Below are 144,179 nucleotides of genomic sequence, written 5' to 3' on the forward strand. Positions count from 1 at the left end.
ATCTATAATCTAGCAATTTCACCAGGAATTACTGACACTTACTGACTGACAATATATAAGTGTGCTCTGTAGAACACTGCAAATGCTGGCTTACTGCTGATTGTGTCTTAATCTCAAAGCATACAGAATGTTTCATTGCATTGTAAGCATGTTAAAATCATTTTTAATATATTCCAATTTATTGCCTTTAATTTTTAAAAAAAAATTATCGACCTAAGTAATCCTGCAGAGAGAACCCCTTCATTTCTTCATATTTGCATATTAATCACATTGCCAGAATCTTTACCATGTACAGGTATACCACTGAAATCTAAATAAATATCTGTAAATTCAAATGGTATTCAGTAACTAAATTGTGACAAATTGTTGTTTTTTAGAACCTTTACAGGATTTTGTCTATGTAGCCTATGGCTTGCAATCAATCAATCAATCAATCAATCAATAAATCAATAAACAAACAATGCCTTTGCATTTGACAAGTATGTTAATTGAAGTTGCAATCAAAACAAAATATATGCTTCCAGTATTACTATTTAAAGTTAATTCAATAAAAAAAAGAAATAAAAATATTAAAATGTTTCCCCCCCCCCCCCCCCCCTTTAATAGAGCAGACACGTAGACATGTTTTTCTCACCTGTGCAATGGAGAAAAAGACAGAGTATAAGGATAATATTCAATATATTGCCCTTTACATGTGCATAATTCTGTCTGGCTGTGTAGAATCCATGGCAAATTCCCATTGTGCAGTGAAAAGTGAGATTTTCTGTAGGTTTAATCCAGGACCCTTAGTGTTGGTGCAGATGAACAAATGTCAATTAATTCATTAAGCCCCCTTTTATATGACAGTGGAAAGCAGATGGTTTTATGGCTGATGATTTATATTTGAGACATGTCATGTTCCGTTGTCCCGTATAATGCGAGGAATGAGAAAACTGCTCAGGGCATGGCTGCAAGTGACTGTAACAGTACGGAAACAAGTTGAAACATAAAAAAATGTATTAATTACCTGATAAACTGTAAGTGTCTTCTGTATTGACTATTAAGTGCGTGTGTGTGTTTCCTGTATATTTTCCTATACTGAATATGTTATCTTTTAAACGATATGATGAATTTGGATTTACTAAGCCCCCGACAGTGGCAAATGCAGGATTTCTAGAGGATGGTTTCCAAATACAGGGGCAGATGTATTAACCTGGAGAAGGCTTAAGGAAGTGATAAACCAGTGATATGTACAAGGTGATAAACGCACCAGCCAATCCGATCCTAACTGTTAATTTACATATTGGAGCTGATTGGCTGGTGCCTTTATCACCTTGCATCTATCACTGGTTTATCACTTCCTTATGCCTTCTCCAGGTTAATACATCTGCCCCACAGTCTGCAATCTCCCACTCTGCAGAACATTGGAGCATGGGGGTCATTCCGAGTTGATCGCTAGCTGAATTTGTTTGCAGCGCAGCAATCAGGCTAAAAAATGTCAGTTCTGCGCATGCGTATGCGGCGCAATGCGCATGCGCGACGTACAGGCACAACGAACGATGTAGTTTTGCACAGGGTCTAACGAAGAACCTAGTAACGACCCTAGACATTAATGTAAACATTGGTCTGTTTATATACTGTATACTGTATGGAATACAATATTACTATTTAATACTGGAGATGGTCTGTAGTATAGGCTGTATCATACACTGAAATAATATAAATAAGTGGTCAGGAAAAGGTTAAACATACCATAATATATAAATACATACACAAATAGTACTGCACTTAATAATCACACATTCTCCCACCTCATGGTAAGGCTCCTGTCTCTTCTTCCTGGTAGCTACTCTCTGGTCCAGTGCACTGATTGATGACTCAGATCCACACACACAGCAAACTTGGTAGAAGAAGCTGCTACAACTGGGCATGTGCAGCAGCTCTGTCCCTTAAACGGCATGATGTGGCGGCAGCTCTAGTAAACATATTAAATACCATTGCTATTGTTGTCATAATTTGAGCCACTTGCTAAGAGGAGGGGGGTTTCCAGGCAACTGGAAACCCCCCACCCTGCGTTTGCCATTGCCCGATGTAATATTAGATAATTTGTTATACATATGACAGAACACACTTTCTCATGGCAAGTGCAGAGGGAATTATAAGTGCCTGACTTCAATTCTTTAAACCACAAATATATATTGTATATACAGTATAAAGGTGACAATTTGTAACACTCAAGCAGAATGCTACATTGGCCAATAGAAAAATACTAGTGACAAGCCAGTGGTGTTGTCCATCCAACTGTGGCCCCTGCTCTGCTTTTCCAGGCCAGTGCATGCATAGTGCTTATTAGGGTGGCCAATCCCGGGATTGGGATCAGCAGGATTCCGGCATTTAGGCCAAAAATTGGCCGGGATTCAATCCCGGGATTGGAAGCTCCAATCCCTGGGATTTCGGGATCAGGTGGGCCTTTGTTTTTTTGATGCCGGGCAGCGTTAAGCTTCCTTACGAGGCTCAGATGCTGTCCAGCTCCCTCCTCCTGGCTCCGCCACACAGCGTGACGTGAAGTCAGAGGTCACGCTGTGCAGCCAGCCGCCCATCACCAGCAGCAAAGACCTCACAGGCTCCTGGCTCCCCCTGTGCAGCATGACATGAAGTCAGAGGTCACGCTGTGCAGCCAGCCGCTCATCACCAGCAGCAAAGACCTTACAGGCTCCTGGGCTCCCCCTGTGCAGCATGACATGAAGTCAGAGGTCACGCTGTGCAGCCAGCCGCCCATCACCAGCAGCAAAGACCTCACAGGCTCCTGGCTCCCCCTGTGCAGCATGACATGAAGTCAGACGTCACGCTGCACAGGCAGCCGCCCATCACCAGCAGCAAAGACCTCACAGGCTACCTCCTCCCGGATCCACCTGTGCAGCATGACATGAAGTCAGAGGTCACGCTCTGCAGCCAGCCACCCGCTGCATGGATCTTACCGAACTAGAGGAATTGACCTACCCACCCTCCCAGGTATTATGGTGATCAATTATGTGTGCTGGGAGGGGTGGAGTGGGGCGGGGACACAGGAAACAAACCTATCCCGGGAATTCCAGGAATCCTGGGATTGACCAGTTTTCAATCCTGATACCCGGGATTAAAAAAATGGCCGGGGATTGGCCACCCTAATACTTATAGGAGATTATAGTAGGGATGGCCAATGGCATGTCCCATATTGATTTTCTGAATCGATACAGTATCAGGGTTGTGTAAATTGACCCAGAAGACATTTTGCTAACAAATGTGCAATAGAAATATGCATTCAGTCTGGGGCTGGTGCTGGTGTTCTGTGAGGCTGAGAGAAGCTCTTGGTGTCTTCCGACTTGGTGTCTTCCGATTGTCTTCAGATGCAGGAAAAGAGGTGGTGAGGCAAAAGCAGCCAGGGAAGGTAAAACACCTATGTACTTGTTGCGTATCCTGGCACTTCCATATGCATCATGGCATAGGGTGACCTAGGGCCAAATTAAGCATTGGGGGGTCTGGGGCACTTAAGACAGGGGGGACCAGGGGACGAGTACCTCTCAACATGACCCATTCTAGTAGGGACAAAATGCTCTCTGCCTGGACTTCGCTCTCTGTAGCATCTGTACTACTTACACACTGGGACAGGACTCTCTGTGTCTCTCTCTAGACCCAAATGTTCTCATTAGATAACAGGATATACAAGATAACAGGTTATACAAGACACTTAGGTGTCTATGTTTAGAGGGAGCATGAGTATGCTTGCTCCTGCTACCGCTCTCACTCTCCCATTCTTAGCTATGCATAGCGGGAGTGTCCATACGCACGCTAACCGCTACCTCAAGCTGTGATGCGCCATGTAGCCAGCAATACACCATGCATCTTTGCGTTATAGGCAAAAATGTATAGGGACATATCTGTATCTCAACTTTGCAATTGATCCTCCAGATATATCACCCGGGACATACCGGGTATAATATCACATCCCTTCAGGGCACAATATCGTTTCTTACACAGTATAAAAATTGATACCCATCTTTAGATAATAGTTGGCTGGCACTAATAAAATGGTTCACACAGAAAAAAGAGAAAATGCAGGCGCTCACTCTAAACATTAATAGGATTGGTAAATAGAACAATTATAATAATCTCTGCAATTTAACATGGAATAATATTGAGGTTTTTAGCGTGATTTTAGGCAAAAAATATGGACCCATGATGAAAAAGAGAAAATGCAGGTGCATACTCTAAACACTAAGAACATCGGTTACCAGAACAATTATAATAAACTCTGCAATATACAGTAACATACATTGTAGAGTCAATTTGAGGTGCTTAGCGTAATTTTGGCCTAAAAAATAAGTCCACCTGCTAAAGCCAGGTCACCTCATCTGCTGGATCCTAACACTGAGGTTCAAATAAGGGCACAGGACCTCCCAGGCCAGCACAAGCCATCTGCCCCAAGGCATCACAATGAGAGGTTTAAATGTTAAAAAGTGCTACATTAGTAATAAGCAGTAGCTATGTTTTGAGAGTGTTAATAGTGGAGAAGTAATAATTGTTTAAAAGTTGATAAAAAGTGTTACATTATTAGAAATATATTTAGGTGCTAAAAGTGCTAGATTAAGTTCTACAATATAATATCTCAAACCAGCCAGGGCACACCAACCCAGGGGGCCCCATGCCACAAACTCATCCCTAGAACTGACAAGTTGTATACATTTTTTCAGGACTTACCATACATAGTGCCTTTTTAATATGTAATATGTAAATGACGGAGATCCATGCTAATTAAATACACCTTTTCACAGGTGGGAGGGGTGCCATCCCAAGCTGATGGAGTCTCACCCTTTAAGTGTAAACGTACAAAATATAGAACACATGGGTGGGCTTTTACTGCGCATGCTAATTCTAAGTATAAAGAGAGGTGCTACCACACTGAGACTTGTAGTTTCACACAGAAAAAAAAGAAAATGCAGATGCACTCTCTAAATGCTTAACAATGATAATCAGAATAATTATAATAAACTCTGCAATATGACATAGGTTAATTTGAGGTGCTTAACAAACTTTTGACCAAAAATATGGGTCCACAAATTGTGACCAGGTGACCTTATCTTATGGGTACTTAAACTTAGCTTCAGTTCCAGGGCATGGGACCCCTCAGGCCAGCACAAGCCATCCACCCTAAGGCATCACACTAGTGACAGGCTTAAATACTGTAGTAAATTGTGTTATATTAGTAAGAAGATGCAGCTACATACTATACAGTAAGTGAGAGGTGATAATTACAATGTTAAATGTATAACACTGGTGAAAATAATAATTAGGTGCTAAAAAAGTGCTAGGTTAAGCAGTGTTCATTTTGGCAAGGATTTTCAATTTTGTTTTAGTCTTAGTCGCTTAATTTAAATTGATGTTGGTTTAAAGTCATATTTTAGTCTTTTTATTTTGCTTCATTTTAGTCAAGATTTAGACATTGGATCTGTTTTCATTTTAGTGTAATATTAGTCAATGTTTTAGTCTTAATTTTTGCACATAGTTTAATGATACTGTCATGGATTTTGCTAAATAAAATTTCTCTAAAATTCCCTTGAGACGTTAGCACACCTTTAACTATGTGTTTAATAATCTGGGCACAGTAGACTGAGAATGTGTTACATGCTGAGTCTGACTTACCATAGTACTCCCATATGTCATATACAATGAATTCCTTCAGTTTGTTAAAACATACAAGTGCAATAAACAATCCTATTTCATTCACAGCAGTTCATATTTATTTTCTGCAAATAAAGTATCTAGAATACATACTTCCAGTTTTAATTTTGACAAAGATTTTAGATCTACGGGTATATTTACTAAGGTCCCGGTTTTTGTCCGAGTTTGGTTTTTTTTCTAAGTGTCATCTCAGGAATTTACTAAACACAAATCTCGGCAGTGTTGGGGCTATTTGTATTTTTACTCAGCTGAGTTCACAAATACGAATGAATAGACCATCGGTCAAACATGGCTGTTATTTGATACAACTCAGTAATTTACTAAGAATTTGTATTCTCGATCACTGCCGACAATAGCCAAACTCTGCCGGGAAAGCATAGAAATCGTAAAAAAAAGCTGTTTTAAAATACATCTGCTTTTTGGTGGGGTGTTCAGATAGTCATGCACGGATCAGTGAGATCCGTGCATGCTTATCTGTGGAAAGGGGTCTGAAAGAGTTAAAAATAAAAATAAAAAATTGCGTAAGCATAACCAGCCTCGGGCTCTTTGAGCCGGCCCTGGTTGTTTAAATACCGGGGGGGAGGGGGGGGGGAATTACTGGGGTCCTCCCATATTTAGACAACCAGCACCAGGCTCTTGGTCTGGCCCTGGTTCCAAAAATAAGGGGAACAAAAGACTTAGGGGTCCCCTGTATTTTTAAAACCAGCACCGGGCTCCACTAGCCAGAGAGATAATGCCGCAGCCGGGGGACATTTTTTATATAGGTCCATGCGGCTGTGGCATAACCCCCCACAACTAGTCACCCCTGGCCGGGGTTCCCTGGAGGAGTGGGGATCCCATAAATCAAGGGGTCCATCCCTCCAGGCACCCAAGGAACAGGAGTGAAGCCCGAGGCTGCCCCCCCCCCCCCCCGTCGCTGGGCGGTGGATGGGGGGCTGATAGCCTTTGTGTAAAAAAAGAATATTGTCTTTTGTTGTAGAACTACAAGTCCCAGCAAGCCTCCCCCACTTGCTGGTACTTGGAGAACCACAAGTACCAGCATGCTGGGAAATAATGGGCCCGCTGGTACCTGTAGTTCTACAACAAAAGAAATCCAGAAATAAAAACAATATACACACCATGACAGTATAACTTTAATTAACATACATGCACACTTACACACTCTCACCTACTTACCTAGTGTCCCACGCAGGGCCGGCGCCACCATTAGGCAGCTTTAGGCAAATGCCTATGGGCGCCGGCCACTGGAGGGCGGCACCGCACACTGCAGATAATAGATTGCTTCCTTCATTCCCTTACCTCCTCAGGGATGCCGCGGCCGCCCAACTGCTATCAGCCGGCAGGGCACTGATGTCAGTGAGACATGGGTAAGTCACAGTGCTGTGTAATCCATCTGGTGATAAGCAGGTGGGGCTCTTGTAAATTCTGTAGCACTGTCTGCTGATGCGCCTCTGTCTGCAACTCCCCTCTCCTCCCCCCCCCCCCCCTACGCGATAGACCCCGGCAGTTTCCCACCCCGCACCACGACAGCACCCGAGTTAATACAGAGTGACTCCCATATCCAATCCTGCATATTACCCACTCGCGATTGTCTTCCAAGTGACCTGTCACCATCCCGGATTTTATCCTCCTTGCCTCCCGCGATTGTTTTCCGCGTATTACCCGCCGCCCCTCCGGCGATTGTCTTCCACATGTTACCTGCTCGGCTGCTCCGCTCCAGCGATCCCCTCCTGCATATTACACACATACAACTTCCCCCGTGATTGCCTTCACTTCAGCATGTTACGACCAACCCCCCCCCCCCCCCCCCCGTGTGATTCCCTGCTGCATATTACACCTACCACCCCCCCGACCCCCCCCCCGGCATGCTGCCAATACTGTGTGGTTAAAGTCAATTAAAGGTTTGTTACTTTCTTATATAATGGCATTACAATGATACATTATTATTGTAATCCACAAACTGCTTTCAGCATGCGTGTTTGTTAAAGCCTGTAACTGTTTCTAATTTGACTGCCAATATAGCTATTCATAAATACTGCACACACATATATATACGTGTGCATATATATATATATATATATATATATATATGTATATATATATATATATATATATATATATTATATATACACACATACACAGATGTAGCCATGCTCATCTATGCCGCGTTGTGTACACATGTAGATAGATCCTCTAGATTGTAAACTTGCGAGCAGGGCCTTCCTACCTCTGTGACTGTTTGTTATTAACCAGTTTGTTATATCATTGGTATTTCCAATTGTAAAGCGCAATGGAATTTGCTGCGCTAAATAAGAAACTGTTAATAAATAAATAAATAAATGTGTGCATGCATCGTGGCATAATACGAACATTTGCTCCATAGGTATACACTTATACCTATATATATATAGGACGAAACGCGTTGGGACAGGGACTGGATGCCCACCCCTTTCTGACTTCCTATCCGTGGACAGATAAGCCATGTTTTTACCTTATATCTTGTACGTTTGATACTTGCATTCATGGATGAAATCTAATCCAATACCCATATTTGTGGACAGATAAGCCTGCTATATTTTTTAACATTGTACGATTAATACCTGCATTTTTACAATTGAACCAGCTGCTATATATGTCCTTTGATTTTGTGTACTGTTTTAATTATATATGTAACCTGCATGTTTGGGCAGGAGTGTGTCTATTAAACTATTGTTTTTAACTAAACATAGTTTTTCCTTTAAAATTGGAACCTGCATAGTTCCTATAAATTGTTTTTTATATATACAGAAAAACACCTGTGGAAATTTAAAAACAGTACACACTATGTTTATTTTATCTCTCCTTTACATGTGCTGTCTATAAGAGTCATCTACCAGAAATACCCGCAGCTAAGTTTACTATCTGTTTTATTATCACAATTTTTTCACGAGGAGTGAGTCACCAACACTATTAGGCGCTTTTTATACTTCATTTTTTAATATTTATCTCTATATTGTTTAGAAGCTGCCACTTACGTATATGTAAGGAGTGTTAGGTGTGACCATATAGTCATTTTATCCCTTTTGTATTTAGGGGGTCTTACTGAATTTACCTAGGCGCTATTCTCTACTTTTTCACATATATATATATATATATATATATATATAATAATTTAATTATATAGTAACAGAATCTTCTTTGGTAATAGAAAAATATTATTCACTTACAGATGGACTTAGAATATAGGAACAAATTGAGACATAGGAAAAAATATTAATAGTTAAAAGAAAAAACAGTTTATTACACATACATAACATTTTTTTATACAAACAGCAGCAATTACCTTGGGCCTTATAGACAAAAGTTAAAAACTAGGCATGTAAAAAAACACTACTGCCTGCTAAACATCATTTTAAAAATACATCAAATGATAGCCGCTAGAACTGGTGAAAGCTAATAGTACATAACAGCCATCACCTATCCCCTTAGTCGTGTATGAGAAGAAATACAGTCATGGTGATATTGTTGTATATCGTAACACGGCTAAACAGGAATTTTTTTTCATGGTCAGTTTATTAGCACATTGCCGGAAGCTCCTCCGTCGCGGCAACACGGGGATTAGCGCAACGGAGAAGGTTAATACATCCCGCCCACTGGAAGACCCTCTTCAAATCAGTGAGTACAACTGCTGCCTGCATACAGAGCTGTCCTGATACATCACGTACAGATGCAGCCACGCTCATCGTTGCCGCGCACACCATTAAAGCCTACGGAATAAACGTCTGCTGTGGCCAGTTGCAGTGCGGCACATTCTCATTATGCCACAATGCGTGCGCACTGGCATATGCATTATGGCATAGAAGAGCATGGCTACATCTGTATGTGATCAGTTTGGGAGAGGGTATCGGGGGAGGGAGGGACAGTATTGTGTAGCTTTGCCTAGGGCGCCTATAAACCTTGCACCGGCCCTGGTCCCACGGAGCCCCTCGGCCTCCTTGTCAAGTAGAATCCAAGTGGAAACCTGGGGAAAAAATAAAATACTCACCTATTTTCCAGTGAAGCTCGGTCCTCTTCATTCCATATAGAATTCACAGGATAAAAAAAATAAAAAAAACCCTGTCCAACGCACTAAAGGGGTTCCATGTTTACACATGAAACCCCTTTTTCCGAATGCCGGGACCCCCCATGACTGCTGTCACTGGAGATCCCACCAGCCAATCAGGGAGCGCCACGTCATAGCACTCTCCTGATTGGCTGTGCGCTCCTGGCCTGTCAATCAGGTGGAGCGCTGCGGCTAGAATGGAGCTTAGCGCAGCTTCATTCTGGCCTATGATGGGAACGTTACAGTCTGCGGCTAAACGCGAAGTTAATTGGGGTCACCCACAAGAGTAAGGGTACACGAGGTAAGTGTGTGTGAGTGTGTAAGTTTGCATGTATGTTAAAGTTATACTGTCACGGTGTGTGTGTGTGTGTTGTTTTTATTTGGGTATTTATTTTGTTGTAGAACTACAGGTACCAGCGGGCCCTTTATTTCCCCGCATGTTGGTACTTGTGGTTCTCCAAGTACTAGCAAGTGGGGAGGCTTGCTGGGACTTGTAGTTCTACAACAAAAGACAATAATCTTTTTTTACACAAACAAAGGCTATTAGCCCCACATCCACCGCCCAGGGATCGGGGGACAGCCTTGGGCTTCACCCCTGGTCCTTGGGTGCCTGGAGGGGTGGACTCCTTGATTTAAGGTGTCACCACTCCTCCAGGGAACCCTGGCCAGGGGTGACTAGGACTAGTTGGGGGGGGGGTAATGCCACGGCCGCAGGGACCTATATAAAAGTGTCTCCTGGCTGTGGCATTATCTCTCTGGCTAGTGAAGCCTGGTGCTGGTTTTAAAAATACGGGGAACCCCTATGTCTTTTGTCCCCCATATTTTTGGGATAAGGGCCGGCCCAAGTGCCCGGTGCTGGTTGTCTAAAAATGGGGGGATCCCAGTCAAATTTTCCCCAGTATTTAAACAACCAGGGCCGGCTCAAAGAGCCCGAGGGTGGTTATGCTTAGGAGAGGGGACCCCATGCAATTTTTTTTTTATTTTCAACTGTTTAAATACATCTCATACTGTACACAATGAAGCCCTACACGGATCTCGCTGATCCTGCCGGGCTTCATTGTATTATGTCCGGCAATGTTTTACTAATCACTCCCATAAAACACTGCCCGACATTACGAATAACATTGACATCGGAAAAAAAGGAAAAACTAAAACTCGGCAGCTTAGTAAATTAGCGAAAATAATTTCAAAAAGTTGCAGAAACATACAGCAGATAAAATTCGAGTTTAAACACCAATTCGGTAGGAACACGAATCTTAGTAAATAAACCCCTTAGTTTTAGTAGTATTTTTTTGCTTTGTTTTAGTTAAAATTTAGTCAGTGGATCTCAGTTTTCATTTTAGTGTAATTTTAGTCTAAATTTATTCCTAAAATAAACTGTAGTCGACAAATACTTTTAGTAAAAAATTTTGTCGACAAAATAAACAAAATTAGGGTTTGCAGTCCAAGGCCTCACCCCCATATATTCCAAATTTAAAAAAATTCACAGCCCTTGGTGCTATAATTAAAAAGGAGGTGATATTGTGGTGTGTGTCGGTGTCATCAGTGTAGTAATTACTTGTATTATCCCTAGATTTTCCCTGTTTTAAATAAAATCTAGTGATTAGTGAAATAAATTATTATTATTACACCTCTATGCTCGTGCCAGAAGCAGTTTCATGAAACAGAAGTTGCCAAGTAATTTAAAAAAACTTAAGAGGCGTGCTAAAACCTGTAGGTCCACAGAGGAGATCTGCAGAGTGCAGCAGTTGTCAAAGGTAAAACCCTGCAATGTTCTTCTTACTAGCTTTCTAAATCTAGATGACGGTCTAATGGGAAGATTTATCAAAGCACGGAGGGAGATAAAATGGAGAGAGATAAAGTATCATCCAGATTTAGAATGTTAGTAAGATTATACTAAGATAAATAAATATTGCTTTTAATTCTACCCTCAACACAAGGGAGGACAGGACAGCCTCAACACTAGAGGCAGTCATTCTGCTGTGAGCTCCCCACTGCTGGAGGGGTAGAAAGAACTTCCAAATGTGGAACAGTAGGCAGGGCTGAAACTAAGGGGGTATGTGCCCCAGGTGCCGGATTTGAGTGGGTGCCGAGATGGTCGAGAAAAAAGTTGAAATCCTGTGATGAGTTGGAAGCATGCCATGCTGGGGGTACCCCGGAACCCCCTCTCAAAGATTCTCTGACCCATCTTTAGCTGATGTCCGACCCAGTGATTGTGACCGGACTTCATGCCTGCGCCGCTGGACCAATCAGTAGGGAGCAGGCACATACCCCTTTCACACCGCACAAATAACCCGGTATCGACCCGGCATATTGCCGGGTCGACGCGGGTCAGTGTGCGGTGTGAAACGGTGTGAAAGCACCAAGTCCGAATTCCCGGGTCGCCTGAACTGGTAATTCAACCCGGGTTATAAGCAGTGTTATTCCTGGGATAAATACAGAGTCAGTGGCTCTGTAAACGGATTTCCGGGTCGATGCGACTCGAGACCCGTTTACTAGATAGGGAGAGGCGGTGCAGAGATGAGCTCATCTCCCAGCGCCGCCCCCACCTCCGCCCCCGCCGCTGCCTCCCCCCCCCCCCCCCGCTATGGCAACTGACCTGGCATATTGCCGGACTGGAAGCCAGCGAAAGGTGTAGGAGAGTCTCCAATGCCAGATCCCACCCGGTACGGACCTGTTTCCAATTCCCGGGTGGGATCCGGCATTGGAGATGTGAAAGGGTTAATAGAGGGTCAGAATCATCCGACACAAGAAACTTTTATTTTTTCTATCTGTGCTTCACGCGTGACATCATGACATCACACGCGCAGAAGAACAGTGTGAGGAGGAGGGGGGGTGGGTGTGGATTACTGCTTTGCCCCTGGTGAAGAAATCCAAGTCTTGGCCCTGCTGTGGGTATTGTTTTAAACTCTCACTCTAAAATTAGGATGTAGGCTTTTAACTAAGGTGGTAGCAAAGTATACTGTTCATCCCAATGGTCTACATTGCAGCAGAAGAATTAAAATGGATCATACATTTATTTTTAATAAACTTTTTAATGTAAACTTGTATTTTATTCAATGTTTAACATAAACAGAATGATAACCTTTATTTGACATATTTTCAGAATTACGCAAGAAACAATTCTGACATTTTTACATTTTAAAACTCCCTTAGGAGTATAATAAATAGAATACTGTTAAAAAATAAAAAAATAAAAAAAACACAGTTTATAATTTACAGATTTAAAATTAAAAAAATAAAATAAAATAAAATTAAAAAAAATTAAAATTTCTTGTGCAGTTCCTAAAGAATACATTTTTTGCCTGTGTCTTTTAGGATAATTTGTTACTGTGTGCTAGACACCTGAGCGAAAATCAGATACTGTATGCAAATAATATCGACCCTACTGTAGCTGAATAGTATTAAAATTTCTTTGCAAATCTTTTTACCTTCATGCTTCTATTACTAATGGTTTAAACATTGTTGTATAGTGTAGAGTTAACTAAATTAACTTGACAAATGGGATTACCAATGTGCATGATAGGTTTTGCTTAATATTCAGTAATTGATCTTTTATTTAACAACTTACAATTCATTACCATTATTGAGGTGATCAGTGCTCAAAAATTGCCATCTCTCCTGCTTCATTTCAGGTCATAAGTGGATCATCATACATATTTATGGTATGTGTTATTTATTGCTAATGAAGCAGACTTAATTGTTGGGGAATAATACCCACCTATAATAATAAAACCCTGGTAATTATCTAAGGTATAAACATAGATTCATTATAGGCGCTCATAGCATTTATGGAATAGCAACTTCATTTAAATAAAGTCACAAATTAGTTCATTTTATAGTCACAGGTAAAGTACTGTTATACAGAACACTGTAGGCATTATAAAGTACAGTATGCTGGTTACAGAGAACTGACATTTAATATATACATTTCCTGGTCACACAATCACATTACAAATCAGCGGCGTAGCCAAAACTTTGGGGCCCCATAGCAACATTTTGAAGGGGCCCCTATCCGAATGCTTCTAGAGAGACACTTCTCTGCAGCAGTTTTTTTATTTTATGCCCCATAATAGTGCCCTAATTTACTATATGAACTATACTAAATTAGTAGTGCCCTAATTCATATTATGTCACATTGTAAGACTGCCAGTACACATTAGGCAGCACAGTACCCCCAATTCACATTATCACGTACAGTGTCCCCAGTTAAAATGATGCCACACTATAACTACTGCCTTCACATTATATTGTGCCACATTACAGTGTCCCAGTTCATATTATGTAAAATTATAATACCCTCCAGTTCATTTTATATATATATATTACAGTGAGCAGGTCCATGGGCATACCTAGATATATTGTAGGCCCCAAGGGCCTCTGTATCTACCAATGGTGAAAAATGTATATCACACATGTGACTGTTACAAGGGATGTGGGCCCCTCTTGGCTCTGGGCCCCATAGCAGCTGCACTACCTGCACCTATGGTAGCTACGCCCCTCTTACAAATAAAAGAAAGTGCTACAGTATGCATATTTTCAGAAGTCATTTCAGATATTGAGATGTTTTTGGTTGGGATCCAGTGCATTTTTGCATCCAAGGCTTATATACAGGGTCCTTTTCAAGACACCTTGGCATGCTCTTGGCAGACAAATAGTAGCAATTGCACAATTAGGGGCCCTAGGTTGTTGGGTTCAGAGGGGTCATTTATTGTGTCTGGCACATTCTTGTTCCTTCAGAATTTCTTGAATTGAGCTCCATTTCGTATTACTATGATTCCTGATATCTACTGTAGTGTTGCCCATGAGTTACTGGACAGCACATATGACTTTTCACCTTTTCCAGCTTATATATGCCAATATATCTCTTCTTGTACTGACTTACAGCAGAAGACACTTGATATTGAGTGCACAGAACCTGTTGAGAACATTCCCCTGAGCTTCAAATTCAGAGACAAAGATTTGCTGATTGTAGCAATGTCTTATTTCCTAGGAAAATCATGGTTCATTAACTACATAGACATTTCTGGTGAAATTAGATTGTCTTCTCAGGTACATTATCTGCAAAGGAAGAATAAATTGTGGAGTCAAAAAACAAAGACATACAGTATATACTGAAATACTCAGGATGGAACAGAGAGACAAGGGCATCCTATCCACAAGGAGAAAAAATAGCAAAATTTCTGTACACGGAGATGCAAACAGAAGCATGGACTATATATGTTATCAGTTAACTCAGGATGTCATCTGCCGTATAATCTGTCAAATTAATGGGTGGGACAAATGTACAAGCGTAAAGCTGTGTTTTTTAACCTTACTGTATATACTGTGTTTTAATAGAACTTCTTCTGTTTTTTTGTTTGGGTTTTTTTTTTTTTTTTGCCAATAGCAGATATCATTTTTATTATCAGGCATTTTGGTAAATTTTGCCAAAATATAACCTCTATTGACCTGTATGTTATCTGTTTGCACCATATGGTGTGACATGCCTGGATCAACTTAGTTGCTTCCCCATAGGTAGTGATTGTTTGACTTTTAAACCTGTTTCTGAATATAGTGTGTCACTTTGTAGCTGCATCCAGAGTCAATTATAGCATCCTGGGAATTTAGGATTAGTATTTTTGTCACAATGGAATCGGTAAAAAGTCACTCATTAAGCATGATGCAGTGTGGTGGGATACATGGTGCATGTTAGTAGGTGCAAGTCTGTGGTGAGCCAAATAGCCATCTTTGGGGCAATTTGAGGATTAGCCTATGTACAGTATACACATCTGTGCCACATTAATGTGCCCCAGTATATCTGGAAGAGATCCTACAGTACTATGAGACTCTCCACCTCTCCCAAAAGAATATAAATTGGGCTCTCAACCCCACTTGTTTAGTAAAGCCTCCAAGCTCTTATCCTATCTCAACCACTTCATGCTCCTCGCTTACTGTCTCTCCCCTCTGACACCTCTGTCTGTTTGCCCCTCCACTATAGATTATAAGCTCTAATGAGCAGGTCTTCTTCCCCCATTCGCTTTTCCCTCCCTCACTTATACCCTCATCCCCTCTCTTTCCCATTTCCATCAATTACACCCAACCGCTGAGTTCAGGTGGCACTGCTTATGTGGACACAATGGTTAGAATTCAACCGTTTAATCGTGCCCAATCTCCTGTCTAAAGTGACGGGAGATCACGGGGTGATATTCAATTGTCCCCCATTATCGCACTGACGCGCCCATATCAGTCGGGCTTAGCCACGTAAAGCGGAAAAACAGTACCAAACGCAAAAAGGTCTGTTTGGGCGCCCAAAAAGGTCACTTTTCACTCATTTTAGTTCGCCACCCTCGACAGTAGCGAGCTGAAATGCAGTTCTCGCACCTGTCAGCAGCACCTGGAATAGCTTCTGGCAGGCATTCGGGTGTGGGGGCCTGCAATAACATTTGAATCTCGCCCCATGACTGCATGTGCAGTATTGGATAAATAGCTTGTATTCAATTGTCTGAAATGTTTTGTACTGTACAGTTAGTTAAACTTTTGCACTTTTTGTTTTGTGTCCTTCTTCTGTTTATCTATATATAAAATGCAAATTCCACTGACTCATCACAAAATCTCCTGAACCATATATGACATTTGACATTTGGACAATAGCTTGCTTTTGTGACATAGGCACTCACTAAGAATGGATTTTTCAAAATTCCACCCACAAAATAGTCAAAGGGGGTGAGATGATTATTGGGAATTCTCCCCTCACAGGGAAATGTTAAGACAGCCCACCCAGCCGGGGCTATAAAGAATGCATGGTGCTGCATGGTCGCGGAGGGGGAGGACACAATGCTCTGTACCTGGACTTCCTAGCCAGCCGCAGTTGCACAGCAGTCCATTATTCAAATAGTGGAGCCACATCAACTGTCACCCCTAAACATTTTCAAACATCGCTGGGTGTGGATCCCCTATTTGAATAATGGACTGCTCTGCAACTGCCACTGGCAAGGAAGTCCAGCCTTATGTTTCAGGAGATTTTGTGATGAGCCAGTGGTATTTGTCTGATAAGTACTTAACAAACCTGTTTCCATTCAGGAGAGGATAGTGTCTCAATTATCAGAGGGTAGCCTGTCACTTGAATTAAACATTGCTGAACCTCTCAAAGAGCAATAGAAGGAGAGATAGATATTTTGACTTGTAAATGCATTAAAGGAAAGCTACTGCCTCTCTCTCTATCTCTCTCTCTCTCTCTCTATATATATATATATATATATATATATAATGTATATATAGCATATATATATATATATATACTGTGCGTGTGTATATATATATATATATATATTGTCCTTTGGACCGGCACTCACCCTTCTGCGCTATACGGCTCCGGTGCCCTCTGAAACTATTTTATATGCATTCCACATCAGACAAGCAGCGGCACTCGGAGACTTTGTAAAGGTGAAAAATGAAGTACAAATTTATTCCATGTCACAGCAAGGCCAACGTTTCGGGGTTCGTCTGCCCCTTTGTCAAGGTGAATACAAAGTGTACTTTGTACTCACCTTGACAAAGGGGCAGACGAGCCCCAAAACGTTGGCCTTGCTGTGACATGGAATAAATTTGTACTTCATTTTTCACCTTTACAAAGTCTCCGAGTGCCGCTGCTTGTCTGATGTGGAATGCATATATATATATATATATATATATATAAATGTGAAAGCCCTCACTCACTCACTCACTCACTCACTGACTCACCACTAATTCTCTTACTTTCCGATATGTTGGAAAGCTGAAATGTAATGTAGCTATTCTTCGGAGGGAAATAGGAAACCTTTTAAATTAGAATTTTAATAAACTTCCCCTAAAGGGATGAAAAGGGGGTTGACATAATGACATCATTATCATTGTGGCAGTGTCCTGTGCATCAGACAGTCCAGTGATCAGTCACAGTGGTGATGTCCTCTACTGCCATATGTCCAGTGCTGCTGTATAATAAGTCCCTTACAGTGTCGCTATCTTGTGCTGCATCAGACCCGTGGTAGTGTCCTGTGCATCAGTCAGTACAGTGAACAGCCACAGTGGTGGTGTCCTCTGCTGCCATATGTCCAGTGCTGCTGTATAATAAGTCCCTTACAGTGTCGCTGTGTTGTCCTGCATCAGACCAGTGGTAGTGTCCTGTGCTGTATATTATTTACTCCAGATAAAGGGGATATTAACATTTAATCCAGATATAATTTTGACAGGGTTTGCCCTGTGTGGTGTAGGGGTACGCTCTCCTGTGCCACATATTGTGTTATATAACTCCAGAAAAATAATGGAGAACAAAAATTTGGAGGATAAAAAAGGGAAAGAACCACTTCCTCCTAGTGTACAAGCTGCTGCCACTAGTCATGACATAGACGATGAAATGCCATCAACGTCGTCTGCCAAGGCTGATGCCCAATGACATAGTAGAGGTCATGTCAAATCCAAAAAGCAAAAGTTCAGTAAAATGACCCAAAAAACCCCATTTAATTGGTCTGAGGAGAAACGTATACTTTCTAATATGCCATTTACGACACAGAGTGGCAAAGAATGGCTGAGGCCCTGGCCTATGTTCATGACTAGTAGGTCAGCTTCACATGACGATGGAAGCCCTCATACTCCCACTAGAAAAATGATAAGAGTTAAGCTGGCAATAGCACAGCAAAGAACTGTGCGTTCTGAGATGGTATCACAAATCCCCAAGGAGAGTCCAAGGGTGTCGGTGGTTGCGCTGCCTGACCTTCCCAACACTGAATAGGAAGAGGTGGCTCCTTCCACCATTTGCACATCCTCTGCAAGTGCTGGAAGGAGCACCCACAGTCCAGTTTTTGATATTCAAATTGAAGATGTCACTGTTGAAGTACACAAGGATGAGGATATGGGTGTTGCTGGCGCTGAGGAGGACGTTAACGTGGAGGATTCTGATGGTGATGTGGTTTGTTTAAATCAGGCACCAGGGGAGACACCTGTTGTCCGTGGGAGCCCATTGTGATGCCAGGGCAAAATACCAAAAAGCCACCTCTTCGGTGTGGAATTATTTCTCAACAAATCCGGACAACAGGTGTCAAGCCGTGTGTTGCCTCTGTCATTCTGTAATAAGTAGGGGTAAGGACGTTAACCACCTAGGAACATCCTCCCTTATACATCACCTGCTGCGCATTCATCAGAAGTCAGTGTCAGGTTGTGTAATTTTGGGTAAGAGCGTAAGCAGTCCACTGACACCTAAATCCCTTTTTCCTCTTGTACCCAAGCCCCTGCAAGCCACACCACCAACTGCTTCAACGTCAACTTCCTCCTCAGTCTGGAACATCAGTAGTCCTGCAGGCCATGTCACTGGCAAGACTGAGGAGTCCTCTCCTAAGCGGGTTTCCTCCGGAGGATCCTTGAGTTGTATGCCTACTGCTGCTGTTGTTGCCGCAGCTGTTGTTGCTTCTGGGATTGGATCGTCATCCCAGTGGGGAAGTCGGAAGACCACTTGTACTACTTCCAGTAAGCAATTGACTGTCCAACAGTCCTTTGTGAGGAAGATTAAATATGACAGCAGTCATCCTGTTGCAAAGCAGGTACCTGTGGCCTTGACAGCTATGTTGGTGTTAGACATGCGTCCGGTATCCGCCAATAGTTCAGTGGGACTTAGAGAATTGTTTGAGGTAGTGTGTCCCCGGTACCAAATCCCATCTAGGTTCCACTTCTCTGGGCAGGCGATACCGAGAATGTACAGAGACGTCAAAAAAAGTGTCCTCAGTGTCCTAAAAAATGCAGTTGTACCCACTGTCCACTTAACCACAGACATGTGGACAAGTGGAACAGGGCAGACTAAGGACTATATGACTGTGAAAGCCCACTGGGTAGATGTATGGCTTCCCGCAGCAACAACAGCAGCGGCACCAGTAGCAACATCTCTCAAACACCAACATGTTCCTAGGCAGGCTACGCTATGTATCACCACTTTCTGTAAGAGGCACACCGCTGACAACCTCTTACGGAAACTGAGAGACATCATCGCACAATGGCTTACCCCAATTAGACTCTCCTGGGGATTTGTGATATTGGACAATACCACCAATATTATGCATGCATTACATCTGGGCAAATTCCAGCATGTCCCATGTTTTGCACATACAAATAATTTGGTGGTGCAAAATTTTTTGAAAAATGACAGTGGTGTGTAGGAGATGCTGTTGGTGGCCCGAAAAATTGCGGGCCACTTTTGACATTCAGCCACTGTGTGCCGATGACTGGAGCGCCAGCAAACACTCCTGAACCTGCCCTGCCATCACCTGAAGCAAGAGGTGGTAACGAGGTGGAATTCAACACTATATGCTTCAGGGGATGGAGAAACAGCAATTCAAGCCTATACATCCACCTACGATATAAGCAAAGGAGGGGGAATGCACCTGACTCAAGCGCAGTGGAGAATGATTTCCGTCTTGTGCAAGGTTCTCCAACCCTTCGAACTTGCCACACGTGAAGTCAGTTCAGACACTGCCAGCTTGAGTCAGGTCATTCCCCTCATCAGGCTTTTGCAGAAGCAGTTGGAGAAATTGAAGGAGGGGCTAAGACGGAGCGATTCCGCAAAGTATGTGGGACTTGTGAATGGAGCCCTTCATTCGCTTTGCCAGGATTCAAGGGTGGTCAATCTGCTGAAATCAGATCACTACATTTTGGCCACTGTGCTCGATCCTAGGTTTAAAGTCTATGTTGTATCTCTCTTTCTGGCAGACACAAGTCTGCAGAGATTCAAAGACCTGCTGGTGAGAAACTTGTCAACTCAAGCGGAACGTGACCCATCAACAGCTCCTCCTTCATTTTATCTCGCAACTTGGGCTGCGAGGAAAAGGATAACATTTCCGAGCCCACCCGCTGGCGGTGATGCAGGGCAGTCAGGAGCGAGTGCTGACATCTGGTCTGGACTGAAGGACCTGCCAACAATTACTGACATGTCTACTGTCATTGCATATGATTCTCTCACCATTGAAAGAATGGTGGAGGATTATATGAGTGACACCATCCAAGTAAGCATGTCAGACAGTCCGTATATATACTGGCAAGAAAAAGAGGCAATTTGGATGCCCTTGCACAAACTGGCTTTATTTTACCTAAGTTGCCCCCCCCCCCCCCCCCTCCAGTGTGTACCCCGAAAGAGTGTTTACTGCAGCCGGTAACCTTGTCAGCGATCGGCATAGGAGGTTACTTCGAGAAGATGATGTTCATCAAAATGAATTATAAATTCCTCCGGGAAGACCTTTATCAGCAATTGCCTCCAGATAGTACACAGGGACCTGTGATGGTGGATTCCAGTGGGGACAAATTAATACTCTGTGAGGAGGAGTATGTACATACTGAAAGCAGTGAGGAATTGGAGGATGAAGATGAGGTCGACATCTTGCCTCTGTAGAGCCAGTTTGTGCAAGGAGGGATTGATTGCTTCTTTTTTGGTGGGGGCCCAAACAAACCAGTCATTTCAGCCACAATCATGTGGCAGACCCTGTCACTGAAATGATTGGTTTGTTAAAGTGTGCATGTCCTGTTTATACAACATAAGGGTGGGTGGGAAGGCCCAAGGACAATTCCATCTTGCACCTCTTTTTCTACTTTGCATCATGTGCTGTTTGGGGACTAGTTTTTTTAAGTGACAGGATGTCTGACACTGCCGTACAACTCCAGGGGTACTGCCGTATAAGTCCAGTCCAGTGGTGCTGTCTTGTGCTGCATCAGTCCAGTGGTGGTGTCTTGTGCTGCCACAAGTCCAGTGGTGGTGTCCTGTGCTGTATATTATTTACTCCAAATAAAAAGGGTTATATACATTACTTATATCATTATCCAAATAATTTTTACAGGGTGTGCCCTGTGTGGTGTAGGGGTACATGTGCTGCATATTATTATAATAGCTTCAAATAATGATTTTACATACTTTGCCATGTGTGTGTGGTTTAAGGGTACGCTCTCCTGTGCCACCAATATTGTGCGTGTATTACATCTGGGCAAATTCCAGCACATCCCATGTTGTTTGTGCCGCACACTTGTGTCGCTTAGCTTAGTCATACAACTACCTCATTGCACCTCTATGTCTTCTTTGCATGATGTGCTCTTTGGGCCTAGTTTTTTTAAGTGCCATCCTGTCTGCCACTGCAGTGCCACTCCTAGATGGCCCAGGTGTTTGTGCCGCACATTTGTGTTGCTTAGCTTAGTTATCCACCCACCTCTGTGCAACCTTTTGGCCTAAAAACAATATTGTGAGGTGTTCAGAATAGACTTGAAATGAGTGGAAATGAATGTAATTGAGGTTAGGATCAAAATTACCCCAAAATTCTGTGATTTTAGCTGTTTTTATGTTGTTTTTTTAAATATCCAAATCCAAATCCAAAACACGAAAGGGTGGTTTTGGCAAAACCAATCCAGATCCAAAACAGGAGCATGGAACCAGAGCCAAAACCAAAACACAAAACACGAAAAGTGCCTGCCGCACATCTCTGATTTTAACAAAAGGGGGCACCCGTGTGCACTGAACCCAATGTGGGCAGATGGACCCCTCTCCCATGCAGTGCCAACTGCCCATACTTGCTAACAGCAGCACCATCTTTCCAGCAATGTATTTGGAAAGATGACACATGTGTAGAAGAAAGGAAAGACTCTGGCACAGCCACCAACAGCAGGTATGGGTGGTGTGGTGGGAGCTGCAGCATAGCACAGTGTAAGTCTGTTCTTGGTGCAAGGCAGGCTAAGCACAAGATTGTGCCATTTAGTAAAAGAAGAGTTGTCTGTCAGTGAAGCATGTACTGTATATAACGCATAGTTACCTACTTTGCTGCCTCCTCCTCCGGGAGGAGGCAGCGTTGTAGGTGTATGGGGGGCGTGGCCGGAACAGGATAGGCGGTCCGGGGGCGTGGCCTGCAGCAGGATGGGCGGTCCGGGGGCATAACATCAGGGTCGCGTCATCGTGACTCCGCCCCCCGCTGTGCTGTGCCGAGAAACGAGCCGCTGCATAGCGGGGGGCGGAGCTACGATGACGCGATTCAGCGCAAATCGCGTCATCGGACTTCCTCGGGCCGCCCGCTTGTTCTCTGCTGCGGGCGGCCGAGGGGGAAAGCGGGAGGCTTGCCCACCTTTCCGGGGGGCCGGGAGGGTCACCCGATTTTCGGGAGCCTCCCGGCCATTCCGGGAGGGTAGGCAAGTATGATATAACTTAAACAGTAAATTGCTTCTCTTACTACACATCATGCAGTATAAATGAATTATTTACTACTAATTTAATTATCTTTTTATCTTCATGTTTATGGTCTTATGTATTATATTTTAAAATGACATCAGCTTAACCATAGAAATAGACTACACTTACCCCGCAACAGAGAAGCAAAGACAGCATTGTTCCAAACATGACTCCCAGGCAAACAAGAATGATTCCCCAGCTGGGCAAATCAGCATATTCACTTACCACTACAAGAAAACAAGAATAAAAACAAAAATAAAAAGCATGATAAAAGTCTATTCAGATTTACTTTAGAGACATAACTATGACAGTAATTCATTCAGGTATCAGTGATGTGTGAGGAAGTACAGATTTATCCTAAGTCATTGCTGCTCAAGTGTCACCAATCAAGCCTATTTATACTGAGACAGAACCAAATAGATGGAGTACAGTCCAACTCCCTTAATTTCCACCTCAGGCAGGTTACACAGTACATGCAGGTCTGGCAGGTCAGGTTTTACAGGCAGTCTTTAAACAGCAGCACTGCACAACATTCCAAGTTCTAATAAGCACAAGTAGTACAGATTCCAAATGGCTCCTAATGTAACCTCAGACCCCCAACTTATCACCTGGCCACTCGCTGGCATCAGGAGCAATGACCTTCTGAACAAACACATTTTTAAAAGTAGCAGACAAGTTGTAGTTATTAGCCCAGTTGTGACTTATAACAGACTCAGGTAAAACCCGGACTGGATTCCATCAGACCTACTGCTGCTGCTGCTGCTCCAATCCTGCAAAATCCTGCCATTTCACATTAACCTCATGTGGAATCATACTGTCCCTGCCACAATACACCATATAAAACTTGGTATACTGTATGTTGTCTATTTGCACGCTGAGACACATTGGTTTCCCCTCCATGTAATAAAGATCATAACCACTTGGTGGCCTTGTTTTACTGCGCTTCATAGTAGTGCATTACAGTTCTACATACCTCAATGCTCCCTCCCATTATGCATGGGGGTGTGAGGGATGGTCAACAATTTACCGTCTAAGACAGACACTTCAACTGTTTCATTTTACATCCTTATTTTTGTTACCCAAGTCTTTTAACATAGGGGGTGATTCCGAGTTGTTCGCTCGCTAGCTGCTTTTAGCAGCATTGCACACGCTAAGCCGCCGCCTACTGGGAGTGTATCTTAGCTTAGCAGAATAGTGAACGAAAGATTAGCAGAATTGCTAATAGAAATTTCTTAGAAGTTTCTGAGTAGCTCAAGACTTACTCACAAATAGCGATCAGTTCATTCAGTTTCGTTCCTGGTTTGACGTCACACACACGCCCAGCGTTCGGCCAGCCACTCCCCCGTTTCTCCAGACACTCCCCCGTTTCTCCAGACACTCCCGCGTTTTTCCTTGACACACCTGCGTTTTTCCGCACACTCCCAGAAAACGGCCAGTTTCCGCCAAGAAACACCCACTTCCTGTCAATCACACTCCGATCACTTCAACGATGAAAAATCTTTGTTCGGGCGTGAGTAAATTTACTAAGTTTTGTGTTAAAATACTAACCGCATGCGCACTGCGTACCATGCGCATTTTTGCCTTAATCGATCCATTGCGAAAATCGGCAACGAGCGAACAACTCGGAATGACCCCCATAATGCAGTGCAATGCAGTAGTTATAATTAGAGATGAGCAGGTTCGGTTTCTCTGAATCCGAACCCGCCCGAACTTCATGTTTTTTTACACGGGTCCGAGCGACTCGGATCTTCCCGCCTTGCTCGGTTAACCCGAGCGCGCCCGAACGTCATCATCACGCTGTCGGATTCTCGCGAGGCTCGGATTCTATCGCGAGACTCGGATTCTATATAAGGAGCCGCGCGTCGCGGCCATTTTCACACGTGCATTGAGATTGATAGGGAGAGGACGTGGCTGGAGTCCTCTCCGTTTAGAAATTAAAATAGATAGGAGAGTGAGAGTGAGACACTTCATTTACTTACTGGAGCTTAGGAGGAGTTATACTAGTGACTGATGACCAGTGACCTGACCACCAGTGCAGTTTTATAATTTATTATTATTTAATAATCCGTTCTGTTCTTGTTCTCTGCCTGAAAAAAACGATACACAGTGACTCAGTCACACTCACATACCATATCTGTGCTCAGCCCAGTGTGCTGCATCATCTATGTATAATATCTGACTGTGCTCACACAGCTTAATTGTGGGGGAGACTGGGGAGCAGTTATAGGTTATAGCAGGAGCCAGGAGTACATATTAAACAGTGCACACTTTTGCTGCCAGAGTGCCACTGCCAGTGTGACTGACCACTGACCACTGTGACCAGTGACCTGACCACACTGACCACCAGTATAGTATATTGTGATTGAATGTCTGCCTGAAAAAGTACACTCGTCGTGTGACTTGTGTGGTGTTTTATTATTCTATAAAAATTAAAAAACTCATTCTGCTGACAGACAGTGTCCAGCAGGTCCGTCATTATATAATATATACCTGTCCGGCTGCAGTAGTGATATATATATATTTTTTATATCATTATTTATCATCCAGTCTACTAGCAGCAGACACAGTATGGTAGTTCACGGCTGTAGCTACCTCTGTGTCGGCAGTCCATCCATAATTGTATACCACCTACCCGTGGTTTTTTTTTTCTTTCTTCTTTATACATACTACATCTCATTATCATCCAGTCTATATTAGCAGCAGACACAGTACAGTACGGTAGTCCACGGCTGTAGCTACCTCTGTGTCAGCACTCGGCAGTCCATCCATAATTGTATACCACCTACCCGTGGTTTTTTTTTTCTTTCTTCTTTATACATACTACATCTCATTATCAACCAGTCTATATTAGCAGCAGACACAGTACGGTAGTTCACGGCTGTAGCTACCTCTGTGTCGGCACTCGGCAGTCCATCCATAATTGTATACCACCTACCCGTGGTTTTTTTTTTCTTTCTTCTTTATACATACTACATCTCATTATCAACCAGTCTATATTAGCAGCAGACACAGTACAGTACGGTAGTCCACGGCTGTAGCTACCTCTGTGTCGGCACTCGGCAGTCCATCCATAATTGTATACCACCTACCCGTGGTTTTTTTTTTCTTTCTTCTTTATACATACATACTACATCTCATTATCATCCAGTCTATATTAGCAGCAGACACAGTACAGTACGGTAGTCCACGGCTGTAGCTACCTCTGTGTCGGCACTCGGCAGTCCATCCATAATTGTATACCACCTACCCGTGGTTTTTTCTTTCTTCTTTATACATACTACATCTCATTATCATCCAGTCTATATTAGCAGCAGACACAGTACAGTACGGTAGTCCACGGCTGTAGCTACCTCTGTGTCGGCACTCGGCAGTCCATCCATAATTGTATACCACCTACCCGTGGTTTTTTTTTTCTTTCTTCTTTATACATACTACATCTCATTATCATCCAGTCTATATTAGCAGCAGACACAGTACAGTACGGTAGTCCACGGCTGTAGCTACCTCTGTGTCGGCACTCGGCAGTCCATCCATAATTGTATACCACCTATACGTGGTTTTTTTTTCTTTCTTCTTTATACATACTACATCTCATTATCATCCAGTCTATATTAGCAGCAGACACAGTACAGTACGGTAGTCCACGGCTGTAGCTACCTCTGTGTCGGCACTCGGCAGTCCATCCATAATTGTATACCACCTACCCGTGTTTTTTTTTCTTTCTTCTTTATACATACATACTACATCTCATTATCATCCAGTCTATATTAGCAGCAGACACAGTACAGTACGGTAGTCCACGGCTGTAGCTACCTCTGTGTCGGCACTCGGCAGTCCATCCATAATTGTATACCACCTACCCGTGGTTTTTTTTTTCTTTCTTCTTTATACATACTACATCTCATTATCAACCAGTCTATATTAGCAGCAGACACAGTACAGTACGGTAGTCCACGGCTGTAGCTACCTCTGTGTCGGCACTCGGCAGTCCATCCATAATTGTATACCACCTAATCGTGGTTTTTTTTTTCTTTCTTCTTTATACATACTACATCTCATTATCATCCAGTCTATATTAGCAGCAGACACAGTACAGTACGGTAGTCCACGGCTGTAGCTACCTCTGTGTCGGCACTCGGCAGTCCATCCATAATTGTATACCACCTACCCGTGGTTTTTTTTTTTCTTTCTTCTTTATACATACTACATCTCATTATCATCCAGTCTATATTAGCAGCAGACACAGTACAGTACGGTAGTCCATGGCTGTAGCTACCTCTGTGTCGGCACTCGGCAGTCCATCCATAATTGTATACCACCTACCCGTGGTTTTTTTTTTCTTTCTTCTTTATACATACTACATCTCATTATCAACCAGTCTATATTAGCAGCAGACACAGTACAGTACGGTAGTCCACGGCTGTAGCTACCTCTGTGTCGGCACTCGGCAGTCCATCCATAAGTATACTAGTATCCATCCATCTCCATTGTTTACCTGAGGTGCCTTTTAGTTGTGCCTATTAAAATATGGAGAACAAAAATGTTGAGGTTCCAAAATTAGGGAAAGATCAAGATCCACTTCCACCTCGTGCTGAAGCTGCTGCCACTAGTCATGGCTGAGACGATGAAATGCCAGCAACGTCGTCTGCCAAGGCCGATGCCCAATGTCATAGTACAGAGCATGTCAAATCCAAAACACCAAATATCAGTAAAAAAAGGACTCCAAAACCTAAAATAAAATTGTCGGAGGAGAAGCGTAAACTTGCCAATATGCCATTTACCACACGGAGTGGCAAGGAACGGCTGAGGCCCTGGCCTATGTTCATGGCTAGTGGTTCAGCTTCAATTGAGGATGGAAGCACTCAGCCTCTCGCTAGAAAACTGAAAAGACTCAAGCTGGCAAAAGCACCGCAAAGAACTGTGCGTTCTTCGAAATCCCAAATCCACAAGGAGAGTCCAATTGTGTCGGTTGCGATGCCTGACCTTCCCAACACTGGACGTGAAGAGCATGCGCCTTCCAGCATTTGCACGCCCCCTGCAAGTGCTGGAAGGAGCACCCGCAGTCCAGTTCCTGATAGTCAGATTGAAGATGTCAGTGTTGAAGTACACCAGGATGAGGAGGATATGGGTGTTGCTGGCGCTGGGGAGGAAATTGACCAGGAGGATTCTGATGGTGAGGTGGTTTGTTTAAGTCAGGCACCCGGGGAGACACCTGTTGTCCGTGGGAGGAATATGGCTGTTGACATGCCTGGTGAAAATACCAAAAAAATCAGCTCTTCAGTGTGGAGGTATTTCAACAGAAAAGCGGACAACAGGTGTCAAGCCGTGTGTTGCCTTTGTCAAGCTGTAATAAGTAGGGGTAAGGACGTTAACCACCTCGGAACATCCTCCCTTATACGTCACCTGCAGCGCATTCATAATAAGTCAGTGACAAGTTCAAAAACTTTGGGCGACAGCGGAAGCAGTCCACTGACCAGTAAATCCCTTCCTCTTGTAACCAAGCTCACGCAAACCACCCCACCAACTCCCTCAGTGTCAATTTCCTCCTTCCCCAGGAATGCCAATAGTCCTGCAGGCCATGTCACTGGCAATTCTGACGAGTCCTCTCCTGCCTGGGATTCCTCCGATGCATCCTTGTGTGTAACGCCTACTGCTGCTGGCGCTGCTGTTGTTGCTGCTGGGAGTCGATGGTCATCCCAGAGGGGAAGTCGTAAGCCCACTTGTACTACTTCCAGTAAGCAATTGACTGTCCAACAGTCCTTTGCGAGGAAGATGAAATATCACAGCAGTCATCCTGCTGCAAAGCGGATAACTGAGGCCTTGACAACTATGTTGGTGTTAGACGTGCGTCCGGTATCCACCGTTAGTTCACAGGGAACTAGACAATTTATTGAGGCAGTGTGCCCCCGTTACCAAATACCATCTAGGTTCCACTTCTCTAGGCAGGCGATACCGAGAATGTACACGGACGTCAGAAAAAGACTCACCAGTGTCCTAAAAAATGCAGTTGTACCCAATGTCCACTTAACCACGGACATGTGGACAAGTGGAGCAGGGCAGGGTCAGGACTATATGACTGTGACAGCCCACTGGGTAGATGTATGGACTCCCGCCGCAAGAACAGCAGCGGCGGCACCAGTAGCAGCATCTCGCAAACGCCAACTCTTTCCTAGGCAGGCTACGCTTTGTATCACCGCTTTCCAGAATACGCACACAGCTGAAAACCTCTTACGGCAACTGAGGAAGATCATCGCGGAATGGCTTACCCCAATTGGACTCTCCTGTGGATTTGTGGCATCGGACAACGCCAGCAATATTGTGTGTGCATTAAATATGGGCAAATTCCAGCACGTCCCATGTTTTGCACATACCTTGAATTTGGTGGTGCAGAATTTTTTTAAAAACGACAGGGGCGTGCAAGAGATGCTGTCGGTGGCCAGAAGAATTGCGGGACACTTTCGGCGTACAGGCACCACGTACAGAAGACTGGAGCACCACCAAAAACTACTGAACCTGCCCTGCCATCATCTGAAGCAAGAAGTGGTAACGAGGTGGAATTCAACCCTCTATATGCTTCAGAGGTTGGAGGAGCAGCAAAAGGCCATTCAAGCCTATACAATTGAGCACGATATAGGAGGTGGAATGCACCTGTCTCAAGTGCAGTGGAGAATGATTTCAACGTTGTGCAAGGTTCTGATGCCCTTTGAACTTGCCACACGTGAAGTCAGTTCAGACACTGCCAGCCTGAGTCAGGTCATTCCCCTCATCAGGCTTTTGCAGAAGAAGCTGGAGACATTGAAGGAGGAGCTAACACGGAGCGATTCCGCTAGGCATGTGGGACTTGTGGATGGAGCCCTTAATTCGCTTAACAAGGATTCACGGGTGGTCAATCTGTTGAAATCAGAGCACTACATTTTGGCCACCGTGCTCGATCCTAGATTTAAAGCCTACCTTGGATCTCTCTTTCCGGCAGACACAAGTCTGCTGGGGTTGAAAGACCTGCTGGTGAGAAAATTGTCAAGTCAAGCGGAACGCGACCTGTCAACATCTCCTCCTTCACATTCTCCCGCAACTGGGGGTGCGAGGAAAAGGCTCAGAATTCCGAGCCCACCCGCTGGCGGTAATGCAGGGCAGTCTGGAGCGACTGCTGATGCTGACATCTGGTCCGGACTGAAGGACCTGACAACGATTACGGACATGTCGTCTACTGTCACTGCATATGATTCTCTCACCATTGAAAGAATGGTGGAGGATTATATGAGTGACCGCATCCAAGTAGGCACGTCACACAGTCCGTACTTATACTGGCAGGAAAAAGAGGCAATTTGGAGGCCCTTGCACAAACTGGCTTTATTCTACCTAAATTGCCCTCCCACAAGTGTGTACTCCGAAAGAGTGTTTAGTGCCGCCGCTCACCTTGTCAGCAATCGGCGTACGAGGTTACATCCAGAAAATGTGGAGAAGATGATGTTCATTAAAATGAATTATAATCAATTCCTCCGTGGAGACATTGACCAGCAGCAATTGCCTCCACAAAGTACACAGGGAGCTGAGATGGTGGATTCCAGTGGGGACGAATTGATAATCTGTGAGGAGGGGGATGTACACGGTGATATATCGGAGGATGATGATGAGGTGGACATCTTGCCTCTGTAGAGCCAGTTTGTGCAAGGAGAGATTAATTGCTTCTTTTTTGGTGGGGGTCCAAACCAACCCGTCATTTCAGTCACAGTCGTGTGGCAGACCCTGTCACTGAAATGATGGGTTGGTTAAAGTGTGCATGTCCTGTTTATACAACATAAGGGTGGGTGGGAGGGCCCAAGGACAATTCCATCTTGCACCTCTTTTTTCTTTAATTTTTCTTTGCGTCATGTGCTGTTTGGGGAGGGTTTTTTGGAAGGGACATCCTGCGTGACACTGCAGTGCCACTCCTAGATGGGCCCGGTGTTTGTGTCGGCCACTAGGGTCGCTTATCTTACTCATACAGCTACCTCATTGCGCCTCTTTTTTTCTTTGCGTCATGTGTTGTTTGGGGAGGGTTTTTTGGAAGGGACATCCTGCGTGACACTGCAGTGACACTCCTAGATGGGCCCGGTGTTTGTGTCGGCCACTAGGGTCGCTTATCTTACTCACACAGCTACCTCATTGCGCCTCTTTTTTTCTTTGCGTCATGTGCTGTTTGGGGAGGGTTTTTTGGAAGGGACATCCTGCGTGACACTGCAGTGACACTCCTAGATGGGCCCGGTGTTTGTGTCGGCCACTAGGGTCGCTTATCTTACTCACACAGCTACCTCATTGCGCCTCTTTTTTTCTTTGCGTCATGTGCTGTTTGGGGAGGGTTTTTTGGAAGGGACATCCTGCGTGACACTGCAGTGACACTCCTAGATGGGCCCGGTGTTTGTGTCGGCCACTAGGGTCGCTTATCTTACTCACACAGCTACCTCATTGCGCCTCTTTTTTTCTTTGCGTCATGTGCTGTTTGGGGAGGGTTTTTTGGAAGGGACATCCTGCGTGACACTGCAGTGACACTCCTAGATGGGCCCGGTGTTTGTGTCGGCCACTAGGGTCGCTTATCTTACTCACACAGCTACCTCATTGCGCCTCTTTTTTTCTTTGCGTCATGTGCTGTTTGGGGAGGGTTTTTTGGAAGGGACATCCTGCGTGACACTGCAGTGACACTCCTAGATGGGCCCGGTGTTTGTGTCGGCCACTAGGGTCGCTTATCTTACTCACACAGCTACCTCATTGCGCCTCTTTTTTTCTTTGCGTCATGTGCTGTTTGGGGAGGGTTTTTTGGAAGGGACATCCTGCGTGACACTGCAGTGACACTCCTAGATGGGCCCGGTGTTTGTGTCGGCCACTAGGGTCGCTTATCTTACTCACACAGCTACCTCATTGCGCCTCTTTTTTTCTTTGCGTCATGTGCTGTTTGGGGAGGGTTTTTTGGAAGGGACATCCTGCGTGACACTGCAGTGACACTCCTAGATGGGCCCGGTGTTTGTGTCGGCCACTAGGGTCGCTTAGCTTAGTCATCCAGCGACCTAGGTGCAAATTTTAGGACTAAAAATAATATTGTGAGGTGTGAGGTATTCAGAATAGACTGAAAATGAGTGTAAATTATGGTTTTTGAGGTTAATAATACTTTGGGATCAAAATGACCCCCAAATTCTATGATTTAAGCTGTTTTTTAGTGTTTTTTGAAAAAAACACCCGAATCCAAAACACACCCGAATCCGACAAAAAAAATTCGGTGAGGTTTTGCCAAAACGCGGTCGAACCCAAAACACGGCCGCAGAACCGAACCCAAAACCAAAACATAAAACCCGAAAAATTTCCGGCGCTCATCTCTAGTTATAATAGTAATAATAGCATGCGCTATAATGTGTCACTGGCAAATTCAATAATGTGCATCGTAATCACTACAGTATGTCACATGTAACAGATCCATGAAATGCTGAAATGTTTTTTAACTTGCGACACACATTAGCTGAAAAGGTTTGGGATATCTTCTGCAGGGGCACTGAGAAGGGTGCGGAGCGGGTAGTACAGTATTTTGCATTTTTACCATGGAGAGGTTGTGGCCAAGCCTCCTACAATTGACCATGCCACCTTCAGTACGCAGGCCCTGCGGTTGGCTCAACAGCCCTGATTTTGTGCCAGTGAAGTATCAGTATGTCTGGACTTAGGTTTGCACATGAGTACTCAAATACAGTATAATGAACTCAGGCTAAATCAAGAGCAGCAGATATCTGAAACAATGATTATAAATGGATAGCAGAATGTCCAAACCTAGGTGGTCATTCCGAGTTGTTCGCTCGCTAGCAGTTTTTAGCAGCCGTGCAAACGCTATGCCGCCTCCCACTGGGAGTGTATTTTAGCTTAGCAGAAGTGTGAACGAAAGGATCGCAGAGCGGCGGCAACATTTTTTTGTGCTGTTTTAGAGTAGCTCAATACCTACTCAGCGCTTGCGATGACTTCAGACTGTTCAGTTCCTGTTTTGATGTCACAAACACGCCCTGCTTTCGCCCAGCCACGCCTGCGTTTTTTCCTGGCACGCCTGCATTTTTTCGAACACTCCCTGAAAACGGTCAGTTGACACCCAGAAATGCCCACTTAATGTCAATCACTCTGCGGCAACCAGTGCGACTGAAAAGCTTCGCTAGACCCTGTGTGAAACTACATCGTTCGTTGTAATAGTACGTCGCGTGGCGCATTATGCCGTATACGCATGCGCAGAAGTGCCGTTTTTTGCCTCATCGCTGCACATCGAACGAATGCAGCTAGCGATCAACTCGGAATGACCACCATAGGGCCTAATTCAGAGCCGATCGCGGCCCCGACAGCGATCGCACTCTGAAGCCCTAAGCATTGAGCGCACACGCAGTGGCCACACTGCGTGTGTGCACACAGTGACATGTGAAAGCATCTTACTTGTGCAATCGCCTCTGCCTGATTGACAGTCAGAGGCGGTTGAGGGGCAAGAGGGGGCATGCCAACGGCATTAGAACGCCATTGGTGGGGCATGGTCCGGATAATGCAGGCACGTCCAGACCATTGTGAGGGTGTGCCGCGGCAGCTGCGTGACGTCACTCGCAGCCGCTGTGACCCAGAACGTGGCAGGTAGCCGCCTGCCAGCGCAGCTAGGCTGCGCATGTATGGAACTACTTTGCGATTGGAAAAGCATCACCGCCGTGCGCGCGCGCACGGGGGTGGGTAGAGCCTGACATGCGGGGCGGACTAGCCCAGTGCATGTCAGACAAACTGATCGTAGGTGTGCTAAATTTAGCACATCTACCACCAGGTCTGAATCACCCCCATAGAATTGCACATGGGTAGCCAAATATTAAGACCACAAGATAGCAACCTGCCAGAGAGTCAGAACTCAGAATTGCACATGGGTAGCCAAGTGTCAGAAATGAATGATTGCACATGGGTAGCAGGGTGTCAGTAACTCATAGTATAACTACAGTATACATTACAGTCTTAAAGTGTCACAAACTCAGGATTACAGTACATTTGGATAGCAAATTATCAGAAGTTCAAGGAAAGCAGGGTGTACGGGATTCACAACTGCAAGATAAATAAACAGATTGCAAGAGAATATGCACTCTCACCTCTCAAAACCCTAAATAATGAGGAAGCTTATATTTTTATTACTTTTGACTGTTATTTGGTGTAGCGAGAATATTAAGTGAAAGAGGGCAGTCAGCATGAAGAAGGTACCTAGAGGGCAGTTATCATGAAGAAGGTACCTATGCCAAAGAAGAGACCTACTGAATATAATACAGATTGCAAACTGCCAGGAATTCAATATAGCACACAGGAAACAAGATCTGCATGAAAACAGGATTGCTCACTAGTAGAATATTTTGCAGAATCACAATATAATTAGATAATATATTGGAAATAAACTGAAACACAGTATACATATGATCAGACTCCTATCACAATTTATCATCTAGTCCATCACATATAGTAGAATTTTTTTCTTATAGTCAAAAATCAATTAATTAAAATGTCAATATGTTTCAGTATAGTATATTTCTGTATGAGAACAATTGAAAAGATATGTGTGCAAACGTATCACATTGCAATTATGTGCTGAATCTAAGAGCTGCTCAGCACATTTAAATGCAAATTATTTCCAATAACAATAACTCTCAGAGGGAAATGTGTCAAGCAGTGTAAAGGTTGGATACGTGGACCAGAGGATAAGTTACCCGTCAGCTGCTACCTATTATTTTATAAACTGTACATAATAAATGCTACCTCGAAGGTGATTGGTTGCTATGGGCAACATCTCCACTGGTCCTCTTCTCCACTCTTTACACAGCTTGATACATCTCCCCCTTTATACTGTACATTAAACGTTTCCATGTATAGGGTGGAAACTCTAGAACAAAGGCAGTATCAGAGGGTCCATTAGAACTGCGCAGTTAGGATTTCAAATTTTCTGCAACAGATTCATTGATTCAGTTGCTTATCTGCTCTATTTTTGGAACAACATGAACTTTAGATACAGCGGCAGTACATCTGGTTGGAGTATATACAGTTATAAAATCCAAAGTCAGCAAGGACCATGGCTCCATTTACAGTCCAATATCAGTCACGTAGTATTAAACTTGTATATGGAGATATTAAGAGAATTAATTCAATAAAGTTGTTTTAAGAACATTTAAAGGAGACTTCCGGTTCTGGTGCCCATGTGAGGAGAAGCTGATTGCTGCAGCTCTCCTGCACCCTCGGTAACCGGAGCACACAGCGCCTCCCTTTCGCGGCTTTTCTCCGCACCTGGCGCACACTACCTGTGGGAAAGTGCTGGGGACTGGATGGAAAGGTTTCTGTCCTCCCCCATGCCCCCTAAAGCCCAGAGATCGAGGTCTGAAAAACGGCCGGGGGAATCCAAGATGGCCGCCGCACCTAGCTCACAAACGAGTCTGCAGGCTGCTGGCAGCATTAAACAGGCTTCTGCAAAACACATTTCTCCCTCAGGTGAGCCTGACTGTTCCCCTGCCTCTCCAGTGACTTATGCTGATGTAGTGAGAGCTGTTAGGGATGCCATGGAGCCTATCATGGATGCACATGCTGCTAAAATGCAGCAGGCAGTAAAAGACCTAAAATCCCAAATCAAGCAGTTATCTAAGACTGTTCTTACAAATGAACAAAGGCTGGGGGAGACTTTTCAGGATGTTGGGGATCTTAAGCACAGATATGATGAGCTCCAGAAATCTCACTTCCAGCTGCTGAACAAGGTTGACGATCTTGAAAATAGATCGAGGAGATCTAATCTTCGGGTGCTGGGGCTCCCTGAGTCACTGAAAGGTCCTGATTTGACTCTTTTTTTACAAACGTCCCTCCTTGATTTGTTGCATATCCAAGATGAATGCACTGGCTTAGTTATCGAGAGAGCCCACAGACTGGGTCCCCCACGTTCTTCACCTAATAGCAGACCACGTGTGGTTATATTTAAATGTCTGAACTTTCTCCATAGGGGGGCAATATGGACGGCATCCAGGAGGCATAGGAATTTACAATGGGAGGGAGCTCGTTTGTCCATTTTCCAGGACTACTCCGCGGAGGTATCCCAGGCACGTCAGGAATTTACCCCCCTTTGCTCCCGTTTGGTAAAGGCGAATAAAAAATTTGCTCTGCTCTTCCCTGCAAGACTACGCCTGTTTGAAGGAAATTCTTTCCGGGACTTTACAAATCTTGCAGATGCAGAGGCTTATGTTTCTGAGGCATCCAAGGCAGATGACGACTCCTCTCAGGCGGATGACACCCTGGATCGAGATGGCTGAGTATTGCTCCTGGACTTCTCTGTTTCCGGTTATGTCTGCCAATTTAATTATTGCTGTAGAATCTGCTGCAGGTGTTTTTTTCCCCCAAAAGAGACTTTGGTCTTATACAGCAGGCTGAACCTTTTTGGCTTGTTTTCTGTTTTAGATTTTTCTTATTCATCTGTTGTCTTTTTGTGGCAATGTAATCTTTCTAGAATGGTTATATATGCTTAGCGGAGATATCTCCCCCTACTTCTTATGTGACAGGCTGCGTTTTTCTTTTTCTGTAACATGCTCTGTGTGCTCTGATATTTTCTTGTTATTTTTCCTATGTGTATTTTCATATATTATGTTGCCGAGGGTGGGTAAGGGCGCCCCCTCCCTCATTTTTTCCTCAGGTTTTCATAATTCTGGCTGGCTCATTGGCGGTCTATGACGGCCTCTGTGCTTGCTTGAACCGGTTGTTCTCGTTTTCTGAAGTTATGATTGTCCTTAGCAGGACTTTCTTTCACAATGTTAATGTTATATTTTGTGTGTTTTCTATGTTTCTGTCCCTCTTTTCTTCTCCCCCTCCCCTTCTCCTCCTAATGTGTCCACCCCGGTATGATTTGTATCTGTTTTTCAGCGGTTGTAGATATCATGATTACTGCACAGGTTTTCAGGTTTTCCCAGTTCATTTGATGCATGGCTAGTTTGAGTGTCGGCACATGGAATGTGGGAGGGATCAACTCCCCAGCTAAACGCAGAAAGATTTTGCTCTATCTTCGGAAAGGTGGGGATGGATGTTGTTTTCATTCAGGAATCTCACCTTATGCCAAATGAGGTGGTAAAACTGAACACTATGGGTTGGTCTGTGGTAGCCTCTTCCTCCTTCTCTTCTAAGGCTAGGGGAGTGATTATTTTAGCACGGCACACGGTCCCTAACTCTGTCCATGCGATTTTAGATGACACTCAGGGTCGGTATGTACTGGCAGATGTCACATTGTATGCATCCAGGTTCCTACTTTGTAATATCTATGCTCCCAATCGTTACTCTAAGCAATTTTATACGAACATGGTCACTAAGCTACTCTGAAATTCCTATAATCTTGGGTGGAGATTTTAATTTATATTCTTCTCCAACCTTGGATAAATCCCCCCCCCTCGCGCTCCCCCCTTGTTACCATGTATTGGTATCCCCTATATTTGCTCGCAGTTGTCCTTAGTGGATGTGTGGCGCGCATGCTACCCATTAGAAAGGGAATTTACATGCCTCTCAGCTGCGCACCACACGTTCTCGAGGATTGATTATCTGCTGTTATCTGACTCCTTTTTCTCAAAAGTGGCTGACTCTAAAATTGAGGATATCTGTATTTCGGACCATGCTTTATGCTGGATGAAATTGATGCTCCTCTCAGAAAAATCCCCTTTTCGTTCCTGGCACTTCCCCTCTCATTTAAGTGGCTCTCTGAAATTCCACTCCTCATTAGATACAGCGTGGCTGGATTATCATACGCACAATGGAGAAACCCTGAGCGATGATCCTGCTCTTTTCTGGTGAGCGTCAAAATCAGTTATTCGGGGGCACATTATGTCCTATAGTAAAAAAAGGGATTTAGATTTAAACTCACAATATTTGGAAGCCCAGGCGGCTCTTACTCACTCTTTTCAGGAATTTAAATCCTCCCCCTCCCCTTCTACTAGGGAACGGTACCTTACACAAAAAACACTGTTTGATACCCTCCTTTCTCAAATGGAAGCTAAATATTCATTTTCAAGAGACTGTGGCATTTACAGATATGGCAATAAGTCTGGCAAACTGTTATCCCGTTTGTTAAAAGGCAGACACCCTAAAGTGGTCATTCACTCTCTACTCACCCAAGGTGGGGATAGAGTACGGACCTCGGCCGAGATTGCTGAGGTGCTACAGTCTTTTTATACCACTCTTTATGCACGTCCTGTTATTAACCAGACCCACAAGTCTAGCTTTTGGTCTTCTACTGATCTGCCTCAAATGTCAGAGTCGCACTGTACCTCTCTTCTTGCACCATTCACCACTGAGGAAGTTTCTTTAGCAATAGCTGGACTGAAGACTGGGAAGACTCCGGGCCCTGACGGTTTTGCCAATGACTACTATAAAATTCTATCTACTAGACTGTGCAAACCTCTTTCTGTCTTATTTAATTCTTTTATGCAGGGTGCTTCCTTGCCCCAATATTTTAATTCCGCGGTCATAAAGGTTATCCCGAAGCCTGGCCGGGATCCTGAGTCTCCCAGTTCTTATCGTCCGATCTTCCTTCTAAACACGGATTATAAATTGTTCACTAAAATCCTCTCGAATAGACTCAAATTCATAGTCCCTGATATAGTTCATACAGACCAGACTGGATTTGTCTGGGGTCGGCAATCAGTGAGCAATATCCGAAAGGTCTTGACTGTTAAGCAGGCCTTTCAGCTTTCAAAACCCACTGACACTAATGTATTATTGTCACTTGATGCCGAAAAGGCGTTCGACCTGGTCACCTGGGACCATCTGTATGAAACGCTTCACCGCTTTGGTGCACCTGAGGACTTTGTCTCTCTTATTTCCCGATTATATGAATCTCCCTCCACTCAAGTTTTGGGGAATGGTATCCTCTCATCCCCTTTTCTTATCCAGAGTGGCACACGTCAGGGCTGCCCCTTGTCACCTTTATTATTTGCCTTAGCTTTAGAACCCCTAGCTGTTTCGCTGAGAAATTCTCCCAGATTTACAGGCATAAAAATAATGGACACCATGGTAAAATTATCACTGTATGCTGACGACATGCTTCTATTTATTTCTCAGCCTGATACGTCCATCCCTGCGATTGTCTCCCTGATTGAACAATTTGGTTCCTTTGCGGGATACAAAATTAATATATCTAAATCCGAGCTTCTCCTCCTTTCAGGAGACTCTTCCCTCTTTCCATTACACCCGGTCCTGTCCCGATTCCCAGTGGCTCGAGATAGTCTTAGATATTTAGGAGTTCAGATCCCTACTTCCCTCCCGGACCTATATGCGGTTAATTTTGGTCCTATTTTGTCCAAGGTGTCTAAAATCCTTACAGACTGGGCGTCTCTGCCCTTGTCTCTTATGGGTCGCGCAGAAGTTATTAAATCTGTTGTTTTTCCCAAGATTGCTTATTTTCTTCTTATGCTCCCTATTGCCCTTGTTGAGAAAGATGTCCTTTTTCTTAAACAGTGTTTCACTAGATTTCTATGGGCAGGTAAACGACCAAGAGTCCCCTACGCTAGGTTACAGCTATTACGTGAAGAGGGAGGTATGGGAATCCCGGATCCTGTTCTATTTAGTAGAGCAGCGATGTACCGGTATATCACAGACTGGCTTTGGGGCAGATCAGTATTTACGAACTTGCCACTTGAACTGGCTGTATTCCATCCTTTCTCCCCTGCTGCACTCTTACACACCCCAAACTCCCGTCTCCCATCTGAGATAAAACATAATATTCTATTTTGGCATACATATCGAGCATGGCAGGCCACTCACACTAAAGCCCAGAGAAAACCTGACACCTCTCTTCACACTACATTTTGGGGTAACCCATGTTTCCTACCTGGCCTTGATAACGCACATTTTTTGAGTTGGAGAGAAAAGGGGATCGCAGCTATAGGAGACATATACGACCCAGGAGGCAACGCAGTGCTTTATTTCTCTGATATCCAAATAAAATTTGGTATTTCCCACCAGGAATTTTTTATGTACCTGCAGGCTAGACACTTTGCTCAATCCCAGTCTCACCCAAAGATTTCTGAGGCTACCACAGACCCGCTGCGCACCTTAATGGGGCTTACTAAAGATTGTCCTTACCATCTTAGTTACTTCAGAAACACCTTTAGGGTCTCATATAGAGACCGGCTCTGGGATTCCGCATTGTCTTCATGGGCCAGAGATATCCCCAATATGGGATCGTGCGCTGAATTGTTAGATAACATTTTACCCACTTTTAGGTTCTTATACTCTGCCTCTTTGCAAGAGGTTCACTTGAAGACGCTCCAAAGGGCATATATAGCGCCTAATCAGAGGGCACACATGGTCCCAGACGACACTGGCTGTTGCATCAAATGTACTGCGCAGAGTGCCACCTTGTACCACAATATGTGCTCTTGCCGGAAAATATCTAAGTTTTGGTACAAGGTGGTCGCTTATCTCAACACAGTATTTAACTTACGGTTAATAAAACGCCCGAGGGCTTGTTTGCTACTTGATTTTAGGGAGTGGTCTCTTGGGCCTGAAGATAGAAACATTGTTCCGGTACTCTCTGTTATCCTGACAATTGCCAAGAAACAAATTCTTAATAATTGGATCAAATCGTCTACCCCTTCTTTGATGGCTGTGAAACACATGACCCTCCGGATTATTTATTTTGAGAGGCGTGCTACTTTTCCTGATATTGAATTGGGGATCAGGCGGTATGCCAAGAAGTGGGAGAGGTATATTGATACTCTAGACTCGGATGTACAGTCGTTCATCTATAAACTTTTTGAGACCACAACGTGGTATCTACATAGACAAATCGATAGGGCCTCTTGACAACCTAGGCCCATGTACTGTTCCTTTGGGACCCCCTGCTGTTTTCTTAGGAAATGCAATTATATTAATTTTAATACCCCCATGCTGTATGTTTAGTCTGATGCCATATGGGTGCTGAACCTTCTCTTTGGTTAGAATGGCTAACCATGCCTGAATTACTTCTTTAATATTTTTTACTTAGGACTTCTTTGGCAGCTACTCATTCATGATATGATTATACTTGTATTGTTTTCCCCATTTGTTTCTCCCCCCCCCCCCCCCCCTCCCTCCTGTCTGTCTTCTTTACTGACCTCTCGGTATACTGATGTCCTGTGAATCCTCAGGTAGAATTGTATGCTTAGCCTTAGGTATATGGTGATTTCTTATGCTAAGACGCACGTCGGTAATGTCTTCATCATTTCCTAGACCATATGTAGGTTAAGATTGTTTATCCTTTGCCTCTTACTCAAGCCTACAAGTACCGACTATGTATCTGTGGTTTCACTGATGTGGCTTAAAAGCACCTTACGATGGATTATTGTAACTATACCGGTTTCTCTCCAGTTTTTGGTATGTCTGTATCATGAAGGTCTTCCCTGTTCTTGTATTTCTATAAAAAATCTAATAAAAATTGTTGAATTAAAAAAAAAAAGAACATTTAAAGATGCTGTATTCCTATAATGGAACCACTGACACAATAGCGGAGAAACAAATAAGAAGATCAAGGATACATTTCATACTGTATGTGAACAATTCTTCTGGTCAAGATCAGTACTTTTTCTGTTGGAACCTGTTCATTGAACGTTTTATGTGGTAGACTTTTGATCTGTCTCCCTGATCCACACAATAACAAGAGAACAATGGGGACAAGTCAGTGATCCCTTGGATGGCATTTTTGCATACAGTATTATCAGGGCTGGAATGTAGACTTTGTGGCGCCCCGGGTGAAAAAATAGGGGTGCGGCTTCACGGAGAAGGGGCGTGGTCAGTTATGCCCCCTGTAGAGTTGTGCCCCCAGTAGAGTTGTGCCCCCTAGTTGCGCCGTGCCCCAAGTACTGTGCCCCTTGTAGAGTTGTGCCCACTAGTTGCGCCGCTTAAAAATAAAAAAATTAATAAAAATAAATTAATACTTACAATCCCCGCTCCTGATTCCCGACTGCTGCTGCCCTCCATCTCCAGTCGCCGGTGCCGCTCCTCAGATCTATGGGAGAGACGTCATGACGTCTCTCCCATAGCACCACATAGACACTAGAGGTCAATTATGACTCCTAGTGTCTATGTGCCGCTCCCACAATGCAGTGCAGTGCGCGATAACTTCATCACGTACTGCACAGTACAGCATCTACCGAGCACCGGGGGGCACCAGTAGCGGATCTTGCCACGGCAGCGGCGCCCTCCGGATGGCGGTGGCGACCTCCGGAAGGCGGCACCCCGGGCAAAAATCCTGCGTGCCCATAGCAAGATCTGCTACTATTATCATCTTTTTGGGATTTCATTATGTATGTATGTAGATTTCTGTCTGCGGGTGATACTCTGATCTACCTATCCTCTCCAGATTAGTCACCATCTATATTTATCCGTGTTACTGAATGTTTCTCTGCCATTTCATCATGGATGTCATCTCACCACCTCAAACTTAACATTTCCAAAATAGAATTGATAATATTTCCACTTGCCAATCGTAGTTACCAACTTGATATCTCTATTGCTGTTGATAACTCGACAATTACCCATACCCCACAAGCTCGCTGCCTAGGTGTCAACCTTAACTCTGAACTGCCCTTTGTTCCCCATATTCAATCCATCTCCACATCATGTTACATGCATCTAATAAACATAACCAACAACCATATCTACCCAAGACACTGCAACATCTCTAACTCATGCTCTCATTATCTCCCCCTTTAATTATAGTCTCATAACTGGTCTTTCCAAAGATAGACTGGCACCATTACAATCTATTTTAAATGCAGATGCAAGGTTGATCTTCCTTGCTAAACATTCAACATTTGCTGCTCCCCTCAATCAGTTTCATTTGTTACCTGTGTTTTACCTGTGTTCTACCAAAATCAATATAAAATACTTTTACTTACTCATAAGGCTATTAACCAACCTGCACTAACATATAGCACATCTCTTTATTCATCTCAAAATATATCAACCTGACCTCTGTGCACAAGATCAACATCTCTTATCCACACTCATTACGAGCTCCCATTTACAGTTACCAGACTTTTCTGGGCTGCACCACTCTGCGGGATGCCCTCCCACACATACAGATGGAGCCATGCTAATCGTGGCTCCATCTGTGCCGGGGCGCGCCTGCCTAGGTGAGCCTATCTCTGCGTCTGGGACGCGCGTGCATGTGAGATGCACACGTGCCCCATTCACTGCAATGGAAGCGTCCCTGTGCACTCCCGTAGAGTGGCTAGGTGCCGGATTGCCTAGTCACACCGGGAGTGCACGTCTGTAATAAGACTCTCCTCTAGTCTCCAAACTTTTAAGTATTCCCTGAAAACTCACTTCTTCAGGCAGCTTATCAAATTACAGAACCACCCACATAACCTTCATAAACAATCCTACCTAATTACATCCACCATATACAATTCACACAACTTCACACATTTTATCTTTCTTCACTTTCACATGTCGCTGACCACGCTGTGTGACTACAGTATATCATGCAGTCCACCAAGACCCTCTGCTGTCTGGCTGAACCATTATGCAATATGTAGAACCTAAATTTGTGTACTGTATCACTTTACTTCTCTTTCGTCAGAACCTACAAGATAAGAAAAACCTACAAACAGTTCCAGGTGTTATCTACTTTGCTCATGCAACCACCATTAGACAATGGTGAGAGTTTGTTCAACACCTACCACTTCTTGAAACAAGGTGATTTTGTATGTACTCTCTTGCAAACCCAAGTACTAGTATGTTACACACTATTATTGCACTTTTGTCATCTACATATTGTCTGGCTATATGAGCACATTACTGGAAGAACGTATCAGAAGGAATTTACAGTAAACAATTATTGCTCAAAGACATTGGGCAATATTCAATTGTAGTCGGAACTGCTGTCTTGTCAGAAAGACAGTAGTTTACGACCTTTTTAGGTTGGACACTGTTCCGATCTATTTAATTGGGCTGCCATTTTTCTGACAGGTTGGCAATTCCAACTTGCCCGAAAACACGTGGATCGGCGGAATAGCCGCGGATCCACGTGTTTTGTCGGAATTGCGGCCAAATCCAACAAGTTTTAGCTCCGTTTCCGACAATGGCTCTCATTCCGAGTTGATCACATGTAACAACTTTTTGCTGCTGGTGCGATCAACTAATCTCCACCTATGGAGGAGTGTATTTTAGCATAGCAGGGCAGCGAACGCTTGTGCAGCCCTGCTATGCTAAAAAAGTTTCTCACAAATCAAGACCAGCCCCGGACATACTTACCCTGTGTGACGGATCCAGCGATGATGGTCACGGCTTTGATGTCAGACATCCACCCTCTGTTCGCCTGGACACCTCTGCGTTTTTCTTACCATTCCCCGACAACGGCCTCCAACGGTCAGTTGACGCCCCGGAACGCCTTCCTGCTGTCAATCTTCTTGTGGCCCCCGCTGCGACCACTTTCTCCGCTGTCAGCGTCATTGCCCAGTGACGGCTGTCGCCGGGCAACAACACACGTGCACAATGCGCACGCCACGCATATGCATTCCAGACCCAATCGCGCCGCTGTGAGGAAGTGCAGCGTGCGATCTGGTCGGAATGAGGGCCAATGTGGATCCGACATTATAAAAAGCACTGTGGGGAATTTGGCCGCTAATTGAATACTCAAATGTCGGATCCTTTCTGTCAGAAAGGATCCGACATGAATTGAATATACCCCATTGCTGGAAACACCCCCTTCTCTCCACATACCACTCCTGAGGGGCCTTGTTGAAAAGCTCCTGCTTTTCCTGGCTGCATATCTTTGTTTTCAATATCTGTTCCCCAGAGGAACCCGGTGCCAGTCATCCACATCTCCATTACATACTCACAACAATTCCATGACACCCCCATGAGATAGAACGCGGGTGGGGGAGGGGCGGGTGTGCTGTGGGTGGGGGAGGGAGCCCGGAACCACCTCAGGAGTGGGAGGGGCGGGTGCGGGGTTGCTGTGGGTGGGAGAGGGGCAGTTGTGGGGGTGCCGTGGATGGGAGAGCAGTGGATTTGGGGGGGCACGGGTGGAGGGGCGGTTGCGGGAGTGCCACGGGTGGGGGAGGGGCAGATGGGGGGGCAATGGGGGTGTGGGAGTGGTGGTTGTGGGGGTGCCATGGATGGGGTAGGGGTGGGTGTGAGGGTGACACGGGTGGGAGAGGGAGTCCGGAGCCACAGCGGGTGGTGGCGGGGCAAGTGCGGGGGTTCCGCAGGTGATGGAGGGGTTCAGGTGCAGGGGTGGGGGAGGGAGTCTGGAGCAACCACAGGTGGTGGAGGGGCGGTTGTCGGGGTGATGTGGATGGGGGAGGGATGGGGGAGGGGTGGTTTTGGGGGTGACGTGGATGTGGGGGCGGATGTGAGGGTGATGTGGGTGGGGGAGGGGCAGGTGTGGGGGTGCCGCGGGTTGGAGATGGACAGTTGCGGGGGTGCCGCGGGTGGGGTAGGGGAATGTGCAGCACAGGTGGGGGAGGGGCATGTGCAGTGATGCCGCGGGTGGGAGAGTTTGCGAGGGTGCCGCAGGTGGGGGAGGGGTGGGTGCAGGGTGCCATGGGTGGGGGAGGGAGTCCGAAGCAACTGCAGGTGGGGGAAGGGTGGAAGGGGCAGTTGTGGGGGTGACGTGGATGGGCGAAGGGAGGATCAGGTGCGTGAGGCCACAGGTGGGGGAGGGTTGGTTGTGGGGGTGCTGCGGGTGCAGGAGTAGCGGGTGCGGGGTTGCTGTGGGTGGGAGAGGGGCAGTTGTGGGGGTGCCGTGGATGGGAGAGCAGTGGATTTGGGGGGGCACGGGTAGAGGGACGGTTGCGGGAGTGCCACGGGTGGGGGAGGGGCAGATGGGGGGGCAATGGGGGTGTGGGAGTGGTGGTTGTGGGGGTGCCATGGATGGGGTAGGGGTGGGTGTGAGGGTGACGCGGGTGGGAGAGGGAGTCCGGAGCCACAGCGGGTGGTGGCGGGGCAAGTGCGGGGGTTCCGCAGGTGGGGGAGGGGTTCAGGTGCAGGGGTGGGGGAGGGAGTCTGGAGCAACCACAGGTGGTGGAGGGGCGGTTGTCGGGGTAAAGTGGATGGGGGAGGGGTGGTTTTGGGGGTGACGTGGATGTGGGGGCGGATGTGAGGGTGATGTGGGTGGGGGAGGGGCAGGTGTGGGAGTGCCGCGGGTTGGAGACGGACAGTTGCGGGGGTGCCGCGGGTGGGGTAGGGGAATGTGCAGCACAGGTGGGGGAGGGGCATGTGCAGTGATGCCGCGGGTGGGAGAGTTTGCGAGGGTGCCGCAGGTGGGGGAGGGGTGGGTGCAGGGTGCCATGGGTGGGGGAGGGAGTCCGAAGCAACTGCAGGTGGGGGATGGGTGGAAGGGGCGGTTGTGGGGGTGACGTGGATGGGCGAAGGGAGGATCAGGTGCGTGAGGCCACAGGTGGGGGAGGGTTGGTTGTGGGGGTGCTGCGGGTGTTGGAGTAGCTGGCGTGGGGGTGATGTGGATGGGGAGGGGTGGCTGTGGGGGTGATGTGGGTAGTGGAGGGGAGGTTGCCGGGGTGCCACGGGTGCGGGAGTAGCGGGTGTGGGAGTGATGTGGATGGGGAGGGGTGGGTGTGGGGGTGATGCGGGTGGAGGAGGGGCAGTTGCGGGGGTGCAGGGGTAGGGAGGTGATGCAGGTGGGGGGGTGCCGTGGGTGGTGGAGGGGTGGCTGGATAATGATGACCTGCTAGCTAGACACCTGATGCAGGCGCTATGTAGATATGAGCTACCTATGGTTAGGTCCCAAGTGTGCAAGTGCCGCAGCCCCCACATCCGGCCTACAGTACCTGCTACTTAGTCGCCAGCCTTAGACAGGTACAGCAAGCCGCATGGGGAAATGAGCCCTGGTCCTCCAGCTCCAATCCCGACTCCCGGCTGCCATTACCTTGAGAAAGTGAAAATCTGGCGGTGCTTACGGCAGCAAGTAACGGAGTGAGCTGGATGATGTCAGTGTGTAGGGTGCAGGCAGAGGTGTAGCGCGTAGCCACAGCGGCCGGTGCATATTCATGCTATGCCCCCCCCCCCCCCAGTGTGCATGTGGGGTTAAATTAAAGGGTTGTCTCCCCATGGCTGCCTCCCCCCTGTATCTCTCCACGACTGCCCCCTTTGTATCACCCCAAGACTGCCTCCCCCCTGTATCGCCCCAAGACTGCCTCCCCTCTGTATCGCCCCAAGACTGCCTCCCCCCTGTATCGCCCCAAGACTGCCTCCCCTCTGTATCGCCCCAAAACTGCATCCACCCTGTATCTTCCTAAGACTGCCAACCCCCCGTGTATTCCCATGGCTGCCTGCCCCCTTTATGTCCCCAAGGCTGCCTACCCCCTGTGTATTCCCAAGGCTTCCTCCCCACTGTGTCTCCCCATGGCTGCCTCCCCCCTTTATGTTCCCATGGCTGCCTCCCCCCAGTGTATTACCAAGGCTCCCCCCCCCCGTGAATCCCTATGGCTTACCCCCTTCCCCATCATGTCTCCACATGGCTGCCCCCACTGAGTCCCTGCATGGCTGCCTCCCCCCTGTGTATTCCCAAGGCTGCTCCCCCTCTCCCCCTGTGTCTCTGCATAGTTGCCCCCTCCTCTCCGTGTGTCCATATGGCTGCCCTCCTGAGTCCCCACATGGCTGCCTCTCTCCCCTGTCTCCCCATGGCTGACTCCCTCCCCCGTGTCTGGTCTTCGGCCCTCCATGCATCTCCGTGGATCACTGCTGGGGTCACCGGGGAAAGCATTCATTCATCCTTCCCGTCCCACAGCACAGCCGCCGAGCTTAGTGACATGCTCAGCATGTAGCTACTAGCCGGTGGGACTGAAGTGCCCTTGCCAGAGACAGGTGCCTGGAGCATGAGCTCAACTGGTACCGCCCTGGCTATGCCCCTGGGTCTGTGGTGCAGCGGTATGTCCTGGATGGCATGTCCGGCCGCGGAGGGGTGCCCAGTGGTTCTGGAGTGGCAGATCACAGTTCGACTGGAGGACCCGCCACAAGATCGTGCTGACCAACTTGACCACTACCGGGTTGGGCATGGTGGGGATGTCCTTGTACCGCATGTACTGCCAGGTGCGTGCTCCTGTCCTGTCCCCGTCGTATACATACATACATACATACATACATACATACATACATACATCTCCTATCTGTGACTCATTTGCTTATGCAGCTGTAGGCTGGTTGTGATAGACCTGCCGCTGACCCAATGAGAGCTCCTAGCCATGCCCATCATTAGCCACACAGTCACAGGAGCTGGGCTATTATATAGGAGATGGACTGTATACTGCATTCACTATCTGAGTCACTGGTGGAGATTTATCAAAGATTGGAGAGAAATAAAGTGGAGCGAGAGAGACCAACCAATCAGCTGCTGTCATTTTACAGGCTGTGTTAAGAGTTGATTGGTTGGTACTTTATTTCTCTCCACTTTTAGGCCAGGGTGTAGTAGGAGCCAACAATGCCCCCCTGGGAAATTATCACACCACATCGCACATTACAAATGTGCGTCTATTTCCCCAAACTCAGCCAATGTAATGGTGTGCATCTATTTCCTGGCTTCTATAAATCGGATCAGAGATATCACTGCATTTAGACTAGGAAATCTCCAATATTTTCGGACCAACTGGAATGCAACTTTTAGTATAGGAGGACCACAGTGTCGGAGAAAGTCACCCATTGTCCCCCAAAAGTCTCATGATTAAAGCAACACACATCCTAAATAAACCCCAGTCCTCCAGGACGCACAAGCAGCTTATGCTGATTTAAATGATATGCGTCATGGCTATATTCAGTGTGTAACTGCAACTGTATCAGCATACCTAATTATGTTACAGTGTTTCGCTGGAATACACTGTAGCATAACACTTTGTATGCAGATACAGTTGCTATTACACACAGAATATACTGTAGCCATGCTGCATATCATTTAAATCAGCATTGACTGCTTGTGCATCCTAATACATCCCTTTGTGTATCAGACGCATTTTTTTGTCAAAATGTATTGAAAAATGTTTCTTTATTGCAAATGTGCTTGAAAAAATTGATTTCCAACATTTTCATATTGAACTTGGCCAAAAAAACAGCTCTAAATGCTTTGAGCGTTTTAGAGCTGTTTAGTGACTGACTTACAATATCGGACTCCATTACATCAGCCGAGTTGTGTACTTAACATTGGCCAAACATCTGGATCCAACTTTTTATTGAGTGCTCTACTTTAGAGCTGACAGCGTCCGAAAAATCTGGTTTGTGGATTAGCTGGCTTTGCAAAATGCCACAAACATCGGACATTTTGTCGTTGTTGGGTCCCATTACATCCTTGCCTATATCTCTCCAAGTTTTAATAAATCTCACACTTAGGCACCACATTTTTGTGTGTACAATAGGTGCAGTAAGGCATCTAGTCAGATTCTTATCAAAAACGTGTTGTTTGGCCATCTGCAACAGAAAAATTTCTTCCCCTTGAGTAACAAGGCATTAATGAGGTGTCAGTTAATCCAATGTCAGGATCTGAAGTAATCAATGGACATAATTTGTTTGAAATTGAGCGAACTGCTGGTGAAGCTTTGGTATATTGGGACAGTTGAGGTGGAAAATTTCCTGCTGCATTACTTGATGAATTACTGTTCTTCTACTGACGATGTAGATTAAATTTATCAATTTGCCATCTAAACTCATCATGAGTGTTGGATGGGATAAACGATAAGCCTTTCCGAAGGATACTGATTTCACTTGGAGATAGAATATGTGAAGACAAATTAAACACTATTTCTTCTGTGGGACTACTTATGACTACATTATTTACAAAGGCCACCGATAGAAATTCCTTCTATGACTATAGGAGTTGTCATCCACGGGGACTTAAGCTTGGTTTGCCATACTCTCAAATGCTTCGGGTTCATAGACTAAATAGTGATCTTGATAGAACTATGGGGGTCATTCCGAGTTGTTCGCTCGCTAGCTGCTTTTAGCAGCATTGCACACGCTAGGCCACCGCCCTCTGGGAGTGTATCTTAGCTTAGCAGAATAGCGAACGAAAGATTAGCAGAACTGCTACTAAATAATTCCCTGCAGTTTCTGAGTAGCTCCAGACCTACTCCTACACTGCGATCACCTCAGCCCGTTTCGTTTCTGGTTTGACGTCACAAACACGCCCTGCGTTCGGCCAGCCACTCCCCCGTTTCTCCAGCCACTCCTGCGTTTTATCCTGGCACGCTTGCGTTTTTCCGCACACACCCTGAAAACGGCCAGTTTCCACCCAGAAACACCCACTTCCTGTCAATCACACTCCGATCACTTCAACGATGAAAAATCTTCGTTCTGTCATGAGTAAATCTACTAAGTTTTGTGCTAAAATACTTAGCGCATGCGCGCTGCGTACCATGCGCATGCGCATTTTTGCCTTAATCGCTCCGTTGCGAAAATTGGCAATGAGCGAACAACTCGGAATGACCCCCTATATGCCAACTTGACTCCATGATAGAGAAGTTCAGCATGAGAGGATATAGCAAACAACATCTGTTGGACACTAAGAAACGCGTGCTAGCCATTGATAGATGTGAGTTACTTAAGCGTAAACCTAGGGATAGAATAAGTAAGAAATTACTGTGGGTGTCCCAATATACCAAAGCGTCACCAGCAGTTCGCTCAATTTCAAACAAATTATGGCCATTGATTACTTCAGAGACGGATATTGGATTAACTAGGTTTTACCCAGGAGAAATAATTTTTGAATGAATAAAAAAACCTCGATGTTTCAGGTGTGGTTGTGTGACTTGTGGGTTTATGATTGCTGATGACACTTTCAATCACCCTCATACGGGTAAACCTATCAAAATTAAATATCATCTCACATGCAATAGCAACTTTGTTGTGTACCAACTTCTGTGGCATTGTGGGCTTTCCTATATTGGTAAAACACAAACTAAGTTCAAAGAAAGGATGGCCAGTCATCGCCATGTGATACGCCTGGCATTAGCTTGTGGGTCTAGCGACCAACCGGTCGCAAGACACTTTCAAGAGAAAAAACATCCGTTGGCATCCTTAAGATAGGATGATTGATCAGGTTCCCTTGAACAACCGAGGGGGTGATCGTAACAAGGCACTTTTACGTAGGGAAACCTACTGGATTTCCAAATTAGATGTAATTGTTCCCCGGGGTTCCGGTATGAATAGTCGACAATGTTAAGGTCAACACTCATTAGGTCGACCACTATTGGTTGACATTGACATGGTCGACATGGACTAATGGTCAACACATGAAAAATGGTCGACACATAAAAAGGTCATCATGAGTTTTTGTACTTTTTTGGTGTCGTTTTCTGCGTAAAGTGACGGGGAACCCCAATTAGTGCACCGCATCCCCTCGCATGGCTCACTTCGCTCGCCAGGTTACCGTTCGCAATCGTAGTCCACATGGATTGTAAAGTATGAAAGGTTCCAAAAAAAGAAATGTCGACCATTAGTGGTCGACCTAATGAGTGTCGACCTTAACATTGTCGACTATCTGACCGGATACTGTTCCCCAGGGCCTTAATGAGTCAATTTCATTTACTTGTATTTTATGGGATGCTAGAAATTCACACATATACTGCCACCTGCAGACTCGAGGTCCCTCTTGATGCGCGTTGCTAGCATTGGTGTGATATGTATACTGTAGCATCATGATTGTTGCTGATTTGAATATTGGTGCGATATATATAGTACTATGATAGTATTAGATTTGAATTCTTATTGTATGTATGAATTACCAAGGCGATATGATATATTTCATTTTTGTACATCTTGCTATATTATAAATATCCTGTCCGTTATTGTGTTAACAACATGTTCAGATATTAAGAATATTAAGTAGCTATGTAGGGGGGCTTGTTTGTTCTGATTGTTCTCTGCTATGCCATTCTGTTTCCATGAGCGTAATGTCTGTATAGAAGTGTTTGCTTCTGTGTCCTGTATACTAGACCAATCTGTTATTTTATACAGATCACCATAAGTACTGTTATGTATATGGTTGCTTGGCAACGGTTGCTTGGTGATGGTCACATGGTGTGCGGCGTAATGACGTCACCCATCGCGACGGAGGCATGGTGATGTCATCGGACATTGACGGAACTGTGGCAGCGCAGCTGCAGCTACTCACATGGTGATGATGTTGAGTATATTAAGGTAAGCTTGCACTTTTGTATTTATGATCTTGAAAACAGTTGATTAAACTGAAACGTTCACAATAAGGTTTGCTGCCGTTTTTTTCTATGCTGTGAATGTATCTTGAGGGCCGCATCCTGGGTGAAACAACAACAATACTTTTATGCTGGCACCGGATCAAGTTACCTTGGTTATGTGAGTGCCGGACCTCTCCTACATTTTATATATATATATATATATATATACATACTTCATTTTTTATAGCAAATAGATTTATATCTAAGAGTTTCCTCCAAACACATGGTAAAATCTGTTTTTATTGTCACTTGTAGGAGAAAGAAGAGAGGAGAGATAGGAAGTGTAGGAAATGTAGGGCTAGAGATGTAGGGGTAAATGTACTGAAACTGCTAAAACAGAGAATTGGTGATGATGCCCATAACAACCAATCAGATGTTGATAGACAGAAAATGATAGGCACAATCTGATTGGTTGCTCTTGGCAACATCACTAATTATCTGTTTAAAAGCTTTCGTTAATTTACCCCTTACACTCATAGCCAAAAATTAATTTCTATGAGTTATCTTGAACCTCTTACTCACAATCAGAAAGGCTATTCAGGCATGATCATTCTTTTAAGAGTAACCCTGCAGAACACCTGCAGCAGATGCTTCTCCTGATGTTCCTTCCCTCTCTCCCCCTCCTGAACCCAATCCTCCTCTGTCCGAGAATGACAACTATTTCCCAATTATCACCACATTAGCAGTGCATGTATTAGGCATGTTTTGCCCATCTTCATAAACATCATACTTAGGGGAACATGTACTAAACAGTGATAAAAGTGGAGAAGTGAGTCAGTGGAGAAGTTGCCCATTGCAACCAATCAGCATTGATGTAACATTTAGAATTTGCATACTATAAAAATAGACACAAATTGTATAGTTCCGCCACAGGTTATCGTATCAGACTAAGACCTATAATGGATGATAGTCTGTTACCGACCATACTCGTAATTTTCACTTTGTGTGATAATAAAGTGTTGGTCAGTAGAAATACATGAACAAAAAAAGAGAAGAAAGAAACACTCTGTGCTGGGCACTCTTGTAAACGTTATTAGACAGTAAAACTTAACTTTTAATTATTTAATTAAGATAGTGTGACTAAAAGAAATAGTTTACCTTAATATTCCTGCGTAGTTACAAATTACTCTCATAGTTAGTAACCCAGGAGAAAAGATACTTAATAAATAATAATAATTATTAGCCTTGGTGAAAAATATTTAAGCGTAGTAGTACAACTACCCGGGTAGACCTGTCCATAAATAATATCTTGAGAAAGGTTTATTCCCAAGGGGATATCCTTTTAATTGGTCCCCTTCATTGCAATCAGTTTATGATATAAAAATTAGCAAAAAAATTGATTAAATTGTTGCCTATATGGGTTATCGAACACCTTCAGCTTTATAGTCAGGCAGTGGTGTCACCAGAAGGCATTTAATTCACCAGATTATTGTCTTTCAATCATTTAAGAATTCAATGAGTTTTAATACAAAACTCCTCTCTCTCAACATCTGTTAGGAGGAAGGAACACAGTAATTTAGCGTCCCCTATATCAGGGGGATCTGCTTTGCTGGAATCACACTAAAGCAGTAATTGTATTAGGTTTCTTGCATACCAACAAGAAACCTAATACAATTACTGCTTTAGTGTGATTCCAGCCAATCATACACTGCAATTAAACATTCCCAAGGACTACTTCTTAAACTTATGGTGCCCATACACTTGTGAGATGTCTGGTACAATTCTACGATTTCGACCGCATCTGTGAGATAAATCGCATGATTGTATGCACATCTTATGTACCATGCGACGCGATGCGCGGGCATGCCGGTCGAATCTCGCATCTCAAGATCTTACTTGCTGCACTTAATATTTATCGGATCGCACGTGTGATCGCATGCTGTTTTTACCACATTCGATTTATCGCACTGCGATGTGCGATCTGCGAGGTATTTAGCTCACTTCCTGGACACTCCCCTCCACCCATTTCTGGTCACCCAATTTCTGGTTGCAAGGGGTATGCGATAAATCGCAAGATTGTATGCACATTGAATGCACACAAAAAAACCACATCAACGCTTAGATAAAGCACTAGCCAATTAGCTTCTACTGTAGTTGCCATTTTACAAGATGTGTTTGAAAAATGACAGTTTGGAGCTCATTAGTTGGTACTTTATGTCTCGTTACTATCTCTATACAAACTTTGATACATCTCACCTTGAGACCTTTATCAGTTTTGGATGGACAATCCCTCTAAGCAAGATGCTTTGCAATGAGCTTAGAAATAGAGTGAGGCTATTATCACATTATACAAGAAGTAAAACTTTACCTGGTGGTCTTGTTATACTTGATGTTTGCATTGTTTTACTGATTGCAGTTGTGTTGGTTGTAAAATGTGTCTTTCTGTAAGGAGTTGTTCTGTTTTCAGTAACTGTAATATATTTCTTGGTGGTTGTTCCAATTTCTTTTGTGTTTGGTGTTACTCCACTGGTCCTATATCCTCCAGTCGGTTCTCTAACAGTCAGTCTGCTTTCTGTAGTATTTATTGATCTTTTTGTATCAATAGTCCCCATTGTTACATTGATATGACTTTCTTTTGTTGTAGTAATAGTTTTGTTACTTTTTAGGCTTGTTAATGTAGTTATTGTTGATACATTTGTGGATTTTGTAGTCTTTTCAGTAGATGATTTAGTAGTTGAGAGATAGGTTGGAATATCCCTGGCAATCACAGATTTATTTGTTGTACTTGGCCTCATTGTAACTTCTGCAGTTGTTTGTTTAGCATGTTCAGTCACTGTAGTTCCCATTGTGCTTGCTTCTGCAGTATAAAGTATGGCTGATACAGTCTGCAACGGCAATAAACCTATAATTGAAGTTGGGCCTGACATAGCTTTTGTAGCAACTTCTTTTTGTGTTTCCTTAGTTACAGCTGATGTTAATTCTGTAGTTAATGCACCTATACTGGTTGTGTTTACTGCCGTTGCAGCTTTTAAAGTTGTCACTATTTTTTTAATCTCCATATTTTTAGTAGTTGCCATCTCTGTAGGGAATGCAGATATTACAGCTGTGTTTATTGTCCTTGCTGTGGCAAGTGTTGATGCTGTAACATCCGTTGTCACTCCCGCTTTTGTAGAGTTAATTGTCAGCAGATCGATATTAATATCAGATGTTGGTAACTTTGGAAGTATTGTTGTTATGGGTTTTACAGTTGCTGTGCTTCTAGTGAACTCTTTTGTACCTTGTAAACTTGTTGCTATAAATGATCTTGTTGTATCCTTGGTAATTACAGCAGTAGATGTGTTTTCTGTGACTTTTGTTGTACTGTCTTTTGCTGCTCCCAAATTTGATGCATGAGATGCTGCAATTATAGCTCCCATGGTTGTGCTTGTTTTTTTCATTGCTGTAGTTGCAGACTTTGCTGCTCCCATATTTGATGTAAGAGATGCTGCAATTATAGCTCCCATGGTTGTGCTTGCCTTTTTCATTGCTGCAGTTGCATACTTTGCTGCTCCCAAATTTGATGCAAGAGATGTTGCAATTACTGCTCCCATGGTTATACTTGCATTTGTCTTTGCTGTAGTTGCAGACTCTACTGTATTTGCCATTGTTGAATTTTTTGTTTCTCCTACAGTTGTGATTTCTGTCACTCCTGTAAGTGATGTAGTTAAAACTGGTATGGTTTCTCTAGTTGATGTGACCTTAAGTTCAGTAAGAGGTTTAACATTTGTGGAAATTAACTTTTGTGCTGGTGTTTCAACAGGTTTGGATTCGGTAGTAGATATTTGGGCTGATGTTTTTATACTCTTTGAAAATGTTTTGTTTATATTTTCACTGGTTAACTCAGTTGTTGCTTTTGTAGTTGCAGATTTTTCTAAGTTGAAACTTGTTGTTTTTACATTTGTATTGTTTTCTATTGTTGCAGTATTTACAGCTGGTCTTGTTCTTTCTGTTAATGTTTCCGTATACAATCTGGTTGACATTGAACTGTCTATTACTGGTGATATTCTAGCATCTTTAGGTGTGTATGTTATTTCAGTAATTCCTCCTACAAATGATGTACCTGTATTCCATGTTGCTAAGATCTTATGCTCTGTGAACATCCCGGTACCAATCAGTGTTGTAGACTTTGCTGTAGTGGCAGTGAGTTGCACAGTTGAATCTTTGGTTGTTTCTGCTATGCTTCTAGTTGATGCAACTGTTTTTGCTGTTAGAAGAGCAATATTATCTATACCAGTTAAACCAGGAACAGATCCCATTGTTGTAATCATACTTGGTGTAGTTGTAATTTCTACTTCTATAGTGGGTAAACTTGGCCCTCTTGTATTTCCAGTATGTGATGTATTGTTCTCTTGTGTTTCTCTTGACAGTGTGATAATAGCACTTAATTCTGTACTTGGAATTGGTACAGTGACATTTTCTGTAGTTACAATTTTACTTTCTGTTGTTAATTGTGAAGTCAGTGGTAGTGTTGCTATTTCTGTTGCCATTGCCATTGTAGTTGAAGCCGTCGTACCTTCTTTATGCAATGTAGATTCTGTTGATGACATGGTAGATGATTCCACAATTCTCATACTTGATGTGGTTACACCTATTGTTGGAGCAATTGTATGCACAACGTCTACTAGAGGTGAATCTGATGGGTTTGTAGTTTCTGAAATTGTTGATATTTCAGTTGTAGTTTCAGTCTCTGTGGGAATTATTTCTGCAAATGTTGATGTAATGTCTTTAACTGTGCTGGCTGATGCTGATTCCACAGTTACTGCTGTTGCACTATGCTTTGAAGTGGCTAAAGTAGCTTCTGTTTCTGTGGTTGAAGTTCCTGTGATATCTGGATATATTGTTGTGACTTGTGCAGCTGTTGTTGTAGGTAGTGATGTTGTTATACCTGTAGTGGTTGAACTTTCAATTCCTGTAGATACTTCCTTTACGATTGTTGTTGCACCTATAGGTGAACTTTGTGCAACTGTTTGGGTTGTTGCTGTTTTTGTTGTAGAATCTGTAAACACTGTAGGTGAATCTTTTGTAAAGGTCATAGATGTTACCAACAAACTATCTGAAGAAGCTGCTTTAGCTTCTATATTAGTTGTTGTTTTTGTAGTGTTGTCAGATAACGCTGTGATATCTCCAGATGTTCCCGTAATTCCTATTGTTGTAAATTCTTCTTTTGTTTTATCAATAGTTGTCCCTCTTACTCTTGATGACATTTTTGTAGTTTCAGCCAATGTCCTTACAGCTTCTGTAGTTGTTCCTGTTGTTGTAGCTTCAGTATGTATTGTTATACCCTCTGAAGCGGTTCCTGTTATTAAAGCATCTGTAACTGTTATACCTTCTGAAGCTGTTCCTGGCATTTCTATTATAGTTGATTCTCTGTATTTAGCTGTTCCTGTTGTTGTAGCTTCAGTATGTATTGTTATACCATCGGAAGCTGGTCCTGTTATTAAAGCATCCATAACTGTTATACCTTCTGAAGCTGTTCCTGACATTAGTATTGTAGCTGATTCTCTGGATTTAGCTGTTCCTGTTGTTGTAGCATCAGTAAGTGTTGTTATACCTTCTGAAGCTGTTCCTGTTATTGTAGTATCCATAACTGTTATACCTTCTGAAGCTGTTCCTGTTATTGTAGTATCCATAACTGTTATACCTTCTGAAGCTGTTCCTGGCATGACTATTGTAGCTGATTCTCTGGATTTAGCTGTTCCTGTTGTTGTAGCATCAGTAAGTGTTGTTATACCTTCTGAAGATGTTCCTGTTATTGCAGTATCCATAACTGTTATACCTTCTGAAGCTGTTCCTGACATTAGTATTGTAGCTGATTCTTTGGATTTAGCTGTTCCTGTTGTTGTAGTGTCAGTAAGTTTTGTTATACCTTCTGAAGCTATTCCTGTTATTGTAGTATCCATAACTGTTATACCTTCTGAAGCTGTTCCTGGCATTACTATTGTAGTTGATTCTCTGGATTTAGCTGTTCCTGTTGTTGTAGCATCAGTAAGTGTTGTTATACCTTCTGAAGATGTTCCTGTTATTGCAGTATCCATAACTGTTATACCTTCTGAAGCTGTTCCTGACATTAGTATTGTAGCTGATTCTTTGGATTTAGCTGTTCCTATTCTCGTAGTATCAGTAAGTGTTGTTATACCTTCTGAAGCTGTTCCTGCTATTGTAGTATCCATAACTGTTATACCTTCTGAAGCTGTTCCTGGCATTACTATTGTAGTTGATTCTCTGGATTTGGCTGTTCCTGTTCTCGTAGTATCAGTAAGTGTTGTTATACCTTCTGAAGCTGTTCCTGTTATTGTAGAATCTATAACTGTTATACCTTGTGAAGCTGTTCCTGGCATTACTATTGTAGCTGATTCTCTGGATTTAGCTGTTCCTGTTGTTGTAGCATCAGTAAGTGTTGTTATACCTTCTGAAGCTGTTCCTGTTATAGTAGAATCCATAACTGTTATACCTTCTGAAGCTGTTCCTGCCATTACTATTGTAGCTGATTCTCTGGATATAGCTGTTACTGTTGTTGTAGTATCGGTAAGTGTTATACCTTCTGAAGCTGTTCCTGTTATTGTAGTATCCATAACTGTTATACCTTCTGAAGCTGTTCCTGGCATTACTATTGTAGCTGATTCTCTGGATATAGCTGTTACTGTTGTTGTAGTATCGGTAAGTGTTATACCTTCTGAAGCTGTTCCTGTTATTGTAGTATCCATAACTGTTATACCTTCTGAAGCTGTTCCTGGCATTACTATTGTAGTTGAGTCTCTGGATTTAGCTGTTCCTGTTCTCGTAGTATCAGTAAGTGTTGTTATACCTTCTGAAGCTGTTCCTGTTATTGTAGAATCCATAACTGTTATACCTTGTGAAGCTGTTCCTGCCATTACGTTTGTAGCTGATTCTCTGGATATAGCTGTTCCTGTTGTTGTAGCATCGGTAAGTGTTATACCTTCTAGTGTTTTAGTTGTAGATTTAGTTGCTGTTCCTATTTTTAGACCATTTGCAGATGATGTTGTACTATTTAAAGCCATTGCTATTGATGTTGTAACTTCTGTAGCTGTTACAACATCTGCAACCATGCTTGTTGTTATAGCATCACTAGATATTGATGTACTTGGTTCATCTTCTCTGATGGATAATGTTGTTGCATGTTTAGATACAGATAAAGCTTCTGAAGTTCTTGTTAGGGTATTTGTTGCACTTTCTGAATCTGTTGATGTTTTTGACATTGTAGTGCCTATGGCTTCTGATGTTAGCAATTCTGCATGTTTTCTATCTGTTGTAGATTCTGTATTTGATTTGGAACCATCTGTGGAGATTATAGGTGTTGCAGTGCTATAGGGAGCTGTTCCTATTGTAGATACTGTCATACGTTCTTTGACTGTTGTTGTTACTACAACTTCTTGAGCTGTTGTTGTTATTTTCATATCTGTAGTTGGTAAAGATACTTCTATAGATGTGTTGGTTGTTGAAACTGCTGTGGCATCTCTAGATGTTGATGTTACACTCTCTACAGCTTTTTCTTTTGTTGTGGCTGCTGTAGATATTGATTTACCTTCAGATGCTATGCTAGATGTTACTATTGATGTACCTCCTATAGATGATGTGGATACAGCACCTGGTGTTGAAGCATATATAGTTGTTCTTGTATCCTCTGCAGCTGGTGTTTCTGTTAATATAGTTGACATTTCTAAATTCGGGATGGTTCCAGTGTAATTTGCTATTCCCATTGTCTTAGCATCTGTAGATGTTTGTATACTACCTACAGTTGGTTCTAATGTTTTTATTGTACCCTGTGAAACAGATGTTTTTGCTAGAGCTTCTGTAATTGTACTTTTTGCAACATCTTTAGATGTTGTTTTACTTCCTGCTGGAATTGTTCCTCGTGGGGTTAATGTTATAGCTGCTACGGAAGCTGCTGTACTATCGTGAACTGTTCCTGTAGCTGCTACTATAGATTTTATTGAGAATGTTGTAACTCCAGCATCTCTTTGTGTTAGGGATATTATTGTAGATTGTATGGGTGTTTTGCTTTTTGCAGCTGTTATTGCTGTTGCAGTACCTGTATTTGGTGTTGAATTTTCTATAGAGGGTTCAGACGCCAATGTTTCTATGGCTTTTATAGATGTTTGTGCAACGGTTCCTGGATTTGCAGCAGCCATAAACACTGTAGAATATAAAGATTTTCCCGGTGTTGTAATTGTTGTACCTTCTACAGACATTCCTGTTGTGACTTCTATTGATGTTATAGATTCAGTTTGCTTAGATTTCTCTGTCGCAGGCAAGCCGGTTGATATTCTTGCATCTTTTACAATAGTTGCTGCTGTTGTGTCTTTTTCAGAGGTTGCTGTTACGGCTTGTAAAATAAAATTTTAAAAAAAATAAATTTTTTTTAGATTAAACTAAATTATAATAGATTGGGAAATTAACATTTCAGGGATGTTATAAACATGAATGTACTCAATTGTTATAAATATTCTGGGTAATCTAAAAACATGGTTTTATGACACAGTATAGACTAGTGGCCTGATGCAGTGTTGCAAATAAATTGGATGTGCAGAACAATATCCAAAAGTATTTACACTATTTGCAATATCTTTATAAATATATGTTTAATGCATTGCTGGCCCTGAATCATCCTATAAAGTTGATTTAATTGGCTAGCAAATAGAATGGAAAGAAAAGAATGATTATAAGTAGAATATATCTGTATAAATAAGACATATATCTAAAAAAAACAACAACCTTAAGGCGTATCAGGATATGTACTGTATTTGTCTGTGGTTGTATTCTGTTGGTTTGGCTCCCAGTAGTAACAGAGACAGTACTTGTACTTGTCAGAGGGGTGCAAAGACGCAAGAGGAAAAAGCTCTATTGTTATAGTGCACACTTTGGTCTATATTTGGTGAACGGTTTATTAAAAAATCATTTTTACTCATATACCTAATAAAAAGGTGAAAAAGTGAATGAAATCAAATTAAATAGTACCTAATAGAGAAACTGGTCTCAATAGAGAGAGGTCTCAATTTATTCTACAGATACTCAAATAATGATTGCTCTGCTAACAGTAAATCTAGGTTTGAAAAGTATATTGCACAGCTAACTTAAGAGTAACATTTTTGTGCTCTCTAGTACAGATTAAATGGTAAATGTCACACTTCAGAGATATAGGATACAGTCAAAACAGGGGTACTGTGGCTATGGCAGTCTAAAGAACCTCACATTTTTCAGCAAGACCTGACAGGGATCTGCAGGTCACAACCCTCTTACTGCCTCCTGGAGGTGACTGTTTGGGAGTATAGATATAATAAAGAATTAATGGACTAAGGGGATGGTCAGGAGAGCCAAGGTCAGTGTCACAAGCAGAGGAGCAAAAAAAGGGTACAGAAGCCAAGGTTGGGTTCACAAGCAGAGTTGCAGAATGAGGTACAAGCCGAGGTTGGTGTCACAGTCAGAGATGCAGAGTGAGGAACAAGCCGGAGTTCCATCAAACAAAGAGCAGAGGAATACTAGAGCACAGATTGGAGACCTGATCATTTGGAATAATATGGTGCACAGGGGGAGATTATATAGGCTGGGCAGTACACAGTTGGTGCCACGATGACATCAGTATGCTAGATGAACAACGGGCATATACTGCCTGCAGTTCCTGGTGACTACTGCTAGAGGGCACTAAGACATCACAGAAGACCAGGCAGCAGTTTAAGAAGATGAGATACATGAGCATATTCAGAAAATTCTTAAGGAACAAAGCCTTCCCAGTCAATTATAAAATAGAGTATTCCACAAGAGATTTTGGACTCAAGAGTCTTATTTACCTCAAAATATTCTTGATCTTAAAAACTGATAGGATGAGGATGACACTGAAGAGAAGAGAATTGATTTGAAACTAGATGCTTCCATACAGAAATATATAATTAATTGGGTTTTTATTGTGACTTGGGCAGCTCCAAATGGACTGCTACAAGACTGATCACATGGGATATCTTAAAGGGTCCAATGTACCATTGTGCAAACTTAATAGATCATACTTTCAAATGAAGATGTCTTGTAGAAAACCAAACTCTATCACCAGGATTAAGCTTTGGGACTTTCCCTCTTTTTCTGTTGGCAGAAAGTTTGTAGCATTTATAGGGCTTAAAAAGAATATTATTTTTTTTTTACTTGTGCACAAATACCATAAAAATGTGCACAGAAACTGGTTAGCAACACAAAATTCTGTGACTGTAAATGAAATGATATAGGAAATTGTGAATGCATACCTATACAGATTACGGATATATTAGGGCTTATTGCAAGTTATGATCTTTTGATTTTAGGTTATAATTCTGCCCCACTAAGATTTAAAGAATGCTCAGGAAGCCTGGAGGAAAGAGGATGGAGGGGTGGCATAATTTTATCACAGAGGACACATCTGAAGATTACTCTATTATGCTCTTTGGTACCAAAACAACAGGGCACATAACATAAACAGGGATCAAAGACCTCATGATATTTTATTTGTTTTGATGTAAATTTGATATTCTTAAAATAGCTGAGAGCTTCCAAAATCATAGCAATATATCTGAAGTTGTACAAAGGTCAGGTATGATTTAAGGACATCTAGAATATATGGTTTGGGAGAAATGAGGTATCTAACCAATCCCACATCCCAGAGCAGTCTTGCTTACAGTAATTTGATTCATGGGAATATACCAGATTTCATGTGGCTATTACAAAGAGGAAATTATGTACAGTTATTTGTACTTAAGTTAAAAGTTACATGGGTGTCCCTGCAAGGACTCTGGGTTATTTAACTGGTTAGCCATTCATTAGGGATTTGTTCACTATGGTGGTGGTGGTGGTGGTAGCTGGGGGGGGGGGGGGGCGGGGCAGTTGATAAAGGTTATTTGAACCTTTTGCTCTACTCTACTGTATGTCATACTTGTAGGATCAATGTTAAGTTAAAGGCTAGACCTGCATTTCCTGCCGTGCCTCCTGGCCAGAATAAGCCACATGTAAATTTTTCCTTTTTATTTTGAACTAACAACACACGTTTGTCTATGTAATCTGTATCCCTTTTTGTTTATATTATTTTTGTAACTAAGAATTGTACTCCCTTTATGTAAATCAAGGTTTCCATTATTATTCTAATTCATTATGCTCCAGTACTTTAAAAAGCTATTAGATCACTAATCTTACTCTGTAACTAATATTGATTTCTAGAAGCAGAGGGAGACCAAATAACTGAGTGCTATTTGCGGTTGCAAAGACAGTAGTTATAGAGTGTTACGGGGCCTGTGGATTCTTTGTATTATCGATGGGGGGGGGGGGGTGGAAGTATATAAGGTGTATGTTATAATGGACAGAGTGATAGAATATTTACTGTGAGTATTATATTTGTCTCTGCCTCCTTACATCATGACTTGGGGATCTGCACAATCACGATCCTAACGCTAGTGTAATACCACGCTGGGTAATTATTGGCTCTGGTAATAGTCAGTGCAAATCATGGATACCTACTGGAATTCCTGACAATACCAATTACAATGAAGAAAGGTGACACGTTACATGATTCATGATAGTGGAGTAGATGAGCAAACTTTGCTTGTGACAATAAATGAAGCCAATTGTTTTGAGCCGCAGTGAAGTAAATCTTCAGGAATTTTTCAAGATCCTCATTAACTCTCTCAGGGGTCAATTTACTAAAGCCTTGGATGGAGATAAAGTGGGCAGAGATAAAGTACCAACCAAACAGCTCCCAACTGTAATCTTTCAAACTCAGGATGTGGCACGGCAGTTAGGAGCTGATTGGCTGATACTTAATCTCCATCCACTTTATCTCCATCCAAGACTTAGTAAATAGACCCTCAGTCTGCCCATTTGACTGAGGGTGATATGCAGCTGAGAAAGACACATCAGGTAGGATACGGCAAGGCTCAGCACTATGACAGTTAATAAGTATGTTGATACCAGAGATGATGTCCAATTTAGGAATCTAAGGGGTATATTTACTAAAATTCGTATTTGTGCCGATTTGGAGGGAGATTAAACACGAATGACATCAAATGTGGGAATTTGCAACTTTTTGAATTTTTACGCCAAATTTACCATGCTGTCGTATTCTGCATTTTCGTTTTTTCCGATGTCGATGTAATTCGTAATTTCGGCCAGTGTTTTACGGGAGTGAATAGTAAAACACTGCCGACATTAACACAATGAATCTCGGCCGGATCTGTGAGATCCGTGCAGGGCTTCATTGTGCACTTTAAAAAAAAAAAAAAAAGTGTTAAAAATCTTTAAAAAAAATGCGTGGGGTCCCCCCTCCTAAGCAAAACCAGCCTCGGGCTCTTTGAGCCGGTCCTGGTTGAAAAAATATGGGAAAAAAATTCACAGGGGTTCCCCCATATTTGATCAACCAGCACCGGGCTCTGCGCCTGGTCCTGGTGCAAAAAATACGGGGGACAAAAAGCGTAGGGGTCCCCCGTATTTTTTGAACCAGCACCGGGCTCCACTAGTCAGAGAGATAATGCCACAGCCGGGGGACACTTTTATATAGGTTCCTGCGGCCCTGGCATTAAATTACTAACTAGTCACCCCTGGCCGGGGTACCCTGGAGGAGTGGGGACCCCTTAAATCAAGGGGTCCCCCCTCCAGCCACCCAAGGGCCAGGGGTGAAGCCCGAGGCTGTCCCCCCCATCCAAGGGCGGAGGATGGGGGGCTGATAGCCTTGTGAAAAAATAAGAATATTGTTTTTGTAGCAGTACTATAAGTCCCAGCAAGCCTCCCCCACAAGCTGGTACTTGGAGAACCACAAGTACCAGCATGCGGAGGAAAAACAGGCCCGCTGGTACCTGTAGTACTACTACAAAAAAAATACCCAACAAAAAACAGGACACACACACCGTGAAAGTAAAACTTTATTACATACATGCACACCTACATACATACATACTTACCTATGTTCACACAATGCTCGGTCCACTTCTCCATGTAGACTCCATGGGGTACCTGTGAAAATAATTATACTCACTTAATCCAGTGTAGCTTGTGTTCTCTTTATAATCCACGTACTTGGCAAAAAAAACAAACCGGAAACCCAAACCACGCACTGAAAGGGGTCCCATGTTTACACATGGAACCCCTTTCCCCAACTGCCGGGACCCCCCCTGACTCCTGTCAAATTGCGTGGGGTCCCCCCTCCTAAGCAAAACCAGCCTCTGGCTCTTTGAGCCGGTCCTGGTTGAAAAAATATGTGAAAAAAATTGACAGGGGTTCCCCCATATTTGATCAACCAGCACCGGGCTCTGCGCCTGGTCCTGGTGCAAAAAATACGGGGGACAAAAAATATGGGGGACAGGGGTCCCCCATATTTTTTGAACCAGCACCGGGCTCCACTAGTCAGAGAGATAATGCCACAGCCGGGGGACACTTTTATATAGGTCCCTGCGGCCCTGGCATTAAATCACTAACTAGTCACCACTGGCCAGGGTACCCTGGAGGAGTGGGGACCCCTTAAATCAAGGGGTCCCCCCCTCCAGCCACCCAAGTGCCATGGGTGAAGCCCGAGGCTCTCCCCTCCATCCAAGGGTGGCGGATGGGGGCTGATAGCCTTGTGAAAAAATTAGAATATTGTTTTTTGTAGCAGTACTACAAGTCCCAGCAAGCCTCCCCCGCAAGCTGGTACTTGTAGTACTACTACAAAAAAATACCCAACAAAAAACAGGACACACACACCGTGAAAGTAAAACTTTATTACATACATGCACACCTACATACATACATACTTACCTATGTTTACACGATGCTCGGTCCACTTCTCCATGTAGACTCCACGGGGTACCTGTGAAAATAATTATACTCACATAATCCAGTGTAGCTTGTGTTCTCTTTATAATCCACGTACTTGGCAAAAAAACAAACCGGAAACCCGAACCACGCACTGAAAGGGGTCCCATGTTTACACATGGGACCCCTTTCCCCGACTGCCGGGACCCCCCCTGACTCCTGTCAAAGAGGGTCCCTTCAGCCAATCAGGGAGCGCCACGTCGTGGCACTCTCCTGATTGGCTGTGCGCTCCTGTCGTGTCAGTGAGACTGCGCACTGAAGATACAATGTAGCGCATGGGCGCTCCATTGTATCCAATGGTGGGAACTTTGCAGTCAGCGGTTGACCGCGAGTAACCTCAACCGCTGACCGCAAAGTTCCCACCATTGGATACAATGGAGCGCCCATGCGCTACATTGTATCTTCAGTGCGCAGTCTAACTGACACTACAGGAGCGCACAGCCAATCAGGAGAGTGCCACGACGTGGCGCTCCCTGATTGGCTGAAGGGACCCTCTTTGACAGGAGTCAGGGGGGGTCCCGGCAGTCGGGGAAAGGGGTCCCATGTGTAAACATGGGACCCCTTTCAGTGCGTGGTTCGGGTTTCCGGTTTGTTTTTTTGCCAAGTACGTGGATTATAAAGAGAACACAAGCTACACTGGACTATGTGAGTATAATTATTTTCACAGGTACCCAGTGGAGTCTATATGTAGGTGTGCATGTATGTAATAAAGTTTTACTTTCACGGTGTGTGTGTCCTGTTATTTGTTGGGTATTTTTTTTGTAGTAGTACTACAGGTACCAGTGGGCCCGATTTTCCACTGCATGCTGGTACTTGTGGTTCTCCAAGTACCAGCTTGTGGGGGAGGCTTGCTGGGACTTGTAGTACTGCTACAAAAAACAATATTCTTATTTTTTCACAAGGCTATCAGCCCCCCATCCGCCGCCCTTGGATGGGTGGACAGCCTCGGCTTCGCCCCTGGCCCTTGGGTGGCTGGAGGGGGGGACCCCTTGATTTAAGGGGTCCCCACTCCTCCAGGGTACCCCGGCCAGTGGTGACTAGTTAGTGATTTAATGCCACGGCCGCAGGGACATATATAACAGTGTCCGCCGGCTGTGGCATTATCTCTCTGACTAGTGGAGCCCGGTGCTGGTTCAAAAAATACGGGGGACCCCTACGCTTTTTGTCCCCCGTATTTTTTGCACCAGGACCAGGCGCAGAGCCCGGTGCTGGTTGATAAAATATGGGGGCACCCGTGTCAATTTTTTCACCATATTTTTTCAACCAGGACCGGCTCAAAGAGCCCGAGGCTGGTTTTGCTTAGGAGAGGGGACCCCACGCATTTTTTTATAAAATTTTTTACACTTTCCCACCCCTTCCCACTGATAAACATGCACGGATCTCACGGATCCGTGCATGCCTATCAGAACACGGTAAAAAAAAGCAGGTCTATTTTAAAACTGCTTTTTTTTAACGATTTTTGGAGGTCATTCCGAGTTGTTCGCTCGCAAGCGGATTTTAGCAGATTTGGTCATGCTAAGCCGCCGCCTACTGGGAGTGAATCTTAGCATCTTAAAATTGCGAACGATGTATTCGCAATATTGCGATTACACACCTCGTAGCAGTTTCTGAGTAGCTCCAGACTTACTCGGCATCTGCGATCATTTCACTGCTTGTCGTTCCTGGTTTGACGTCACAAACACACCCAGCGTTCGCCCAGACACTCCTCCGTTTCTCCGGCCACTCCTGCGTTTTTTCCGGAAACGGTAGTGTTTTTTTCCACACGCCCATAAAACGGCCTGTTTCCGCCCAGTAACACCCATTTCCTGTCAATCACATTACGATCGCCAGAACGATGAAAAATCCGTGAGTAAAATTACTAAGTGCATAGCAAATTTACTTGGCGCAGTCGCAGTGCGAACATTGCGCATGCGTATTAAGCGGAAAATCGCTGCGATGCGAATATTTTTACCGAGCGAACAACTCGGAATGAGGGCCTTTATTTTTTCACGGCAGTGTTTGGCTATTGCCGGCAGTGTTTGTGAAATAGAATTTTTAGTAAATAACCGAGTTGTATCAAATAACAGCCGTATTTGACCGATGGTGTATTCATTCATATTTTTTTTCTTTGACTTCAAAAAAAATACGAATACCCTCATCACTGCCGAGATTTGAGTTTATTAAATTCCCGAGATGACACTTTGAAGAAAATACACCAAATCGGTCAAAATCGGGAGCTTAGTAAATATACCCCTACGGGGTATATTTACTAAAATTCGTATTTGTGCCGATTTGGAGGGAGATTAAACATGAATGACATCGAATGTGTGAATTTGCAACTTTTTGATTTTTTTACGCCAGATTTACTATGCTGTCGTATTCTGCATTTTCGTTTTTTCCGATGTCGATGTAATTGGTAATTTCGGCCAGTGTTTTACGGGAGTGAATAGTAAAACACTGCCGACATTAACACAATGAATCTCGGCCGGATCTGTGAGATCCGTGCAGGGCTTCATTGTGCACTTTAAAAAAAAAAAAAAAAAGTGTTAAAAATCCTGAAAAAAAATGCGTGGGGTCCCCCCTCCTAAGCAAAACCAGCCTCTGGCTCTTTGAGCCGGTCCTGGTTGAAAAAATATGGGGAAAAAATTGACAGGGGTTCCCCCATATTTGATCAACCAGCACCGGGCTCTGCGCCTGGTCCTGGTGCAAAAAATACGGGGGACAAAAAGCGTAGGGGTCCCCCATATTTTTTGAACCAGCGCCGGGCTCCACTAGTCAGAGAGATAATGCCACAGCCGGGGGACACTTTTATATAGGTCCCTGCGGCCCTGGCATTAAATCACTAACTAGTCACCCCTGGCCAGGGTACCCTGGAGGAGTGGGGACCCCTTAAATCAAGGGGACCCCCCTCCAGCCACCCAAGGGCCATGGGTGAAGCCCAAGGCTGTCCCCTCCATCAAAGGGCGGCGGATGGGGGGCTGATAGCCTTGTGAAAAAATAAGAATATTGTTTTTTGTAGCAGTACTACAAGTCCCAGCAAGCCTCCCTGGCAAGCTGGTACTTGGAGAACCACAAGTACCAGCATGCGGTGGAAAAACGGGCCCGCTGGTACCTGTAGTACTACTACAAAAAAAATACCCAACAAAAAACAGGACACACACACCGTGAAAGTAAAACTTTATTACATACATGCACACCTACATACATACATACTTACCTATGTTCACACGATGCTCGGTCCACTTCTCCATGTAGACTCCACGGGGTACCTGTGAAAATAATTATACTCACATAATCCAGTGTAGCTTGTGTTCTCTTTATAGTCCACGTACTTGGCAAAAAAACAAACCGGAAACCCGAACCACGCACTGAAAGGGGTCCCATGTTTACACATGGGACCCCTTTCCCCAACTGCCGGGACCCCCCCTGACTCCTGTCAAAGAGGGTCCCTTCAGCCAATCAGGGAGCGCCACGTCGTGGCACTCTCCTGATTGGCTGTGCGCTCCTGTAGTGTCAGTGAGGCTGCGCACTGAAGATACAATGTAGCGCATAGGCGCTCCATTGTATCCAATAGTGAGAACTTTGCGGTCATCGGTTGAGGTTACTCGCGGTCAACTGCTGACTGCAAAGTTCCCACCATTGGATACAATGGAGCGCCCATGCGCTACATTGTGTCTTCAGTCGTATCAAATAACAGCCGTATTTGACCGATGGTGTATTCATACGTATTTTTTTTCTTTGACTTAAAAAAAAATACGAATACCCTCATCACTGCCGAGATTTGAGTTTAGTAAATCCCCGAGATGACACTTTGAAGAAAAAACACCAAATCGGTCAAAATCGGGAGCTTAGTAAATATACCCCTAAGTATTTTTACTGGCAAATCGCCTGTCAGCTCTCAACACATTACAAAATTATGCAAAGTCTGCATTCATAGGGTCAGCTGAAATAATCCAGACAATGACAAATAAAGAACAGTAGCAGGTATGGTAGGAGAATACCTTTTCAATTGGTATGTGAATTAAAGTTACGTTTTGATTAGTCTTTCACCAAATGTAAAAAAAAACATATGCCCCAGAAAGACAGGTTATTTTCTCCTGCATATTTGCACCTCTCTAGCAACAAAAAGAATGTATATTAATAATGCTTCTTCCGATATTCATTCAGGACCATCTATTTTACTTAAGAGAAATGATCAGCTCCTGTGTGATCATAATCATATACAGTAGACCCTACACTACAGTATGCACAGTACCAAAGTTGCTTTGTCCAAACAGAGAAAAGTGTACAGTACTGCACATTGCTGACCACAGTGAAGCGTAGAGTCAAAATAGATGGTCAGTTTTTGTTCATGTAATATTGTGTTCTGCAGAGCATTTATTGCAGAGTAATGTCACGTGTCTTCAGTGTGTACTGCATCTCTACAGCCAGGGTAGCCATGGGGGGGGGGGGGGGGGGGGCAGGGGGGGGAGGGACTGGTGTCCCGGGCCCTTACAGAGAGGGGGGCCCAGCCCTGGCTCCTACTGCCAATACCTGTAGAGCCGCACCAGTCTGTGAATCAACAGCAGGCTGATGCATAGGGAGGACTTTTTAAAACAAGCCTTTAACTGCACAACAGCTCTCTGTGAGCTGTTCCTGTAGTTGCGCAACGCTCCACCTATATGTAACGTCACAATGTATAATATCACATAGGGGTGGAGCAGTGCGGCAGAATAATTTTTTTTGGAGGGAGGGGCCCTGTCTCATTTGTCAGTCCCGGGCCCAACAATTTCTGATGGCAGCCCTGTCTACAGCACATAGATGAAAGTGAAACTACCATATCAGAGCAAATCAGAAAATAGGCTTTTACTATGTGCCTCATTCAAGGTTGATTGCAAAACAACATTTCCTCTAATGGGCAAAACCATGTGCACTGCAGTTGGGGCAGATATAACATGTGCAGAGAGAGTTAGATTCGGGTGGGTTATATTGTTTCTGTGCAGGGTAAATACTGGCTGCTTTATTTTTACACTGCAATTTAGATTTCAGTTTGGACACACCCCACCCAAATCGAACTCTCTCTGCACATGTTATATCTGCCCCATCTGCAGCGCAGCATGGTTTTGCCCATTAGAGGAAAATATTGTTTTGCAATCAACCTTGAATTAGGCCCTCTATGCCGAACATTTATACAAAGATTAAGTACCTTAGTTTTTCTTACCTATGTGCTTGGTAACAATCTCTCTCTATAAAAAAAAGAATACAAGGAAAATATGAATTTCAGAGCATCACTGAAGGCATATGTATTAAAACCTATGTTCAACATATACTTAAAATCTTGAATATTGGTTTAAACCACAGCTGCTTCCATTGTACCTCATGTATAGTGCACTGCAATATAAATTGGTTCTGCATTGGTACACTAAGATGGTTTGTGCTATATACATTACGGCATCTGCTGACTCTACATTCACGAGAAATGCTTCCACAAAGTAGATGTGGAAAAAAGTCCAACCTCCCATTACTCTATCCATGGGAACTATATTTATTATACTGATGTAGCTGCTCGCATATACGGTGCGGCTTTTCACACCTACAACTAGATTGCCACAGGAAGCGTGCTAGTTTATGGGCATGTGCATATATTCACAACTGCAGGACATACACAATATATTACCTAGTCGCTGGTGTGAATAGATGCAGCTGGGTGCATCTGGTCCTTGCTGCGATACATGTGCACATGTGCACGCATTGCAGCAACAATGAGTGTGGCTCAGAGGCGGAACTACCGCCAGTGCAACCAGTGCGTTGCACTGGGGCCCGCCTCTGTCCAGGGGCCCAAAGCATGTAATGAGTCAAACTAACTCATTACATGCCGCTGTGCGCTGCGGGCAACCGCTGCCCGCAGCGCACAGCCGCCCGGACAGAGAGGAGAGGAGCAGCGGTACGGGGGAGAAGGAGGAGGAGGGAGCCGAAGGAGGGAGCTTTACTACTGGTGGAGGCGCTGCTGCTGCTGGCCCTCTGCTTCACTATAGGCTGTCTTCCGAGAACAGCCTATAGTGAAGCAGAGGGGCAGCAGCAGCAGCGCCTCCACCAATGACACAGCGCTGCTGCGGCTCCCTCCTCCACCTCCCTCCTCCTCCTTCTCTCCAGCCCGGGAATCACCTGACGCTGCACCAAGGTGCCTGAGCCAGCGGAGACGCCGGAGAGGGTAAGTATAATTCTTTCTTTCTGTCTCTTTCTTTCTGTCTCTTTCTTTCTTTGTTGGGACTGCCTGCCGCTATGTGTAAAAATGGGGGACTGCCTGCCGCAATGTGTAAAAAGGGGGAATCTGCCTGCCGCAATGTGTAAAAATGGGGAATCTGCCTGCCGCAATGTGTAAAAAGGGGGGACTGCCTGCCGCAATGTGTAAAAAGGGGGGACTGCCTGCCGCTATGTGTAAAAATGGGGAATCTGCCTGCCGCTATGTGTAAAAAGGGGGAATCTGCCTGCCGCTATGTGTAAAAAGGGGGAATCTGCCTGCCGTAATGTGTAAAAAGGGGGAATCTGCCTGCCGTAATGTGTAAAAAGGGGGACTGCCTGCCGCAATGTGTAAAAAGGGAGAATCTGCCTGCCGCAATGTGTAAAAATGGGGAATCTGCCTGCCGCAATGTGTAAAAATGGGGGACTGCCTGCCGCAATGTGTAAAAAGGGGGAATCTGCCTGCCGCAATGTGTAAAAAGGGGGGACTGCCTGCCGCTATGTGTAAAAATGGGGAATCTGCCTGCCGTAATGTGTAAAAAGGGGGACGCTGTCTGCCGTAATGTGTAACAAGGGCACGCTGTCTGCCGTAATGTGTAAAAAGGGGACGCTGTCTGCCGTTATGTGTAAAAAGTGCACGCTGTCTGCCGTAATGTGTAAAAAGGGGGACGCTGTCTGCCGTTATGTGTAAAAAGTTTACGCTGTCTGCCGCTATGTTTAACAAGGGCACGCTGTCTGCCGTTATGTGTAAAAAGTGTACGCTGTCTGCCGCTATGTGTAACAAGGGCACGCTGTCTGCCGTTATGTGTAAAAAGTGTACGCTGTCTGCCGCTATGTGTAACAAGGGCACGCTGTCTGCCGTTATGTATAAAAAGGGGACGCTGTCTGCCGTAATGTGTAAAAAGGGGGATGCTGTCTGCCGTAATGTGTAAAAAGGGGGACGCTGTCTGCCGTAATGTGTAAAAAGGGGATGCTGTCTGCCGTAATGTGTAAAAAGAGGAATCTGTCCGCTGTAAGGTGTAAAAGGTGTAGTGGTGCTACTGTGCGGCGTAATTTGAAGAATGGAGACTACTGTGCACCGTTTTATGAATTGGTATTATTTTGTGGCCACACCCCTTCCCCACGAAGCCACGCCACTATGTATTTTTGCGTGCGCCTACGGCGCGCAATGCCCCTGTTTTACATGCAGGGGTGGGGCTCCGATGCCGTTTCTTGCACACAGTGCTAAAATGTCTAGTTACGGCACTGTTGCTAGGTATCCATTTCTCTGGCCCTGAGCAGGTCCCCCCTCACCAGATCCTCTCCAGGGGTGAGGGGGTGGACTTGGATGGGATGAGGGGGGGAGGGGCAAAGCATTTTGTCGCACCTGGGCCCACCGCTCGCTAGTTCCGCCACTGGTGTGGCTCATTGGCGTTTCTATAATGGGTGCAATGGGTGCGGTGCACACGGGCCTCTGGGTCCAGGGGGGCCACACTGCATGCACTGTACCCATTTAAATACTTACCTTTCCGGAGTCCAGCATCGGGGTGCTGCGATCACATTGGAAATCGCCACCAAAATGGCCACGTGGCACGTGTATGATCTGAAAATCACCCCACAATGGCCCTCATTCCGAGTTGTTCGCTCATTATTTTTCATCGCATCGCAGCGATTTTCAGCAAACTGCGCATGTGCAATGTTCGCACCGCGGCTGCGCCAAGTAAATTTGCTAAGAAGTTTGGTATTTTACTCACGGCTTAACGAAAAAATGTCTTTGTTCTGGTGATCGGAGTGTGATTGACAGGAAGTGGGTGTTTCTGGGCGGAAACTGGCCGTTTTAAGGGAGTGTGTGAAAAAACGCTGCCGTTTCTGGGAAAAACGCGGGAGTGGCTGGAGAAACGGGGGAGTGTCTGGGCGAACGCTGGGTGTGTTTGTGACATCAAACCAGGAACGAAAAGGACTGAACTGATCGCAGTGGCAGAGTAAGTATCGAGCTACTCGGAAACTGCAAAGAAATTTCTGATCGCTATTCTGTTCGCTATTTTACGATTCTTTCGTTCGCTAATCTGCAAAGCTAAGATTCACTCCCAGTAGGCGGCGGCTTAGCGTGTGCACTGCTGCGAAAAGCTGCTAGCGAGCGAACAACTCGGAATGAGGGCCAATGTGCCCACTGCAGGGGTGTATCTAGAGGTCCAAGTGCCACTGGCAAAGTAAGGGACTGGCGCCCCCTATATTTCAAATAGGGAAGGTGCATGTGCAAAAAATGGACATGATCTTGTGGGGCATGACCATACAATAGTTCCCCCAATTCAAATTACACTACACAGTAGTAACCCTTATACACATCATGCCCATACAGTAGCAGTTCCCTTTACACATTATGCCCACACAGTAATTCTTATAACACAGAGGAGATATCAGCAGTGCCTTGCCTGGCTGAGGACACAATGCCACCCAAGGCCAGGTAGTATAATCAAATAGTAGTGCAAAGAAGTGCAATGCAGTGCACTACCCAGTGCTGCAAGTATAAAAAAAATTGTTAGTGGTACTGTGTCCGTGCGCCAAAGGCGCGCATGCCCCAAAAAATGGGTGTGGCCACATTCCACATGGGGAGTGGTCAATGAAAATTCGGGCATGATACACATATGACCCCAATACTGCAGTGCCAGATACACATATGCCCCCAATAGTGCCAGATACACATATGCCCCCACAGTGCCAGATACACATATGCCCTCACAGTGCCAGATACACACATGCCCCCATAGTGCCAGATATGCCCTCACAGTGCTAGATATGCTCCCACAGTGCTAGATATGCCCTAACAGTGCCAGATACACATATTCCCCCACATTGCCAGATATGCCCCTGACAGCAAGGGTTGCTGGGAGTTGTAGATTATTTTCAGTTTCTTCCCTGTAGTGCATTGCGGTGCCGGACACCGGAGCCAGCTCCTGCCTGCTGAGCGATCCTCCACCCTCCATCCCAGGCAATGCACAGGCAGTTCAGCACAGCAGGTATTGCCAGACACTACGGCTTAAGGGATACAACCCATTGCGCCCCCTGCTTGGCTGGCACCCCTGGTGAGTGCCATCGTGGCCAATGGGTAGATACGCCCCTGGCCCACTGCACCCCTTTTCTCATTTAAATAATATAATTCTATCAAATACAACATACTGTATACTGGGGATGCGGTTATGATCCGTCGTTCAGGATCCTGGCATTCAGCATACCGACACAGGAATCCCGGTAGCCATAATGCCGGCAGGGGGACCAGGGCTATTTCCCAACACCCATAAAGTGGGAATAGAGCCTGTGGCGAGCACAGCAAGCCACCGAGCCTGCAAGGGGCTTCGTTGTTCTCACCCACCTGCCGACATTCTGGCGGCCCGTATCCCGACTGCCGGTAAAGCATACCCAACGCGGGTATAGTATTGTATGCCAGCGGCCGGGCTCCCGGCGACCAGCATACCGGTGCCGGGAGCCCGACCGCTGGCATACTGACAGCGTGGTGAGCGCAAATGAGCCCCTTGCAGGCTCGCTGCGCTCGCCACGCTGCGGGCACGGTGGCGTGCTATGCGCGCCACGCTATTTATTCTCCCTCCAGGGGGTCGTGGACCCCCACGAGGGAGAATATCTGTCGGTATGCCGGGTGTCGGGATTCCGGCGCCAGTATACTGTGCGCCGGGATCCCGACATTCGGCAACCTGAAGACCACTCCCCAACGCGTATACTACACTGCTCTAGCAGAAAATGACATGCACCTGCACAAATCAACACTCACTACAAATAAGAATTTTGTGGGGTCCAAAGTTTAAGTAATAGGCATAAAGTACTTTAAAGGAACACTTACCTGTACTGGTTCCAGTCTTCCTAAATTGATTTTAACTACAAAAGAAATAAGATACTATTAAAATCTCCAATTTTTGTGACACAGATACTCTCAGTTTATCTGTCCTTTTTTGGTGACTTAAATTTATCGCTCTGATCATTTCTAACGGAGATAAATTATCAGCATATAAAATAGGAATCAAAAGAAATTATTTTGTATTTGAATCTGTAGATCAAAGATTTTTGAAGGCGCAGTACGATTGACATGCTGCTGGCATGCTGGCCATGTTTTCTGGGTGAGTCAAAGTCAGTGGCTGCGTCCTCGGATGCAGTTTCACTGGCTCCGGCTGTATAGTTTTTCATACAGTACATGACCCATTCCATTAGGTATAAAATGCTCTGTTCCTGTTTTTTCTTGCCAGTGGCAGTCACAGGGGTGGGGCTGCAGCACAGTCCAAAACTCAAACAGGGGAGCCACACCAACTGCCAGTGATTCCCGGCCAGCGATGTTTGGCAGTGTTTGGGGCAGTAGTTGGTGTGGCTCCCCTATTTGAATTTTAGACTGTGCTGCAGCCCCACCTCTGCAGCCACCACTGGAAGAAAGTCCAGGAAAAGATCACTTTGTACCTAATGGAATGGGTCATGTTGGAGGGTATGAGTTTTGCAGGACATCCTATGTAACCTGAGGGTTACCTAGATGTCTAATCAGGCCAGTGATGTTCAGACAGATGATCCAATGTTGCGTCTTGGGATTCAGGCAACAGATCACACAGGCCGGCAGTAAGCATCTTTTTATACAAGACAGCTCCTGCGGCTTCTGTATACTCCCGGACACTGCATACTAACACACAGCGCCAGTGACATTTGTATCCATCTCTGAATATGCCCCAGAGTTCCCAATCATCCAAATCAGTTAGTTATTAGTTTCATTATCAAAAAACCACTACTTCATACCATACTTGCCTACCCTCCCGGAATGGGCGGGAGGCTCCCGAAAATCGGGTGACCCTCCCGGCCCCCCGGAAGGGCAGACAAGTCTCCCGATTTCAGCGGTCACCCCCTGCCCGGCTGCCCACTTAGCGAGTAAAGTGGGCGGTCCGAGCCGGTGATGACGCGATTCTTGTTGAATCGCGTAATCATAGCCACGCCCCCTGCTGTATAATGCCGAGAATAGCGGCATTACACAGCGGGGGTGTGGCTTACATGACGCGATCAATCAGCCACGCCCCCGTTCTGCCTATGGCCCGCCCTGCTCCGCCTCTGGCCCGCCCCCCTCTGGACGTCACCTCACTTCCTGCCTGCCCTGATGAGCCGACCGGCTGCTCTCTCCCGGAGAGAGCAGCCCAGAAGTCGGCAAGTATGCTTCATACAGTATAGGTGGTGTAAATTACAGACTGTCAATATCCTGTATTCACCCGTGAGATTTATATGGAGAATTTACATATTTTGCTATTTGAGGAAACAACTGAAATGTCATGGCTCAAATCAATACTATGTACATTTGTAAATAGATAATGAGCATTATCAAATACTGATCGGTTGGTACTTTATCACAGTGCAATTTATCACTCTCTAAGGCTTGATAAATCTGGGCCTTAATCAGGGATGTTTTAAGAGAGGAGGGGGCCCGTGAGCACACTCCGTATGGGCCCCCTCCTCTCCTCAACGCCGTAGGCTGCGGCAATATGCCAGAGTCTACTGCGCATGAGCAGGTCTCCCGAAACATGGCGACCGCCGTGTTTTGTAGACAAAAGTCGAACTGCGCATGCGCAGTGGCCATTTTGTATGTGTTTTTTTGTCGCAATGGCTGCCGCTGCAGCACCTGGCGGTAAACTTCGGAGAGGTGAATATGAAAATATGGGTGCAATGTGTGCGGTTTGGGCCCCCCCCCCTGGACCCAGGGGCCCGTGTGCACTGCACACATTGCACCCATGATAGAAATGCCAGTGGCCTTAATCATAAAACCACTAGAGTATCACACATCTATCATTTAGGAACTAAAAAAAGAAGACTTGCTTTTATACCCCTAAAACTTGCAGTCAGAGATACAGTAGCTGACTCAGGATGATGCAGACCAGTGGTTCTCAAACTCTGTCCTCGGGACCCCACACAGTTCACGTATTCCCAGTCACCTAGCAGATGCATAGGCGTATTCATGACTCACTGATACATTGTAAAAGACTCATAGGTGGAGCTAATTATTACACTTGTGACTCTGAGAGGAGACCTAGAAAACTTGAACTGTTTGGCAGGGGTGGATTTATGGGTGAGAGCGCACCAAGGCATAACAGTAATGACCACCCCCTTACCTGCCTATAGAATAAATAAAAAAGCCACTAACTATGACTTTTTTTATGTTTAATTATCTATACATGTGCATATCCTACCCATTTATACTCCATTCAAGATGGCAGATGGTACAGTACAGTGGAAATGTTTAGCAATCACTGATACTCTTTGTGCTGACAATATCAACACAAGCATCCAAGTGCCGCCCCCAAAACAAGTGCTGCCCCTAGGCACATGCCTCACATACCTAATGGGAAATTCACCAATGCTATTTGGGGCCATGAGGACTGAGTTTGAGAACCTGTGACATAGGCACATTAGCACTGAAGGGTATACATTGAATTACTTCATTTGACTTTCTGAGGAATTTAAAGAATTTAGATCGAGCCCTTGAAATCTAATCTCACCCACCCAGTGTCTTACTGATTGTAAAAATGCATTCATGTTTTGGTGTCATCGTCATTGGTTTTGCAGGTTGTTGTATGCCCAATAATTGCTACACTTTTACAGAAAAATAAAAAATATCTGAATTCCAATGTAATATCTGTCTGTAATTTCAAATGTTTATATATATTTCATCTGTATATTGGCTGTCATTCAGATGTAGTGGGGGGGTGCCACGTCCTTCGCAAAGTACCAATTATCGGTACTGCTCGCATGTGCTGGACCTGTTCTGCACATGGGCAAATGGATCCTGTGATGATAGACTTAAGGGTCTATTTACTAAGCCTTGGATGGAGATATAGTAGACGGAGATAAAGTACCAGTCAATCAGCTCCTAACTGTCATTTTTCAAACACAGCCTGTAACATGGCAGTTAGGAGCTGATTGGTTGGAACTTTATCTCTGTCCACTTTATCTCCATCCGAGGCTTAGTAAATAGGCCCCTTAGATTGCCGTCGGCCAGGATATCTGTCAGAGAACAGAGATTTCAAGGCCTCTTGGTAGCTCCTGCGGTGACCGGCGACCCCATGGGTCAATCAGCCTACCGTTGCTGTCAGAGATGATCTGATACTGTGATCTGGGACGCAGGTTGTATCAGTAATGCATGAAGATTGTGTGATGCCCCTGCTGCGTTACCATATTAGTGCTATCATTGCTGCTTCTATGTAAGCAGCAGCGATAACACCTCCATCCACATCTGAATGAGGGTGACTGTGCTGTCCCCCTCTGCTGCTATTGGGGGTCATTTCGAGTTGATCGCTCGCTAGCAACTCTTTGCAGCGCTGCAATCAGATAGTCGCCGCCTATGGGGGAGTGTATTTCCGCTTTGCAAGTGTGCCAACGCTTTTGCAGCCGACAGCAGGAGAAAGTTTTTTGCAGTTTCTGAGTAGCTCTGGACTTACTCAGCCGCTGCGATCAATTCAGTCTTTTTGGTCCCGGAATTGACGTCAGACACCCGCCCTGCAAACGCTTGGACACGCCTGCGTTTTCCCAAACACTCCTAGAAAATGGTCAGTTGACACCCATAAACGCCTTCTTTCTGTCAATCGCCTTGCGTTCGGCTGTGCGAATGGATTCTTCGTTAAATCCATCGATCAGCACGGATCCTCTTTGTACCCGTACGATGCGCCCGCACATTGCGGTGCATACGCATGCGCAGTTTTGCCGAGATTTAACCTGATCGCAGCTCTGCAAATAGTTGCTAGCGAGCGATCAACTCGGGATGACCCCCCATTGTATCTATTGTGGTAATAAATGTAGATGACATTATACCTTCTACAGATTTTGTTGATGCCGGAATTGTAGAAGCTTTTACATCTGGTGTGGTTAGAAATTCAGCAGCTCCTGCTTCTATAACTGTAAATGGCAATTTGTCAGGTATAGCTGTTCTTATTTTGACAAACCCTGTAGATGTAATCCTGTCTTCTGCAGATGTTCCTGGTGATGTTGTAGCTGATACTAATTTTGTCTTCACATCTGCTGTTGCACTTCCAGGTGTCCTAGATGTGATGGAAGCTGTTGTACCGTCAGTACCTATTCCAGATGTGGATACTGTCTTAGCATCTATGGATGTTGCCATTGCAGAATCCTTGGTTGTATGAGCAATTGTCATCACTGTAGATAGGGCAGCTGTTCCTCTTGTTGCAATCTCTGTATTATCAGTCCGTGTTGTTGCCAGTGCTCCCATAGATATTCCAGTTGTTACAGCACTTGTAGATACAGATGTACTTTCTGCAGATGTTCCTGATGTTTGAATTGATGGGAGATCTGTAGACATTGTCATTACACTGTCAGTAGACATGTCTGTGATAATAGCATTCGTAGATGTTGCAAAACCTTCAGTAACCGAGCTGGAACTGAACAGTTTTGTTGTCCCAGTTTCTGTAGCTGTTGCTATTGTTGAAGCTTCTGCAGCTGCTGATGATCCATCCCCTCCGCCCTCTGTTGCTGCATCTGCATATGTATATGTTGTTGTCCCTCCTGCTGTTGTCTCTATGGAGGTGACATATGTAGATGCTGCTATATCTTCTGCTTTTGTTGATACCAGGATTGTTGGAGATTTTATATCTTGTGTAGTTATAAATTCAGTAGCTCCTGTTTCTGTAACTGGTAATGTGCCTGATGTAGTTTGTTCTGTTTTTACTAAATATATAGTCATTATTTTGTTATCTGTAGCTGCTCCGGATGTTGTTGTTGCAGTTAAAAGTAATTCCGTCACCAAATCTCTTGTTGCACTTCCAGGTGTCCTAGATGTGATGGAAGCTGTTGTGCCTTCAGTATCTATTCCAGATGTGGATAATGTCATAGCTTCTATGGATGTTCCCATTGCAGAATCCTTGGTTGCCTGATCAATTTTTGTCAATGTTGTACTTATGGCAGCTGTTCCTCTTGTTGCAATCTCTGTACTTTTTGTCATTGTTGTTGCCAGTGCTTCCATGGAGATTCCAGTTGTTACAGATTGTGTTGATACAGATGTACTTTCTGCAGATGTTTCTGATGTTTTTATTGATGCAAGATCTGTAGATTCTGCCATTACACTGTAAGTAGGCATGTCTGTTGTAGCAAGAGAGGTAGGTGTTGCAAAAACTTGAGTACCTGAGCTGGAACTGAATGGTTTCGTTGTTACACCTTCTATAGCTGTTGCTACTGTCGAAACTTCGTCAGTTGGTGTTGGTCCATCTCCTCCACTCTCCATTGCTGCTCCTGTATATTTTGTTGCCCCTGCTGCTGTTGTTTCTGTAACTGGTAATGTGCCTGATGTAGTTTGTCCTGTTTTTACTAAATATATAGTCATTATTTTGTTATCTGTAGCTGCCCCTGCTGCTGTTGTTTCTGTGGTGCCCGGATATGTAGATGATATTATACCATCTGCATCGTTTGTTGATGCCAGGATTGTTGAGGCTTTTATAGCTGGTGTGGTCACACATTCAGTAGCTCCTGTTTCTGCCACTGTAACTGGTAATGTGCCCGATGTAGCCGTGGCTGTTTTTTCTAAATCTATAGTTGTTATTCTGTTATCTGTAGCTGCTCCTGATGATGAAGAAAATGATGATGACGATGATGATGTTGTTGTTTTTGTCAATACATCTTCTGTTGCACTTCCAGGTGTCCCAGATGTGATGGAAGCTATTGTACCTATAGATGTACTTTCTGCAGATTTTTCTGATGTTTTAGTCGATGCAAGATCTGTAGATCCTGTCATTACACTATCAGTAGGCATGTCTGTGGGAACAACATGAGTAGGTTTTACAAATGCTCGAGTAACTGAGCTGGAACTGAATGGTTTTGTTGTTGCAGCCTCTGAAGCTGTTGCTCTTGTTGAAGCTTCTGCAGCTGCTGTTGATCCATGCCCTCCGCCCCCTGTTGCTGCATCTGTATATTTTGTTGTCCCTCCTGCTGTTGTCTCTATGGAGGTGACATATGTAGATGCTGCTACATCTTCTGCTTTTGTTGATGCCAGTACTGTTGAAGATTGTATATCTTGTGTAGCTTCAAATTCAGTAGCTCCTGTTTCCGTAACTGGTAATGTGCCTGATGAAGTTTGTTCTGTCTTTGTTAAATATATAGTTGTTATATTGTTATCTGTAGCAGCTCCTGATATTGTTGTAGCTTCTACTGACTTTGTCTTCACATCTTCTGTTGCACTTCCAGCTGTCCTAGATGTGATGGAAGGTGTTGTACCTTCAGTACCTATTCCAGATGTGGATATTGTAGTAACATCTGTGGATGTTGCTATTGCAGATTCCTGAGTTGTATGAGTAATTGTAGCCAATGTTGTACTTATGGCAGCTGTTCCTCTTGTTGCAATCTCTGTATTTTCTGTCAATGTTGTTGCCAGTGCTTCTATAGATTTTTCTGTTAGAGCATTTGTTGATACAGATGTACTTTCTGCAGAAGTTTCTGATGTTGCTATTGTATGTGGTATGGAGTTTGTCATAACACTGTCAGTAGTCATGTCTGTGGGAACAGCATTAGTAGGTGTTGCAAAATTTTCAGTGACTGAGCTGAAACTGAATGATGTTGCTCTAGCTTCTGTTGCTGTTGCTATTGTTGAAGTCTCTGCAGCTGCGATTGTTCCATCCCCTCCACCCTCTGTTGCTGCTTCTGTATATATTGTTGCCCATGCTGTTGGTGTCTCTATGGTAGTGGTATGTGTAGATGCTGCTACATCTTCTGCTTTTGTTGGTGCTAGGATTGTTGAAGATTTTATATCTTGTGTAGTTGTGAATTCAGTAGCTTCTGTTTCTGTAACTGGTAATGTGCCTGATGTAGTCTGTTCTGTCTCTGTTAAATATATAGTTGTTATACTGTTATCTGTAGATGCTCCTGATGTTGTTGTAGCTTCTACTGATTTTGTCTTCACATCTTCTGTTGTTCCAGGTGTCCTAGATGTGATGGAAGCTGTTGTACCTTCAGTAACTATTCCAGATGTGGATATTGTAGTAACATCTGTGGATGTTGCTATTGCAGATTCCGTAGTTGTATGAGTAATTGTAGCCAATGTTGTACTTATGGCAGCTGTTCCTCTTGTTGCAATCTCTGTATTTTCTGTTAATGTTGTTGCCAGTGCTTCTATAGATTTTCCTGTTGATACAGATGAACTTTCTGCAGAAGTTTCTGATGTTACTATTGTATGTGGTATAGAGTTTGTGTTTGCAATGTCAGTAGGCATGTCTGTGAGAACATTAGTAGATGTTGCAAAAACTTGAGTAACTGAGCTGGAACTGAATGGTTTTGTTGTTCCAGCTGCTGTAGCTGTTGCTACTGTTAAAACTTCTGCAGCTGCTGTTGATCCATCCCCTCCGCCCTCTGTTGCTGCATCTGTATATTTTGTTGTCCCTTCTGATGTTGTCTCTACAGTGCCAATAGATGTAGATGATATTATATCATCAGATTTTGTAGCTTCCTGGTTTGTTGCCACTTTTAGACTTTGTGTGGTTACAAATTCAGTAGCTTCTGTGTCTGCCACTATAACTGGTAATGTGCCCAATGTAGTTTTTTCTGTTTGTGCTAAATATATAGTTGTTATCTTGTTATCTGTAGCTGGTCCTGATGTTGTTGTTGTCGCTTGTTCTGATTTTGTCTTCACATCTTCTGTTGCACTTCCAGGTGTCCTAGATGTGATGGAAGCTGTTGTACCTTCACTAACTATTCCTGAGGTGGATATTGTATTAGCAGCTATGGATGTTCCCATTGCAGATTCCTTGTTTGGTTGAGAAATTGATGTACCTGTTGTACTTATGGCAGCTGTTCCTCTAGCAGTAATCTCTCTACTTTCTGTCAATGTTGTTGCCAATGCTTCCATAGATATTCCAGTTGTTGCAGCATTTGTTGATACAGTTGTACTTTCTGCAGATGTTTCTGATGTTGCTATTGTTGTATGTGGTATAGATTCTGTCATTACACTGTTAGTAAGCATGTCTGTTGTAATAACATTAGTAGGTGTTACAAACTCTTCAGTAACTGAGCTGGAACTGAATGTTGTTGCTGTCCCAGCTTCTGTAGCTGTTGCTATTGTTGCAGCTTCTGCAGCTGCTGTTGATCCATCCCCTCCTCTCTCTGTTGCTGGATCTGTATATTTTGTTGTCCCTCCTTCTGTTGTCTCTATGGTGGTGACATATGTAGATGCTGCTACATCTTCTGCTTTTGTTGGTGCCAGGATTGTTGAAGATTTTATATCTTGTGTAGTTGTGAGTTCAGTAGCTCCTGTTTCTGTAACTGGTAATGTGCCTGATGTAGTCTGTTCTGTCTCTGTTAAATATATAGTTGTTATACTGTTATCTGTAGCTGCTCCTGATGTTGTAGCTTCTACTGATTTTGTCTTCACATCTTCTGTTGGTCTTCCAGGTGTCCTAGATGTGATGGAAGCTGTTGTGCCTTCACTAACTATTCCAGATGTGGATATTGAATTAACATCTATGGATGTTGCCATTGCAGATTCCGTAGTTGTATTAATAATTGTAGCCAATGTTGTTCTTATGACAGCTGTTCCTCTTGTTGCAATCTCTGTATTTTCTGTTAATGTTGTTGCCAGTGATTCTATAGATTTTCCTGTTGTTACAGCATTTGTTGATACAGATGTACTTTCTGTGGAAGTTTCTGATGTTGCTATTGTATGTGGTTCAGAGTTTGTCATTACACTGTCAGTAGTCATGTCTGTGGGAACATTAGTAAGTGTTGCAAAATCTATAGTAACTGAGCTGGAACTAAACGGTTTTGTTGCTCCAGCTTCTGTAGCTGTTGCTATTGTTGAAGCTTCTTCAGCTGCTATTGTTCCATTCCCTCCGCCCTCTGTTGCTGCTTCTGTATATTTTGTGGTCCCAGCTGCTGATGTTGTTTCTATGGTGGTGACATATGTAGATGCTGCTACATCTTCTGCTTTTGTTAGTGCTAGGATTGTTGAAGATTTTATGTCTTGTGTAGTTGTGAATTCAGTAGCTCCTGTTTCTGTAACCGGTAATGTGCCTGATGTAGTTTTTTCTGTCTTTGTTAAATGTATAGTTGTTATCTTGTTATCTGTAGCTGCTCCTGATGTTGTTGTTGTCGCTTGTTCTGATTTTGTCTTCACATCTTCTGTTGGTCTTCCAGGTGTCCTCGCTATGATGGAAGCTGTTGTACCTTCACTAACTATTCCTGAGGTGGATTTTATATTAGCAGCTATGGATGTAGCCATTGCAGATTCCTTGTTTGGTTGAGAAATTGATGTACCTGTTGTACTTATGGCAGCTGTTCCTCTAGCAGTAATCTCTCTACTTTCTGTCAATGTTGTTGCCAATGCTTCCATAGATATTCCAGTTGTTGCAGCATTTGTTGATACAGTTGTACTTTCTGCAGATGTTTCTGATGTTGCTATTGTTGTATGTGGTATAGATTCTGTCATTACACTGTTAGTAAGCATGTCTGTTGTAATAACATTAGTAGGTGTTACAAACTCTTCAGTAACTGAGCTGGAACTGAATGTTGTTGCTGTCCCAGCTTCTGTAGCTGTTGCTATTGTTGCAGCTTCTGCAGCTGCTGTTGATCCATCCCCTCCTCTCTCTGTTGCTGCTTCTGTATATTTTGTGGTCCCTGCTGCTGTTGTCTCTATGGAGGTGACATATGTAGATGCTGCTACATCTTCTGCGTTCATTGATGCCAGTACTGTTGAAGATTGTATATCTTGTGTAGTTGTGAGTTCAGTAGCTCCTGTTTCTGTATCTGGTAATGTGCCTGATGTAGTCTGTTCTGTCTCTGTTAAATATATAGTTGTTATACTGTTATCTGTAGCTGGTCCTGATGTTGTTGTAGCTTCTACTGATTTTGTCATCACATCTTCTGTTGGTCTTCCAGGTGTCCTAGATGTGATGGAAGCTGTTGTACCCTCACTAACTATTCCAGATGTGGATATTGCATTAACATCTATGGATGTTGCCATTGCAGATTCCGTAGTTGTATGAGTAATTGTTGTGAGTGTTGTACCTATGGCAGCTGTTCCTCTTGTTGGATTCTCTGTATTTTCTGTCAATGTTGTTGCCAGTGCTTCCATAGGTATTTCTGTTGTTGCAGCATTTGCTGATACAGATGTACTTACTGCAGATGATTCTGATGTTGCTATTGTTGTATGTGGAACAGAGGTTGTCATTACACTGTCAGTAGCCGTTTCTGTGGGAACATTATTAGTTGTTGCAAAATCTTCAGTAAAGGATCTGGAACTGAATGTTGTTGCTGTCCCAGCTTCTGTAGCTGTTGCTATTGCTGAAACTTCTGCAGCTGCTGTTGATCCATCCCCTCTGCCCTCTGTTGCTGCTTCTGTATATTTTGTGGTCCCAGCTGCTGTTGTTTCTATGGTGGTGACATATGTAGATGCTGCTACATCTTCTGCATTTGTTGATGCCAGGATTGTTGAAGATTTTATATCTTGTATAGTTACAAATTCAGTAGCTCTTGTTTCTGTAACTGGCAATGTGCCCAATGTAGTTTGTTCTGTTTTTGCTAAATATATAGTTGTTATCTTGTTATCTGTAACTGTTTCTGAAGTTGTTGTAGCTTGTTCTGATTTTGTCTTCACATCTTCTGTTGTACTTCCAGATGTCCTACTTGTAATGGAAGCTATCGTGCCCTCAGTATCTATTCCAGACGTGGATATTGTGTTAGATTCTATGGATGTTACCACTGTAGATTGCTTATCTGTAGAAATTGTAGTCAATGCTGCACCTATTGCAGGGGTTCCTGTTGTTGCAATTACTGTACTTTCTGTCAGTATTGTTTCCAGTGCTTCCATAGATTTTCCTGTAGTGGCAGTGTTTTTTAAAACAGATATTTTTTCTGCAGATGTTTGTGATGTTACTATTGCTGTGTGCAGAGTAGATTTTGTCTTTGCATTGTCAGTAGGCAGGTCTGTTGTAACAACATTAGTGGGTGCTGCAAAAACTTGAGTAACTGAGCTGGAACTGTATGGTTTTGTTGTTACAACTTCTGTTGTTGTTGCTATTGTTGAACCTTCTACAGCGGTAAGTGTTGCTGTGTCTATAATAGTCATCCCCTCAGATTGTCCTGAAATGTCTATTGTTGTAATTTCTATAGATTTTCTATTTGCAGTGTCAGTAGGTTTTTTTGTTGTTCCAATATTAGTAGAAATTGCAATATATTTGATTCCACTTGTTACTGCTGTTATTGAGGTTGTTTTCATATCTGCATTTTTAATTGTATATCTGCTAGTTGAAGGTTTAATGTCTGTTATTGGTTCTAATGTGGTTTCGGAAGTTGATGTTATACTTGTTACTGGCGTAAAATCTGTTGTGGTCTCCAGGGCTAATTGTGATAGTCTTGCTGTTGATGTTAATTCTATTGTTGATTTAGGTGTCTGCAATGTCTTCTTCTCTGTAGATGTTGTGACTAACAATATGGTTTCTGTTGAACTTGTTACTCTCCCTGTTTTTATAGTTTCACTTTCTTTTATTATATCTGTAATTCGTTTTGTTGTTCCTTTTGGAGTGGATGGAGATTCTGCTGTTTCAATCACATGTTTTTTTATTGGGCTTGAAGTTGCTGTTTTTGTAGTGTGTGTTGCTGATTCTGTTGCTAATTTTGCTATTCCTGTATTTGATACACCTGATGAAGCTTCTTTCTCAGTTGGAATAGTAGTAACCTGTGTGTTTTTTCTTGAAGATGCTGCAACAGAATAGTCAACAGTTGCGCTTTGTTTGACTATTCTTGAAGTTAAAAATGGTGTTGTCTTTTCATTTATTATACTTTTTGTTTCTCCTCCATCTGTTTCTGCTGGTGTTTCTTCAGTTGTTAGCATGGTCAGATCTCTTATATTTGTTACTGTTCTCTCTCTTACTTGTTCTGTTGTTGTAATCAATTTTGTAGGCTGTGCCATTGTTCTGTTTGCTGGTGGAGGTTTTGCTTCTGCAGATACGGAAAGGGTAGTTTTCCATGTTGTTGGCTTTTCAGTAGACAATGTTAGTGGCTTTGGAGATACCAAGTTTGCCTCGAGGCCTGTAATATGTGTCTCACTGGGGATTGTTGTTGTGTATCTAATAGATGTTCTGCTTGTATCTGTTGCCTGTGCAATTACCGATGGAGTTCCCACTGTAAAATAGAAGGACACAAATTAGATTTTGTAATATAACAACCTGGCAACTTTGTAATTGTTTTTATAGTCTTAAGCAAGGCATAGTCATTCTAAAAACGTAAAATTATTTATTGTTGTCAATGGGCCTAATTCAGGTGCCATTGGATCTGTAGCATATGCCACAAAGTACCGATGTCTAGTACTTTGAACATACGTTGGACCCGTACTGCATATGTGCAGGGCAGCTCTGTGACATCTGTCTCACTATGACTGCAGACTGTCCGTGATTGACAGTCTGCTGCTGTGTAGGAGCGAGGAGAGGGCTGCTATGGTGGTCATTTCCCAAAACAGAGGCATGTTGCCTTGTTTTGGGGCAGTAACAAGGCCAGGATCTCCAATGGAAGATAGAGATTTCCTGGCCTCTTTGTTGGATCTGCGACAGCCAGCGTGAGTGACCCTCACATTTACTTTCTATCCCATCTGTGTCACCCATGTCTGTCAGCCCCTCCCCTTTAGAATGTAAGCTATTAAGAGCAGGGCCAGCTTCCCTCATGTGCCTTTACGTCTCTTACTTAATCTTCTTTTCAATACTCCCTTTGTTGGCACCAAATCCCTTGGTTTTCTGACACCGTGATACTTATTTCAGTGCTGTTTACTGACGCAGCCATGTTTATATAGCCTGCACCTGTCTTATATTGTATTGAATTGTAAGTCACTGTCTTCATGTTTTGCTTATTTGTTTATTCTGTAATTGGGCGCTGCGGATCCCATGTGGTTCCATATAAATAAAGGATAATAATAATAATGGTTCATGCAGCTGACCTATGGCATCGAAGGTGATCCAATGCTGCATCTGAGGATATCTGAGGATACAGCTTGGATCACTAATACAAGCAGCAGGCGTCTACTTATATCAGATGCTTCCTGCTGTATTAACATATCAGTGTAGTCGCTGCTACAGTAGCACCTCCAACCGCATCGGAACCAGGCCCCTTGTCAGCTCTACAAGACACATCAATGAGCAGCTAAATTGAATATTATTAAATAATGGAAATGATCAATTATTTTATAATGTGAAAAAAGGGGGAAGAAAATGATCTAACGTGACAAACAATGGTGCTAACTAGTGTATTAATTACAGTCACCATAACACAATTAAAAACCACAGAAATTTCAAACTTTCATCCAAGATGGATTTGGTCATATTGTTTAACCCCTAGACTGATGAAGCAATTAGGACTCATCCTGAGCACTGCTGGGGCTCAGTTGGGGAATAACTCCCCTTTTAATTTATGTAACCCCTTAGTGGTTATTTCTGGTGGTCACCTGTGATTACCAGAAAGTAGTATCAACTTGTGTTGCAGAACTATGGTACTAGTAGATCCAGAGAATGAGGGAGGGCATTGAAGGTGTATGAGTTTCCCCATCCTGGCAGCTACTGTAGACACTCGTGGGCACCCTCATTGAAAGAGGACAGTCTCCCTGTCAGTAGTTTATAGGCAATAACACCCTATAACACCCTATGCTATTGAAAGTGTTGAGAAGTCCAGAATGGGGTGACTCAATGATTAGATGAGGGATGCGGTTATGTGACCGGTGGTCTCCACAATACCGATGTTGGGATCCCAACCCCTAAATATCCCACCGTTCAGCATGCCGACCAACAGGGACTATTCCCACTCATGGGTGCCCTCAAAGGGTTTTGTTGCGCTCACCACCCCCCACCGGCCAACTAACAGCCAGGATCCCAGCGTCGGTATTGTGACCGGTGGTCTCCTGACCGCCGGTCACACATACCCAACCCATTAGATGATCCCCATCCTGTCATCAGTGAACACAGAGGACCCTCTTCATCTACTATATAACTGATGCACATTTTATGAGCTTTATTAAAACATGTTAAAAAAATATATATATTGCTGTGAAAACCTATATGTAGAGTCAAGGTTATTTTTTACTGTTTTGCCAAGGTGAATTTTTGCTGAAGCATGAACAACAACGTATTACTTGGTGAAGGTTAAATTTTGGGTAGCTTGTGCTTGCCTTGAGAGGAGAAATATGCATACTAATGCAATTATCAGGAAATTCAAAAACTTATGAAGAAAAAAAATTAAAATTTATAATTTTTGTGCGTACTGCATAAATAATTAGTGATATTTATGTTGGAACGTGACGAGCCCAAATAGTGCATAAGAGGCTCAGCAACCTTTTGACCACATGAGGGACACTGTGGCCAAAGGATGGGACAGCAGGAGAGTAACCAAAAAGCACCACTGTCCCGCTAAAATTGGGATGGATGGAAGGAATCCTAATTAATTAAAGCTAAAGTTCTAAATTACAGTATTTAGGGCCTGATTAATATTTTTGTACATAAACCCAATGGCTTATATACAGATTCTATGGTGTGTGTGGTACAGAATGGGTCTTGCGATATAACTTGTAGCCCCTTGTCAGCTGCAGCATTATTGACTTGCTCTGGAATTTGGGGGGTGGAGAGTGGGTGGCACCTGGCACTGTTCTTCACAGTGTGGGCATGCCACCTCCCATTTTTAAGGCATGACAGGTCTTGGGTTTCTGTCGTTGGACTCAGACTTCCTGGATCCCGGTGACCAGATCTGACAGCCAGCATAAGTAAGCGTCAGTTGACTATACACAGGCTGGCCGGCGCTTACAACTATCGCAAATCACAACCAATCGTTGCAATGGTGATCTGAGCCTGCACCTCAGACACAGCACTTGGATCCTCTCTAATGTAAACAGGAGGCATCTATAGTACCTCCAACAGATGCCTCCTGCTGCATTAGAACTTTAAGTAGACAGAATTACTGTACGCAGCCGCAGTAATTCCATAGAAACATGAATCAGACCCTTATTTACCTCTAAGGAACAAGATACTCTGATTTTGATACTACCTGTAGTGCATTACACATTTCAGGATATAAGTACTTTAGATGAGCAACATTAATATTAATATTATAATCATACCAAAACAAAAAATATATAATTATAATTAACCAAAGTTTAGTAATATTGACAGAAAGTATTACTTGCAATAAACATCTTTAATCTAAGTAATTTATCTGTGTTCTCTCAAAACTTGTCGTCCAGTAGAGAATTTTGACTGTGTGGCAGTGAGCTCTGTTTTGAAGTATCATTAGTATACACTGTAATTAATGTTACTGTCTGTTATGTGGCTCTGTTGTACTGACTGATGGTGCTACTGTAAGTGTTACTTTCTTCTTCCCTCCAGTTGCAGCTTGCTTTAAATGTACTGGACCAGGACTTGACAGAGTATTATTATTCATCATAATTCTCTGTTATACACAGCTCTGTATGCTGCCACAACTAACTATTCTCATGGGGAACTCACATAGTGAGTTTCATTTGCAATCCAATTCCAAACTCACAATTCATATTCTGAGGAAATTTGAACTTTTTTGTGTTCACCCCACCTGAGCAGAAGAAAAGGAAGGGAAATATTTATTCCAAGGTAAAAATGTTGGGACACATTACAGAACTCTGGTACACCCCTGCTCCTAGTAAATAACCATGGGGGTCATTCTGACCTGATCGCACGCTGCAGTTTATTGCAACGGTGCGATCGGGTCAGAACTGCGCATACTCCGGCGCATGCCAGATGGCCGAAGGCCGTTGCTGCGCTACGATCGCCTCTGCCTGATTGACAGGCAGAGGCGGTCGCTGGGTGGGCAGAATGGTTGCGTTTGGCCGCCATTTCGTGGGCGCGGTCCGGCCAACGCAGGCATGGCCGGACCATGTGAGGAACGGGCTGCAGCGGCTGCGTGACGAGTAGCGACGAGTAGCTCCTGGCCAGCACTCTAAAGCTGCGCTGGCCGGGAGCTACTCCTAAAGTGCAAAAGCATCACCGCTGTGCGATGCTTTTGCACTTCTGCGGGGGGGAGGGGGGCTGGCACTGATATGCGGGGCGGGATAGCCCTGTGCTGGGTATCCTCCCGCATGTCTATGGTCATGATCGTAGCCCTGCAAAATTTTGCAGGGCTACGATCAACTCGGAATCACCCCCCATGTACCTGGAGGCTTTAAATTTAAAGTACTGAAGTAAAGTAATGTAAAAGTACTGACAGTTTTTTCTAAAAATAAGGATTTTAGGAAAAATTGGACTTGCTATAAAAAAAAACCTTGCGCCACGTGAAAAAAGAAAAACCTCACAACCAATTAAATACAAAATATCTTGCACCTGCAGGAAATACTAAATAAAATTTGCTCCCAGTTAAATATGCCCGTTGGACTACAACAAGTGGAACCTGGCACAGAACAATGACAAAATGTCATACTGTGACATCTATAATGGACAACATAGTACTAAGGAATGTAAGGTATTACATTCCAGGTCAATCTCATAATTATCTGAATGCATTTCTTTTATAGTTTATGTATTTACCTTTTCTAATGTAATGTACGGTTTACATAGAATTCATTAACATACTATACAATGTGGCCATTCCACCTTGAATAGGTATGAACATGTTTAAACCAGCTAGGGCGTGATGCAGCCTCCGTGCTTTGCTCAAATTTACTTTAAATGATTTTGATTGTACTGTAGAAATGTATCGAAAGTCTTTTTTGTTTTTGTTTTTTTTACACCTGGTTTAATGAAGTGTACTTGTTTGACATCCACTGAAACAATTTCAACATTTCTAATCTATGATTTGAACCCATTAATCACCTTATTGCTATCTTTAATGATGAACAAGAAGATTTAGCTTCTTCAACACAGTAATGCATGAAATATGGAAAGTGTGTGTGTGTGTGTGTGTGTGTGTGTGTGTGTGTGTGTGTGTGTGTGTGTGTGTGTGTGTGTGTGTTGGGGGGCTAATATAATCTTGGATGCTGTTGTGATTGGGGAGTTATTCATTGCATGTAGGCTTCAATTTGGGGAGGAGGGCTATTTATTATATGACAATGCTGAGTAATGTCAGAGCTGGTGGTGGGAAATTGGTCTACTGTATTTATTTAATGCAACTGCTATACATTCATTTTCAGAGCTGTTTTAGTAAGGGATAGGTTTTATTTATTAAAAATTAGTTATATTAATGTTGTGGTTGAATGACAGGAATTAGGTCTCATTAATTTTGAGCGCTATTAATTTAATGTTGTGGTTGTTTACAGGGAAGGAGGCCTAACTAATAACTATGGGTGTTATTGATTTAATGGCAGGTCTTGATTTGGCTTTCATATTTCATGTACTTTTCTTTTGTTTCCCAAACAAGTCCCCAGCATTTTAGAGACAAGACAAAAAACACCTGACTCGAGCTGAAGACACAAGCAGCATCAATTAGTGAAAGCTGTAAGAACAGGTAGGAGAGAGCGGGACTGTCTGCCAACTGCCCTGATTGCGATTGGCTAGTTATGTTTGGCTAGTTATGATTGGCTAGTTATGATTGGCTAGCTATGATTGTAGTAGAGTATCCCCATCAGCCAGGGACCTTCAAAAGGTAAGTCCACCTCACACTGCTCTTCTCAGGTAATGGGAGATGTGCTCTCCAGTGAAGTAATACAATTTGCAGTGAGTCACATCATCATAACTCTGAACTACTTTGGACAGCAAAGGTGGGACCACAATTATGCAATTCACACCAAGGACAATCCATTCAGGGATCTCCTAGAGGTCACCGTACTGTAGAAATGTCAGCAATATTTGTAATAACATTAAAAAAAGCTACCTTCAATTGCTGATATTAGATGTTTAATATAAGTTGGTCACATGCAATTTGATATTGTTTTAAAAGATAGCCAGATTGGACCAGTGGCTGTTTGCAGGAACAGAATCATCTGCACCACAATTGAAATAACTCTGTTCTCATGTCAGAGACGAAAAACAGAAAGGCAATAGAGAGCAAAAACAAAAGCAGTTGCACCATGATCTATACATGCTCACTCTGGAAGATCACAGAGAGGAAGTCCAACTGGGAAATATTGGGGGGGAGTGGCTCATGTCAATTTGGGACTATCCCCCTATGGGAAATGATATGGGTCAACATTGATACAATTTGCTAATGTAGTGGGTGGTTGCTGGAGGGCAGTCCACTCAGATAGGATTCTGGAAGGAGTCTCCCGGACATTTAGAGATAGTAGGCAATCTTGTGATTTTCTTGAGAGATAAAGTGATGCAATGATACATCCACAGTGAAGCTTAGAAAAAAAAGTACACATTTAAATATTTTGACAGTAATACTTATCATTCATGGCTCTTGTTTTGCAGTACAACAAAATCTGGGCATACACTATACAATTATCTGGCAGATCATCTGCCATACATGTCGTTCAGACAAATTGGTTAAATCACAGATTTATCCAATTTGTATGAACGACAGTTTTTGCCCATTTTCCAGTGTTTGGGGGCAAATGGTCAATTGTCATTTACTCTCATCCATTATTTTTGTACCAACCAGCCAGATCTCACAGTTGATATAAATGTATAGTGTATGCCCAATTAAATTATATGGGGAGGTGGTTGATAGACAGTTAAAAGTTTGACAGTCAATAGATTGACACCATAGGGTCAACAGTCAAAAGGTCAAAAGGGACAAAAGGCCGACATCCATATGGTCGACAAATGGTCGAAACTATTTTTTATTAAGTAACCCTGTACCGAGCGAAGTGAGCCTCTGAGCCCAAAGCATGGCGAGCAAAGCGAAGCCGCAAGGGGACGCAGTTCAACAAATTTTCTATCCATGTCACAAACTATTACCTTCAGTAACTTTGTGGTGAGCGAAGCGAGAGGACGCATTTCAACAACGTGTTGAAAAACACAAAAATAACACCCAGAACAAAATTAACTTGTCGACTTTTTGACCCTGTTGACCTTTTGACTCCCCTATTCATGTAAATGGAAAGAGAATGAAGGGGCATGGACAACATCCATTCTGTATGAAGAAAAGTCTTTTTAAGTAGAAGCCAGCTGTGCCCCATCAGAGAGAACCTCACATAACATTTATGCAATGTACAGTACTGTATACAGGGCCGGTTCTGGGGCTCTGTGCGCCCCGGGCGGAAATAGGGGCGTGGCTTCGTACAGGGGGCGTGGTCATTTATGTCCCCTCTACAGACTACTGTAGCGCTCTGAAATGTGCAGTGCGTGATGACGTCATCGCGCACCGCACAGTAAAGGACACCTCTCCACGAAGGGAAACTAGACGCGTAGCGTCTAGTTTCCCTTCACAGCGGCCAGCGGCAGCGGGCAGCGGGGGGCACAGCAGCAGCGGATCTTGCCCTGGTGCTGCGCCCTCCGGATGGTGCCCTGCGCCCTCCGGGAGGCGGCACCCGGGCAAATGTCCTGCGACGACTGCCATGACTGCCATGCGCCGGTGCACTGCAGCACCAGCGCATGCAGCACCGGCGCATGCACAGTTCCGACCCGATTGGTTGGAATGACCCCCATAATCCCCTGCTGTATTGTTCTCTCACATTGTATTGCAGCTGAGAATAATAGATGAAAGGCTTATGCTAATAAACCATGGTGTGACTAGGCACCGCATAGAAACCAAGATGATCGTGGCTCCATCTGTATTGCATTTCTGAGTAATAATAATACAAATATACAGAGGAATAAATAAATAAATCAATCAGTGAACTACTGTATAATACAAAAATTTTAGCTATAAAAAGAAAACCTTCAAAAATATTTGTAATTTCTATTTATACTCTGCCAAGATATGAACACAGTTAAAAAAAAAAAAATCAATTGGGAAAATTTACTAAAAAGGATTTTTACAAACCAATGATTTTCTACAGCTTTATCAGATGTTTAGTCACAGGATTTAAAGCAGTGATTTTGTAACACCTTTAAAAAAAAATTACCATTTTAAAAATGATTTACAATTAATGGGGAACATATGTGTTTCATTTATAGTACTAGTTGTCAATAATGCATTCCAATTTTTTTTTATTTTCAATTGAGTACTAGATGGAGTTATATGTTTGAGTGTTGTTTCTTTTTCACTTTGCTTATGTATTAACCAATTTCAGCCCAGGTGGGTAGGTTTCTACCCAGCACTTAAATATGGTTTTCATTATATTGAGATAAAAACAAAATTCGCACCAGATTTTTCTTAATTGGGTCAAAATTAGCCATCCCTCAAAAAATCTTGAAAAATGGTCAGAAAACTACCCATGCGGGCAATAAATGAAAGTTCTTTGTCTGACCGGTAACTTATTAAAAAAAAAAAAATATATATATATATATTGCTATACTGTATGTACAATAGCACAACAAAATTGCACAATAGTTCATGATATTACATCTAGTGGGGGAACTGTCTCAGCCCTCACTTCTCCCAATAAATGGTGTTAATGCATATTTAATGTTAAGGAATAGGAATCTGTACGTATAGTAATCCACACCCACACATTTTAATGAACATTCAAAGTAACATAAAAATGGACCCTACTTTGTAATATGGTACAATTCTGTTCGCCCTACCTGTGTTCTGGAGAAAAAGACACATCATAAAGGTAATATTCCATTTAGTGCAACTTGTGTAATTCTGCATATAGAATCCAAACAAAATTTCCATTGTACAGTAAACATACACGAGCTTCCTATTTCTCCAAAACCAGGTGAACAAATACCCTTTAACTCATTGAAGAACCCTTTTATATGGCAGAAGAAAGCAGAAGGCTTCACTATTATGATTTATTTTTGAAGGATGTCGTGCTGTTTTTTCTTGCCTTATAACGCATGGAATGACGAGAGTGCCCAGGGCATTGCTGTAAGTAGGTTTACCTCTATGAAACATGTTCAGACGTAAAAAAATAAATGTATGTATTACTAGTAAGATGTCAAAGTATCTTTTCTTCCTTTTGTTGTGAATCAGCCATGAGGGGCTATGAAACTATATGTATTTTTGTTAAGTGTGCACTGACCACTGACATATTTATAACTGGTGCAATGTGTGCAGTACAAATGGGCCCCGGGGTCCCGGGGGGCCCAAACAATGCACATCCTGCACCCACTTAATTATACTTACCACTCCGTCGGCCCGGCGCTGGCTGCAGAGCTGCTAAAATCACTGGGAAAATTTCTGTCGCAGCCATTTTCCTGTGATTAGTGTATGACAAATAGAGATGTCCCCGAGAATGAGGCGTGGGTGCCATGTTCCCGGAGACCTGTGCATGTACAGTAGTCTCTGGCACAATGTCAGAGTCTACTGCACCGTCGCAGAGCAGGGGGACCGATCGGAGCCTGCACACGGAACCTCTGGTACTGAACAGTATCATACATTCAGTAGCGGTTCTTGCCACGGGCAAGCAGGACTTTTGCCCGGGGCGCCGCCTTCCGGAGGGCGCCGCACCATGGCAAGATCCTCTACTGTGCCCCCCGCTGTGTCCCCCACTGATCCCCCGCTGTGAAGGGAACTAGACGCTACGCGTCTAGTTTCCCTTCGTGGAGAGGACCTTTGCTGTGCGGTGTGCGATGACGTCATCACGCACTGCACAGCATTGTGAGACTGACACAGACGCTAGGGGTCATATTTGACCTCTAGTGTCTGTCTATGCTGTGCTATGGGAGAGACGTCATGATGTCCCTCCCATAGATCCGAGGAGAGGAGCGGCGCCGGCGGAGGTCTGCAGTGGTTGGGAATCAGGACCGGGGATTGTAAGTATTTTTTTTTGTGTGTAAGCGGCGCTACTCTACAGGGGGCGTAACTGACCACGCCCCTGTATGAAGCCACACCCCTATTTCCCGCCCGGGGCGCCAAGAGGGCTAGAACCGGCCCTGCATACATTATGTATAATATGTGAACAGCAGTCAAATCAGCAGAATTCTGGACATACAGTAGTGTGCCATTTACATATGTGGTAAATAATCAGTGAAGCATCCTGCCATACACCTGGCTACATGAGAGAAGACTCTTTCTGATGCGGGTGTGGATCATTGGGTCGGCACTAACTAGGTTGACAGTCATTAGGTTGACCACTATTGGTCGACAGTGACTAGGTTGACACCTGAGATAGGTCAACATGGTCATGAGGTCGACGCAGAAAAAGTTTGACATGGAAAAAGGTCAACATGAGTTGTTGGAGTTTTTTTGGTGTCGTTTTCTTCGTAAAGTGACTGGGCACCCCAATTAGTGCACCGTGTCCCCTCGCATAGTTCACTTCGCTCTCCATGTTTCGAACAAGGTTCCTCGCTTCGCTACTACTGCGCCCTGCACAGGTTACTATTCCCAATAGTAGTCTATGTTGATAGTAAAATAAGAAAAGTTAAAAAATAATAATTTTTTAACTCATGTCTGCCTTTTCATGTGTCGACCTTTGCCATGTTGACTTACTGACCATGTTGGCATAATGACCATGTCGACCTAATACATGTCGATATATAGGGGGTCATTACGAGTTGATCGCTAGCTGCCTTTGTTCGCAGCGCAGCGTTCAGCCTAAAAATCTGCATTTCTGCGCATGCGTATGCTCCGCAATGTGCACGCGCGACGTACGGGGACAAATTCCTTTGTGGTTGTGCACAGGTTCTAGCAAAGTTTTCAGACGCATTGATGGCCGCAAGAAGATTGACAGGAAATGGGCGTTTCTGGGTGTCAACTGACCGTTTTCAGGGAGTGTTTGCAAAAACGCAGGCCTGTCTGAAAAAACGCAGGCGTGGCTGGGCGTTTGCTGGGCGGGTGTATGACGTTAAATCCGGACACGAATAGGCTGAAGTGATCACAAGCGCTGAGTAGGTTCAGAGCTACTCTGAAACTGCACAAACTGGTTTTGCAGAGCTCGGCTACACACGCGTTCGCACTTCTGCTAAGCTAAAATACACTCCCCAGTGGGCGGTGGCAAAGAGTTTGCACGGCTGCTAACACTAGCTAGCGAGCGATCAACTCGGAATGATAAAAGAATTGAAAGATTGAACATTTAGTGGTTCACTTGCCTATTCCTAGTGAGATATGAATTATTTATGCATCTACATCCTGGAATATGAGTACTTGATGAAATAAACTTGACCAACTGTCGGCAACTCCCTCACGTTAATTTTGCCACAAGAGGACAAGGCGAACTCCTACACAGTAGCTACATTGTGGAAATGTGCCTTGTGCTTTTGCAAGAGAATGAACATGAGTGGAATGCCTTATTGTAAATATAATAGAATTACACCTCTGATGAAGTGGTGAGGTATGCCCATGAAACGCGTGTCTTGCAGATTCTCACTTTATTAAACAATAATATTTTTTTATTTATTTCTGTGAGCCATCTATTCAACTGTTGTATTTACGGCTTTATGAAATAATTTACATTTAAAATTGATGGGGTTTTAATAACAGCTGCAAAAATGTATTACATCAAGTATTCTGGGATATCGGGTACATAAATATTTCCTATCTTACTAATAATAGGTGAGTGAATCTTTAACCTTCAAATGTTTCATCATTATACTGTACACAGTGTAAACTATGTACTTTTTCTTTATCATCCAACAATGCATGATAGCAAATACACCCAGGGTCGGACTGGCCAACAGGGGTACCAGGGAAACCACCGGTAGGCCCCACTGCCTGAGGGCCCACTCCTTCCTCTAGGGATCAGGTTCCAGACTGTGCACTTGAATTATACATGGTAGATATGTTGCATTACACTGCACTAAAATATTGTGTATTTCAAGCCTGTGTGGAGGTTGGCCACACCCCTTTTGTAGGCTGGCCATACCCCTAAGTATGGGCCCCTCTAACTGCATTCCCCTGGTGCCCTTCATGCCCCAGTCCGACACTGAATACACCATAGTCCTGTGCAGTATATGGTAACATGTATAATGTATCATTCAAGTGCACAGTCTGGAACCTCATCCTAGAGGAGGAGATGGGGCCCCCAGGCAGTAGGGCCCAATGGGCATTTCACGTGTACCCATGTAGGCCAGTCCAACCCTGTGAGCCAGAGTCTTCGATTATATGGTTATCCGGATCATAGATCTATACTGTCTATGCAGGTGTAGCAGATTGAGTCACCTTGCCTTAAGCGTGGAGAGCAAAGCAATCCCACGAGGTTCAGCATTCCTACTGATGGTGGTCACAGAACATGAAATATACAAGATCTGGACAAAAAAAAGCAACAAAAAGCAACAAAAAACATGTTTCAACCATTTTTGTGTTGACCATTATCATGTCAACCTATTGAACCTGTCAACTGTTTGTACCTGTCGACCTTGTCCATCTGTTGTCCTTTTTGTACCTGTTTTGTACCTGTCTACGTAATGCATGTTGACCATATATGGTTGACCCATTGACTGTCTATCTAGACAATGTAGATCTATTATACTACATCAGATCACATGTACTTTATGAAGGGTGCCTGGAACCCTTTCCTCATTTCCACTGGCTGCAAACTGTCAAGAACAATAATTCCATCACTTCTGAAAGTTCATAGCTCGCTGGCCCTATTCATTTATACTTTCCTCTCTGCAAGTACTTTGACAACCGCAATTGGCCACCAGTACAAACACTCGCAAACATCCACCAATATTTATCTCACTCTTCTGCTTTTATTAGCTGGGGACATATCACCAAATCCAGGCCCCAATCACCTTTCCCTCTCACACTCTGCTGTCTCAAAACAACATAGAAATCCATCTAACCTCATAAATATCACGTGTCTCCCATCCCCCTCCAAATCACTAAAATGTGCCTTATTGAATGCACGCTCTGTTTGTAACAAATTAACATCCATCCATGACCTCTTCATATCTCACAACTTTAATCTGCTGGCTATAACAGAAACATGGCTCACACAATCAGACACTGCCTCCCCTGCAGCACTGTCACATGGTGGTTTCCACTTCTCACACACATCTAGGCCTAATAATAGTAAAGGTGGTGGGGTCGGAATCTTACTGTCACAGTTTTTCACATACGCTGTTCTACCTCAGGTTCCATCACTCGCATTCACCTCATTTGAAGTTCACTCTATCAGGATTTTCACCCCCTTCTCTCTGCGTGTTGCAGCTATCTATCGCCCTCCTGGGCAACATAAACAACAATTTCTAGAAGATTTCTCTGCCTGGCTCCCACACTTCTTATCCTCTGACATCTCCACCATCATTATGGGTGATTTCAATATAGCTCTTGACAGTCCACAATCTGTTTATGCATCCAAACTCCTCTCTCTAACCTCCTCTCTTGGCCTAACCCAATGGTCCGACTCCTCTACTCACCATGAGGGCCACTGCCTTGATCTTGAGTTCACCAGGCTCTGCTCAGTTTCCGAATTCACTAACACTCCTTTCCCTCTCTCTGATCACAACCTGATCACCTTCACAATCTCTTCTATTACTTTAAATTCTAGGACACTAAAACCAAGCAAGCCTCCTCTAACCCGCAAAAATACTAACAATATACATTTTCAACAACTTTCCACTTCTCTGCAACAACTGCTCTCACCAATCTCTACATTTACTACACCTGACACTGCTGTATCACACCTGCACCAGATCCTAGAGAGTGCCCTTGATGAAGTGGCTCCAGCTACCCATCACACTCCACGTAGGCTTAGATGCCAACCATGGCACTCTAAATCAACAAGACACCTACAAAAACTGTCACGTAAAGTAGAACGTCAGTGGCGGAAATCTCAGAATCCAAGTGACTTTCTCACATATAAGACTACCTACCACTCCTATCGTCAGGCCCTGGACACTGCCAAACAAACATATTTCCAATCTCTCATCTCTTATCATGCCAACAACCCCAAGCGACTTTTTAATACATTTAAATCACTTCTTTACCCTCCATCACCTCCCCCACTAGCTACTATCCGTGCACAAGAACTTGCTTCCTACTTCAAGGATAAGATTGATAAAATCCGAGATGAAATGGTATGCTCTAACTCAGCCAGTGACCTGCTCAATTCCCTACCTGAACCCTCTGGCACTTTCTCTTCATTTGATCCCAGAAGTGAAGATGAAGTATCAACACTCTTTTCATCCTCCTACTCCACTACCTCTCCTCTTGATCCTATACCCTCACAGGTCAGTAAAACTTTGTCTCCTGTGCTTATCCCAACCTTAACTAAAATCTGTAATCTCTCTCTCTCTACTGGTATCTTTCCCTCTCTGTTTAAACATGCAGTCATTACTCCCATTCTAAAAAAACACAACTCTGACCCAAACACACTCTCTAACTACCGTCCCATTTCTCAGCTACCCAGTCCCTCCAAGCTACTTGAGAGGCTTGCCTACACTCGCCTTACACACTTTCTTAACTCGCACAATTTATTGGATCCACTTCAGTCAGGCTTTCATGCCCAACACTCCACAGAGACGGCACTGACCAAAGTAGTGAATGATCTAGTTACTGCTAGATCAAAAGGCCATTACACACTACTTATTCTTCTAGATCTCTCTGCTGCTTTTGACACTGTTGACCACTCTCTTCTCATACAAACACTACAATCCCTAGGTCTTCAGGACACAGCCCTTTCTTGGTTCTCATCCTACCTATCTAATCGCTCTTTCAGTGTTCACTTCTCTGATTCTACCTCCTCTTCTCTACCTCTATCAGTTGGAGTACCGCAAGGCTCAGTCTTAGGTCCTCTGCTTTTCTCAATCTATACCTCCTCTCTTGGTAAACTAATCAGCTCCTTTGGATTTCAGTATCATTTGTATGCTGATGATACTCAAATCTACCTATCCTCCCCAGATTTGTCACCACCAGTATTGGCTCGTGTCACTGGATGCCTGTCTGCCATTTCATCTTGGATGTCATCTCGCCACCTCAAACTCAACATTTCCAAAACCGAAATAATTATTTTCCCACCAGCTAAGAGTAGTTACCAACCTGATATCTCTATAACTGTTGACAATGCAACTATCCACCCCACCCCACAAGCTCGTTGCCTAGGTGTCACCCTTGACTCTGAACTGTCCTTTGTTCTACACATTTAATCTGTCTCTAAATCATGTTACATGCACCTTAAAAACATATCCAAAATACGCCCTTATCTTACACAAGACACTGCAAAAACTCTAATCCATGCACTCATCATCTCCCACATTGATTATTGTAATAGTCTCCTTACTGGTCTTCCCAAACATAGGCTTTTACCACTTCAATCCATTTTAAATGCAGCTGCGAGGCTAATCTTCCTCGCCAGACGTTCTTCATCTGCTGATCCGCTCTGTCAGTCCCTCCATTGGTTACCGGTATTCTACCGTGTCAAATATAAAATACTTTTACTTACATACAAGGCTATTAACCAAACTGCACCATCATACATCTCCTCACTCATCTCAAAATATCTCCCTACCAGACCTCTCCGCTCTGCACAAAATCTGCGTCTCTCATCCACATGTATTACCTGTTCCCACTCAAAATTACAGGACTTTATCCGGGCTTCACCCACTCTGTGGAATGCACTCCCACGCACAATAAGACTCTCCTCTAGTCTCCAAACCTTTAAACGTTCTCTGAAAACTCATCTCTTCAGACAAGCCTACCAAATTTCAGACCCACACACATAACCTTCACAGCTTCCCTATCAAGTTACATCCCCTCTGTACAGTCCACATAAACTCACATTTTGTCTTCCAACATTGCTGGGTGATCATATCATATACAACCCATTAAGAATCTAGCAACCTGGGGAACCATTATGTGACAAGTAGCATTTATCCTTGTGTATCAATGCCTATTTCCCTATAGATTGTAAGCTTGCGAGCAAGGCCTTCCTACCTCTGTCTGTCTGTCTTTGCCCAGTTTTGTTCTATAATTGTTGTTCTAATTGTAAAGTGCAACGGAATATGCTGCGCTATATAAGAAACTGCTAATAAATAAATAAATAATTTACAGACACCTATTTATGTCCTGCCATGCCCACTTTACAGATGTGAAGAAAAAATTCTTACTCACCCTTTTCATTTGAGCCAAATAATAATGTCTGTCTAACAGGTTTATATATGATTATTTATTGAAAAATCACATATAAATACTTTTGTCCCAAATTAAGGGACTGCACATCAATGGATATGGAAAGGTGTAATATATTAAAAACATTCAATAGTTATAATGACAAATGAATAAGGTGGTAAAAACTTTTTAAGTACTGTTTAAATGTACAAATTCCAATACTATTTAAAAAAATATGTAAAACAAAGCATAAATCAACAAAATAAGTTAACAAATATAGGAATACAAAAATGTACAGTAAATCTCACTTTACAGCAGCTTGTATTTAGCCAACATTTGTGTGTCCCAGACTGCATCTGTTCGCAGTTGTGTGACAATGCCCTTACTGTACTTGAGCTATGTCAAAACTTTCCTTCCATGTGCAAGCTGGCTAAGGCCCCCATTTATCAACCTTGGGGAGTGATAAATTGCACGGTGCTAAAGCACTATCCAATCAGCTCCTAACTGCTATGTTTCAGGCTGTGTTTGAGAAATGACAGTTAGGAGGTGATAGGTTGGTAACTTATCTCCGTGTTATTTATCGCTCTCCAAGGCTTGATAAATCTGGGCCTAAGTTCCAGAATAATTCAGTTCTGCATAGGCAAATACAGTACAGTATGTGTGTGCCCGCTTTTCTGGGCATGCAAGATGCGCCACCCTAACTGCTATTGTCTACACTTAGAATCAGGCACATCATCAACTTATGTGCCTCCTAATATATAGCATTTCTCCAGCAATTAATTGATCTTTAACAAGCTTGCACATTCAGTACAGTCAACTGTCCTTAAAAAATAGGATTTTAATAACCTACCGGTAAATCCTTTTCGCGTAGCCCATAGAGGATACTGGGGTCCACATTAGTACCATAGGGTATAGACGGGACCACTAGGAGCCTTGGGCACTTTAAGAAATCAATAGTGTGCACTGGCTCCTCCCTCTATACCCCTGCTACCAGACTCAGTCTAGAAACTGTGCCCAAGGAGATGGACATATCCTGAGGAAGGATGTAACAGAATAGTGGTGAGATTCGAACCAGCACACACAAACAAGAGGAAAGCCATGCTAACTAATCTTGAACAGGAACAGCAACAGCTGAACTAGCAACATTACTTAACGAAGTAACAGTGCAGGAAACACAAAGCACTGGTGGGCGCCCAGTATCCTCTACGGACTACGAGAAAAGGATTTACCAGTAGGTAATTAAAATCCTATTTTCTCTTACGCCCTAGAGGATACTGGGGTCCACATTAGTACCATGGGGATGTACCAAAGCACCCAAACCGGATGGAAGAGTGCTGAGGTTCCTGCAGAACTGATTGACCAAATTGAAGGTCCTCAGATGCCAAAGTATCGAACTTGTAGAACTTAGCAAACGTGTTGGAACCCAAACAAGTAGCTGCTCGGCAGAGCTGTAAAGCCAAGACACCCCAGGCAGCCACTCAGGAAGAACCCACTGACCTAGTAGAGTGGGCCTGTACTTTAGAAACCAGCAATCCTGCCATAGAATAAGCCTGATGGATAGTAAGTCTGATCCAGCAAGTAATAGAATGCTTTGAAGCAGGACACCCAATTTACTTGGGATCATAGAGAACAAACAGCAAGTCTGACTTTTTGTGGTGAGCTACCCGCTTCACATAGATCTCCAAAGCCCTCACAACATCCAAGAACTTTGAGGTAGCGGAGGTGTCAGTAAGCACTGGAACCACAATAGGTTGGTTGATATGAAATGCAGGCACCACCTTAGGAAGAAATTGCTGATGAGTTCTGAGTTCAGCTCTATCTTCATGAAAAATCAAATAGGGGCTTTTGTGAGACAACGCCCCCAGTTCCGACACACGATTTGCCGAAGCTAAGGCCAACAGTGTAACAGTCTTCCACGTAAGAAACTTTACGTCAACCTCCTGTAAAGGCTCAAACCATTCCGATTGTAGAAATTGCAACACCACGTTAAGATCCCAAGGTGCCGTTGGAGGCACAAAGGGCGGTTGGATGTGCAGAACACCCTTAAAGAAAGTCTGAACTTCAGGGAGGGAAGCCAATTGTTTCTGGAAGAAAATGGATAAGGCCGAAATCTGGACTTACAAGGAGCCCAAATGTAGGCCCAGATCCACACCTGACTGTAGAAAAGGAGAAAACATCCCAGTTGAAATTCCACTGCAGGAAATTTTCTGTTTTCACACCATGAGACATATTTTTTCCAAATACAGTGGTAATGTTTAGACGTTACCCTTTTCCTGGCTTAGATCAATGTTGGAATAACCTTGTCCGGAATGCCTTTCCGGGCTAGAATTTGACCCTCAACTTCCATGCCTTCAAACATAGCCATGGTAAATCTTGATAGGTGAACGGCCCCTGTTACAGAAGATCCTCTCGTAGAGGCAGAGGCAACGGGTCCTCTAGGAGCATCTCCAGAGGATCTGCTTACCAGGCCCTTCTTGGCCAATCTGGAGCAATGAGAATTGCTGTAACCTGTTACCTTTTTATTCTTTTGAGAATTCTTGGGATCAATGGAAGAGGTGGAAACACGTAAACAATCTGGTAGACCCATGGAGTCACCAGAGCGTCCACCGCCACTGCTTGTGGGTCCCTTGACATGGAAAAATACTGCTTTAGCGTCTTGTTGAGATGAGAGGCTGTCAGGTCTACCTGTAGAATTCCCACCGACGTGTTAAGGACTCGAACACCTGCGGGTGAAGGCACCACTCTCCTGAGCGGAGGTCGTGTCTGCTGAGGAAGTCCGCTTCCCAGTTATCTACTCCCGGAATGAAGACTGCCGACAGCGCCACCGTGTGTCTTTCTGCCCAGAGGAGAATTCTTGTTTCCTCTGACATTGCCGCTCTGCTCTTCGCTCTGCCCTGTTGGTTTATGTATGTTACTGCCGTCACATTGTCCGACTGAACTTGAATGGCATGATCATGAAGAAGATGTGACACCTGTAGAACGGAGTTGTATATGGTCCTTTTTTCTGGAACGTTGATCGGAAGAATGATTCCTGAGTTGACCATTTTCCTTGGAACTGCTCCCCTTGGGTGACTGCTCCCCAACCCCTGAGGCTTGCGCCTGTGGTTAGCAGAATCCGATTTTGAATCCTAAACCTTCGACCCTCATTCAGGTTAGAAGTCTGAAGCCACCTCAAAAGAGAAATCCTGGCTTTTGGCGACAGACGTATCCTCTGGTGCATGTGAAGATGTGATCCTGACCATTTGTCCAACAGATCCATCTGGAAGGTCCACGCATGAAATGTTCCATACTGCAGAGCCTCGTAAGAGGCCACCATCTTCCCCAGAAGGTGATTGCATAGATGCACCAATATCTGGGCTGGTTTTAGAACATCCCGCACCATCAACTGGATTACCAATGCCTTTTCCAACAGAAGGAATACCTTCTGCTCCTCTGTATCCAGTATCATCCCCAGGAACGGAAGCCTCCGTGTCAGTTCCAGGTGGGATTTTGGGAGGTTCAGAATCCACCCGTGATCCTGGAGTAGTCGGGTTGAGAGGGCAATGCTGTCCAACAACCTCTCCCTGGATGGTGCTTTTATCAGCAGGTCATCCAGGTACGGTATTATGTTCACTCCCTGCTTGCGGAGGAGAAACATCATCTCTGCCATTACCTTGGTGAATACCCTCGGTGCCGTGGAGAGGCCAAATGGCAGGGCCTGAAACTGGTAGTGACAGTCCTGTAGTGCAAACCTTAGACAAGCCTGATGAGGCGGCCAAATCGGAATATGAAGGTATGCATTCTTGATGTCCAGAGATACCAGAAATTCCCCTTGCTCCAGACCTGAGATCACCACTTTTAGAGACTCCATCTTGAACTTGAACACCCGCAAGTACGGGTTCAGTGATTTGTAGTTTAAAATGGGCTTTACCGAACCGTCCGGCTTCGGTACCACAAGCAGTTAAGAGTAATAACCCCTGTTTTGTAGTTGAGGTGGAACTGGGACAATGACTTGAGTCTGTACCAGTTTTTGAATGGCTGCCTGTAAGGTCATACTTGCTTCTGGAGAAGCCGGTAAGCCTGATTTGAAGAATCTGTGAGGTGGGAGTTCCTGAAACTCCAGTCTGTATCCTTGGGTGATAAGGTCTTTTACCCAGGGATCCTGGCAAGATGTTGCCCAAATGTGACTGAAACAACGTAACCGGGCTCCCACCTGCCTGTCTTCCAGGAAGTGCGGTCCACCGTCATGCTGAAGGCTTTGAGTAAGCAGATCCAGAGGTCTGTTCCTGAGAACCTGCAGCTGCTGGTTTTCTGGGTTTACTTTTATTGCCTTTGAAGGCTGTAGAAGAAACTATGGGTTTGCCTTTACATTTCGCTATCCAAAAGGACTGCAGAGTTGGAGCAGAGAAGGTTTTCCTAGGTGGGGGTGCTGCTGAACGAAGGTATGTAGACTTACCCACCATAGCCTTGGATATCCGCTTATCCAGTTTATCTCCAAAAAGGGCCCCACCTGTGAATGGTTTTTCTGGAATCCGCATCCGCAGTCCACTGGCGTAACCACAAGCCCCTGCGTGCTGACACTGCCATGGCAGTGATGCGTGCATTGAGCAAACCAATTTCCTTTATGGCCTCCACCATAAAGTTAGCAGAGTCCTGAATATGCTGTAGGAGTAAAATTATCTGCCCCCTGGGTAAGGAATCTAATCCATCAATTAGGTTACCTGACCACTTAGCAATGGCCTTAGTGATCCAAGCACAAGCAATAGTGGGTCTCTGGGCCACCCCAGCAGCAGTGTATAAAGATTTGAGCGTGGTCTCAATCTTGCGGTCAGCCATGTCCTTTAAGGATGCTACCCCAGGAACAGGTAAGACTATCTTCCGTGACAACCTAGACACCGATGCGTCCACATTCGGTGGGTTTTCCCATTTCTTTCTATCTTCCAGAGGAAAGGGAAAGGATGTAATAAATCTTTTAGGGATCTGAAACTTTTTGTCAGGATTAGCCCAAGTTTCTTCAAACAGGGCATTCAATTCCTTTGATGCAGGAAAAGTTGCTGAGGATTTCTTTTTTACATTAAAATAAGATTCCTCCTCTACCGCCGCCACCCTGTCAGGAATGTGCAGGACATTTCAGATTCTATCAGGGCCTGTATTCCCGGTGACAGCACAGCATCCCCCCCACTCGCATCCACTTCACCCTCCTCTGGGTCTGATGTATCGTCATCAGTAGATTCAAGGTTGGTAGTTCCGCAACATGTTATTGTGTCAGACTATAGCCTCTAATGGGAATTAGTCTGTTACCGACCATGTTTATAATTTCCCCTCTATGTGCTAATTGAATGCAAGAATTCTTAAATGAATCCTGTTGTCGAGTGTCATTATCTTAATATAAGAATTAAAAGTTAAATTTTATCATCTATTAACATTTACAAGATGCCCCAGCACAGAGTCCTCTTTGTTCCAAGTATCGTCATCAGTATCAGCCTGCATGAACTGGGCCAAAGTACGCTTTTGTGGGCAAATGGTGGGGGCCTGAGACGCTGGTATGGGGACTGAATCTCTATTTATCAGGTCATCCATAGACTGTCTTAAGAATTGCGTCTCTTTCTCAGTATGGGATAATTTAGTAGAAATACTGGATATCATCCCTTTAATGGAATCTAACCATGGGGGTTATGACCCACTAGCCTGAGAATGAATACTATCCTTAGTATAGGGTAGTGAGTCTCCGGGGGAGGACAGACACTCTGCTGTGCAGGAAACACAGTCCCTGGACATGGAAACGTGAAGGGACACCCACACACCCACACACAGAAGGTGAAAACACAGTTTAACCCATACAGAGCCCACAGGGAGACACAGAAAATGGAGCCAGCCACACAGACCTTGTAGCTAAGTAAAAACCCAGCTGGGTCACCACACTATGTCCTCTAATAGGGCTTAGTATACTACAACACTCGCCCCCTCCCTTCTCTGACCCCCTGGTACTGCTGAGTCTTTGTGGAGGAGCTGCGCTTCCCTGTGAGTCCTGTCAGTGTAAGCTGCAGAGGGAAAATGGCGCTGGTTTCCCGTTTTTTTTTTTACTGGTCTGAGGTATTAGTGTGCCTAACAGTGGGTTAAAACCCTTGTTAGGTCTGTTGGTCAGTGTGGGTAATCATTGGTGGCTCAGCACGCCCCTCACAGCGGGACACACTTATGTGTATGTCCTGCTGAGCCCCCTGGAGCGCAGCCTGCATCAGCGCTGCGCTCTTATCCTTGTGCCGCCATTCCTGCCGACGACCCGCTAACCGGGACACCGGCGCTGTACTCACCACTCTTCTATCTTCTGTCTCTGTTAGGGGTGGCGGCGTGCTGCGTGAGGGTACGCTCGCCATGATGGGGCTTGCGAATGACTCCCTCAGGAGCTCAGTGTCCTGTCAGCGGAGAAACGGGACCATTAAGTCTTTAGGAAGTTGGGCCGTTCTCCCCCCTAAGTCCCACGAAGCAGGCAGGCTGGTGGTCAATCAGTTCTGCAGGAACCTCAGCACTCTTCCACCCGGTTTGGGTGCTTTGGTACATCCCCATGGTACTAATGTGGTCCCCAGTATCCTCTAGGACGTAAGAGAAAATAGGATTTTAATTACCTACCGGTAAATCCTTCTCTCCTAATCCGTAGAGGATACTGGGCTCCAGTGCTTCGTGTTTCCTGCACTATTACTTCGTTAAGTAATGTTGTTAGTTCAGCTGTTGCTATTCCTGTTCAAGATTAGTTAGCATGGCTTTCCTCTTGTTTGTGTGTGCTGGTTCGACTCTCACCACTGTTCTGTTACATCCTTCCTCAGGATATGTCCGTCTCATCGGGCACAGTTTCTAGACTGAGTCTGGTAGGAGGGGCATAGAGGGAGGAGCCAGCCCACACTATTGATTTCTTAAAGTGCTCAAGGCTCCTAGTGGACCTGTCTATACCCCATGGTACTAATGTGGACCCCAGCATCCTCTAGGACAAAAGATAAGTACTGTTACTCCTAATATTAACTGTTGCTACTGTATGTCCATGGTGTACTTGGCTTGTAGAGACGTGCACAGGGAATAGGATGAAAAAAGGTACACTTTCATGCATTTCTTACAATACAGTACATTTAGCAAAGAGCCAGAGGCTTTCTGGAGATTGCATTGAAGTTTGAAGTTTCCTGTCAAATTATCCAGACCCGGAGGACATTTGAGGGGTGGAGAGTTTCAGGTTCCAGAGTGAAAGTGATGTACAGGGATGTTTGCATGAACAAATAGAAACATTGAAGGAAAAAATAATTTACAGGTACAGTACTTTGGGGGTCATTCCGAGTTGTTCGCTCGCAAGCTGCTTTTAGCAGCTTTGCACACGCTAAGCCGCCGCCTACTGGGAGTGAATCTTAGCTTATCAAAATTGCGAACGAAAGATTAGCAGAATTGCGAATAGACACTTCTTAGCAGTTTCTGAGTAGCTCCAGACTTACTCGGCATCTGCGATCAGTTCAGTCAGTTTCGTTCCTGGTTTGACGTCACAAACACACCCAGCGTTCGCCCAGACACTCCCATAAAACGGCCAGTTTCCGCCCAGAAACACCCACTTCCTGTCAATCACATTCCGATCACCAGAACGAAGAAAAAACCTCATAATGCCGTGAGTAAAAAACCAAACTGCATAGCAAATTTACTTGGCGCAGTCGCACTGCGGACATTGCGCATGCGCATTAGCGACTATTCGCTCCGTTGCAAGAAAAAAAATAATGAGCGAACAACTCGGAATGACCCCCCTTATTAAGTAATAATAAATAAACAAAAGGGTAAATTTTAAGGGACAGAGGAGAGCGAGTAAAAAGTATATTGACATCAAGGGGTATATTTACTAAAAGTCAATTTTAGGTCTGTTTAAAATAGACCAGAATAGAACCAACATCCCTACAAAGTTACTGGGTGATGTGAGTTCTACCTAAAGTTTCAATGTGCTCTGTTTAACTAAATCAATAAAAATCATCCCAAAATCGACAAGATTATACAAAAGCATTCCTATTGGCCACATGCACTGTCACGTGCACTATATTACCCACAAACACCTTCATTCCTGTGCTAATTTGCATATCCATGATTTTTAAAATCATTGTTGTGCCTTTAAACGCCAGGATTTATGCAGCCAGAGTGCCCCACATGCTTTTCTCCATGTTCTTTCCAACATATTGAGGTTTCAGACAATTTCACATGATTTCAAATCAAGTAGAACTGATTCTGATTGTCCTTTTGAAAATGGTGATTTGTGGTTGATTTTACAATCAACTATAAGTAAATATAGGTTAGGAACTGAACTCTGTGTTAAGGTATTGAAAGTTCTATTGTAGTTCTATTTAAGTGTAAAGGTCTACTGTATTTCAGTTGATTTTGAGTTGATTTTGACTTTAGTAAGTATCTTTCACACAAACTCGACTGAGAATCGACTGAAAACCAATATTGACTTCTAGTAAATATACTCTCAAGTGCTTACATGCAGGTGTAAATGTTTTTTAAGCAATCACCATGCAACTAATGCAATTCATCTTCAAGAACTTTCCACCTCACTCCAAAGCTGCTTTCACCTATTTCTGCATTCACTTCTCCACAGATGGTTGTATCACACCTGAAAGAGACTCTAGAGATAACCCTTGATGATCTGGCTCCAGCTGCCCATCACACTCCACGTAGGCCTAGATGTCAACCGTGGCACGCTACACTATCAAAACACCTCCAAAAACTGCCGCGTAAAGTTGAAAGATAGTGGCGTAAATCTCGTATTCCAAGTTACTTCCTCACATATAAGACTGTCTACCACTCTTATCGTAATGCCATGGACACTGTCAAACAAACATATTTCCAAAATCTCATCTCTGCTCAAGCCTCTAACCCCAAACAACTTTTTTATACATTTAAATCACTTCTCAAACCTCCTTCACCCAACCCCCCAGCCACTGTTAAGGGGCAAGATCTTGCTTCCTACTTCAAGGAGAAGATTGATAAGATCCAAAATAAAATGTTATGCGCTTCCTCGACCAGTGACCTACTCAATTCCCTTCCTGAACCCTCTGGCACTTTCTCTTCTTTTGAGACCACAAATGAAGATGAAGTGTCAACACTCTTCTCATCCTGCTACTATACTACCTATCCTCTTGATCCTATGCCCTCACAAATAAGTAAAGCTCTGTCTCCTGTGCTCATTCTAACCTTAACTAACATCTGTAATCTCTCTCTCTCTCTACTGGTATCTTTCCTTAAATTTAAGTTAGAAAAAAAACATGTATTTGGCTCCAACAGTTCCATCCGTTTCTGTTCTTTCCTCTCAACTACTGCATGTTTGTCAGTGGTTTAGGTTCTTTGACCCACTTTCCAGTAATGCCAGAGAGTTGCAAAGGATCATTGTGTGCAGAATATTTGTGTCATTACTTGTTTTTTGTTTTTTTTACTGCTGCTATTCCCCTATCATTTTGTTCAGACATAGGGGGACATTTACTAAGCAGCGATAAGAGCGGAGAAGTGAGCCAGTGGAGAAGTTGCCCATGGCAACCAATCAGCACTGAAGTAAGATCTATAATTTGCATACTATAAAGTAATACAGAGCTGCTAATTGGTTGATGGGGCAACTTCTCTACTGGCTCACTTCTCCGCTCTTATCACTGCTTAGTAAATGTCCCCCATAGTCATTTTCCCATATTGTATTGTTACTACAAAGCAGAGTATAATAGGTTGACATGTTGTCAACATAAATTATTAATAGAGATGAGCGGCATCGGATTTACTCAGATTTACCTGAATCTCCTTATTGGCTATCGGACATCACGTGTTTTGGTTAGCCAATAAGAAAAATCCAGAAAAAAGAAATGGCGATAATTCTGGCGTAAAGAACCGAGTAAATCCGAACCCGCTCATCTCTAATTATTATCATGCTATAAATAAAGCAAAAGTCGACATTTAAAAGTAACATACTGCAAAATTTGATTTATATGAAATATAAAGTAAGTTTATGGGTGGATTTTGCCATCAATTACTGAACTTGGACTTTGCTACATAATTCAGACTCTAAAAAATATCTTTGCTCCCATGAAAAAATATGTTCTTTGTGTATGAAATGGCAAAGTTTCAGTTGTATTGGACTTAAACCAACTGATGAGAAGTCTATAGTACAGGGGTCAGGGATCTTTTTTACCTTTTACCCCAAAATATATTCAGAAACGCTGACATTACCATATATATATATATATATATATATATATAAATTATTATTATTTTCACCAATTATTTTTTGCCAATAAATGGGTTAATTAACACTTTCTCCCCAAAACACCAGAATGAATGTAAGAAAGATGGATGAGGGGGAAGGGGGGGGACGGCACGACTTTTAGGAGACAGCTGGTTACATCCTCACCTCAGTCATGTCAGTGGGAATTTCCCACTGTTATGTGGGCCACTGTCTGATCCTGCTTAAACTCCGTCAGCGGTCAGCCACAGAACACTTCAAGTTCTGTGTGTGGGTTGGCGGGCTGCGGGCGGGAGGACAGGACAGCGCTGAAGGACGGGCGGGTATAAGGGAGCGCAGTGTGACGTCAGCACGTCACATCGTGGCCAGGAACACAGCACAGGGCAGCCAGGAGCACAGCGCAGGGCGCATAGGAGGGAGCACGGTGTGACATAAGCACGTCACATCGCAAGCTGGACGGGGCTGTGTCACCACAGTGCGACCATCCATTACCCCCAGGAATTTAATTTTTACCCCATATAGGGTAGTTTACCCCTGTTCCCTGCCCACTGTTATATTACGATGCAATATTCCAGAGAACAGACAATATTATTTCTGTACATTTTACATTTTTTATACCTGAAACTGGTATACTTTTCTGATGATTTCCACTGATCTCTCACTAGATATATTAAATCTAATTATTAATATTTCTTGTTCTTGTTATGATAAATCAATAGGCTTTCATGAAGATAATTATTGCTAGACTATGCTAACATCATGATACAGTAGCTTAACTGCTTGCATGCTTGGGTATACTATTTTAACCCTTTAAATACTGTTGTGTTAATTGTTGACTAACAATAAGCCTAGTGTTTGTCAGCATGTACATTGTGGAATAATGAATTAACCCTTTTATTGCTAGTGTGTGAATTGTTAACATGTTTGACTATAAAGGAACATAGTTGGTGTCAGAAGTAGAGATGAGCGGGTTCTTTACGCCAGAATTATCGCCATTTCTTATTTTCTGGATTTTTCTTATTGGCTAACCAAAACAATGGACGTCCAATAGCCAATAAGGAGATTTGGGTAAATCCGAGTAAAACCGAACCCGCTCATCTCTAGTCAGAAGGTACATTTGTATAACAGTATTGATGATGTCCTATTGCCTTCACACAAAAGAGGTGGAAGGAAACAAGTGTATATGGTCTGAAAGGACTGTGGCCCTCATTCCAAGTTGATCGCTCGCTAGCTGTTTTTAGCAGCAGTGCAAACACTAGGCCGCCGCCCTCTGGGAGTGTATCTTAGCAGAAGTGCGAACGAAAGGATAGCAGAACTGCTACAAAAAAATATTGTGCATTTTCTGAGCAGCTCGAAACTTACTCCTTCCTTGCGATCACTTCAGTCTGTTTAGTTCCTGCTTTGTCGTCACAAACACGCCCTGGGTTCGCCCAGCCACTCCCCCTTTTCCCCAGGCACGGCTGCGTTTTAACCAGATGAACCTGCGTTTTTTAGCACACTCCCGGAAAACGGTCAGTTACCACCCAGAAACACCCACTTCCTCTCAATCACTCACCGATCAACAGAGCGACGAAAAAGAGTCGCTAGACCTTGTGTAAAACTGCATCGTTTTGTGTGAAAGTACGTCGCGCGTGTGCCCTGCGGCCCGTGCACATGCGCAGTTTTGCCATTTTTTTACCTGATCGCTGCGCTGCAAAAATCGGCAGCGAGCGATCAACTCGGAATGAGGGCCTGTTTTGGTTATGTTTCTTCCAATCTCTAACCTGTGTTAAATGTTATGGCAAGACTGAATGCCGACATCCTGTGTAACCCCATAAAGTAAATATCCACATCACGGATGCTGGAAGCACATTTTTGACAGTTAGTGGTCTAAGGGGGTAATTCAGATCTGATCGCTAGGGTGCGTTTTTTGCAGCCCTGCGATCAGATAGTCGCCGCCTACAGGGGGAGGAGTAAAGTCTGTGCAAGTGTGCATTCGCTTCTTTACCAGAGCTGCACAAACATCAGTTTGTGCAGTCTCTGCGCAGCCCAGGACTTACTCTGCCGCTGCAATATATTCCTGCTGATCGGGGCTGGAGCTGACTTCAGACACCCTCCCTCCAAATTCCTGAGCCCGCCGGCATTTTTCTGGACACTCCTGCAAAACGGTCAGTTGACACCCACAAATGGCCACTTCCTGTCAATCACCTTGCCATCAGTTGACACCCACAAATGGCCACTTCCTGTCAATCACCTTGCCATCGCCTGTGCGATAATTTTTTCGCACCATCTAGGCACAGATGCCCGGTGCTGTTGTGCGATGCGCCGGTGCACTGCGGTGCATATGCATGTGCAGTACAGATCTGATCGCCCACTGTGCAAAAATGCACAGCAGCAATCAGGCCTGAATTACCCCCTATATACTGTACTAAGCCCTGGAGAAAGATAAAGTGGACGGATATAAAATAACAGCCAATAAGCTCCTACTGTACCTGCTTCCTGCACGCAGGTCCCGATCCACATGCTCAACACTGTTGTCATCTGTCAGTTTCCCCTCTCCCTTAGAGTGTAAGCTCCTAGGAGCAGGGGCCCAGTCCCTCCTATTCTCACAGGCCTCTTTTCTAGCACTTCAGTGACAGCCTTTACTTGCTCAGTGGCTATTTAGCCTGGATTTCCTCTCACTCACAGCTTTTTGTCTCTTCCAATGGTACTACTCCTGCTATTCATGATGTCAATATTGGAGATTGCTTGCTGATTGGTCCCTCAATCAGAGCCGGCCGTAGTCATAGGCAAACTAAGCGAATGCCTAGAGCATTTGGAATGCCTAGGGCTACAAGCAGCTACAGCTGATTAAAATGATATGTGGCATGCCTATATTCTGTGTGTGACTGTGGCTGTATCTGCATACAAAATGCTACATTTCAGTGTATTCCTGGAAATCACTGTAATGTAGCATTTCATATGCAGATACAGCCACAGTCACACACAGAATATAGGCATGCTGCATATCATTTTTGGCAAAAAAGGTGCTCAACGTTAGCAGAGCTGCCAGCTAACTCATGCCAGGCAACTCCTGCTGCATGGCGTAATGAGGCAAGATGTATGAGGACACAGCTGTATCCAAGCAGAGGTCACAGTGTTAGCGGCCATGTGAGTGCTGTATACAGGTGGGTTGGTTGTGTAGTAGTGTTCGGCATATGTGTAAGGGGCTTTAAGTGTGTCATGTGTATAAATTAGTGATGAGCGGGTTCGGTTTCCGAGAAACCGAACCCACCCGAGCTTCACCTTTTTTTACACGGGTCCGAGCAGACTCAGATCCTCCCACCTTGCTCGGCTAACCCGAGCGCGCCCGAACGTCATCATTCCGCTGTCGGATTCTCGCAAGATTCGGATTCTATATAAGCAGCCGCGCGACGGCGCCATTTTCACACGTGCATTGAGATTGATAGGGAGAGGACGTGGCTGGCGTTCTCTCCGTTTATAATTGTAGAAGAGACAGTTGATTGCTTGTTTTATTACTAATTGTGGGGAGGATTTGGGAGCAGCTGTTAGGACTCGGAGTAGAGTGCAGAGTTTTGCTGATAGTGACCACCAGTTTTTTTTTATCCGTTCTCTGCCTGAAAAAAACGCTCCATACCATATCTGTGCTCAGTGTGCTGCATGATATATCTGTGCTGAGTGCTCACACTGCTTAATTGTGGGGACTGGGGAGCAGCTATAGCAGGAGTACAGTGCACAGTTTTGCTGACAGTGACCACCAGTATACGTTTGTCTGCCTGAAAAACACTCCTATGGTGGCTTTTTTTTATACTAGTTTAGCAGTCTGCTGACAGTGTCCACCAGGTCCATTATACTGTATATAGCAGTACGGTAGGCCACTGCTGTACCTACCTCTGTGTCGTCAGTCACTCGTCATCCATTAATAATAATAAGTATACTATCCATCCATCTACATTGTATACCTGTGGTGGCTTTTTTTCTTTATACTAGTTTAGCAGTTTGCTGACAGTGTCCACCAGGTCCATTTATTATACTGTATATAGCAGTATGGTAGGCCACTGCTGTACCTACCTCTGTGTCGTCACTCGTCGTCCATAAGTATACTATCCATCCATCTACATTGTATACCTGTGGTGGCTTTTTTTCTTTATACTAGTAGTACTAGTTTAGCAGTCTGCTGACAGTGTCCACCAGGTCCATTATACTGTATATAGCAGTACGGTAGGCCACTGCTGTACCTACCTCTGTGTCGTCACTCGTCGTCCATAAGTATACTACCATCCATCTACATTGTATACCTGTGGTGGCTTTTTTTTATACTAGTAGTACTAGTTTAGCAGTCTGCTGACAGTGTCCACCAGGTCCATTATACTGTATATAGCAGTACGGTAGGCCACTGCTGTACCTACCTCTGTGTCGTCACTCGTCGTCCATAAGTATACTATCCATCCATCTACATTGTATACCTGTGGTGGCTTTTTTTCTTTATACTAGTAGTACTAGTTTAGCAGTCTGCTGACAGTGTCCACCAGGTCCATTATACTGTATAATGCAGTACTGAAGGCCACTGCTGTACCTACCTCTGTGTCGTCACTCGTCATCCATAAGTATACTACCATCCATCTACATTGTATACCTGTGGTGGCTTTTTTTTTTTTTTTTCTATACTAGCAGTACTAGTTTAGCAGTCTGCTGACAGTGTCCATCAGGTCCATTATACTGTATATAGCAGTACGGTAGGCCACTGCTGTACCTACCTCTGTGTCGTCAGTCACTCGTCCATAAGTATACTATCCATCCATCTACATTGTATACCTGTGGTGGCTTTTTTTCTTTATACTAGTTTAGCAGTTTGCTGACAGTGTCCACCAGGTCCATTTATTATACTGTATATAGCAGTATGGTAGGCCACTGCTGTACCTACCTCTGTGTCGTCACTCGTCGTCCATAAGAATACTATCCATCCATCTACATTGTATACCTGTGGTGGCTTTTTTTCTTTATACTAGTAGTATTAGTTTAGCAGTCTGCTGACAGTGTCCACCAGGTCCATTATACTGTATATAGCAGTACGGTAGGCCACTGCTGTACCTACCTCTGTGTCGTCACTCGTCGTCCATAAGTATACTACCATTTATCTACATTGTATACCTGTGGTGGCTTTTTTTTTATACTAGTAGTACTAGTTTAGCAGTCTGCTGACAGTGTCCACCAGGTCCATTATACTGTATATAGCAGTACGGTAGGCCACTGCTGTACCTACCTCTGTGTCGTCAGTCACTCGTCATCCATTAATAATAATAAGTATACTATCCATCCATCTACATTGTATACCTGTGGTGGCTTTTTTTCTTTATACTAGTTTAGCAGTTTGCTGACAGTGTCCACCGGGTCTATTTATTATACTGTATATAGCAGTACGGTAGGCCACTGCTGTACCTACCTCTGTGTCATCACTCGTCGTCCATAAGTATACTATCCATCCATCTACATTGTATACCTGTGGTGGCTTTTTTTCTTTATACTAGTAGTACTAGTTTAGCAGTCTGCTGACAGTGTCCACCAGGTCCATTATACTGTATAATGCAGTACTGAAGGCCACTGCTGTACCTACCTCTGTGTCGTCACTCGTCGTCCATAAGTATACTACCATCCATCTACATTGTATACCTGTGGTGGCTTTTTTTTTTTATACTAGTAGTACTAGTTTAGCAGTCTGCTGACAGTGTCCATCAGGTCCATTATACTGTATATAGCAGTACGGTAGGCCACTGCTGTACCTACCTCTGTGTCGTCAGTCACTCGTCCATAAGTATACTATCCATCCATCTTCATTGTATACCTGTGGTGGCTTTTTTTCTTTATACTAGTTTAGCAGTTTGCTGACAGTGTCCACCAGGTCCATTTATTATACTGTATATAGCAGTACGGTAGGCCACTGCTGTACCTACCTCTGTGTCGTCACTCGTCGTCCATAAGTATACTATCCATCCATCTACATTGTATACCTGTGGTGGCTTTTTTTCTTTATACTAGTAGTACTAGTTTAGCAGTCTGCTGACAGTGTCCACCAGGTCCATTATACTGTATATAGCAGTACGGTAGGCCACTGCTGTACCTACCTCTGTGTCGTCACTCGTCATCCATAAGTATACTACCATCCATCTACATTGTATACCTTTGGTGGCTTTTTTTTTTATACTAGTAGTACTAGTTTAGCAGTCTGCTGACAGTGTCCACCAGGTCCATTATACTGTATATAGCAGTACAGTAGGCCACTGCTGTACCTACCTCTGTGTCGTCAGTCACTCGTCCATAAGTATACTATCCATCCATCTACATTGTATACCTGTGGTGGCTTTTTTTCTTTATACTAGTTTAGCAGTTTGCTGACAGTGTCCACCAGGTCCATTTATTATACTGTATATAGCAGTACGGTAGGCCACTGCTGTACCTACCTCTGTGTCGTCACTCGTCATCCATAAAGTATACTATCCATCCATCTACATTGTATACCTGTGGTGCCTTTTAGTTGTGCGCATTAAAAAATGGAGAACAAATATGTGGAGGTTAAAAAAATAGGGAAAGATCAAGATCCACTTCCACCTCATGCTGAAGCTGCTGCCACTAGTCATGGCCAAGACGATGAAATGCCATCAACGTCATCTGCCAAGGCCGATGCCCAATGTCATAGTACAGAGCATGTAAAATCCAAAACACAAAAGTTCAGTAAAATGACCCAAAAATCAAAATTAAAAGCGTCTGAGAAGAAGCGTAAACTTGCCAATATGCCATTTACGACGCGAAGTGGCAAGGAACGGCTGAGGCCCTGGCCTATGTTCATGGCTAGTGGTTCAGCTTCACATGAGGATGGAAGCACTCATCCTCTCGCTAGAAAAAAGAAAAGACTTAAGCTGGCAAAAGCACAGCAAAGAACTGTGCGTTCTTCGAAATCACAAATCGCCAAGGAGAGTCCAATTGTGTCGGTTGCGATGCCTGACCTTCCTCTTTTTTCTTTCATTTTTCTTTGCATCATGTGCTGTTTGGGGAGTATTTTTTTGAAGGGCCATCCTGCGTGACACTGCAGTGACACTCCTAGATGGGCCAGGTGTTTGTGTCGGCCACTAGGGTCGCTTAGCTTAGTCACACAGCTACCTCATTGCGCCTCTTTTTTTCTTTGCGTCATGTGCTGTTTGGGGAGTATTTTTTTGAAGGGCCATCTTGCTTGACACTGCAGTGCCACTCCTAGATGGGCCAGGTGTTTGTGTCGGCCACTTGGGTCGCTTAGCTTAGTCATCCAGCGACCTTTTAGGACTAAAAATAATATTGTGAGATGTGAGGTGTTCAGAATAGACTGAAAATGAGTGGAAATTATGGTAATTGAGGTTAATAATACTATGGGATCAAATTGACCCCCAAATTCTATGATTTAAGCTGTTTTTTAGGTTTTTTTGAAAAAAACACCCGAATCCAAAACACACCCGAATCCGACAAAAAAATTTCGGTGAGGTTTTGCCAAAACGTGTCTGAACCCAAAACACGGCCGCGGAACCGAACCCAAAACCAAAACACAAAACCCGAAAAATTTCCGGTGCACATCACTAGTATAAATGCATTCATAATGTGCGCCATATGTGTAAGGGACATTATGTGTATAAGGGCATTAATAAAGGTTGACATAATGTGTAATGTGCATTATGTTTATAAGGACATTAATAATGTGTGTTATATGTTTAAGGGGCATTACTGTTTGGTATTATGTGTATAAAGGCATTACTAATGTGTGGTATTATGTGTTTAAAGTGATCTACTGTGTGGAATAGCGTATAGAAAGGGCCCTACTGTGTGGTCTACTGTGAATAAGGAGCAATTTAGTGTGATATAATGTGAATAAGGGGCACTACTGCGAGGAGTAATGTATACTGTATAAGGTAAAGTGGTACTACTTTGTGATGTAATGAGAATTTGTCTGTGCACCAAATGTGCGCACTATTCCTATTTAAAATATAGGGGCAGGAGCACCCATATGAGGACGGCTATGGGTGAGGGATGATGGTGCTGGGAAAGGGGTGCAGGGTCAGAGGGGGAACTAGTGGCGGTGCTAGCGGGCACCAGCCAAAATCTTGCTTAGGGCATCATATTGGTGAGGGCCGGCTCTGCCTCACTCACCTTGCTTCCCAGCTGTATTGTGTACTGAGAATTGTGGTGATAATTTTTACCTCTGCTCTGTTTATGTCTTGATTACTATAATGTTATGCAATGATCTGTGTACCCTGTACTGTGCTACTGTTGCTGTATATGTATGACGCTGCAGATCACTAGTGGCGCCTTATAAATATAATGTAATATTAATAATAACTGCAATGTTACAGGCTGTGTTTGGAAAATGACAGTTAGGAGCTGGTTGGCTGGTACTTTATTTCTGTCCACGTTATCTCTCGCCAAAGTTTAGTACATAGACCCCTCAGTGTTATACTAGGCATTTTTCCTTAGCTGGAGAGACGGGGAAATTGTATTAGGTCTATTGTTGAAGGTCTATTGCTGAGGGTAGGAAGAGGGAATCTGTCAACAGTCTGTGCACCAAAAAGGGGTACTTATGCAAATGTAGCTCGGGCTGACCACCACAATAAGTATTGTATATACAGAAGCAATTGGCAGGTACATATATACACTGATGATGACGATGACGATGATGATGACGACGACGACTTACAGTAATCCAAGAGCATATGTTGACAAAACAGTGTTATACAAAAACGCTAAATTTTTCTGGTGTTCTGTTTATATTTATAGTATTATTTTTATTTATGATAATTTATTCCCTTTTACCAACAATTCCGCATCAGCCCAATACTGTACAACTTTCAACATAGAGGACTTGTTTCTGAGCCTGAAGACGAATTCCTGTTCCCTTTTTCCCTTTTTATAAAAAGACTCAAATAACTACTCATTGATCCATGGGGAGTTCCTGCTCTTATTTGCTTTCTACTGATTTATCATCTAGCAATTTACTAGTATATTGTAACGTTTACTCATATGGGCTACAGCCACAACATTGCAACTCATCTCAGATAACTACTGTATCTTTTACTGCTGGTTGTAACATGTTGCAAATAGTTTTGAAAGACCTAAAGTTGCTCTGGTTACTCAACATCTTTCAACAGGTTTGCCTCTTAAATAAGGTGACTCACTGCTTACACTGGGAATTGATGTTTGGGAACAAGCCGCTGTGTGTCTTTGTAAACAGACGTGACAATTCACTTATTGGGCCGAATTCAATTAGTCCCGTTAAGTTAACAGGGGTGAAAGAGGGTTGTAGCCTTGGGATTTATCGCTTCAGGCTATTCAATTCCAGCCTCATTTCATCCAAACCCCTTGTTTAAAACCCGCTAACTGAACTTGTTAATGGGCATTAACACCTTGAAAAGTTGACAGATATGTGCTTTAACAGGGTAGCACCATCCGTTAACCCCTAATTATCGGGGATTTTACCCTGATAAGTGCTGCCGGTGGGCTGACTTTGGGACTAATTGAAAGCCCTGGGGATCAATTAGCCCGCGGTAAATTACTATGGCTAACTGTATTCGCCCCTTTGTGTGTGTTTAATTAGTGATGTGCACCGGCAATTTTTCGGGTTTTGTGTTTTGGTTTTGGATTCGGTTCCGCGGCCGTGTTTTGGATTCGGACGCGTTGTGGCAAAACCTCCCTGAAAATTTTATGTCGGATTCGGGTGTGTTTTGGATTCGGGTGTTTTTTTACAAAAACCCCTCAAAAACAGCTTAAATCATAGAATTTGGGGGTCATTTTGATCCCATAGTATTATTAACCTCAATAACCATAATTTCCACTCATTTTCAGTCTATTCTGAACACCTCACACCTCACAATATTATTTTTAGTCCTAAAATTTGCAACGAGGTCGCTGGATGACTAAGCTAAGCGACCCAAGTGGCCGACACAAACACCTGGCCCATCTAGGAGTGGCACTGCAGTGTCAGACAGGATGGCACTTCAAAAAAATAGTCCCCAAACAGCACATGATGCAAAGAAAAAAAGAGGCGCAATGAGGTAGCTGTGTGACTAAGCTAAGCGACCCAAGTGGCCGACACAAACACCTGGCCCATCTAGGAGTGGCACTGCAGTGTCAGACAGGATGGCACTTCAAAAAAATAGTCCCCAAACAGCACATGATGCAAAGAAAAAAAGAGGTGCACCAAGGTTGCTGGATGGCTAAGCTAAGCGACACAAGTGGCCGACACAAACACCTGGCCCATCTAGGAGTGGCACTGCAGTGTCAGACAGGATGGCACTTAAAAAAAATAGTCCCCAAACAGCACATGATGCAAAGAAAAAAAGAGGCGCAATGAGGTAGCTGTGTGACTTAGCTAAGTGACCCAAGTGGCCGACACAAACACCTGGCCCATCTAGGAGTGGCACTGCAGTGTCAGATAGGATGGCACTTAAAAAAAATAGTCCCCAAACAGCTCATGATGCAAAGCAAAAAAGAGGTGCACCAAGGTCGCTGGATGGCTAAGCTAAGCGACACAAGTGGCCGACACAAACACCTGGCCCATCTAGGAGTGGCACTGCAGTGTCAGGCAGGATGGCACTTCAAAAAAATAGTCCCCAAACAGCACATGATGCAAAGAAAAATGAAAGAAAAAAGAGGTGCAAGATGGAATTGCCCTTGGGCCCTCCCACCCACCCCCCACCCTTATGTTGTATAAACAGGACATGCACACTTTAACAAACCCATCATTTCAGCGACATGGTCTGCCACACAACTGTGACTGAAATGACTGGTTGGTTTGGGCCCCCACCAAAAAAGAAGCAATCAATCTCTCCTTGCACAAACTGGCTCTAGAGAGGCAAGATGTCCACCTCCTCCTCAACGTCCGATTCCTCACCCCTTTCACTGTGTACATCCCCCTCCTCACAGATTATTAATTTGTCCCCACTGGAATCCACCATCTCAGGTCCCTGTGTACTTTCTGGAGGCAATTGCTGGTGAATGTCTCCACGGAGGAATTGATTAGAATTCATTTTGATGAACATCATCTTCTCCACATTTTCTGGAAGTAACCTCGTTCGCCGATTGCTGACAAGGTGAGCGGCTGCACTAAACACTCTTTTGGAGTACACACTGGAGGGTGGGCAACTTAGGTAAAATAAAGCCAGTTTCTGCAAGGGCCTCCAAATTGCCTCTTTTTCCTACCAGTATACGTACGGACTGTCTGACGTGCCTACTTGGATGCGGTCACTCATATAATCCTCCACCATTCTTTCAATGATGAGAGAATCATATGCAGTGACAGTAGACGACATGTCAGTAATCGTTGGCAGGTCCTTCAGTCCGGACCAGATGTCAGCACTCGCTCCAGACTGCCCTGCATCACCGCCAGCGGGTGGGCTCGGAATTCTTAGCCTTTTCCTCGCACCCCCAGTTGCGTGAGAATGTGAAGGAGGAGCTGATGACGGGTCACGTTCCGCTTGACTTGACAATTTTCTCACCAGCAGGTCTTAGAACCTCTGCAGACTTGTGTCTGCCGGAAAGAGAGATACAACTTAGGTTTTAAATCTAGGATCGAGCACGGTGGTCAAAATGTAGTGCTCTGATTTCAACAGATTGACCACCCGTGAATCCTGGTTAAGCGAATGAAGGGCTCCATCCACAAGTCCCACATGCCTAGCGGAATCGCTCCATTTTAGCTCCTCCTTCAATCTCTCCAGCTTCTTCTGCAAAAGCCTGATGACGGGAATGACCTGACTCAGGCTGGCAGTGTCTGAACTGACATCACGTGTGGCAAGTTCAAAGGGTTGCAGAACCTTGCACAACGTTGAAATCATTCTCCACTGCGCTTGAGTCAGGTGCTTTCCCCCTCCTTTGCCTATATCGTAGGCAGATGTATAGGCTTGAATGGCCTTTTGCTGTTCCTCCATCCTCTGAAGCATATAGAGGGTTGAATTCCACCTCGTTACCACCTCTTGCTTCAGATGATGGCAGGGCAGGTTCAGGAGTGTTTGGTGGTGCTCCAGTCTTCGGCACGCGGTGGCTGAATGCCGAAAGTGGCCCGCAATTCTTCGGGCCACTGACAGCATCTCTTGCACGCCCCTGTCATTTTTTAAATAATTCTGCACCACCAAATTCAATGTATGTGCAAAACATGGGACGTGCTGGAATTTGCCCAAATGTAATGCACGCACAATATTGCTGGCGTTGTCCGATGTCACAAATCCCCAGGAGAGTCCATTTGGGGTAAGCCATTCTGCGATGATGTTCCCCAGTTTCCGTAAGAGGTTGTCAGCTGTGTGCCTCTTCTGGAAAGCGGTGATACAAAGCGTAGCCTGCCTAGGAACGAGTTGGCGTTTGCGAGATGCTGCTACTGGTGCCGCCGCTGCTGTTCTTGCTGCGGGAGGCAATACATCTACCCAGTGGGCTGTCACAGTCATATAGTCCTGAGTCTGCCCTGCTCCACTTGTCCACATGTCCGTGGTTAAGTGGACATTGGGTAAAACTGCATTTTTTAGGACACTGGTGACTCTTTTTCTGAGGTCTGTGTACATTTTCAGTATCGCCTGCCTAGAGAAATGGAACCTAGATGGTATTTGGTACCGGGGACACAGTATCTCAATCAAGTCTGTAGTTGCCTGTGAATTAACGGTGGATAACGGAAACACGTTTCTCATCGCCCAGGCTGCCAAGGCCTGAGTTATCCGCTTTGCAGCAGGATGACTGCTGTGATATTTCATCTTCCTCGCAAAGGACTGTTGGACAGTCAATTGCTTACTGGAAGTAGTACAAGTGGTCTTCCGACTTCCCCTCTGGGATGATGATCGACTCCCAGCAGCAACAACAGCAGTGCCAGCAGCAGGAGGCGTTACACTCAAGGATGCATCGGAGGAATCCCAGGCAGGAGAGGACTCGTCAGACTTGACAGTGACATGGCCTGCAGGACTATTAGCTTTCCTGTGTAAGGAGGAAATTGACACTGAGGGAGTTGGTGGTGTGGTTTGCAGGAGCTTGGTTACAAGAGGATGGGATTTAGTGGTCAGTGGACTGCTTCCGCTGTCATCCAAAGTTTTTGAACTTGTCACTGACTTATGATGAATGCGCTGCAGGTGACGTATAAGGGAGGATGTTCCGAGGTGGTTAACGTCCTTACCCCTACTTATTACAGCTTGACAAAGGCAACACACGGCTTGACACCTGTTGTCCGCATTTGTGTTTAAATAATTCCACACCAAAGAGGTGATTTTTTTTGTAATTTGACCAGGCATGTCAATGGCCATATTCGTCCCACGGACAACAGGTGTCTCCCCGGGTGCCTGACTTAAACAAACCACCTCACCATCAGAATCCTCCTTGTCAATTTCCTCCTCAGCGCCAGCAACACCCATATCCTCCTCATCCTGGTGTACTTCAACTGTGACATCTTCAATTTGACTATCAGGAACTGGACTGCGGGTGCTCCTTCCAGCACTTGCAGGGGGCGTGCAAATGGTGGAAGGCGCCACCTCTTCCCGTCCAGTGTTGGGAAGGTCAGGCATCGCAGCCGTCACAATTGGACTCTCCTTGGGGATTTGTGATTTAGAAGAACGCACAGTTCTTTGCTGTGCTTTTGCCAGCTTAAGTCTTTTCATTTTTCTAGCGAGAGGATGAGTGCTTCCATCCTCATATGAAGCTGAACCACTAGCCATGCACATAGGCCAGGGCCTCAGCCGTCCCTTTCCACTCCGTGTCGTAAATGGCATATTGGCAAGTTTACGCTTCTCCTCAGACGCTTTCAATTTTGATTTTTGGGTCATTTTACTGAACTTTTGTTTTTTGGATTCTACATGCTCTCTACTATGACATTGGGCATCGGCCTTGGCAGACGACGTTGATGGCATTTCATCGTCTCGGCCATGACTAGTGGCAGCAGCTTCAGCACGAGGTGGAAGTGGATCTTGATCTTTCCCTATTTTACCCTCCACATTTTTGTTCTCCATTTTTTAATGTGTGGAATTATATGCCAGTATCAATAGCAATGGCCTACTACTATATATACTGCGCACAACTGAAATGCACCACAGGTATGGATGGATAGTATACTTGACGACACAGAGGTAGGTAGAGCAGTGGCCTACTGTACCGTACTGCTATATATTATATACTGGTGGTCAGCAAACTGCAAAACTGAAATTCACCACAGGTATGGATGGATAGTATACTTGACGACACAGAGGTAGGTAGAGCAGTGGCCTACTGTACCGTAATGCTATATATTATATACTGGTGGTCAGCAAACTGTGCAAAACTTAAATGCACCACAGGTATGGATGGATAGTATACTTGACGACACAGAGGTAGGTAGAGCAGTGGCCTACTGTACCGTACTGCTATATATTATATACTGGTGGTCAGCAAACTGTGCAAAACTTAAATGCACCACAGGTATGGATGGATAGTATACTTGACGACACAGAGGTAGGTAGAGCAGTGGCCTACTGTACCGTACTGCTATATATTATATACTGGTGGTCAGCAAACTGTGCAAAACTTAAATGCACCACAGGTATGGATGGATAGTATACTTGACGACACAGAGGTAGGTAGAGCAGTGGCCTACTGTACCGTACTGCCATATATTATATACTGGTGGTCAGCAAACTGTGCAAAACTGAAATGCACCACAGGTATGGATGGATAGTATACTTGACGACACAGAGGTAGGTAGAGCAGTGGCCTTCTGTACCGTACTCCTATATATTATATACTGGTGGTCAGCAAAATTATGCACTGTACTCCTACTATATACTACAATGCAGCACAGATATGGAGCATTTTTCAGGCATAGAACGTATAATACTGGTGGTCACTGGTCAGCAAAACTCTGCACTGTACTCCTCCTATTTTATAATACTGCTGGTCCCCAGTCCCCACAATAAAGCAGTGTGAGCACAGATATATGCAGCACACTGAGCACAGATATGGAGCATTTTTCAGGCAGACAACGTATACTGGTGGTCACTGGTCAGCAAAACTCTGCACTGTACTCCTCCTATATAATATACTGGTGGTCCCCAGTACCCACAATAAAGCAGTGTGAGCACAGATATATGCAGCACACTGAGCACAGATATGGAGCGTTTTTCAGGCAGACAACGTATAATACTGGTGGTCACTGGTCAGCAAAACTCTGCACTGTACTCCTCCTATATAATATACTGGTGGTCCCCAGTACCCACAATAAAGCAGTGTGAGCACAGATATATGCAGCACACTGAGCACAGATATGGAGCGTTTTTCAGGCAGACAACGTATAATACTGGTGGTCACTGGTCAGCAAAACTCTGCACTGTACTCCTCCTATATAATATACTGGTGGTCCCCAGTCCCCACAATAAGGCAGTGTGAGCACAGATATATGCAGCACACTGAGCACAGATATGGAGCGTTTTTCAGGCAGACAACTTATACTGGTGGTCACTGGTCAGCAAAACTCTGCACTGTACTCCTCCTATATAATATACTGGTGGCCCCCAGTACCCACAATAAAGCAGTGTGAGCACAGATTTATGCAGCACACTGAGCACAGATATGGAGCGTTTTTCAGGCAGACAACGTATACTGGTGGTCACTGGTCAGCAAAACTCTGCACTGTACTCCTCCTATATAATATACTGGTGGTCCCCAGTACCCACAATGAAGCAGTGTGAGCACAGATATATGCAGCACACTGAGCACAGATATGGAGCGTTTTTCAGGCAGACAATGTATACTGGTGATCACTGGTCAGCAAAACTCTGCACTGTACTCCTCCTATATAATACTGCTGGTCCCCAGTCCCCACAATAAAGCAGTGTGAGCACAGATATATGCAGCACACTGAGCACAGATATGGAGCGTTTTTCAGGCAGACAACGTATAATACTGGTGGTCACAGGTCAGCAAAACTCTGCACTGTACTCCTCCTATAATACTGCTGGTCCCCAGAATAAAGATATGCAGCCCCCTGAAACAAAGTGAGAGGACGCCAGCCACGTCCTCTCACTATCATTTCCAATGCACGAGTGAAAAATGACGGCGATGCGCGGCTCCTTATATAGAATCCGAATCTCGCGAGAATCCGACAGCGGGATGATGACGTTCGGGCGTGCTCGTGTTAACCGAGCCATACAGGAGAATCCGAGTATGCCTCGGACCCGTGTAAAATGGGTGAAGTTCGGGGGGGGTTCGGTTTCCGAGGAACCGAACCCGCTCATCTCTAGTTTTAATCCACTTTCAAAAAATAAATATTGTGGGATAAATATTGTGGGATATTTTAGAATTGCAGTACATGAGTGTGTTTATGTGGTAAGTATGGAGAGCTAATACTCAAGGTAGCCTATGATAACAAGACATTATTCTTCTAGTAAAACGATAACGTATAAAGTACAAATAGATCAATAGCTTGCACTGATGTACTGCAAATGATCTTGCACTGGCATACTAGAAAGGTGCAGCTCTAGCATACCACATGCAAAAGAGAGATGTGCAGCGGGCATTTTTTGGGTTTTGTGTTTTGGTTTTGGATTCGGTTCCATGGTCGGAAAATAAAGCCAGTTTGTGCAAGGGCCTCCAAATTGCCTCTTTTTCCTGCCAGTATACGTGCAGACTCTCTGACATGCCTACAGCGATGCTGTCACTCATATAATCATCCACCATTCTTTCAATGGTGACATAATTATATGCAGTGACAGTAGACAAAATGTCAGTTATCGTTGTCAGGTCCTTCAGACCAGATGTCAGCACATGCTCCTGACTGCCCTGCATCACCGCCAGCGGGTGGTTTTGGAAATGTTATCCTTTTCCTGGCAGCTCCAGTGGCGGTAGAAAATGAAGGAGGAGCTGTTGACGGGTCACATTCAGTTTGACTTGACAATTGTCTCACCAGCAGGTCTTTGAATATCTGCAGACTTGTGTCTGCCGGAAAGAGAGATACAACGTAGGCTTTAAACCTAGGATCAAGCACGGTGGCCAAAATGTAGTGCTCTGATTTCAATAGATTGACCACCTGTGAATCCTGGTTAAGCGAATGAAGGGCTCCATCCACAAGTCCCACATGCCTAGCGGAATTGCTCCATTGTAGCTCCTCCTTCAATCTCTCCAGCTACTTCTGCAAAAGCCTGATGAGGGGAATGACCTGACTTAGGCTGACAGTGTCTGAACTGACTTCACGTGTAGCAAGTTCAAAGGGTTGGAGAACCTTGCACAACATGGAACTCATTCTCCACGGTGCTTGAGTAAGGTGCATTCCCCCTCCTTTGCCTATATCGTAGGCAGATGTATAGGCTTGAATGGCCTTTTGCTGCTCCTCCATCCTCTGAATCATATAGAGTGTTGAATTCCACCTCGTTACCACTTCTTGCTTCAGCTGATGGCAGGGCATGTTCATGTGTGTTTGTTGGCGCTCCAGTCTTCGGCACACGGTGGCTGAATGCCGAAAGTGGCCCGCAATTCTTTGGGCCACCGACACCATCTCCTGCAAGCTCCTGTTGTTTTTTCAAAAATTCTGCACCACCAAATTCATTGTATGTGCAAAGCATGGGATGGCTTGGAATGTGCCCAAATGTAAAGCACGTACAATATTGGTGGCGTTGTCCGATGTCACAAATCCCCAGGAGAGTCCAATTGGGGTAAGCCAATCTGCGATGATGTTCCTCAGTTTCCATAAGAGGTTGCCAGCTGTGTGCCTCTTATGGAAAGCGGTGATACAAAGCGTAGCCTGCCTAGGAACGAGTTGGCGTTTGCGAGATGCTGCTACTGGTGCCGCTGCTGCTGTTGTTGCTGCGGGCGGCAATACATCTACCCAGTGGGCTGTCACAGTCATATAGTCCTTAATCTGCCCTGCTCCACTTGTCCACATGTCCGTGGTTAAGTGGACAGTGGGTACAACTGCATTTTTTTGGACACTAGTGACTCTTTTTCTGACGTCTGTGTACATTCTCGGTATCGCCTGCCTAGAGAAGTGGAACCTAGATGGTATTTGGTACTGGGGACACACTACCTCAAGCAATTCTCTAAGTCCCTGTGAACTAACGGCGGATACCGGACGCACGTCTAACACCAACATAGTAGTCAAGGCCTGAGTTATCCACTTTGCAACAGGATGATTGCTGTGATATTTCATCTTCCTCGCAAATGACCGTTGGACAGTCAATTGCTTACTGGAAGTAGTACAAGTGGTCTTCCGACTTCCCCTCTGGGATGACGATCGACTCCCAGCAGCAACAACAGCAGCGTCAGCAGCATAAGGCGTTACACTCAAGGATCCATCGGAGGAATCCCAGTTAGGAGAGGACTCATCAGACTTGCCAGTGATATGGCCTGCAGGACTATTGGCGTTCCTGTCTAAGGAGGAAATTGACAATGAGGGAGTTGGTGGTGTGGTTTGCAGGAGCTTGGGTACAAGAGGAAGAAGGGATTTAGTTGTCAGTGGACTTCTTCCGCTGTCACCCAAAGTTTTGGAACTTGTCAATGACTTCTGATGAATGCACTCCAGGTGACGTATAAGGGAGGATGTTCCTAGGTGGTTAACGTCCTTACCCCTACTTATTACAGCTTGACAAAGGCAACATACGGCTTGACACCAGTTGTCCGCATTTCTGTTAAAATAATTCCACACCGAAGAGGTGATTTTTTTTTGTATTTTGACCAGGCATGTCAATGGCGTTATTCATCCCACGGACAACAGGTGTCTCCCCGGGTGCCTGTCTTAAACAAACCACCTCACCATCAGAATCCTCCTTGTCAATTTCCTCCCCAGCGCCAGCAACACCCATATCCTCATCCTGGTGAACTTCAACAGTGACATTTGAATATCAGGAACTGGACTGTGGGTGCTCCTTCCAGCACTTGCAGGGGGCGTGCAAATGGTTGAAGGAGCCACCTCTTCCCGTCCAGTGTAGGGAAGGTCAGGCATCGCAACCGACACAATTGGACTCTCCTTGGGGATTTGTGATTTAGAAGAACGCACAGTTCTTTGCTGTGCTTTTGCCAGCTTAACTCTTTTCATTTTTCTAGCGGTAGGATAAGTGCTTAAATCCTCATGTGAAGCTGAACCACTAATGTGTGGAATTATATGCCAGTAATATATCTGGAATTAGACGGCAGTAATGTCTGGAATTAGATACCACTATATAGATACCAGATACCACTGTGACTGGAATGATGATGACCTATGCACAGTGACAGGACACTACCACAGCACCCTACAGCAGCAAGATGCAGCACAAGACACTGGACTTTTAGTAATATACTGTAGTATACTGGTCACCACAATGCAGCACAAGACAATGAGTAGTGATGCTGAGCACTGATGAGGATACTAGAACTGACAATGGGCAGCGAGATGCAGCACTGGACTATTGTACTGTAGTATACTGGTCACCACAATGCAGCACAAGACAATGAGTAGTGATACTGAGCACTGATGAGGATACTAGAACTGACACTGGGCAGCGAGATGCAGCACTGGACGATTGTTCTGTAGTATACTGGTCACCACAATGCAGAACAAGACAATGAGCAGTGACACTGAGCACTGATGAGGATACTAGAACTGACACTGGGCAGCGAGAACAGCACTGGACTATTGTACTGTAGTATACTGGTCACCACAATGCAGCAGCAAGACAATGAGTAGTGATACTGAGCACTGATGAGGATACTAGAACTGACACTGGGCAGCGAGATGCAGCACTGGACTATTGTACTGTAGTATACTGGTCACCACAATGCAGAACAAGACAATGAGCAGTGATCCTGAGCACTGATGGAGGATACTAGAACTGACACTGGGCAGCGAGATGCAGCACTGGACTATTATACTGTAGTATACTGGTCACCATAATGCAGCACAAGACAATGAGTAGTGATACTGAGCACTGATGAGGATACTAGAACTGACAATGGGCAGCGAGATGCAGCACTGGACTATTGTACTGTAGTATACTGGTCACCACAATGCAGCACAAGACAATGAGTAGTGATGCTGAGCACTGATGAGGATACTAGAACTGACAATGGGCAGCGAGATGCAGCACTGGACTATTGTACTGTAGTATACTGGTCACCACAATGCAGCACAAGACAATGAGTAGTGATACTGAGCACTGATGAGGATACTAGAACTGACACTGGGCAGCGAGATGCAGCACTGGACGATTGTTCTGTAGTATACTGGTCACCACAATGCAGAACAAGACAATGAGCAGTGATCCTGAGCACTGATGGAGGATACTAGAACTGACACTGGGCAGCGAGAACAGCACTGGACTATTGTACTGTAGTATACTGGTCACCACAATGCAGCAGCAAGACAATGAGTAGTGATACTGAGCACTGATGAGGATACTAGAACTGACACTGGGCAGCGAGATGCAGCACTGGACTATTGTACTGTAGTATACTGGTCACCACAATGCAGAACAAGACAATGAGCAGTGATCCTGAGCACTGATGGAGGATACTAGAACTGACACTGGGCAGCGAGATGCAGCACTGGACTATTATACTGTAGTATACTGGTCACCATAATGCAGCACAAGACAATGAGTAGTGATACTGAGCACTGATGAGGATACTAGAACTGACACTGAGCAGCGAGAACAGCACTGGACTATTGTACTGTAGTATACTGGTCACCACAATGCAGAACAAGACAATGAGCAGTGATCCTGAGCACTGATGGAGGATACTAGAACTGACACTGGGCAGCGAGATGCAGCACTGGACTATTGTACTGTAGTATACCAGTCACCACAATGCAGCAGCAAGACAATGAGTAGTGATACTGAGCACTGATGAGGATACTAGAACTGACACTGGGCAGCGAGATGCAGCACTGGACTATTGTACTGTACTATACTGGTCACCACAATGCAGCAGCAAGACAATGAGCACTGATGAGGATACTTGAACTGACACTGGGCAGCGAGAACAGCACTGGACTATTGTTCTGTAGTATACTGGTCACCACAATGCAGAACAAGACAATGAGCAGTGATCCTGAGCACTGATGGAGGATACTAGAACTGACACTGGGCAGCGAGATGCAGCACTGGACTATTATACTGTAGTATACTGGTCACCATAATGCAGCACAAGACAATGAGTAGTGATACTGAGCACTGATGGAGGATACTAGAACTGACACTGGGCAGCGAGATGCAGCACTGGAATATTATACTGTAGTATACTGGTCACCACAATGCAGAACAAGACAATGAGCAGTGATCCTGAGCACTGATGGAGGATACTAGAACTGACACTGGGCAGCGAGATGCAGCACTGGACTATTATACTGTAGTATACTGGTCACCATAATGCAGCACAAGACAATGAGTAGTGATACTGAGCACTGATGGAGGATACTAGAACTGACACTGAGCAGCGAGATTCAGCAATGGACTATTATACTGTAGTATACTGGTCACCACAGTGCAGCACAAGACAATGAGCACTGATGAGGATACTAGAACTGACACTGAGCAGCGAGATGCAGCACTGGACTATTGTACTGTAGTATACTGGTCACCACAATGCAGCACAGATAATGAGCACTGATATTGAGCTGATATTGAGCTTTCCACTCAGAGAACGTAGCCACGTCCTCTCGCTCTCTCGACAATGATCGAGTGAAAATGGCGGCGACGCGTGGCTCTTTATATGGAGTCCGAATATCGCGAGAATCCGACAGCGGGATGATGACATTTTGCCTCGTTCGGGTTTTCCGAGTCAGGCGGGAAGAACCGAGGCTTCCTCGGACCCGTGTAAACCACGTGGAGTTCGGGGGGGCTCTGTTCTCTGAGAACCGAACCCGCTCATCTCTAGTGCAAAGTAATAAATGCCCCTTTCTCCCTCACATGTTTTAAACATAAGGTATTGTCATTGACTATTGGGGTGGACCCATTATGCTCTGAGTAATTGCCACTCACTTATACTGTATAATGCATAGAGTATACAGAGGGGTCGGGTATGCTTGATCAGCGACCGGGATCCTGGCGGTCAGCATACCGATGCCGGGATCCTGGCCGCCAGAATGCCGGCAGGGTGGTGAGCGTAATGAAGCCCCTTGTGGGCTCACTGCGCTTGCCACGCTGTGGGCTCGGTGGCTTGTTGAGCTCACCACCAGTTCTATTCCAACACTTTGGGTGGCGTGAACACCCAAGAGTGGGAATAGCCCTCGACCCTCCCCCGGCATTCTGGCAGCTGGAAACCTTGCGTCATATGCTGACCGCCAGGATCCCGGCCATCGGGATAGTAACTACATCCCATACAGAGATGTTTGTTTTTTTACATGGGACAAACACAGGTGTTTTGTTGACCACCCTGCAGGACACCTCTATGTTGTGGTACCTAGGTTTTTCTATCTAGGTAGTAACTGGCACAATAACTATATAAATATGATGGACAGACAAGAACTGTAGATAGGATACTCAGTAGTACACTTATAAATAGTAGAGGCCCCATAGATGGGGCTGCAGAGAAGTCCTAGATTCAAATACAGGAGCCATACCAACTGCCAGTGAGTCCTGGCGGCCAGTGATGTTTTCCAGCGTTTGGGGAGCAGTTGGAGTGGATACCTTATTTGAAGTTTGGACTGTGTCCAGCCCTTCATCTGGAGCTACCACTGCTTCTAAAATTAAATTTTCTGATGGTAATTGTAATAAACTATGTAGCACTTTGACATAAAAAAACTGAACATAAATTCCAAAGGCTCATTAACCCTAAAGTAATGAGATAGAACCTGTAAGTGGTTTATACTGTACCTTCTCTTCTATTGATAGTATCACTTGTTTAAAACAAGACTACACTGGGGTCAATATATCTGACTCATTCACCAACACATCAAGGGAGCAAGAATATGGCTTACAAAGAGGGGTAAGAAGTGAGTGGGATGAGATAAAGGAGTTGAGTTCGAGGTAAACGCTCCTCTGCAGGAGTTTGAAGGCACAATGGGGGAGAGAAATGGTAATTAGAGAGTTGGTGTCACATATGGGTAAAGGATGGGTGTGACAAATGCATATTGTAGATATTTGTGGGAGGAAGGAACAGAGCCAGCTGAAAGGGACAGGTTGAAGAAATTGGCAAGGTGCAGGCAGCAGAAAAGAGGTATCATAGGAGGTGAGAGGGTCCAAGTGGCAAGTGGATGGGTGAGATGATGAGAGTCGAAGCCAAGCCTCCTCCCCAGTAGTGGGAGAGAAGGAAGACAAGGTTGTAAGGAATGAAATGAAGGGTAGTGGAGGAATAGGAAAACAATACAGGTATGAAATGTAATTGTGAACAGTCTCTATCTTGGACATGTAGAAGGTGGTGAAGATGAAGGCTGAGATGGAAGAAAGTACAGGGAGATTGAAGGTAGAGATGAGCGGGTTCGGTTTCTCTGAATCCGAACCCGCCAGAACTTCATGTTTTTTTTCACGGGTCCGAGCGACTCGGATCTTCCCGCCTTGCTCGGTTAACCCGAGCGCGCCCGAACGTCATCATGACGCTGTTGGATTCTCGCGAGGCTCGGATTCTATCGCGAGACTCGGATTCTATATAAGGAGCCGCGCGTCGCCGCCATTTTCACACGTGCATTGAGATTGATAGGGAGAGGACGTGGCTGGCGTCCTCGCCGTTTAGAATAGATTAGAGAGACACTTGATTTACTAATTTTGGGGAGCATTAGGAGTACTCAGTACAGTGCAGAGTTTTGCTGATAGTGACCAGTGACCACCAGTTTTATTTATAATCCGTTCTCTGCCTGAAAAAAGCGATACACAGCACACAGTGACTCAGTCACATACCATATCTGTGTGCACTGCTCAGGCTCAGGCCAGTGTGCTGCATCATCTATTATCTATATATAAATAATATTATATATATCTGTCTGACTGCTCAGCTCACACAGCTTATAATTGTGGGGGAGACTGGGGAGCACTACTGCAGTGCCAGTTATAGGTTATAGCAGGAGCCAGGAGTACATAATATATTATATAGTGAGTGACCACCAGACACACAGTGCAGTTTATTTAATATATCCGTTCTCTGCCTGAAAAAAGCGATACACACAGTGACTCAGTCAGTCACATACCATATCTGTGTGCACTGCTCAGGCTCAGGCCAGTGTGCTGCATCATCTATATATATTATATATCTGTCTGACTGCTCAGCTCACACAGCTTATAATTGTGGGGGAGACTGGGGAGCACTACTGCAGTGCCAGTTATAGGTTATAGCAGGAGCCAGGAGTACATAATATTATATTAAAATTAAACAGTGCACACTTTTGCTGCAGGAGTGCCACTGCCAGTGTGACTAGTGACCAGTGACCTGACCACCAGTATATATAATATTAGTAGTATACTATCTCTTTATCAACCAGTCTATATTAGCAGCAGACACAGTACAGTGCGGTAGTTCACGGCTGTGGCTACCTCTGTGTCGGCACTCGGCAGCCCGTCCATAATAGTATATACCACCTAACCGTGGTTTTTTTTTCTTTCTTTATACATACATACTAGTTACGAGTATACTATCTCTTTATCAACCAGTCTATATATTAGCAGCAGACACAGTACAGTGCGGTAGTTCACGGCTGTGGCTACCTCTGTGTCGGCACTCGGCAGCCCGTCCATAATTGTATATACCACCTAACCGTGGTTTTTTTTTCTTTCTTTATACATACATACTAGTTACGAGTAGAGATGAGCGCCTGAAATTTTTCGGGTTTTGTGTTTTGGTTTTGGGTTCGGTTCCGCGGCCGTGTTTTGGGTTCGAACGCGTTTTGGCAAAACCTCACCGAATTTTTTTTGTCGGATTCGGGTGTGTTTTGGATTCGGGTGTTTTTTTCAAAAAACACTAAAAAACAGCTTAAATCATAGAATTTGGGGGTCATTTTGATCCCAAAGTATTATTAACCTCAAAAACCATAATTTACACTCATTTTCAGTCTATTCTGAATACCTCACACCTCACAATATTATTTTTAGTCCTAAAATTTGCACCGAGGTCGCTGTGTGAGTAAGATAAGCGACCCTAGTGGCCGACACAAACACCGGGCCCATCTAGGAGTGGCACTGCAGTGTCACGCAGGATGTCCCTTCCAAAAAACCCTCCCCAAACAGCACATGACGCAAAGAAAAAAAGAGGCGCAATGAGGTAGCTGTGTGAGTAAGATTAGCGACCCTAGTGGCCGACACAAACACCGGGCCCATCTAGGAGTGGCACTGCAGTGTCACGCAGGATGGCCCTTCCAAAAAACCCTCCCCAAACAGCACATGACGCAAAGAAAAAAAGAGGCGCAATGAGGTAGCTGTGTGAGTAAGATTAGCGACCCTAGTGGCCGACACAAACACCGGGCCCATCTAGGAGTGGCACTGCAGTGTCACGCAGGATGTCCCTTCCAAAAAACCCTCCCCAAACAGCACATGACGCAAAGAAAAAAAGAGGCGCAATGAGGTAGCTGTGTGAGTAAGATTAGCGACCCTAGTGGCCGACACAAACACCGGGCCCATCTAGGAGTGGCACTGCAGTGTCACGCAGGATGTCCCTTCCAAAAAACCCTCCCCAAACAGCACATGACGCAAAGAAAAAAAGAGGCGCAATGAGGTAGCTGACTGTGTGAGTAAGATTAGCGACCCTAGTGGCCGACACAAACACCGGGCCCATCTAGGAGTGGCACTGCAGTGTCACGCAGGATGTCCCTTCCAAAAAACCCTCCCCAATCAGCACATGATGCAAAGAAAAAGAAAAGAAAAAAGAGGTGCAAGATGGAATTGTCCTTGGGCCCTCCCACCCACCCTTATGTTGTATAAACAAAACAGGACATGCACACTTTAACCAACCCATCATTTCAGTGACAGGGTCTGCCACACGACTGTGACTGATATGACGGGTTGGTTTGGACCCCCCCCAAAAAAGAAGCAATTAATCTCTCCTTGCACAAACTGGCTCTACAGAGGCAAGATGTCCACCTCATCTTCACCCTCCGATATATCACCGTGTACATCCCCCTCCTCACAGATTATCAATTCGTCCCCACTGGAATCCACCATCTCAGCTCCCTGTGTACTTTGTGGAGGCAATTGCTGCTGGTCAATGTCTCCGCGGAGGAATTGATTATAATTCATTTTAATGAACATCATCTTCTCCACATTTTCTGGATGTAACCTCGTACGCCGATTGCTGACAAGGTGAGCGGCGGCACTAAACACTCTTTCGGAGTACACACTTGTGGGAGGGCAACTTAGGTAGAATAAAGCCAGTTTGTGCAAGGGCCTCCAAATTGCCTCTTTTTACTGCCAGTATAAGTACGGACTGTGTGACGTGCCTACTTGGATGCGGTCACTCATATAATCCTCCACCATTCTATCAATGTTGAGAGAATCATATGCAGTGACAGTAGACGACATGTCCGTAATCGTTGTCAGGTCCTTCAGTCCGGACCAGATGTCAGCATCAGCAGTCGCTCCAGACTGCCCTGCATCACCGCCAGCGGGTGGGCTCGGAATTCTGAGCCTTTTCCTCGCACCCCCAGTTGCGGGAGAATGTGAAGGAGGAGATGTTGACAGGTCGCGTTCCGCTTGACTTGACAATTTTGTCACCAGCAGGTCTTTCAACCCCAGCAGACTTGTGTCTGCCGGAAAGAGAGATCCAAGGTAGGCTTTAAATCTAGGATCGAGCACGGTGGCCAAAATGTAGTGCTCTGATTTCAACAGATTGACCACCCGTGAATCCTTGTTAAGCGAATTAAGGGCTGCATCCACAAGTCCCACATGCCTAGCGGAATCACTCCCTTTTAGCTCCTTCTTCAATGCCTCCAGCTTCTTCTGCAAAAGCCTGATGAGGGGAATGACCTGACTCAGGCTGGCAGTGTCTGAACTGACTTCACGTGTGGCAAGTTCAAAGGGCATCAGAACCTTGCACAACGTTGAAATCATTCTCCACTGCACTTGAGACAGGTGCATTCCACCTACTATATCGTGCTCAATTGTATAGGCTTGAATGGCCTTTTGCTGCTCCTCCAACCTCTGAAGCATATAGAGGGTTGAATTCCACCTCGTTACCACTTCTTGCTTCAGATGATGGCAGGGCAGGTTCAGTAGTTTTTGGTGGTGCTCCAGTCTTCTGTACGTGGTGCCTGTACGCCGAAAGTGTCCCGCAATTTTTCTGGCCACCGACAGCATCTCTTGCACGCCCCTGTCGTTTTTTAAAAAATTCTGCACCACCAAATTCAAGGTATGTGCAAAACATGGGACGTGCTGGAATTTGCCCATATTTAATGCACACACAATATTGCTGGCGTTGTCCGATGCCACAAATCCACAGGAGAGTCCAATTGGGGTAAGCCATTCCGCGATGATCTTCCTCAGTTGCCGTAAGAGGTTTTCAGCTGTGTGCGTATTCTGGAAAGCGGTGATACAAAGCGTAGCCTGCCTAGGAAAGAGTTGGCGTTTGCGAGATGCTGCTACTGGTGCCGCCGCTGCTGTTCTTGCGGCGGGAGTCCATACATCTACCCAGTGGGCTGTCACAGTCATATAGTCCTGACCCTGCCCTGCTCCACTTGTCCACATGTCCGTGGTTAAGTGGACATTGGGTACAACTGCATTTTTTAGGACACTGGTGAGTCTTTTTCTGACGTCCGTGTACATTCTCGGTATCGCCTGCCTAGAGAAGTGGAACCTAGATGGTATTTGGTAACGGGGGCACACTGCCTCAATAAATTGTCTAGTTCCCTGTGAACTAACGGCGGATACCGGACGCACGTCTAACACCAACATAGTTGTCAAGGACTCAGTTATCCGCTTTGCAGTAGGATGACTGCTGTGATATTTCATCTTCCTCGCAAAGGACTGTTGAACAGTCAATTGCTTACTGGAAGTAGTACAAGTGGGCTTACGACTTCCCCTCTGGGATGACCATCGACTCCCAGCGGCAACAACAGCAGCGCCAGCAGCAGTAGGCGTTACACGCAAGGATGCATCGGAGGAATCCCAGGCAGGAGAGGACTCGTCAGAATTGCCAGTGACATGGCCTGCAGGACTATTGGCATTCCTGGGGAAGGAGGAAATTGACACTGAGGGAGTTGGTGGGGTGGTTTGCGTGAGCTTGGTTACAAGAGGAAGGGATTTACTGGTCAGTGGACTGCTTCCGCTGTCACCCAAAGTTTTTGAACTTGTCACTGACTTATTATGAATGCGCTGCAGGTGACGTATAAGGGAGGATGTTCCGAGGTGGTTAACGTCCTTACCCCTACTTATTACAGCTTGACAAAGGGAACACACGGCTTGACACCTGTTGTCCGCATTTCTGGTGAAATACCTCCACACCGAAGAGCTGATTTTTTTGGTATTTTCACCTGGCATGTCAACGGCCATATTCCTCCCACGGACAACAGGTATCTCCCCGGGTGCCTGACTTAAACAAACCACCTCACCATCAGAATCCTCCTGGTCAATTTCCTCCCCAGCGCCAGCAACACCCATATCCTCCTCATCCTGGTGTACTTCAACACTGACATCTTCAATCTGACTATCAGGAACTGGACTGCGGGTGCTCCTTCCAGCACTTGCAGGGGGCGTGCAAATGGTGGAAGGCGCATGCTCTTCACGTCCAGTGTTGGGAAGGTCAGGCATCGCAACCGACACAATTGGACTCTCCTTGTGGATTTGGGATTTCGAAAAATGCACAGTTCTTTGCTCTGCTGCTTTTGCCAGCTTGAGTCTTTTCATTTTTCTAGCGAGAGGCTGAGTGCTTCCATCCTCATGTGAAGCTGAACCACTAGCCATGAACATAGGCCAGGGCCTCAGCCGTTCCTTGCCACTCCGTGTGGTAAATGGCATATTGGCAAGTTTACGCTTCTCCTCCGACAATTTTATTTTAGGTTTTGGAGTCCTTTTTTTACTGATATTTGGTGTTTTGGATTTGACATGCTCTGTACTATGACATTGGGCATCGGCCTTGGCAGACGACGTTGCTGGCATTTCATCGTCTCGGCCATGACTAGTGGCAGCAGCTTCAGCACGAGGTGGAAGTGGATCTTGATCTTTCCCTAATTTTGGAACCTCAACATTTTTGTTCTCCATATTTTAATAGGCACAACTAAAAGGCACCTCAGGTAAACAATGGAGATGGATGGATTGGATACTAGTATACAATTATGGACGGGCTGCCGAGTGCCGACACAGAGGTAGCCACAGCCGTGAACTACCGCACTGTACTGTGTCTGCTGCTAATATAGACTGGTTGATAAAGAGATAGTATACTCGTAACTAGTATGTATGTATAAAGAAAGAAAAAAAAACCACGGTTAGGTGGTATATACAATTATGGACGGGCTGCCGAGTGCCGACACAGAGGTAGCCACAGCCGTGAACTACCGCACTGTACTGTGTCTGCTGCTAATATATAGACTGGTTGATAAAGAGATAGTATACTCGTAACTAGTATGTATGTATAAAGAAAGGAAAAAAAACCACGGTTAGGTGGTATATACAATTATGGACGGGCTGCCGAGTGCCGACACAGAGGTAGCCACAGCCGTGAACTACCGCACTGTACTGTGTCTGCTGCTAATATATAGACTGGTTGATAAAGAGATAGTATACTCGTAACTAGTATGTATGTATAAAGAAAGAAAAAAAAACCACGGTTAGGTGGTATATACAATTATGGACGGGCTGCCGAGTGCCGACACAGAGGTAGCCACAGCCGTGAACTACCGCACTGTACTGTGTCTGCTGCTAATATATAGACTGGTTGATAAAGAGATAGTATACTCGTAACTAGTATGTATGTATAAAGAAAGGAAAAAAAACCACGGTTAGG

General features: G+C 44.3%; 1 protein-coding gene across 1 annotated transcript; it reads right to left on the reverse strand.

Moving 5' to 3' along the window:
• Positions 1 to 14,776: 14,776 nt before the first annotated feature.
• LOC134949932 (serine-rich adhesin for platelets-like) lies at positions 14,777 to 106,736 on the reverse strand. The gene is made up of 9 exons (XM_063938618.1): positions 106,614 to 106,736; positions 100,264 to 100,344; positions 96,739 to 96,745; positions 79,994 to 88,294; positions 76,011 to 76,045; positions 71,160 to 71,184; positions 54,495 to 60,509; positions 23,109 to 23,206; positions 14,777 to 14,839 (listed from the first exon to the last, which is right to left on the reverse strand). The coding sequence occupies exons 1-9, from the start codon at positions 106,734 to 106,736 to the stop codon at positions 14,777 to 14,779; spliced, it is 14,748 nt and encodes a 4,915-aa protein (XP_063794688.1).
• Positions 106,737 to 144,179: the final 37,443 nt, after the last annotated feature.

Source organism: Pseudophryne corroboree, chromosome 8 (genome assembly GCF_028390025.1).
Source record: "Pseudophryne corroboree isolate aPseCor3 chromosome 8, aPseCor3.hap2, whole genome shotgun sequence".
Taxonomy (NCBI): domain Eukaryota; kingdom Metazoa; phylum Chordata; class Amphibia; order Anura; family Myobatrachidae; genus Pseudophryne; species Pseudophryne corroboree.

What these genes read in the sequence shown, in the direction of transcription:
- LOC134949932 (XM_063938618.1), bottom strand. Translation starts at nt 106,736, where the DNA reads ATGGGTCTACCAGATTGTTTACGTGTTTCCACCTCTTCCATTGATCCC. An exon ending in GATTGTTACCAAGCACATAG is followed by an intron (nt 60,510 to 71,159) that starts GTAAGAAAAACT and finishes TTATTTTACAAG; the next exon opens with CCGTAACAGCAACCTCTGAA. An exon ending in AAGTATAACAAGACCACCAG is followed by an intron (nt 23,207 to 54,494) that starts GTAAAGTTTTAC and finishes GTTTTCTTGTAG; the next exon opens with TGGTAAGTGAATATGCTGAT.